The sequence below is a fragment of the Raphanus sativus genome, chromosome 6 (assembly GCF_000801105.2).
Source record: "Raphanus sativus cultivar WK10039 chromosome 6, ASM80110v3, whole genome shotgun sequence".
Lineage (NCBI taxonomy): Eukaryota > Viridiplantae > Streptophyta > Magnoliopsida > Brassicales > Brassicaceae > Raphanus > Raphanus sativus.
The window spans coordinates 35,701,397-35,824,406 of NC_079516.1; the positions used below are offsets into that span (position 1 = coordinate 35,701,397).

Consider the following 123,010-nt stretch of genomic DNA (forward strand, 5'->3'; position numbering starts at 1 on the left):
TTTTTTTTTCTTTGAACAAAAAAAAAATAAAATATTTGTCTTTTTTTCTTGCTAACTTGTTTTTCGTATGTTTCTTATACGACATGTGATCAAGTATTGATTTGGTAGAACATAAACATGAACTTTTACCGTAACACATATTTTATGAAAACTAAACACTAATAAATTAAAAGAATAAATTGTATATGCTATCTATGAGTTTATATTAACAAAATAAAAAATATATAAATTTTTAATACCAAAAATATGGATATAATACTTTAATGACATATAAGAGAAGAATTGTTTTTATAATATTAATAAGAAGACAATATCAAATAACTGTGTATTACAGTCTTTAATATAGGTGTTACAGTACTTAATATAGGTTATTTGTTCAAAGATTAAATTCATAAAAAAAATTGATCAACGTATTTGTATTAACAAAACCTAAGATAGAAGTATAATCATAATGAAATTAATATTTAAGTTATTATTAAACTGAACAGAATTTGTCGTAAATATCATATAATGTAAGGTTTTAGTTAGTGTTCATATTTTATTTATAGAGATATCACTAATAATTTGAAACAATAAATTGAATTACTGCATGCAAACTATAAAACTTGTTGATTTTAAAAATATTAAATTAAACTATTATGAATATGGTAAATATTAAAATTATATACCACGAATCATGTAAATCAAATATATATATATGTAATTGAAAATAATCACCCAAGATCTAGTTAATTGTCAAGATGCTAAAGGCGATATGAAAACTATTTTGTGAATTAGTAAACTAATAGATTAAAATTTGGTAATTGATTGTCTACCTGTTAGGAATATGTTGTTAAGACAATTAATGTTCGTTTATATTTAAAGGCTTACCAATAAATAGATTTTGGTATTCGTAATGTTAGTAGTATATATTAAACGGTTTAGATTTGCCAACTGAAATCTAGTACTAACTGGAACCTTTTGATCACATACTTATTAGTTTATATCTTATTAATTTAATTTAAAAATTCCATTGTGTAGATAATAATTATCATATTCTAAAAAATGTTTATTATCTAATATATAAATATAATTAAATTTAATTATTAAAATTATTGACTCACTTAAACTCAAATGGAATTTTTATATAATAAAAATAAGATAATATAAAATATTTTTACATTTGAAATATTGTAATTATCATGTTTCCAAAACTGTTTGTTATTGAATTATATAAAAAAATATTATTGAGTAAGCCTAAAATCATTGAGAAAATGACACATCAGCAAAACCACTTCTCAAATAATAGTATAGATTAATGTTCAAAAAATATTAGTAATAAAATAATATTCTCTTTTTAAATTAATTGTTCCAAAATCATCTCAATAAATCATATATATCTTGATGAAAATACCTTATTAATTGTTATGGAAACCATTTTGTGAATTAGTAAACTAATAGATTTTAGGACTTACTTAAATTGAAATTTGGTAATTGATTGTAATAATTGTAATATCATAATAAATCAGCGTTAGAAAAAAAAATTGTCAACTTTTAGAGATTAATGTTCGTTTATATTCAAAGTCTAACCAATAAATAGATTTTGGTATTCGTAATGTTATTATATATTAAACGGTTTGGATTTGCAAACTAAAATCTAGTACTAATTGGAACCCTTTGATCAAAAGACGAAAAAATTGGAACCAAACCAAATTCATGTTATAGCTAACTAGAGTTGTTGTAATTAAATGATTTAAATATCAGTGGCACAAATCTGTAAATATTAAGATGAAATAAGAGTAATTTTTGAAATTTACTTCAGTTTTAATATATTAGATTCTGGTTTATTCATCACTAGTGTATTATGAAATGGAGTCAATATAAATGTGTTATTCAGTTTACGCAAACCAAACTTTGACAATCTAACAATATTAAAAGGAGAATAAGAAGCCCAGGGAAGGCCTCCACGTCAGATGATTAAATCGACCAATGGGATTGTTTTTTTTTTCCATGTCAGACTTGCTTTCATTTCCGATTGGGCTTTTGTGTTTTGTAGGTTTGTTTCGAAATTTTTTAGGCCCAGTAAGCCCAATTATCAAACAATCGCCTCCACCCTGTCACAACCGCGATCTTTTCATTTTCCCTTTGTGCAATCCCTAATCTCCTGAAACCTTTGCTCTTCTTTTCTCTGTCGATCATCAAACCTTTCCTATTCCTTCTTTCCGTTCCGTTTCGCGATCTGAACGACGACCATTCAAGACAGCCTTCACTTCTTTTCTCTCATTAATGGACTCTCTTATGTTTTGTCCCTCTGTTTTTTCATATAAAACACAAAATCAAGGTTTTATTTCGATCCAACTTCGTTCTAAATTCTCTCTACCACACTGCAATGAGTTCCAACGGAAAGTCCATGGTATCTGGTACCTCCAAGTCGGAGAAACCAAAGGGCGCTGCCGCTAACTCCTTTCCGGACACGACCAAGCCCATCGCTGCAACCTCTTTCTCTTCAGACCTCTCCATCGGCGCTCCCCTCTCGAAGAAAGACAAAGTCGATTCGTCGGACTCCTCTTCCAGACTGACGAAATCCAGCTCCAACACCGGTGTCTCTTCCGGTGTCTCGATCGGCCGTCCTAATCCGAAGACATCTACTGGTAATAACCCATGTCGTTTCTTTTTCCAAATTTTGATCTGTTATTTGTAATATCTATGGTAATTTGTATGTTATATCTAGCGGATGTTTTGTTTAGTTTTGTCTATGATTTTTAAAAACAAAAATTCTTTGTTCAGATATGGATGTTTTGCTTTAGTTTTCTCTATGAGTTTTTTATTTTAATTCATTCAATCTAAAACCGGTATTCTTTGTTAAGATATGAAACGTTTCTTCATGTTTTTTAGTTTTTGTCTCTGTGTTTTTTTTTGTGTTTTAGTCACTTGATTAGTCAAGTGATATGGAACGTTTCTTCATGTTTTTTAGTCAAACTCCGAACCTGTCCATCATGTAGATTCTTCTTCTACTACAACTGTATCTTAGTCAAGTGATTCTACTTCGCTGGGGATTCGTGAGCCAGTTTATGAGGTTCTTATGAATTGTTTCTTTATCCCATTGCATGTCTCAGAGATATTGTTTCTTTATCACAGAACAGAGACTTCTTTACTTTTAGTGTCTGAATCGCTTTGTGTTTTTTAATTACTCGAACTAAACAAAGGTTATAAAATTTTGCTATTCCTAGATTTAGCTTCTAAAAAACAACATCATGTATCTCTTTGATAGGATTAGTCGGCAGTGGTTTAGGGTACTTGAATCTTTTTTGACTATGTTAAGATACAGTCCGTTTGATCACCAAAAAGAAAAATATTTAGTTTTTGGTTTGAGTTTCAAGACGTCTTTAACTCTCTTTATTTAAAGACACGTATACTCCTACCTGATTTTGTTGATGGCAACACCTATGTTTGTCTACAGGCATGAGAGGCAAAGGCGCTGTCTCATCTGTCAACAAAGGGAAAGCCATCGTCACCGCCAACGGTGGAGAAGTGATCACTTTCAGACATGCGAAATTCGGTCCGCATGAACGCGAAGTGAGGTTCCGGTTGGTCCACTATTGGGAAGCTCGAAATATCAAGACAAAGGTGCTGATCGGTGTCGAAATGCTGCTCATTGATGAAGAGGTATGACCGTTGCTCGCTATTATCTTTCTGTTCATTTTTGTTGGTTCATTTCGGTTTAAACATCTTCAAAAAGTTTGTCTACTTTTAAGAGATTTCCTGTCTAGCTTATCTTATTCAGTCTTTTCAATGCTGTCCACAGGAAACTGTCATCCAGGGCTTCATCCCAGCTGGGAAGGTAGATACTTATCTGCCACACATGAAGGCTGGTGGCCTTTATAGGCTCCACAACTTCTTCGGGTCCTACAACAAGGAACTCTATCGAGTGGCCGATCCAGACTTCACAATCACCTTCACAACGACTTCTGTCCTCACTGACCTGGATGACAGTTCGGTTTGTATCCCTGAGGACCATTTCCGATTCCACGGATATGCAGAGTTCGAGGCTGCCTGCGACCTGAAAGGGGATCTTTATGGTAAGTTCCCTCACTTCAATTTCTTTATATTAGTTGTTCTTTCATATCGAGCAAATCTATTTTCTTCTTTCCCATATATATGCAGAGTCTGTGTAGTGTGTAACCTTAGATGATGTGCTTCGTTCAATCTAATATATTCATAACCATTTGGCTACGTTTGGCTAGGATTATGTCCTGTTCCAGTATTAAATGTAGATTTCATTGCTGGGTTTATACAGTATCAAGTATTGAGTTTTGTTGTCTTTTTCAGATTGTATTGGGCATATCAAACTTGTGAATGGCCAGGTTCTCGGCGACAGTCTCCTGATAGATGTCACCGAGATAGCTTCTACCCGCCGAGTTCAGCTTCATGTTCAAACACATGAGTAAGCTACACCATAAATTTTTTTACATACATATTTTGTCACTCTTACCACACCAATATTTGATGTTCCAGTGGTCCGGTGATGAAGCTGTACCTGTGGGACGAGGCTGCCCTACGCTTTGGTGAGAAATTCAAAGCATCTGGAGGAGCTGCAAGAGTGGTTTTAGTGACCACTTTAAACCCGAAACGATTTGGTTTTGGAGGTTCGTAATATAACCTTTTTATATTGTTTGAGAAGTAACTTAGTCTGGTCAATAATAGATTAGCTTTGCGTGATAGAACTACAATGGATTGGATTAGGCGCTTATTAGGTGTGATATATTTGAATCGTCTGTGAGAAATATTGAGATGTACACAACTCTATATCTCATTTTACATTAAAGTTTTGCCTCTGTCTAATACAATTGTGTCTGTTATAGGTGGTGCCCTAGGTCTCTCTACTATGACGTCATCCCCTGTATTCCTTGACAACGATATTCAGGAAACCCGTGATTATCTCTCTTGGTAAGCCTGTCTGTATTAAAATATAGTTAGACCAAGATTGTAACTGATATTTGGGCATTGACTTCAGGTTGAACTCAAACTTAGCTGTTGCTAACCGAGTAGATGCAGCCGTTGTTACCAAGCCTGAGTCAGTGACCATAGGCGAGCTATTCTCTTATATGAAGCATGCCGATGCAAAGGTAGTTCACAACCAATGGATAACACAGTCGTTTTTATAGTCTTAGTTTCTCAAATACATTTTAAAATGTTTTGCAGGTTGCTTGGTTTGAGTGCATAGCAACCATTGGTGATATTGTGCATGGTTCAGCATGGTATTACATAGGGTGTGGTGGATGCCACACTAAGGCCATCAAAGGTGCTACCACACTAATGTGTAAAAAATGTTGGAAAAGTGATATTGTTGGTGTTGCACAGTAAGTTAATCAGTTTATTAATACTCATACTTCCAATATATTCATTGCTAATTTGCTTTTGAAACAGGTACCTAGCGAAGATATCTGTGTATGACAATGCCGACCAGGCTGTCTTTGTGCTCCTTGGCGCTGCTGGGCAAGAGTTGACTGGAAAGAAAGCTTCTGAGTTGGTTGAGAGTTATTTCGAGGTAATTAAAAACCTGACTGCCTTGCTTATTTAAGTTTGTGTTCCCTAATATATTTTTAAATGTATAGTGACAAATGTTTAAATGTATGTCAGGCCAATGAGAATGTAGGTTCTAATGACTTGGTTCCGGTTCCTCAAGCTCTAATTGGTACCATAGGACAGTCTCGCAAGTTCATTGTGAAGATATCAGAGCACAACTTGACTGGCAAGACACAAACCTTGACTGTGACAAAGGTGCTTCCTATAGAAGATCCAGAGGATGAAAGTGATTTAGCAGAAGCTGTGGCTCTACCAGATGCCAATGAATCGTTGCAGAAGGGAGTTTCTGAGAGTGGTCCATCCGCAGGGTATGGAGAGCCTGGCGGTGAGGGGGTGAAAAGGTCTGGTGATGAAGTTGATGTGGAAGAGCACAAGAGGGCCAAATGTGGCTAAGATATGTGGTTCTGTGGTTACCAAAACTCTATGTTCTGTTTTTTTTTTTTTCATTTTCAGACATCATCTTTGCAACATTTAACTGCTTTCTTTTAATCTCTGGTTGTTAAACTTTCTGTTTAATGGTTTTTATCCAAGATCGAATTTTTATAATCTTAGTGTCGTTGTTTCTCATGCTTTTCTTGCTTCACTATTTACTTGCAGTGATATATTAAATAGAAACTGTTATAACTATTCTTGAATGAAAGAACTTCTTTCTTATTAAGTCTGTTACGAGTGTTATGTCAACTACGATGCTCTCTATAATTTATTTCTTCTTAGAGTTCATATGTTGTTTTTTCTCTTCATCTTAAAATAAAAAAAAAAAGATTTTGACATGTAGATGAAAGAATTAGTTGAGGTAGCACTCCTCTGTCAAAAATATTTTGATTAAAAATAAAACACCAAATGCGGCATTTTGTTTCTCCTATTCAAGTATTTCGGATTAATCAATTCAAAATTTCCAGGACTGTTTTCAAGATGAAACCGTACACATGAGAAAGATAAAGCTGTGTGCATCAACCAATATAAAGAAAAAAAAATTAAAGAGTTATAACAACAATTTCATTAACTGTGGATAGTAAAAACAACCGTGTAACTTACAAACGTTACGAAAAAACTGAAAAAACTGAAAATCCATTAACCTTACCTCCGCCATTAGCATTATATAAGAATGAGTAGTCCTTTTTACGTATATAGAATTCTTGATTTAGTTCATCATCATGAACGGCCAACCACATATTTATTACTCCTTCTCCTCCGAGACAGAGTCTGCGATCGGAGATCCGGATAGAAAGCTTAACATCAAGATTAATAGAAAAAATACCAATCAAACAGAGATAGACTTTTCCATAAAGTTCTCGACAACCGCTACTGGTCATATAACTTATGAGACAGTTGATCTTATGGAACACATGTTCAGCTTTCATGATATCTTCTTTCTAGTGTCCGAAAATATCATTGGATATACCAGTCAGAGGTTCTCTGCTATGATCCCATTATTAGCCGATTATGCAGGTATACGAACTTCAAATTATTGTATTTTTGGTTGGTTTAGAATAAGGTAGGGGCTTATAGATATATAATTGTGTTTATGGAAGAAATTTAGTAGTCAATATTTTATATTAGTCTATTACTATGATTCTTATTTATGTTGTTATCTAGAGGTTTTAGTTTTTATTTCTATATGAATTATTGTTATCGGCTTATCATGTTTGATTCTTATATCTAGGCACACATGTCCGTGCTGTTCTATCCATACAAGATTTTAACCCTAACGCGACCAACAGGATAGACCTCGAGGAAGCTTTGATGGACCTAGGATCATCAATGAGAGAACCCATTCCGGAGGATGCTGGGGAAGTGTGCTCCATATGTCATGACAGCTTCAGTGGGACGGGGGTTGTAAACTCACTGAGGTGCAACCACGTATATCATCATCATTGCATCGTCAAGTAGTTTCACCATAACCTAAGTTGTCTCACATGCCGTGACACAGATTTCTAAGCTGGAGTTTTTTCTCCTCAACATAATTGAATATTATGTTATCATCCCTCCTTAGATAAAAAAATGTTACTTTCTACCATTGCCAGTTACGTTTGATTAATCAAATTTAATATTTAATACATTTATGACCTATAAAAGCCCTGGCGCGATTCTATATTAAATACAACCAGATCAATTACCGAATACGGTAGTTATTATCTTAAAATTATTTAACATGTAAAAAAAAACTATTTAACAGAAAAGTTAGTTATTACCATAAAATCAGTCAAGATTTTATACATATATGAAGTTTCAAGAAATAAAGTATGAAACAACTTTATACATATATTTTTACCCCCAAAAAAAACTTTATGCTATACTACACTTGATTCGTGTTTTCAAAATATATATTTTTCTGGAATTAAAAAAAAATTAATATGAATTTATATATAAGATACTGTAAAGATGTGGATACATTTATCAGAACCAAAAACAAAACCAAAATTGAACTAAATTCATAAATAAACAAACATATCATATATCTCTATAGTACAAAAACAAATCTACCCTTAAAAAATATTGCAATAAAAAACCGTTAAATAACAAAAAGTAACAAATACATAAAAGCAAAAAAAAAAAAAAAACAAACCGCGCGTAGCGCGGTTCAAAAATCTAGTTTTATTAACAATTTTATTATCAGAGCAGTGAATACAATTAAAAATATACAACTCAAAACTGAAACATTAATATTTTTTGAAAACACACAAAGAACAATATTTTGTTAATAAATAAAAAACAATAAAATGACAATTTCAGAAAATAATAAGCGTCGACCAGTTGATTTAAAATGTATATTGATTCAATATATATAGTAGATAGTTTGTGCTGAACACAAACTGAAGATATATATTATCATCACAATTCCATAAACAGAGAGACTTAAGGGAGAGAGCAGCACAGTCAATTGCAAGGAACAGAGCTTCACCTGATTCGCAAAGAACCATCTCTGATAATTTCAGACGATCGCCACGGAAGCCTTTGTACAAAGGATGCTCCTCTCGGTCCCCGCCCGATATATGGAAGCCCCAAGTATTTCCCATCGCCACCTTCCTTGTCTATACCACTTAACTCAGATATCAGCTGTTTCATGATCGGGTCGACGTCTGCTCCAAACGTTATCGCCGACTTTTGGAAATTGATAAGTTGGCCAGAGGAGTCTCCATACAGCTTCAAGCAGCGCAAGAACTCTTTTACTTCCGGAAGGTTGGCTTTACACAAGAAGAAACTATCATCAGCAAATAGGAGATTTTGCACTGATGGGCACTTGCGAGTCAGTTTCATGCCATGTATAGTTCCTCTTTGTTCAGCTTTATTCATCACGTGAACAAGGGCCTCCGCGCATAGTATAAAGATAAACGGCGACAGTGGATCTCCCTGCCGAATGCCGCGTTGAGGCTTGATGTGTCCGTGAGTTTGACCATTGAGTAGTACAGTGTAGGATACAGAGCGCACACACTTCATCACCCACTCTATCCATGTCCTTGTGAAGCCCATATTTTCGAAGAGAAGCTCCAAAAATTCCCACTCAACTCAATCGTATGCCTTTGACATATCTGTTTTTATCGCAATGTACTCTTCCTTACAGTTTGGATTTGTCTTCAGTCCATGAATCATTTCATGTGCGATCAGTAGATTGTCAGAGATGAGTCTACCCAAGACGAAGGCACCTTGAGTGGGAGAGACTATCTGAGGAAGTATTCTTTTTAATCTAGCACACAAGACATTGGAGATGATCTTGTACACTACTGAACATAGACTTATCGGCCTCAAGTCTGTCATCAATACTGGGTTCGGTTTCTTGGGCAACAAACAGAGCTGATTAAAATTCCAATCATGTGGTAGAACTCCTCCAGCAAAGAAATCTTTAACTTCTTTTGTAATATGAGCTCCAGTGATGTTCCAATAGCTCTGAAAGAAATTTCATGTCATCCCATCGGCACGAGGCGCACTATCACTCTTGACAGCCTTCACAGCTTTCTTGATTTCATTATCAGAAACCGGGTCTGTGAGGTGCTGGTTCATCCTTGCAGTAAATGTAGGAGAGAACCCTTCAAGAAGCTCTGAAGCGTTGGCAGGAGAGGAAGAGCGGAATAGGTCTTCAAAATACTTAACCGCAATTGCTCCTTTTTCATCTTCTGGGAAGTGTTCTAATCCGTTGTGATCCATGAGTGAAGATATTTTGTTCTTCATCTTCCTCGTTTGAGCCCATCTATGAAACACCTTCGTGTTTCAATCGCCTTCTTTAAGCCAAGTATTCTTACATCTTTCCTTCCAGTAGGTTTCTTCCTCCTTGTAGGCGCCCTCTATCTCCCCTTTCAGGTCCCTCATACGGTTCATGTCTGGAGTTTTCTTAGTCTCCTCTTGGTCCAGATCTCTCCTCATTTTTTGTATTTGTACTTTGGAGTTGCAGTCAGCTTCTCTCTTCCACTTAGCCAACTCTTTTCTGCATGATCGTATGCGGTCAGATACCAAGTTTGCCCCACTCGAGTTTGGAGCGTTCCATCCTTTGCGTACAATCTCCATTACTTCCGGTTTAGCGCACCAACGCTTGTCAAAGCAAAACCTTCCTTTGCGCATCTGTGTGCTCGTAGCTAGACTGGTCAATACCGGTTTATGATCCGAGCCCAGTTTCTCCAAGTAGGTAGCATGTGCTCTTGGGAATAAGCGAAACCACTATGCGTTACCAAATGCTCTATCCAAACGGCATTGGATCCACACTGTCTCTTTGATACCATTTGTAATAATCTCCCTCTTACCAGCCCATGAGAGAGAGTTCCCAGAGCTTGGAACTTCTCTAAGTCTGCAGTCTCTGGCCATGGATCTGAAATGATAGAAGGAACTCTCTTGGCGAGCAGGACCACCAAGCTTCTCATCGTTGTTCATCACTTCATTGAAGTCTCCAATCAAGAACCATCCACCTTTTCTAGGTTCACCAATACAAAGGAGGCATTACAATGAAGCAAGAGTCGTATGCAAAGAAGATTTTGGAACAAACATGCATGATGGATTGCAATGCAACTCAGATTCCAATGGATGCAGGTTTAAAACTCTCTAAGGCACTGGAAGAACCTAATGTTGACGAGAAGGAGTATCGACGAACCATAGGTTGTCTACGCTATCTTGTACATACAAGACCAGACTTGTCCTATGCAGTTGGAGTCTTGAGCAGGTACATGCACCAACCAAAGGAGTCACACGCCACTGCATTAAAACAGGTTCTAAGATATATAAAAGGAACGAGCAGCTACGGTTTAAACTTCGAGAGATCAAGCAATACAACACTCATAGGATACAGTGATAGCAGCCACAATGTTGATGAAGATGATGGAAGGAGCACCACAGGGCATATGTTTTATCTAAACGATTGTCTTATAACTTGGTGCTCACAAAAGCAAGAAACTGTTGCCTTATCATCTTGTGAAGCTGAGTTTATGGCAGTTACAGAAGCCGCAAAGCAAGCTATTTGGTTGCAAGAGTTGCTTGCTGAGATCGTAGAAAGGCCAACCGAGAGAGTGATGATTCGTATAGACAATAAATCTGCAATTGCACTCACGAAGAATCCGGTGTTTCATGGGCGTAGCAAGCATATTCATAAACGTTATCATTTCATAAGAGAGTGCATCGACAATGATCAAGTAATGGTGGAGCATGTTGCAGGGAATTCTCAGAAGGCTGATATTCTAACCAAAGCATTGGGAAGAATAAAATTTAAGGAGATGAGGGAGCTAGTTGGAGTTCAAGTTGTGAATCATGAAGACTTCAAGTTTAAAGGGGAGAATGTTGGAATTAAACTTGAAGATAAACATGGAGATAACTTAAAGTCCAAGACATACTAATCCTAATCTACTTATGTTTTACTAGTGAGTTTAGGATTTTATATAGACCTATATAAGAAGATGGTGAGGTGTGCCATGAACTTATAAGTGTGAGGTCAAAGATTGTTAGAGCTTGAGTTTTGAGAGGATTTTCTTAAGCTAATAAGAAGTGGATTTCTTATATTCTTGATTTCATATCTTAACGTTAGAACAATAGAGAATAGATGAATCTACACAGATTCTCTCAGAGTATCTTCTATCTCAAACCAAGCTACCGTCCACCACTCAAACGATCTTCTTAGCTGGGCTACTAAAAGTTTTGGGACTCTGGAAACATCAAGAAAAATAGTGAATTCATGGGAATCACATTACTTCTCCTTGATGAAAAGGTATTGTCATCTTACGCTAAGAAGATCATATATCCTGTCCCTGTTTTATTTTTGAAAAGCCCTATTATTTAACTCTTCTAGCTTTCAACGTAGGATACGGTGATCCAGCGGCTGAGCCATGTCCCGGTGGTGCTCGTGATCCCACCGGAATTGTAGACCTGAGAATTGGCTATGGAGAAGATAAGTGTCGCTCACCTCTTCGTAACGCCATAGCTCTCTAGGATCGCTGGAGGAGATGTGGGAATCTTTAACAGCTTGGCTCATTAATAGGTGTGATATTACAGTTTGTGCATTGTATTAGCTATTTTGTTACTGATTAATAGTTTTGGGTTTGGTTGTATCATACTTGAATCATGCTTATTTGACTTTGAATTCAGATTGTTGTTAATGTTAGTCAGCTCCCTATTATTTTTCATTTTCTATCTTCTAATTTTAAAGCTGGCCATTCTTTTAAGATTATACATGTAAAGATGTAAATCGTTTCATTAAGTTATAATTATTTCATGAAATTGGTTTATTTTTATTTGTTTTTGAACACCATATAGCTCTCTTGCTAGACTGCACATCTCATTCTGCATATTACCTTTCTGCTCATAAAGTTTTATGGCTCATCTTCTTCCATTGCACTGATTTAATGTTTGTTTTAACTGAACCTTCTGCAGTATAAGGTGTAGGTTGTTTATGTGATATGTGGAGCATTGTGTTCCAGAGAGAGAGAGACCTGCTCCGAATGGTGAGACTGCAGCAGAGAGCAGTGATGTTGAGACCCCCCCCCAAAAAAAATGTATAGGGTTTACTCGGGATCAAGGTTAAGGTCCTGCTTAACTGGGACCCCTATTACCCGATGTTGTGATCATCCACGCTCAGGACCAAAGATGTTAATTCCACACGTTCTCAGGTTGTTAATTTGGCTGCTCTTCTACTAGAGGCTCTCCTCACAGCCGTAGATTATCCTGAGATGATCCCAGTCACTGGGAAATGATGAGATCTGAATGGTCGCCACTGACATCACCGACTAAGCATGTCCACCAGCTGAAAACGCTTATTATTCTTTGAAAATCATATGGTTTGTCATAGATATATCAACTGCTCATAGGGAAATTCATCTGACCAAGTAGTCAGAGAGAACTCAGAGTGTAAAAGTTATAGATTGTCAAATTTAAGATGTTTTGTATTTGTAAAGAAAGACTCGAAGTCGAACTTTAGAACATACCTCTTCTTTGTGTTCATATATGCACATGAGTCCTATTTTGATCGTTTTAAGTATCTTACAAAGATTTGCATTATTTTAATACAAAAAATTCTTAAACAACTAACTGGATGAAAAATCACAACCAAATCTTAATTATTATTTTTAACAAAACATTATTTGATTTATATTTAATAATCTATTTCGATTGTGACATTCAAGATGTTAATTAACATGTATTTTTTTTCTTAATTGGGGTCAATAGGAGGATTCACGTATCAGCATACACAAATATACAATCAACGCTAATGTCTTATATCTTCACTCTTGGAAAATCGATGATGAAAAATAGAAACTTCGTGGAAACTAATAACATTTAAGAAGATATTTAGCGGGGAACTACTTATAGAATATAATATTTAGTCTTCATAACATAAGAACTTCATGAAGTGTTTGATTAGTAGAAACTGTGGATTTAATTATTTTGCTTTAGAATATAAATTGTAAATTTTTCTACTATAGCTTTAGAATCAGTTGATGTAGATCAATATCAATAGCTATCAAAGAAGTAAACATAAAATTTTTGAATTGATTTTTAAAGCCAATATAATTTTTAATTTAATTTTTGCGATGTATCTTTAAATTATTCTCTTAGAGCATGATTGGTAAATTAAATTAGTTGTGGAAAAAAGAATGAGAAGCATTAAGAATACTTACCAATCACCTTCGAAAACTATTGTATATTCTTCAACATTTATGAAATTTCAGAAAAATATCCAATAAGAAAATAAATGTTACCTTTAATCAAGGTATTTACAAAAAGAAATACTTATTATATCCAACATTTTTGAAATTGGAAGAAAATTTTCAATAACCCCCATTTTATTTTTCATGTATACTTCTAAAAAGATTATTTTTCTTGGTAAGAACATAAACTCTTAGCCACTATATATAAAATACAAATAAAAAATAGAATGAACAAAGGAGTTATAAAATCAACATTTTAAATGATTGAAATTTTAACCTATTTTCTTACTGTGATATATTTTAAATAATTTATTTTATCATTACTATAAGTTTTGCGTTCTAATAAAGTATACTTTATTTTAGTAATATATATTTCTCATAGTTTCCAACATATACTATATATCTTCTATAATAACATAATATTTTAAAACAAATTATTTTTAAAAAAAAGTAACCCGGGCGTAGCCCGGGAAAAGCTCTAGTATTAATAAGAAGACAATATCAAATAACTGTGTATTACAGTCTTTAATATAGGTGTTACAGTACTTAATATAGGTTTTATGTTCAAAGATTAAATTCATAAAAAAATTGATCAACATATATGTATTAACAAAACCTAAGATAGAAGTATAATCATAATGAAATTAATATTTAAGTTATTATTAAACTGAACAGAATTTGTCGTAAATATCATATAATGTAAGGTTTTAGTTAGTGTTCATATTTTATTTATAGATATATCACTAATAATTTGAAACAATAAATTGAATTACTGCATGCAAACTATAAAACTTGTTGATTTTAAAAATATTAAATTAAACTATTAGGAATATGGTAAATATTAAAATTATATACCACGAATCATGTAAATCAAATATATATATATATATATATATATATATATGTATGTAATTGAAAATAATCACCCAAGATCTAGTTAATTGTCAAGATGCTAAAGGCGATATGAAAACTATTTTGTGAATTAGTAAACTAATAGATTAAAATTTGGTAATTGATTGTCTACCTGATAGGAATATTTTGTTAAGACAATTAATGTTCGTTTATATTTAAAGGCTTACCAATAAATAGATTTTGGTATTAGTTTGGTAGTATATATTAAACGGTTTAGATTTGCCAACTGAAATCTAGTACTAACTGGAACCTTTTGATCACATACTTATTAGTTTATATCTTATTAATTTAATTTAAAAATTGCATTGTGTAGATAATAATTATCATATTCTAAAAAATGTTTATTATCTAATATATAAATATAATTAAATTTAATTATTTGAAATTATTGACTCACTTAAAATCAAATGGAATTTTTATATAATAAAAATAAGATAATATAAAATATTTTTACATTTGAAATATTGTAATTATCATGTTTCCAAAACTGTTTGTTATTGAATTATATAAAAAAATATTATTGAGTAAGCCTAAAATCATTGAGAAAATGACACATCAGCAAAATCACTTCTCAAATAATAGTATAGATTAATGTTCAAAAAATATTAGTAATAAAATAATATTCTCTTTTTAAATTAATTGTTCCAAAATCATCTCAATAAATCATATATATCTTGATGAAAAAATACCTTATTAATTGTTATGGAAACCATTTTGTGAATTAGTAAACTAATAGATTTTAGGACTTACTTAAATTGAAATTTGGTAATTGATTGTAATAATTGTAATATCATAATAAGTCAGCGTTAGAAAAAAAAATTGTCAACTTTTAGAGATTAATGTTCGTTTCTATTCAAAGTCTAACCAATAAATAGATTTTGGTATTCGTAATGTTATTATATATTAAACGGTTTGGATTTGCAAACTAAAATCTAGTACTAATTGGAACCCTTTGATCAAAAGACGAAAAAATTGGAACCAAACCAAATTCATGTTATAGCTAACTAGAGTTGTTGTAATTAAATAACAAAATTCATTTAATTAAGGGAACAACAAATGATTTAAATATCAGTGGCACAAATCTGTAAATATTAAGATGAAATAAGAGTAATTTTTGAAATTTACTTCAGTTTTAATATATTAGATTCTGGTTTATTCATCGCTAGTGTATTATGAAATGGAGTCAATATAAATGTGTTATTCAGTTTACGCAAACCAAACTTTGACAATTTTATTAACAATTTTATTATCAGAGCAGTGAATACAATTAAAAATATACAACTCAAAACTGAAACATTAATATTTTTTGAAAACACACAAAGAACAATATTTTGTTAATAAATAAAAAACAATAAAATGACAATTTCAGAAAATAATAAGCGTCGACCAGTTGATTTAAAATGTATATTGATTCAATATATATAGTAGATAGTTTGTGCTGAACACAAACTGAAGATATATATTATCATCACAATTCCATAAACAGAGAGACTTAAGGGAGAGAGCAGCACAGTCAATTGCAAGGAACAGAGCTTCACCTGATTCGCAAAGAACCATCTCTGATAATTTCAGACGATCGCCACGGAAGCCTTTGTACAAAGGATGCTCCTCTCGGTCCCCGCCCGATATATGGAAGCCCCAAGTATTTCCCATCGCCACCTTCCTTGTCTATACCACTTAACTCAGATATCAGCTGTTTCATGATCGGGTCGACGTCTGCTCCAAACGTTATCGCCGACTTTTGGAAATTGATAAGTTGGCCAGAGGAGTCTCCATACAGCTTCAAGCAGCGCAAGAACTCTTTTACTTCCGGAAGGTTGGCTTTACACAAGAAGAAACTATCATCAGCAAATAGGAGATTTTGCACTGATGGGCACTTGCGAGTCAGTTTCATGCCATGTATAGTTCCTCTTTGTTCAGCTTTATTCATCACGTGAACAAGGGCCTCCGCGCATAGTATAAAGATAAACGGCGACAGTGGATCTCCCTGCCGAATGCCGCGTTGAGGCTTGATGTGTCCGTGAGTTTGACCATTGAGTAGTACAGTGTAGGATACAGAGCGCACACACTTCATCACCCACTCTATCCATGTCCTTGTGAAGCCCATATTTTCGAAGAGAAGCTCCAAAAATTCCCACTCAACTCAATCGTATGCCTTTGACATATCTGTTTTTATCGCAATGTACTCTTCCTTACAGTTTGGATTTGTCTTCAGTCCATGAATCATTTCATGTGCGATCAGTAGATTGTCAGAGATGAGTCTACCCAAGACGAAGGCACCTTGAGTGGGAGAGACTATCTGAGGAAGTATTCTTTTTAATCTAGCACACAAGACATTGGAGATGATCTTGTACACTACTGAACATAGACTTATCGGCCTCAAGTCTGTCATCAATACTGGGTTCGGTTTCTGGGCAACAAACAGAGCTGATTAAAATTCCAATCATGTGGTAGAACTCCTCCAGCAAAGAAATCTTTAACTTCTTTTGTAATATGAGCTCCAGTGATGTTCCAATAGCTCTGAAAGAAATTTCATGTCATCCCATCGGCACGAGGCGCACTATCACTCTTGACAGCCTTCACAGCTTTCTTGATTTCATTATCAGAAACCGGGTCTGTGAGGTGCTGGTTCATCCTTGCAGTAAATGTAGGAGAGAACCCTTCAAGAAGCTCTGAAGCGTTGGCAGGAGAGGAAGAGCGGAATAGGTCTTCAAAATACTTAACCGCAATTGCTCCTTTTTCATCTTCTGGGAAGTGTTCTAATCCGTTGTGATCCATGAGTGAAGATATTTTGTTCTTCATCTTCCTCGTTTGAGCCCATCTATGAAACACCTTCGTGTTTCAATCGCCTTCTTTAAGCCAAGTATTCTTACATCTTTCCTTCCAGTAGGTTTCTTCCTCCTTGTAGGCGCCCTCTATCTCCCCTTTCAGGTCCCTCATACGGTTCATGTCTGGAGTTTGCTTAGTCTCCTCTTGGTCCAGATCTCTCCTCATTTTTTGTATTTGTACTTTGGAGTTGCAGTCAGCTTCTCTCTTCCACTTAGCCAACTCTTTTCTGCATGATCGTATGCGGTCAGATACCAAGTTTGCCCCACTCGAGTTTGGAGCGTTCCATCCTTTGCGTACAATCTCCATTACTTCCGGTTTAGCGCACCAACGCTTGTCAAAGCAAAACCTTCCTTTGTGCATCTGTGTGCTCGTAGCTAGACTGGTCAATACCGGTTTATGATCCGAGCCCAGTTTCTCCAAGTAGGTAGCATGTGCTCTTGGGAATAAGCGAAACCACTATGCGTTACCAAATGCTCTATCCAAACGGCATTGGATCCACACTGTCTCTTTGATACCATTTGTAATAATCTCCCTCTTACCAGCCCATGAGAGAGAGTTCCCAGAGCTTGGAACTTCTCTAAGTCTGCAGTCTCTGGCCATGGATCTGAAATGATAGAAGGAACTCTCTTGGCGAGCAGGACCACCAAGCTTCTCATCGTTGTTCATCACTTCATTGAAGTCTCCAATCAAGAACCATCCACCTTTTCTATTTTCACCAATACTTTTCAGTGCATCCCACACTGCTTGACGTTGCTGACGTACCGGATCCCCATATATGAATGACATGAAGAAAGTCAGCGAACCAATCTTCACCTTAACGTTTATGATCCGATTCGATGAAAATAAGACTTCTACTTCATATGTACTTCTCTAAAAGAGTGCTAGCCCCCCCCCCCCCCCCCCCACCACTGAGTCACACTGGATCCACCATAAAAGAATGATCATAACCCAACGAACTCTGGAGCTCTAAGTCGTGGTCACTAGAGTTTTTAGTCTCTAGGAGAAACAAAAAATCCGGGAAATGCTCACGACACATTTCCTCAAGGCGTCGAACTGTCAGGTTGCCTCTCAAACCCCGACAGTTCCAACTGAGAGCTGTCATTGAGGACTGGATGGTTTCTGGTGAACCATCAAACCGCCAGAGTGTTTAGAGATTTGTGACGAGACTTCTCCATCCTCGTTTTCTTTCCGTTTCATTATGCTGTCCTCATGACTTCTCTTAGTATCGTCTCCTTGCTCTTTGCGTTTTTTGGAGCCTGCCGACGTAGCTTGTCTCTTCCATGAAGATGGTTTCCGAGCTGCTGTCTTTGCACGAGCACTGGAAGAAGATGATGTGGTGGGGTTTAGTCCCATCGAGAAAGCTCCCATCGTTCCCGTTGGCAAGTTTTGATGCTTGCCATATTGATTATCAACATCCAGAGTTGGGGTGGGCATTATCAGTGGGGTTGTAATGCTTTCCTTAACTACTGCCTCACTCAACTGCTTTTGCGTTGTAATCATCCTCCGAGTAGCACTTGCCTCATCAAACTGCTGAGGACTTGGTGTTGAGGTTTCTACAAGCTCTTGCACTCTGTCTTCCTCGTCGTTTGGAGTCTTGTGGATTTCCCCCACATCTTTGTTCTGAATGTTTGATATTCTAGGAGCACTTTCTAAGCGTAGCACAAATCGTTGGGCCACTGGGTCTTTTCAAAGCTCATCCAGAACCGTTTTCATCTTGAACTCTCTTATTCTCCTCTCCTCCGGATCAGTGCAGTTCATGTAGAGTTGCATCTATTCAAAGACCTCAGGTGCCACCAGGTTAGATCGAGAAGCAAACCCGGGGGTACAGAAGGATCCAGCATGGGCATCAGTGTAGCCGATAGGTTCTTGTGATGCATTCTAGGACCTGGACCCGATGGGTTTGACTCGGTTTGATTTCCAACATCCACCGCTTTGCCTCTCTGTTTTCTTAACAAGGGACATCTTTGTTTCTCATGCGTCAACCTGAAACAATGATAACACTTTTTCTTCATTCTCTCATATTCCACAATCCAAACAGTGCCTCCTCCTTTAGGTAAGTTCAAAGACTTCTTATCACGTACTGGGAGATTTAGGTCCATGACCACCAGGACCCTGACATACTCTTGTAGCTGTGATTTCTCAGGATCATACTCTATGTCCTTGACAAAACCGATAACCCCAGCCACTATGTCGATCGTTTTCAGCGTGAAATAGTTCACTGGGATTTTGCTTAGTCTGATCCATACCTCCGCTTTTTGAAGGAAGTTTGGAGGCGGGAATTCAACCCATCTATCCATGGCCATACCCCAATCATCAAAAGTCCAGAACCTCTGCTTCATCACCATCTGAATATCAGTCTCAAGCTCGAAGATGAACTGAAAGGTTTCCCTCGTGAGAGCTATCCCTCTGGCCCTCTCATACACTTTCCAGATTCGGGGCATGGTTCGCAGCATTCTAGCCATGTTCTGGCAGTCTCGATTGAGAAGACGTCTGATCAGTGATCTTCCGTTTCTCGCAATAGCACTGAAGTCATCATCGTTTGGTATGTCAATAGGAACATCTTCCTCGAGTGACATTGCTTGCATAACTTTCGATAGATCACCGTCCATTAGGAAGAGGAAAACAATTCGCAAAGTGTGGGGACGATAGTCAGAGCTTGGTAGGAAACGGGGTTTAGGAGGCGGCGTATATAAGAACTCTAGATAAACTTCAATATTCTTTGAAGATTTAGGGTAAATCTCGTGAGTATCTAAAGATCTGGCCATATCTTTAACAAGATTTTGGAAAATTTCAAGAACAAATCCTTTGGCAGCAGGAAAAGTTCTCCTCCGAATGTTATCTTCATTCCCATTGGACGATTCTGAATCGCCATAAGAAAGAGGAAAAAATCGCCCTTCCACGGTCGCTCTCGCTCTCGCCATCTCCTTGTAGTTAATCTATATCATTAAAAGAGAAGTACCATTTAAAATTCCCCTTTAATTTTCACACTTATTTACACTACCATGCTACTGAGAATTAAATAATACTTCATATTTTAATGTTTTGTCTTTTCCACTTAGATTAATGTGTTTTTCAAAATTAAATTTGAATTAAATACAAAATTAAATAATATTTCATATTTTAATGTTTTGTCTTTTCCACTTATATTAATGTGTTTTCCAAAATTAAATTTAAATTAAATATACTTCATTAACTCCTCCATTAAACCAATGTCAAATTAAAAAAAAACATTTTTATTTGACAAATAATTCATGGAAATTATAATATCAATTTTTCATTTAACAAATCTGAAAGAAAAAATACTACCAAATTTGAACCGAAGCTAAATAATATCCAAACGGATTTGCTATTTTGGTATCTAGGGAACCATAACCAAACTGATCCGAACGAAATATTTTCAGATATTCGAATGTATTTAAATCATATTTATATACTTCAATATGTTAGCTATTTTTAGAGTTAATATCCAAGATATAAGTTATTTTAAAGTTGTTTAAAATATTTGAAACATAAAAATAGTCAAAAGTAAACATCTAAAGTAGATAAACAATAATCAAAACACCAAAATACTTAAAATATATATTTATTCACCATCCAAATATTCAAGTTAAACCTATTTTTAATTTTTAATTAAGTACTTTGGTTTACATTACTCAAATTTACATGTTATTTTATTTTTATTTTTAGATTTTGGGAAATTTAAAAGTATATAAATTTTGAAAATTTAAAAATAGTTTAAACGGATATCAAACCCGCAAATATCCGAATCAAACCGGAACAAAAATTTATAGATACACAAATAGAGTTAGAATCTTTAAAATCAAAAATCTCAAACCCTAATAGATTTTAACCGAATTCGAGTGGGTATCCAAATACCCATCCCTGCTTAGTCAATATAAAACGATCAAATATTACAAATATACTATTTAGTATAAATAAATAAAAATTAAAACTGAAAATTAATATCCGTGCGGTCGCATGCATTAAGATATAGTTATTAATTACGGAAGAACATACCTCTGGACGTTGAACCCACCATCTATAAAAAGGCATGTTACGATGACTTTTCTTTTTATCAAAACTTGTTACGATGACTAGTGTTTGAATTTTCCCATGTAACAAATGTCTATTGACTAGGCCTATGTGCTGATTAACCTACTGAAGGCCCAATATCTATTCTATTAATTTTGCAGTATGACCTATTGATATTTAGTTGTGTCCAACAATTTTCTCTGTATAAATATAAATCTAATTATATGACAATAACTAATTATGCACGTTAATGCATATTTTGAAACCACTCCTTCCAAAATATCCGGGACCAACCTCTCTCTATGTTCTAAAATGACTTTTGTTTCTTTTATAAATACACATGCAGAACAATATGTCTTTATATATAATCATCTACATAATGTTTTTATTGCTTTTGACACAACGATAAATCATATAATATATTACTTGATACTATGATTACATCATATTTTCTGCGTAAGTTCATTTTCTATTGCCCAATCTGTTTATCCTATATAATAATACATATATAACTAAATCGTAAATTGATATATTTTCTTTTCTGAGTGCAAAACAAAAAAAAATGCTATTTTTAATGAAACTGTATTCCTATTTTTTTCTCTAACCGTTTAGTGTTTTATATTTTCTATTATGAACTCATATACACATGTTTCCTATTACATTATTTTCTTAATTGCTTAATATATTTGTTAGGGACAAGACTTAGGTTCACCCCTTATGGTGAACCTTTATATTCACCACACCATCTATGGCCAATGAAAATGACATGTAGATAATTAAATAAAATATATTAAATTTATTTTAAAATAGTTAAAAAAGGATAATGACAATTCTAAACCACAAATCTTAATTTTTAAACTCTAAACATTAATTTCTAAATCCAAATCCTATACCCTAAATCAAAATTCTATACCCTAAACCCAAATCCTAGAACCTGACCCCAAACCCAAATTCTATACCCTAAACCCAAACCCAAATTCTAAACCCTAAACCCAAACTATAAATCTTAAATCTAAACCTAAACCCTAAACCCAAATCGTAGACCCTAAACCCAAACCTTATACCCTAAACCCAAATTTTATACCCTAAACCCAAATCGTAAACCCTAAACCCAAACCGTATATCCTAAACCCAAATCCTAGACCTTAAATCCAAACCCTAAACCCTAAAATTTAAATTTAAATTTAGGGTTTACGGTTTGAGTTTAAGATCTAGAATTTGGGTTTAGGGTATACGGTTTGGGTTTAGGGTCTAGGATTTGAGTTTAGGGTCTAGAATTTGGATTTAGGATATTAGATTTAGATTTAAGGTTTATGGTTTGGGTTTAGGGTCTAAGATTTGAGTTTAGGGTATAGGATTTTGGTTTAGGGTATAGAGTTTGGATTTAGAAATTAATATTTAGGGTTTAAAAATTAAGATTTGTGGTTTAAAATTGGCATTATTCTTTTTTAACTATTTTAAAATAAATTTATAATGTTTTATTTAATTATCTACATGTCATTTTCATTGGTTATAAATGGTGTGGTGAATTTAAAGGTTCACCATAGGGGGTGAACCTAAGTCTTGTCCTTGTTAGAGGATAATCGCAATTTTGGATTTCGGCTACCCGTCGACCCACAAAATATTTAAAATATAAAAATTAAAAAATAAATATTTTTAAAAATACAGGAATATAAAAATAATAATTTAAAATTTGAATAATGTATAAATTTTTTAATTATAAATAACTTTTTATAATAATTAAATTAAAGAATGATTTTAAAAAAATATATATATATATATAACCTGCAGATAACAACAAAATTAAGCGGAGCGGGTGCGGGTCTAGGTGCGGGTATAAAATTATTTGTTTGAAGGTTGTGCGGGTCATATTTTTTAACCAAAACAAAATTGAAATCTGCGGATTGGCGGGTCAGTAGAATGAGTTCGATTCGCAACCCTGCCTTAACCGTGTGTATACCGGATCAACTTTTAAATTACTATTACTTAACTTTATAAAAATATATTTTAATTAAAATTTATACACATGTATGATTACAAAAAAAAATATAATCAAAAAGAAAAAATAAATATCAAAAATTAAATTTAAAACAAAAAATAAATCCGCCTTTTAAGAGCGGATCAAAATCTAGTAGATCTCTTGGACTCGCAACGTTTCCTTTAGTCGGCCACGAACTTACAGGTCCAAGAGATTGGACACGTCGAAGTCGTCGTTTAGACTTCTTTTCAACTATGTTAGTTATACAACCCATGTTTGTTTTACTAGAATTTATTGATCACCTTTTGCTTGGTACTTGGTAGTGCCATTTATAAAACTATCCCATTCTACTGAGCTAATCAACATTAGTTTCATATAAATTCTATTTGCCCTGTCATGTAGCAGCTAATGTTCTATATTAGTATATTACCAGACTTCCGGAAATCGATATATTACTGTTTGATTGTGAAGTAAATAATCAATTGATCTATAAATTGACTACAGACACAAGAATGATTAACGATATATTTGATTTTCACTAAATGCAGAAAACGCTGAGAAATTCTATACTTTGGTATTCGGCATTTATAGGACCAACAAGAAATTCGAGTAAATTTGACTCCTGCCATATAAATGCTACACACTTCCTTTTTTCTAAACTTAACTAATTATCAACTTGTCATTAACCAACCACGGATCATGATTTATTCCACATAAGTGATTCAACCCCACATACAAACTAAGTAATCTTGTATCATCTAAAATACAGAATTGTTTTCGAAATATCCAGGCATGAACAAGTTATATAAACATGGCCGATAAAAAATATTTCATTTTCGATAATAGATCGTTAGTTTTACATTATTTTTTTGTTGTATGAATTTTGAATATTTATACATTATTTCAGAAACAAATTGCTGGAGTGTTTTATTCAAAAAAGTCTTTGTGATGATATTGATTACGCTCATTCATAAAAACATTAAATGATAGCCTGAATTAGTTAAGCAATAACTTAAACACATACCAGAGACTAGTGACGTTAACAGTATCCGTTAAACCACAGATTTTTCATTTGAGTGGGGAATAGAAGCCGAGATGATGTTGAAATCCTAGGCATAGATTGTATCTCCTTTTGTCTCTCTTCAAGATTGCAGGTTGCTATGAGATTTATCTCCGCTCTCTTTAAACACTCTGAGTTAGCAAGAATGTATGACAATAGTTGTTTCTCATCATCTCTTCCTTCATAGTTGTTCCACACAAAGATCTCTAGATGAGATGACAAGCATCCCGGAATAGAACTCGGCTGGTTCCAGGGAGGTGATGGACTCTCATGTTCCTATATTAATATATATACACTTTAGTTTGAATTGAGTTCATCAAACCTAGATGATGTTATAAGGGAGGAGTGTACTTACCGTGTGGATTGTAAGAAATTTCAATTGAGCAGAATTTTGAAGGAAAAACATAAGTGGTTCCAACCAATCTACTGTTTTTGTCAAGAAGTAAAACTCTATGAGCCGAGAGAATTTAACGTCGTTACTGCTACCAACCTGTAAGAAGAAAAGAAAAACATTAGTTGACTAAGCATCTACAACTACAAACAAAGGAGAGTGCCGGGTTAAGTAACTGTTACCATCGGATTGGTCAAACACAAGTGCAGATGTTTGACAGAAGAAAGAGATTTCAGAAACTTGTCATCGGGGTAAATAACATGGCTTATGTTTGCCTCATCAAGACAAGACATGTTATCTATCAAGCAGCAGTCTTCGCAAACGGTAATTAAGCTTATATCATCTAGTGCAGGGGTATCTATTACCAACGACCCAATGAGATCATCATCATCATCGTCCCCTTCCTCTACGGGCTCATCCATGGGCCAAGCACTTTTATAATATAATGTTTTTAAGGAAGACACTTTCACGGTAAAGTTTGTCAAGTTGTCATCCTTACGTCGTTGCACCATCAGCCAGTGTAGAACAGAGGAACTTGATAAAAGTCCAGCAAGAGAGTCTTCGTCTTTGTACACCACGTCGATAAGAGAAAGATATAAGAGAGATGGTAGGTCAACCTGGGAAGGAACATCCACTAGAATCTTGTTAGATAGAACTAAATCAACGAGAGTGTCGCATGTGTGGAGGCTCTTTGGAAAGCTTGTGATCTCTGCGTTCCAAAGGAGATTGAGATCTAACTCGTGCACACCTCGATTAACTGCATTCTCAAGACACTTTTCCACATCTACGTCAACATGAGAATGTGGACCGAGTTCGATAGTCAGCCTCTCTAGTTTTGGTGCCTTATGGAGTTGCAAAGACTTCTCAACAAACCACCCAATGATCCCGCTGCCGCTGTCTTTGTATTCGAGTGTAGGAAGCATAGTCCATATCAAACGCCATCGCTTAGACAAGATTGTGGTCGCTACTGCATCTTTTGTGGGGATGAAGTTCATGATCTCAAGAATCAAATCGTCAGGCAAATCACAGATCCGATTTTCCATCCTATCGAACCTTCCTTTTCCACTGGGACAAAACCCTGATTTATTTAAACCAACCTAAACAGACTTATATACTACAAAGAATTTTATTTTGTGGGCCACCACAATTTCCATTATTTTAAGAGAACAATACTTAAGCTTAAAAATTCACATATTTCCTTATTTCAATAAAATTGCTATATACATTGAAGCTACATAAATAACAAATAATAAATTTTCATAAAATCAAAATAGCTAAAAATATAATAACAAAATTTTAACACTGCGAACTAATTTTAAACTCAAAATTATACTCTAAACTCTAAACCTAAACCCTAAATCTAAACTCTAAACCCTAGATTTTTAATCCAAACCAAAGATCTTAAACACAAACCTAAAATCTAGACTAAAACTCTAAACCCTGAAGAGTTGAAGAGTTGAAGAGTTGAAGAAAGGAAGTGTTGAGTTGACGGAGCGAGTCGGTGAGACAACCCATTGAGGAAGCCATCCTCGTCGTTCCTGCTTTCCTTAGCAGTCAGCGTCCAACTTCCAAATCAGCAAGAAGAAGGTGGGAAGTCGCCGTTGATGGATTACATGCAAAACATAGACTATATTTTCAGATTTGGTAGAGATGATGTCTCCCATGAGATCGTCAATGATCGATTAATGGAGGGTTTAAAGAGGATAACTATGTTACATGTATCGTTTCGGACAGTAAAGAAGAAGATGAAAGAGTGTATCCGAAACCCCAATCGCCAGGAGACGTGAAAGAGACAGAACACGCTAAACCTAATGAAAACGACGCGTTTCATCAAGTATACCCTTGTGGATTAAATGGAGATATGATTTGGCCCAACAAAATGCGAAGCCCAGTATGAATGGATGAGAAGTTAAATGAAGCGCTGCGTTTCTAAAAGAAGGGGACACGTGGCGGCTTCTCCTCATCTTATTTACTGACGTAGCAAGAGGAGAAGAGAGTAGAGTTTTACTTTATAGTATTAGATGATGTTAAATTGTCAAATATTTTAATCAATTATTTTAAGTGATGTCAATATATATCAATTGTAAAAAATGGTATAAACAATTACATCAGTTTTTCAGATGATGTTAGTACTGACATCAATTAGAACAACTGACTCAGATAATATATTATTAATTAATAATTGAAGAAATTAATACCGATTTATAAAAAAGTACTTTAATAGTTATATTATTTATAGTTATTGTTTTAAATATTAGTATCATTTGTAGCGTAGAAAACACATATAAAATAAAATATTATTCTGCAACAATTTATTATTTTCCATTGAAAATATAACGTACAAGAAGAAGAAGAAGAAAAATAAAAAAAGGTACAGAGAAAACAACATATTGATGTCAAAAAAACAAGAAAGATTTACACTATAAGTCACATTATGTGTTTATTATTACATTCTATGACACTTGTTACTAGCAACACACTTTCTTCTCACTTTTCCTCTTCTTCTAACACTCTTTCCTCTTTTTCACATCGTGAAAAAACTCTTTATACCTTTCTACTTTATTTATAATTGAAACATTTTTTCTTTTGTGACACTTATAATTGAAACATAAATTACTAAATAAAATAATATACATAAATCATGTGGCCACAAACCATTCTCTTTTTTTTTACTCATATCTACCACTTATCTTCTAGCCATTAGATCTCTAAATATATATTATAAATGGACGGTCCAGATTATACCGTATTTTGACCTACCATCTACTCAGTTTCTTTCCCTCTTTGAATCTCGCCTCCATCACCGTTCTTCTCCTTGTTGCAGTCATGACAAAGGGAAGAAAAGAGTGAAAAAGATCTATGTGGAAGGGGTCAGGCTCCTGGTCCAGTCAAGACCTCGATAACTAATATCTTTGAAAAAGTGCTTTGTACGGTTATTATACTTGAAAAGCAATATCAGCTTCTCTTCTCCATCTTCGTTACTGTGACTATTCAGAGACCTTGATGAAGAAGAAGAAGAAGAAGCTATGGCGGAGATAGCTATAATAGTACGAGGAACTAGGGGAAGAGAGGCTGAAGTTCTTTCCATGTCTTTGAAATATCTGCTAAGACTTTTTTTTTATCTGCTAAGACTTTTTCTTAATGTTTTGGATTCCTCTCAAATTATTTATGTATATGTATTATTATAATTTTTGACAATTCCAGGTTATCATCTATCCTATTAAAAGTGAAGTACAAATGAGAAATAACCCTTAATTTTTTTTTACTATTTACCAACTTGTGCCATTCCCTTTAATAATAACTATCCAATTAAAATTATCATTAACTATCTATCTACCTAAATATTCTCTAACCATATAAGAAATGATTTTTTCAGCAAAAAAAGGACTTTGAATATGGTAAACGTGAATCGTTTTTGACTAACCATAATTCTTTATAATTTTTAAACAGCCTTATCAATTAAAAATATATAAAAGAAATAATATCAACTATTAAATATTTTAAAGTTACAAAACAGCATAATATACTAATAATACATTTAACTATATATCAATTTAAATATTTGTAAGTTGATCACCTATTTAATTTATTTTAATTTTGTCCCAGAACATCATAATATATTAATAATATATTTAACTCAACATAATATATTTACCAATGTTTTGAAAATCGGACCGGACATCCACTCGGAATTATAGTTGAATCAATGGTGGGACCGGTCAAACCGGTTCAACCAGTTTTCAAAACTGTGTGGGAATCTAGGTATATTTTACCTATATTATTAAAACTAAGTACAAATTAGATTTGTTTGAAAACATGTATAGTAAAATTAAAAATAATTTTGTTTGGAACATGGATAACAATTTTTTTTAAAAAAGTTTGTTCGAAAACATCGATAGCAAGTTAAAAAAAAGTTTTATTTGGAAACATGGATAACGGTTTAAAAAGAAAGGTTTGCTTGGAAACATGGATAGTTGTTTTTAAAATAGTTTTATTTGGAAATGTGGATAACATTTACCAAAATAGGTTTGTTTAAAAACTTGATAGCAGTATATTAAAAGAATAGTAATTAGCTTATGTTACTAAGAAAAATTGAAAGTTCATTATATTATCAGAAACTATCTATCTCACTCTATTTTAAAATATACGAAAACGGGTCCATATAATTACTTAAAAACGTTTTTCTCTAAAATCATCACAAACAAAATTCAAATTTTATGTACATATTTCAAATCAAAATAATAATTTAAAATTTATTTATATCAAAAATTGATTCAAAATATACGTATATTCAAAATTTTATTTTTACTAAAATATTTTCCAATAACTATTATTAAAAAATGTTTTCAATATATATAAGAAAAATACAATACAAAGCCCAATTTCATATACCAACTTAAATTCTGGCTTTTATTTTTCACATCATATTTTAAAAATATAATATATGTGATTATCTATATGATGCTACGTATAAAATACTATTAATTATATGATTACTTATATGACGATACATATAAAATACGATTAACTATATGATGGCACATATATGATGTATAATAGTGGCTGAGGATGGTTGTTCGGGTACCAATTCAGGTTCGATTCAGATCAATTTGAGTTTCTGGGTTCTAAGATAAAAAATTCAAGTCTCATTCGAATATTTTTAAATTTTGGTCCGAGTTTGATTTTGATCTTTGAGGTTCAGTCCAGGTTCGGATAACCCATTTTTTTTTTAAGTTCATTAAATACTTTGATATTCTCAAAATCTACAAACAAAATAATATATTACATATAAAATCTAATAAAAATGTTAGAATACCTAAACTTAACATATAAATTTGTTTGTTTTAAATATTTGGATCGAGAATAAATAATTTTCAAGTATTTTGGTATTTTAAGTATACTTTAACTATTTTAGGTATTTACTTTTGACTATTTGTATATATTTTCAAGTACTTAAACCAACTTAAAAATATCGTATTATGGATATAAATATATTTCAGATACATTCGGGTACCCGTAATACTTCGGTTTGGATTGGATTCAGTTTTGGTCCTCTAAATACCAAAATTTTGAATAACTCGGATATTTAATCAATGTTGGTTTGGGTTTGGTACTACTTGCTCGGATCGATTTCAATTCGGCTCTTCGGATTCAGATTTTTTTTTGCCTAGCTCTGATGTTGACATGAAAATAAATACGAACATATTTTTTTAAAATACATCTGCGCGGGCGCACGGGTCAAAATCTAGTTCAGATTAAATTTGGTTAAGAAATATTGCGTATCAACAGTTTTACATTTCTGTATAAGTTTCATGGCTTGCTTACATTTTCGATTTTCAATTTATGTACATCAACACATATCCACATGTACGCATTCTTGTATCCACATGTACACGTACATGTCCGTTGTCCACATGTACATCTGTGGAAAATATCCACTTTAAGGTTTTAACCAACCCATTTTTCTCATTCTTGGATAAAAATGTCATCGTAATATGCAATATCCACATGTACATGAATATGCAACATGTACATGAATATGAAACATCCACATGTACACTGTTTATAATATACCTCCATGGCTAATACTGCATTTAAGAATCCACACCACAAAGATGTAAGAGTGGGTGATTCATCAATGATATTGCGTGCGAAGTTTTTGAATTTTTCTTATGAATTTAATAAAACTTGTTTAGTGAACAAAAAAACCTCTAAAAGCATCATATTTTCTCCGATACTAGAAAAGAGAAAGAACATGAATGTTCAATAGTTCCGGTAACAGATTACAATATAAGGAAACTAATTTTGCCTCCTCTAATAACCCCTAGATGCAATGCAAGTGTCTTCCCATTATCATTATAGTCACAGGTTCGGTTCTGGTTTTTGCTCATTTTCTCTTATTTTTGTAAAGAGTGACAATTTCGTAATAAAGTCATCATCTTTATATTAGGGCTTCCCATAATGCCTGCAACTATATCTTGGAGCCGCCATTGATTTTCTTCATGCATCCTTTATTTTTTGGGCGTTTTTACTTCCAAACCTTACACATACAATATAGATTAACCGATTAAATCCAAAACTCAAGAAAAAAACAAGTTTTATCATAATTTATGAGTTTTAACCAATTACAATAAAAAATTCCATGGCTCTTCTCCGCCAAGCATCTACCCCATCCCTGATTTTCTGGTCACCACGCTCCCGTTTTTGAATAGGGTGTTCGCCATCCCGAATTTTGGTCGAAACTTTTGGTCAGAAACGAAATTTGTGGGTCAAATTAAAAGCAAAGTTTTGGGATTTTCTTTGGTTTTATAATTCAAAATACTTTTAAAAATAATAAATAACATGAATCAACTTAGCAAAGCAAGAAAAAAACGATTTGGTTTGTTTTAGCTAGAGGGCTAAGATTGTAAAATAACAACTGAAAAGTACCTTAGTAGTGGAAAGTGACTCATACTGTAATAAAAATTCAGAAAGTGTCTTAAGATGATAAAAATCTCAAAAAACAACAGATTATAGAAAGTTAAACAAATTACTAGTCATGAAAAAAAAAAGAATGCAGAGATACAACAAAAGATACTATTAGTTATATCCAGATTCTTCTTTTTTCTTCCCATTCCTTTTTTTTTGACAAAGGCCTTAATTCTTTCCATTCCTTGTATCTTCTTTTCTCATCTTCAGTCTCTGTCTTCCTCCACATGTCCAATCAATGTTGTCGTGTCCTCGTATATCTCAGAATGATTCTGATCCTAACAAAGAATGATCATTAAGCCATAAGAAAAATCTTTAAGAACTTTAATTTTCAAAAAAATTGAGATTATGTTTAGAAAAAAAATTTGAGATTAGAGAAAGAAAAAAGAAAGTTCAACCAGAGTTGTTTTGATTAACAGACTTCAGCAATCTTTAAAATCCGTCAAGAAAAAAGAACAAAATTATCATTATGACTCATACTACTTGTTGAAATCTGTTTTTATCAAATAGCCAACAATTTTAAGCTCCGGAAAAAAGTTTAAGAAACTGAAAAAGATACAAGATGAAAAAGAGACGAAGATGACAATATGCTTTTCTTGAAGTAAAACAGTTATAGGAATCATGATCCAATAGAATTAAAACACAAGAATATTATACTACTTCTCGTAATCTTTTTTAAGTTCATGCTTATTTTTTAACTGATTCGTTCACATTTTATGGGATTGGGGTTCCTTTTTTGGGGAACTATAATAAATCACTAGATTTTGACCTGCATTTTAAAAACGCGGGATTGTCGTTTTTATAAAGTCTAATTACAAAGAAACATAGGATGTTAATTTTTTATCGGAAAACAATATATTTATGATCTAATGAAATTAATAGATGTGATAATTACACTGTTTGTATTATAAATGGAGCTGAGTTCGCTAGTCGTTGCATTCTGCTTGACCCGTTAATCCATTTGTTGAGTTATTTTTTACTCAAAATTTTGACTCGCATAAACCCCCGAAAAAATAGTGTACTCACACCCCTTAGATTTACGGGGATAATTTAAATGTTAATATAATAATTATTTTAATAGTATACTAACTATTTTTATATGAACTTATATATATATATATATATATATTTTTAATATTAATATTTTCAGAATTTTTTTTAACAATTATTTTATGGGTTGGAGGATACCCGTGATTTAAGTTCAGCTGACCATCATCCTTTTAAAACCGACACATCTGTAATCATATGTTAAACTTTTTGAATTGGTCGACCCACACCCGCGTGGCGGATCAAACATGACGGGACCCGCAAATAAACACTTCAAATTCTACCTCTAACAATAAAATCCAATTATCTCGCCTAATTTAAACAATTTTTAATACAAAATATATACTTACATTCAAACCATAATATCCCCTTTGATATATATATATGTATGCTATTTTGAAACTATAAACAAAATATTGCTGAATCTTCAACTAAACAATTATAATGTTTACACATTATTGTTTCCTTAATATCTTAGAAATATAAGAATTTTTGATAATTTAATAACCAACCAAAGTCACTAACTGAAAATTCATAATAATTTCATCTAATATAAACGATATTGAATACATAATGCTATATGCACCGATGCTATACTCAATACTATTAAATATATAGGATGCTATTAAACTTTGGAAGTGTCACATATAATTATATGGTATTACTGAGTTAAAATCTACATTATCTTCTTTGTTCTAATTTTTTACGTAAGCTAAATCATGGCCAGATAAACAAAATTCTAAGCATGTATGGTATGTAAAAATTAAATTATGTTTAAATTTGTGTAACCCATTTTATGGTTAAGAGTGAAAACAGGAAACATTAGAACCGTGATATGTATATATGTCACGTGTTGTTAGATTATATAGGGGTAGACCAAACAAAATAATTAGTTAAATGAAAAGGTGTATTAATCTTTTAGGGAAAATGGCTTATTCCCCTACGAAGTAGTTGTTCCCGGCTTTTTCACACACGAACTTTTAAACCATGCCAAAAACCACACGAACAACGGAAATATTACTTATTCCCTTATGAACTAATTATTTCCAGCTTTTTCACACACAAATTTTTAAACTTTGCAAAAAAACCACATGAACTATGCTATTTTTTGAATTACACACACAAACTATCAATTTTAAGCTAATTCCCCTAAAATCGTAAATTGTGTTATTTAAACATTAACTTAGTTTATAACAGGTGGATAGCCGATTTAATTTGGGTTGATAAAAAAAGATAATACATCATTTTGTTCTTTTTCTTTTCTTTTTGTCAACTGCTCTTCTTCTTCAAAAATCGTTTTACTCTTCATCATCAATTGGAAATAAAATTTATTATTAAAAGATTAAACGTTTTACATGATGCATAAAGAAAGAAGAGCAACAACATAGCGGATTGGTAAACTAGTAGTTGCTGCTCTTTTTTTATGCATCATGTAAAACATTTAATCTTCTACAAAATAATAAATTTTATTCCCAATTGATGATGAAGAGTAAAACGATTTTTGAAGAAAAACAACAGTTGACAAAAAGAAAAAAAAAATAACAAAACGATGTATTATCCTTTTTATCAACCAAAATTAAACCGGCTATCCACCTATCATAAACTAAGTTAATGTTTAAATAACACAATTTACGATTTTAGGGGAATTAGCTTAAAATTGATAGTTTGTGTATGTAATTAAAAAAAAATAGCGTAGGTCATGTGGTTTTTGGCAAAATTTAAAAATTTATGTGTAAAAAAGCTGGAAATAATTAGTTCATAAGGGAATAAGCAATATTTCCGTTGTTCATGTGGTTTTTGGCATGGCTTAAAAGTTCGTGTGTGAAAAAGTCGGAACAACTAGTTCGTAGGGGAATAAGCCATTTTCCCTAATCTTTTATAAGTAGATTTTCTAAAACTCCTTCTTTTTTAATAGTATAAACTAGAGTTTACCCCGCACATTCGTGCGGGTATAATTTTCATTTTTAAATTTTTAATTTTGATACTATCAATAAAAATTAAATATATGATTTATATCTTATTGTTATGTATTGTATAACTCTTTAATCTTATTGTTTAAGTTTATTATTATATTATTATTATATAGATTTTTTTTTGTTTTTTCCTTTTATTAATTTTTATTACATTTTCGACTTTTCATAGTTTGAAATAATCAAATAAAAAACATTCTTCAATATATGATTTTTGAAAATATTTAGCTGTACAAATAAAATGTTAACATATGTTAATAACTTTATTTGTATAAAAATATGACATGGTTAACAAATTTTAACTTGTTTTAATGGTAGATAATGCTGTATTTAAATGAAAGCATTTTTATAAAACAAATAGGTTAATTAACTAATTTAATATAATTTTATCATATTTAATTTATATAATAATTATATTTTAATATAATATAGACTATAATTATAAATTTATAAAAATAAAAATATTTTTTTTATATTTTGGTTTATAATAAAATTTAATTAATATAAATTTATACTAATATTATATTACTTTATTACGAAATTATTTAATGCATTATTTAATAATAAATATTTAAAAAGTTTAGTAGGATTTTATTAGATATTTTCTCAACTGATTTTGTTATAACTAAAAACAAAACTAAAATTTATAAATAAAAATTTGATTATTAGTAATATTCTTATTGATTATTATGTCATATTATTTAATTAATAAAATGGACCTAGTAAGACTTTTTAATGGTAGATAAAAAATTGTACTTTTCTTTTAATAGAGAAGATTTTTACTATATAATAATACAATTATATTATTTTTATTAATTATTTTATAGATCTAAACTTATTTTGTACTAGATCTTTTTTATTAAACTGTTGTTAAAATAAAATATGGGCATATAATTTGTAGAGAAATTGCATCCTCACACAACTTATCTCATAATTAACTCAATACCCTAAATCCCTCCCCATGGCACTTTGGTTTATAGTCACCAAAATTGTCCCATCATGTGCACTTATCTAATTTAATAATTGTTTTTGGGTTTTCAGTAAATTGACTCAACAGTTATATTGTTGATGTAAATTATATATCAGTTTAAGAAGTGTACTAACCCAAATAATATACATCAATTGTATAATTGATATAAATTTATATAATTGTAACATTATTGCTAAAATAATACAAATTAAAAGAAAGGACATCACTTATATTGAACTGATGTTAAATTAATTAATAATAAAATCAATTACTATAAATGATTTAAAAGTATAAATATTCGTTTCAGTTATGAATATGTAATTTAAAATAGTGTCACTTATTTTTTTGATACAATTTTAAGTGATACAATTCATTGTTTTTTGTAGTGGATTGTGGTTTGCTATTTGTTATGCGAGTGAATCCCAATACTTGAACTTGATTACATATTTATTAATAACTAATATATGGTATATTAAAATTATAGGAACTTAAATAAACAAATTGCTAATGGTCCAAATTATGACTATTTTCAAGTAGATAAAAATGATTATGTTTTAATAGTATTGACTAGAGTTTGATCCGCCCTTTCAAAGGACTGGCAACATTTTTTTTCCATCATCCTATGTATTGATCTTCCGCTTTTGTTAAATGTATGAGATTATTATCAATCTTAAAAGTTTGCATTTTGATGATTTTGGCCCGCCCATAAAAAAGCAGGGTTGTTTTCGAATGATATAATTTTTTTTTATTTTTGATTGGGTACATACTTTTAAATATTACACATGAAGTGTTATATTCAACATTCTGTAACCTGGTCCGGACCCGCAGTTAAACCGATAACATCGATGACTCTATATGTAATTTGGTTAAACTCTATTTAAAAGTTCTATTAAACCCGCAATTTTGATTGCATACGTACTTTTAAATGTTACACATGAAGTGTTATATTCAGTGTTCTGTAACCCGGTCCGGACCCGCAGCTAAACCGATAATATCGATGACTCTATATGTAATTTGGTTAAACTCTATTTAAAAGTTCTATTAAACCAGCAATTTTGTTCTAATCTTTTATACTGGTAAAGTTTATTTTATTATTATAATTTTTGGTTAGCATTTATATATAAATTAACTATTGTCATTCAACATGCCTTATACTTGATAAATAAATTAAAATTTTAAAAATGATTAATATAAATATATATATATATATATATATATATATATTTAACTTATGAAAATATTTATTAGTTTATATATCGTACTTTAATATTTGTTTTAATAAGTTGAAATATGTTGTTAAATTCATGCATTTATTTTATTATGTTATTTTATAATTTAGAAAATAGTTAATAGATGGATTAAGTTACTTTATAGAATTTATTAGTTTATATATCGTACTATAGAATTTTATTTCTTAGTATATAAATAAAAAAGGAATTAAAAATCGTTTTTAACTACAGTTAGTTATTAATTATGATTTTTATGATTTAAAAGTAAATATTTAAAAGAAATATGTATTTACATTTTAAATAAAAAATATTAAAAGATATTATTAAGATGTAATCTTAGTAAAAGATACTTAAGAATATATTTTTAAAGATCTTATTTTGAAAATATTAAAATAATAGATTAAATATGGTATATATTTAATAATAATTAACTAAGTTGCAAGAGAAAAAATAGGAGGTTAAATAAATGAAATGGTCCAACCTAGACTATTTGTAAGTAGATAAAAAGTTCTCCTATTTTAATAGTATTGACTAGATTATGACCCGCCCGAACGGGCGGGTTTTTATTCTTATGCAAATTTGGGTTGTGTTTTTTTATTGTAACGTAAGTTTTGATAGAAAACTTGTGTTTTGATTTTTTTGTGTATTATGAAGTTAAATTATTGAAAATAATTATTACATAATTGCTTATTGAGTTTTATTTTATTCTGACGTCTAATATATTTTATGTAATGGTTCAAAACGATCTGTTATTTATATTGATGAATTGTCGGGCGATATTGTCCAGAAATGGCTACAACTTGAAAAGTGTCAATAGTTTTCCACTCTCCAACGGGTAAGTCGCGCTGAAGACGGAAAATTTGATTCCTTTTTCAAGATGCTGCAATCTTTACACCGTACATAACAACAACTAAATTCGATAATGAATACAATAAGATGATTACTAAAATATAAAGATAAAATATACTCACACTTTCATCGGCTAAAACCCATTCAAATGTGTCGCCTCCAAACCCGTTGTTTTATTTCCAAGAATGAAGAACTTTAACGCGAAATAGCCAATTGTTTCTCAATGGTTTGACACCATTAAGTAATCGAAAAGTGCTTGGTTTCGTCATTCTTATTCTTTTTTTGGAGCTGATCGCGGATGTGTAAAGATGATTACGAAGACCAGTATTTTTTTTTTTGAAACTACTTATGAAGACCAGTATTTAGAGTCTAATTTCAGTGGAAAGAAAAAAATATACTACCCAAATATTCCCCAAACCAATTTAGTAATCTATAATAAATAACAAATCACATTATAGTGTCACCAAGATATTAAGCAAAATTGAAACGACATGGAGAAAAAGATTTTCCATAAAAGATTTTATTGCAATGAATGTTTTACCCAAATATTGCCTAATTTATAATAAATACTAAATCCCGCAAATGGATGACCGATATATTAGGCAAAATCTTATTAAACGCAAACTTGGAGAAAGAGTTTTTAATAAAATAATTTATTGCTAAGTAAAAATAGAGGTTTCTGTTATGTAAATTATGGGAAGTATATATATATATATATATATATATATATATATATATATATATAATATATATATATATATATATGTATATATATCACGCAAAAGATGACCGAGATATTAGGGACCAAAATAAAAAATATATTATATTGCTAAGTAAAAATTGAGGATTCTGTTATGAACAGAAATATAGGAACTGATATATCAAAATATTGTGTTTGATCAGTTTGAAATGAAAAAAATGACTAACCATAACCGAGATCAACATCGCTGGAATATTAAAATTGGAGCATGTATACTATATTCTTGTTTGTTTGGTATTGTTGACTGGTTGAAAATAATTTTGTGTATATATTCTAAAATTGGATCTGATCTTAGTATTGTTATAAGACACAGTCAACAGTCATAATATAATCGAAGTGCATAGTTTGTGTATATAACAGTCATCGCTGTAATATTAAAATTGGAGCATGTATAATGTATTCTTGCTCATTTGTTATAGTCGACTGGTTAAAAATAATTTGTGTATATATTCTAAAATTGGATCTGATTTTAGTATTGTTATAAGACACAGTCAACAGTCATAATATAATCAAAGTGTATAGTTTGTGTATATAACAGTCCATAATCACACATAAGATGACCGAGATATTAGACAGAAAAGTGTATAGTTTGTGTATATAACAGTCCAAATATATATGATTTAGTATGTATGATAATTATTAAGAAATCACCACATGTTTGTCTAGTATACTTGATACACTAAAAATGAATCCTTGCTACTGCCAAGTTAACAGTTGCAATTGTAGTACTTGAGATTCAAATCCAGAGGACCAGCCTACACTCTAGTTCTATAAGTTTCAGAATCAAGCTAAGAAGAAGATATGATTTGGTTGAAATAGGCGATAGTAAACAAGCAAAATAAACACGAGATTGATTCAATTAAACAAGAGCTAGCCTAGGGTATTTCATTGGGTGTTGAATTGGAGCCAAACAATTATTCAAGCGCGATGAAGTGCTTTCTACAACTCGGATCACTCAGCTGGAACACTCCACTGTCGTGGTAGTGATCGCTTTGCAGATCGATCTCACCACCTAACTGTCGTTGGGATGAGAATCGATTGCAAGCTTTAGAGAACAGGTCCGATCAGTTCACTTACCACCCTAATATCTACTTTCGCTGATTAGGGATACTAAGCTCATTCAATACATGCCAAGTTATCATTCTAAGCGGTTAACTAGGTGATGAACTAGTGATCTAACATCAAGTGATCAGTTTAATGAAAGCAGTAAGAACAGTATGAATGAAGAACAGTTATGGATCGCTTATCTATGTTTAGCTCATGTCTCAACACCCTAAAAACCCTAGGCGAGCAAGGTCACTACTCGATCATGATGCACATAGACAAAGACATAAATCCTGAATAAAATTGCATAAGAACAGAGTATGAAACAATAGGGTTCAGATGATCTTCTCTATGAGAGGATGGATTCTTCTCCCTTATAAGTTGCAGATCGCAAATACTCAGTGTTCTCTTGTAAAAACTAGCGTAAGAAAATAGAAAATGGATAGGTGGCGTTTTATATGGAGGCGCCAATCAGAAGGAAAGAGATTAGGGCAATAGGGCTTCAATTCCCGAAATAGGAGTTTCCATATTTGTCTGGAACAATCACCGGATCACTCCGTCTGCTTGTTCCGCTTGAGAGAGATCAGTCTCGGGACTGTTCTCTTGAGTGTTCTCCGCAGGAATGCTCCAAAAGGACTTCTTTTCATCAGGCACCTTCTCTTCTTTCTTCTGCTAACTCCAGACCTGTAAAAGGTCAAAAAGGACTAGACTGACACGAATTAGTGACTTGAAACAAATGAAAACGTATATACAATGATGTGAAAAACACCATATATCAATTCCCCCAGACTTAGATCCTTGTTTGTCCTCGAACAAGGCAAGTGCCAAGAACAGGGAGAAAGGTTTGAAAGCGTGGGAACTTGCTTATTCTCAGCAACCATACTCTTACCACAAATCTCTGAACCATACAAGCTGTAGATTAGGACCACGCACACTTACTGAGAACCCCCTGATCGCTGTTCGAAGATCAGCTCCTTACTCTACATCTTAACCTGAAAAGGCAACACTTTCGAGACAAAACTACTTATGTTCAATTAAGATCAGCGTGAGCTTCTTGTCACAGGCTCTACTCAGAGAGAACGGGCTAGGTATAGAACAGGCTAACTTTTATGGTGGAGTTCAAGAGTGTTTAGGGTTTACCAAGAGCGGGTGCAGGATATCGCACAAAATGGTCGTGAGAGGACGGCTCCATTGAGGTCCACAGTCCTTACTCATCTCTGCTGATCGGACTGCTCTCCGATAGATCGATCATAAGACTGCTCTGCGCGATTCAACTTCCCCTTCAGATCACTTCACTGAAACCACCGTTACTCTCTCAACTTCCCCAGTGGCATGCATCATAAATTCTTCCCCTTCTCGTCACCAATAAGTCAAAGCAAAAACAAATATTTTTTTTTTTTTTTTTTTTTATATATATGTACTGAATTACAAAATGCTGGGGTGACGAGCAAGGAGGTAACAAGTGATGTACATGATGCCACTGGTGATTCATTCTGATCTGTTCTAGCCACTTACTTCTCGTTGTTCTCCATGGTATCGGAACAGGCACTCCGGTTGCTCTGCTTGATTCCACTGTGTGAGCATTGATGAGTAAGAACTGCGTCGATCCTTTCCTCTCCGACCTTTTTGCACATATCTGCACATAAAGTACTAGAAAAGCAAATGCATGAGGGTGGAATTAAAGGTCAGGGTTCAAGGTGGGAACTAGCTAAAGATGAGCTAGCCACTCAGGAACAGCAAGAGGGAGATAAAAATTGGATAAGAAGTCCTGAGTGTAGTTCTCATTCTACCCTGATCTAGTGCCCATGACAAGAAGAATTAGAGTCCAGATTAGGTTCAGATAAAGTGGAGTTAAGTCTGCCCAGTGTAACCTGATCGGTATAGAACTTCTGGAGTGTCAAATGAGATAAGTCAGGGTGTTCCAGGTCCATGTGTGGGTCTTTCATCACTGCTAAGGTCACTGAATAAGAAGGTTAAAGCACGAGGTGGTTAAAGAGCATCACAAATAAGGTCATGATTCCCACAATAGTTTTGACTGACTCGATCCTAAAAACTGACTCGATAAAAACATAAAAATGACACAAGACTGACTCGAAAAGCACACAAGCGAATATAGTACATCGCTCCCCCAGACTTAGTTCACACCATCCCTGGTTGTGAAAATAAATCAGAGGAAGCTGAAATAAACCAAACAGAAGCAAATAACATGAAAAATAAATAGTTCAGATGGATAAGACAAGGGATAGAAATAGTCCTTTCGGACTCAGTCTGAATCGCCGATTCCGGAGTGACCAGCTGTCCTCCTGTTCCTTGGCAGTCTCACTCCTCCAGTCGATGTGCCTGCTTGTTCCTTGCCTGGGCGCCTTGTTCTCTGCGGTGTACGCTCCTCCTGCGCTCCAATGCAGCCGCCTGTGATCGCCCTGAGTATCCTCTTCATGAGGCTGTTGTTCTTCTTCTGGGAATCAACCATCCAGCGTCTGTAGGCGTGATCATCAGTCACATCGGTGAAGTCCTCCAGGTCGTACTCACCATCAGCCGGTGGAGTCACATGCTCCACATCATCCATGTCTTCATCATCGTGCTGAACCGGTGCCTTCGGATCATCGCAGAGGTGCTCTTCAGCGGGTGAGAACACAATGTTCTCCAAGGATAAGAAGTCTGTGAACCCAGGCATAGGGAGCTTGCAGTACAGAGGGTTCCCTTCTTTGTCCTGGAACTTGTAGGTGGTCTCGTGGCGCAGGATGTGGCATGCGATCAGGTAAGGAGTATCGATGTACTCAATCGCAGAGACGACCGTGTAAGAGCTGAGGTTGATGTTGAAGTGCTGGAACAAGGGTGTGAGCAGACTGCCGCAACGATCCTTCTTATCATCAGTTCGAACCAGTGTGTCTCTGCGTTCCGAACATGGAGATGAGATGATACCCTGGGTTGGTCTTGACTTCCTGGATTGGCGTGATGTTCTCTCTGCGCATCTCGTCCTCCAGTCCCGTGTAGAGAACTTGGAGCTCTCCATTCGTGATCTTGGAGGTGTACTCCTTCGCGAACAAGACATTGGACACAATCTTGGCGATGATCCGGATAGCAGGGTTCCGGATCTGCGACTGATAGGCCTTGCGAGAGGTGAACTTGCCGGCTGCAATGAGATCCCAAAAGGTGTCTGCCGGTTTGAACTTCCTTTCCACTGAAATCCCCTTTGGCGTGTCTGCAATCTCGAATAGCGAGTTCAGGTCGTCGAGAGAGATGGTACAGAACTTGCCGTCAGCCATGAAGGAGAAGAAGCAATTCTCATACGAAGGCGCATTGGGGTTCTGGTAAGTGATCTTGCATGTCGCGAGCACTTGCCTGACCAAGTCGGGGTAGAGAACCTGAGCCTGGTAGCAGAGAGGCATGATTCCCATAGCCTGCATTGTGTCGAACACCTCAGTGTCAAGGCCTAGATCGCCTAGTGTTTGCTGGTTCACGAATCGCGTGGACAAGATCTCTGCTAGGAGGAGCTTGTTGTATATCGCTGCCGACTCCTTGTCCCATCCCTCGACGTTGAAGTCAAGGAGCATCTGATCATTAAGGTCTATGGGCGCTCCCTCAGTCTTGTTCGGCCACGGGTACCCAGGTGGAGCACTCGCGGCTGGAGAAGCCGTGCTCTTGGTGACTCTAGCGTTCCGCATCTTTGGAGGCATCTACAAGACAAAACAAAACCCAATATCAGCACAGTTCGTCGGTTGTTCTAGAAACGATGGAACAATCCAATCTTCTTATTTAACCCAAGTCCATCGATGACTAGACAACCTACACAAGCCTCAATCCCAACAATACAAATCGCAAAGGCCAATTAGTACCAGTGACAATCGGTTCTTATTCCTTTCAAAATCAACTATGAATTCAATCCTAGTAGCAAATATACTATCAAGAGCTACAATCTAGGTTGAAATCGCAAGCATAAAGGAAAGAGAGAACCCAAGAAATCACTCCCAAATCACAATTTGCATGCGCAAAAAGGGAGAGAGTTCTTGGTGATTACCTTGATTGGAGAGATGATTCCTGCAAAACAACCCAATCTCAAGAGAATCCCAAGAGTTTAGAACCAAAATCGATGAGAAAGAGAGAGAGGTGAGTTCGCGATTTTAGGGTTCTAAGGGGGGGGGGGGGGTTCTGCGGCGAGAGAGATGAAGTGGGGAAGTGGAATGTTTGGTTTTTTAATAGCCAATCAAAACCGCTTCCCCTTCCCTTTTTTTTTTTTTTTTTTTTTTTTTTTTGTTTCGAGAACTTACCTGGGAACAATCGGCGGAACAACCGCTAGAGTGCTCTCCTGGAGTGATCTCGAATTTTCTTGATTTTTCAACCTGCAAGTTAGTTCCTAGAAAGATAAAGACAAAGAGAAAAAAATATTTACACTCACCAGTGGGTTGCCTCCCACCAAGCGCTTGTTTTCTGTCACTAGCTTGACTTCAATGAGCCGATTAGGCTTGAGGGGGATCGCTCAAGGGTATCTCTACACCTTCAGCGATTGTTGTGTCAGCAAGATATGGCTTGAGACGCTGACCATTGACAACAAATTCTCCTCCTCTTGTGTCCAGCAACACAACAGCTCCATAAGGGCGAACCTCCTTAATGGTGAAAGGTCCCGACCATCTAGATTTAAGCTTTCCAGGGAACAGCTTAACCCGTGAATTGAAGAGTAAGACCTGATCGTTCGGAGCAAAGCTTCTGCTGATGATCCGCTTGTCATGGAACGCCTTTGTCTTTTCCTTGTAAATCTTAGAACTCTCATAGGCCAGATGCCTGATCTCTTCCAACTCGTGGATCTGAATGGTTCGCCTCTCCTTGGCAGGTTTGATGTCGAAGTTGAGTAGTTTGACAGCCCAAGCCGCCTTGTACTCTAGCTCAACAGGTAGGTGGCACGCCTTGCCATAGACCAGATGATAGGGAGTGGTCCCTAGAGGGGTCTTGTAGGCTGTTCTGTACGCCCAGAGAGCATCGTCAAGCTTAAGGGACCAATCCTTGCGGGTGGCGTTGACAGTCTTCTGGAGGATGTTCTTGATCTCTCTGTTGGAAACCTCCACTTGACCACTTGTTTGAGGATGATAGGCGGTTGCAACCTTGTGTTTCACACCATTCTTACTCAGCAATCCTTGGAACAACTTGTTGATAAAGTGAGTTCCACCATCGCTTATAACCACTCTAGGCACTCTAAATCTTGGAAAGATGATGGAGGTGAACATCTTGGTTACAACTCGCGCATCATTAGTTGGACTAGCAATCGCTTCCACCCACTTGGAGACATAGTCCACAGCAACTAGGATGTACTCATTCTTGTGAGAGACTGGGAAAGGTCCCATGAAATCGATCCCCCAGCAATCGAACACTTCAACTTCCAAGATGTAGTTCTGGGGCATCTCGTTTCTCTTGCTTATACTCCCCATCCTTTGGCATGAATTGCATCGAGATATGAAGGCGTGAGCATCTCTGAACATAGTGGGCCACCAGAAACCGGCTTGGAGGATCTTGGAAACAGTCTTGAAGGTGGCGAAGTGACCAGCATAAGAAGAACCATGGCAGTGGTGAAGGATCCCTGGAATATCAGCCTCTGGAACACATCTCCTGAAGATCCCATCCTTGCCTTGCCGATAGAGATACGGCTCATCCCAGAAGTAGTGCCTTGCCTCCCTCAGAAATTTCCTCTTCTCATTCCCAGTGAACCTCAAAGGCTCTTTCTCAGCTGCCAAGAAGTTGGCAATCTCAGCAAACCATGGAAGATTCGGGTACTCCTTCTGGATCACTGCAACGAATGCTCCTTCTACGCGGGAACAGTCCTTAATAGCAGGTGACGACTGCTCCATGTTGCGCAGACCAATCGCATTGACGTACTCCATCGGTTGTTCCACATCAAGAACTGTCTCATCTGACACTTGCATCCTGGAGAGATGATCTGCCACTCCATTATCAACCCCCTTCTTGTCTCTTATCTCTAGATCAAACTCTTGGAGCAAGAGAATCCATCTTAAGAGCCGCGGTTTAGCATCCTTCTTCGTGAGCAGGTACTTGAGAGCCGCGTGGTCTGTGTGTACAATCACCTTTGATCCAACCAGATAGGATCTGAACTTCTCAAAAGCGAACATGATGGCAAGGAGCTCCTTCTCTGTGGTTGCGTATCGGCATTGAGCTTCATCTAAAGTTCTGCTTGCGTAGTAGATCACGTGAAGCTTCTTGTCTTTACGCTGTCCAAGGACTGCTCCCACTGCAAAATCACTTGCATCTGTCATAATCTCAAAAGGGAGATCCCAGTCTGGAGGTTGGACAACTGGTGCACTGACTAGAGCTCCCTTGATCGTGTGGAATGCGGCTAAGCAGTCACTGTCAAAGGCAAACTGAGCTTCCTTGCAGAGCAACCGAGTGAGTGGTCTCGCGATCTTAGAGAAGTCTTGGATGAATCTCCTGTAGAAACCAGCGTGTCCCAAGAAACTCCTGATTCCCTTCACTAAAGTTGGTGGTTGCAGACTCATCATGACCTCGATCTTTGCCTTGTCCACCTCAATGCCTTTCTCGGATATCTTGTGTCCCAGAACAATCCCATCTCTCACCATGAAGTGGCATTTCTCCCAGTTCAGCACCAAATGCTTCTCCTCGCATCTTTTCAGTACCCTGCACAAATTTGACAAACAGACATGAAAGGAGCTTCCATAGACGCTGAAATCGTCCATGAAAACCTCCATTATGTCTTCGATCAGATCAGTAAAAATCGACATCATGCATCGCTGGAAGGTCGCTGGAGCATTGCACAAGCCAAACGGCATCCTCCTGTATGCATATGTTCCATAAGGGCATGTGAACGTCGTCTTCTCCTGATCATCTGGGTGGATGGGAATCTGAAAGAAACCTGAATAACCATCTAAAAAGCAATAGTAAGGGTGGTTAGCCAATCTCTCAAGCATTTGATCAATAAAAGGAAGTGGGAAGTGATCCTTACGAGTCGCAACATTCAATTTACGAAAATCAATGCACATGCGATGACCAGTAACTGTTCTAGTGGGGATCAATTCATTCTTTTCATTGGTTATAACAGTGATCCCACCTTTCTTAGGTACTACATGCACAGGACTAACCCACTTACTATCAGAGATCGCATAGATCACACCTGCTTCTAGAAGTTTCATTATCTCTTTCTTTACAACATCTTTTAGATTCGGGTTTAACCTCCTCTGATGTTCTACAGAAGTCATCGATTCATCTTCCAGGTGTATTCTATGCATGCACAGATCAGGTGAAATGCCAGGTATGTCAGCTAGAGAATAACCCAAAGCCTTACGATATTTTCTCAGCTCGCACAAAAGCAGAGCAGTCTCTGCATTGTTCAGGTCAGCATTCACAATGACAGGATATGTGGAGTTAGGTCCAAGAAATGCATACCTGAGTCCCTTGGGAAGGGATTTGAGCTCTACCTTTGGAGCTTTCAGCTCGCTCCATGAGTCATCGTGCTGAGCTGCCGGAACAGTCGGGTTCTGAGGCGCGGTTGTTCCAGTCGATGTGCTGGACTCACTGTTCTCCCCCAGACTTAGATTCGCCACCATCCTCTCCATAGTCCTGGCTGAATCCAGGAACTTGGCATAGGCATCAGCATCAACATTCTCTAAGCTCTGCTCGGCTTCAGCTCTGACTAAGGCGAGTTCAAGTGGATCCTCGGTGAGAATCTCCTCGATCATTCCTTCATGCGGCTCTAGCGGATCACCATCTTCTTGGACAGTGAAAGTTTGTCCATCCAGCATTGGCTTCTTGAGCATCTGATCCATCTCAAACTTCATCACAATATCTCCAAGGTGGAGATCAATCTTCCCTTGTCGGACATCAATGATAGCTCCAACAGTGCAGAGGAATGGTCTGCCTAGGATCAGGGGATCATTGGAGTCTTCCTCGACTTCCAGAACAACAAAATCGGCAGGAACAATCGTGTTTCCCACCAGAACTTGAAGATCTTCGAGGATTCCAACTGGAGACTTCACAGATCGATCAGCAAACACTAGTGACATCCTGGTAGGCTTGAAGTCAGTGTATCCAAGGCGCTTAGCCACAGTATATGGCATGAGATTTATGCTCGACCCTAGGTCGACTAGCGAGCACGAGAAGAGTGTTCTGCCAATCTGAACCGAGAGAACAAATTTTCCCGGATCACCCAACTTCTTGATCCTTCTGTTCTGGAGCACCGCGCTGCACTCCTTAGAGACAATCATGAACTCGCTGTCATCAGATATCTTCCCAGAGATCAATCCTTTGACGAAGCTACGCATGGATGGTATCATCTGGATCGCACTCATCAGAGGGAGCTTGACAGTTAGGTCTTCCAGCATCTTCCTGCACTTCATCTCTTCTTTATCCTTGCGTGTAGCCTTAGCTGGAACAGGGTAGGGCACTTTCGGTACATACTGACGAGCGGGAGAAGGTGCTGCAGTCGGTGGAACAACCCCAGCGGGTCGCTCTGCTTCAGGCGGAACAGTCTCAGTAGGTTGTTCTGTGTCTTCCTCATCTGTGGGTACAGCTTTAGAAGGCTGATCCGACTCCTTCTGCTTCCCTTTCTCAACCGAGGTGAATCTCCTGGGGTCTAGATCAGGCAGTTGCTTTCCACTCCTCAAACCTACTGCATTGCACTCCTTGGGGTTCTTGTCTGTTTTTCCAGGGAGAGTTCCTTGCTGTCTCTTCACATTCTCAGCAGTCTGAGCAATCTGAATATCTATCTGTCTCATATGGCTTGAGACATTGTCATACTTCACACTCAGGTCATTGAACATGTGATTCATCCTGGTGTTGATGTCGTTTGTGACCTGGTTCAGTGCTTTCCCTTGGATCTGCTGTCCTTGGAGCAGCTGGCTCATCATATTGGCGAGGCTCTTCATGTCATCATGCGGAGCAGTCTGAGTCGGTTGTGCAGCTTGCTGATTAACCGGCTGTTTCTGGCTGTGGAACTGGGCATTCTGAGCTGGGTTAAGGACAAAGGTTCTTCCCTGATTGCCATAAGGCCTTTGGTATCCACTGTTCTGACCCTGGTTTCCTTGAGCCTTATCGTCCGGTTTAGGGGCATTGAACAGGTGGGGATTGTTCCTCACGTTAGGGTTCGGGTGATAGTTCTTGAACTGCCATCCTTGCCCATTCACATAACTCACTTCATGCTGATCCTCAGCCGACTGATCTGCCTCTGATGTGCCTTCCGCGGTAGCTTTATCCTGTGGAGCTTCTTCCATGATGAAGACCTGGTTCTGGTTACTCTTAATCAGTTGATCGACCTTGGCAGAGAGCTCATCAATCTTGCTGTTGTCGATGCTCTTCACCTTCTGAGTGCGATCAGTCTCGCGGTTATTGTCAGCTGAGCTTGAGGCCATGTTCTCAATCAACTCGAATGCACCTTGAGTGGACTGAGTCATGAAGTCTCCCTTACTGGCTGAGTTCAAAACGTTCCTGTACTCCCAGCCTACTCCATCGTAGAACACTCCCAGCAGATAGTCTTCTTCAAAACCGTGATGTGGGCACTCTCTGCGGTAGACATTGAATCGCTCCCAAGCATCGCAGAACGGCTCGTCTACCAGCTGTTTGAAGGTCACGATCTTCTGTCTCAGAGCTGCCGTCTTCGATTTTGTGTAGAAGTGGCTTAGGAAGGCCTCTCGGACCTGTTCCCAAGTGGTGAGTGATCCGGTGGGTAGTGAATCAAGCCAGCGAGCAGCTTTCCCATCAAGAGAGAAAGGGAACAGAGTGCACTTGATGTAATCAGGTGGTACTCCATTCGCTTTAGTGAAACCACACATCTTCTCGAAGTGCTCGATGTGGTCCATCGGTATCTCAGCAGGAAGTCCATTGAAGATCTTCCTTTGCACTAGACTTATCAAGGCTGGCTTGATCTCGAAGTCTTGCCTAGTGCACGGTGGAGGGGTTATGGCAGATCGCGTAGCAGGCAGATTACGCAGTAAGTTTCTCTGGCCGATCTGGACCACTTCCTCCTGTTGATTCGCAGCATTCAGAGCAGCTTGCTCGGCAGCAGCTTGCTGCGCTTGGATCGTCTGCTGCATCTGCTGCATCTGCCATTGCATGAGTGCAAGAGCAGCAGTGAGATCATCTGGATGGTCACCCATGTTGGTGTTCGTTGATCTCGGCTGTTGACGGTTCTGTCGTTCCAATCTCGCTAGTTCCTCGTTAGAAAGCTGATGCAATGGTCCTTGTGCGTTGCTTCGAGTATGTCTACTGGTCATGCACGTGGATCATCAGCTGAAACAAAGAAAATAACACGAGTTAGATATCTTAGACTAGATATGAAACCGAAAATTAGAGGTAAAAAATCTGGTCCCCGGCAACGGCGCCAAAACTTGATACACTAAAAATGAATCCTTGCTACTGCCAAGTTAACAGTTGCAATTGTAGTACTTGAGATTCAAATCCAGAGGACCAGCCTACACTCTAGTTCTATAAGTTTCAGAATCAAGCTAAGAAGAAGATATGATTTGGTTGAAATAGGCGATAGTAAACAAGCAAAATAAACACGAGATTGATTCAATTAAACAAGAGCTAGCCTAGGGTATTTCATTGGGTGTTCAATTGGAGCCAAACAATTATTCAAGCGCGATGAAGTGCTTTCTAGAACTCGGATCACTCAGCTGGAACACTCCACTGTCGTGGTAGTGATCGCTTTGCAGATCGATCTCACCACCTAACTGTCGTTGGGATGAGAATCGATTGCAAGCTTTAGAGAACAGGTCCGATCAGTTCACTTACCACCCTAATATCTACTTTCGCTGATTAGGGATACTAAGCTCATTCAATACATGCCAAGTTATCATCCTAAGCGGTTAAGTAGGTGATGAACTAGTGATCTAACATCAAGTGATCAGTTTAATGAAAGCAGTAAGAACAGTATGAATGAAGAACAGTTATGGATCGCTTATCTATGTTTAGCTCATGTCTCAACACCCTAAAAACCCTAGGCGAGCAAGGTCACTACTCGATCATGATGCACATAGACAAAGACATAAATCCTGAATAAAATTGCATAAGAACAGAGTATGAAACAATAGGGTTCAGATGATCTTCTCTATGAGAGGATGGATTCTTCTCCCTTACAAGTTGCAGATCGCAAATACTCAGTGTTCTCTTGTAAAAACTAGCGTAAGAAAATAGAAAATAGATAGGTGGCGTTTTATATGGAGGCGCCAATCAGAAGGAAAGAGATTAGGGCAACAGGGCTTCAATTCCCGAAATAGGAGTTTCCATATTTGTCTGGAACAATCACCGGATCACTCCGTCTGCTTGTTCCGCTTGAGAGAGATCAGTCTCGGGACTGTTCTCTTGAGTGTTCTCCGCAAGAATGCTCCAAAATGACTTCTTTTCATCAGGCACCTTCTCTTCTTTCTTCTGCTAACTCCAGACCTGTAAAAGGTCAAAAAGGACTAGACTGACACGAATTAGTGACTTGAAACAAATGAAAACGTATATACAATGATGTGAAAAACACCATATATCAATACTATACTAAATAATATACTAAATCATGTATATTTGGTATGTAATAACTACCACGTTTAATAAGATACATTTAGTATATAATAACTACAGGCTCGTCTAATATAAGTTATGGTTCGGTAGGTTAAATATGAAATAAGATAGATTAGGTGTTAGTTAAGTTAAGGCATTTAATAAGATATATATGAGGTCCACATTAAAAATTCCACCTAGCAAAAGTCACAGTGTTTTTGTTTTAATAAGATAGATTTCTTACTTTCTAGATAAGGGAATTCAACCATTTAGCTATAGTTTTTATAATGTCTTCTTATCAATACTATTAAAACAGGAGCAATATATATCGACTACTTTTTGGACTATAAATAAAGTTGTACCAGCCCAATAAAATAAACCTAATGTTTTTAATATAACAATATCTATTACTACTGAGATATCTTCTCTGACATGCAACAGATTCCTACATATGCAAAAAGATCGATTTAATTAAATATAAATATATCTATATTAAAAAACCAACGTTGAAATTTTATATACACTGCACTTTTCTTATAATATTAATAATTTAATTTAATTAACTTTCCTATTATTTTATGTAACTGAACATTCTATATCATACTTTAAGTTAATCTTGGATGATCAGATACATGTTGGAATACGGATTTGACATTTTGAATTTTGGTTTCATTTTATATTACATTTTAGGTTTCTTTCTGGTAAATTTACAAGTACAAATCATATTTAGATATAACATTTTCATCTTAGTTCTAATTTATATCACATCCTAAAATTCAGCGTTTAAAAGCCGATCCGGAAACTGAACCGGGCAAATTACCGGATCACAGATTATTGGGTCGACCGCGGACGAACATATAAGAAATGTTTTATGTTTTCAAAAACATTTGGAAAATAAACTTTAATTTTATTTTTATTTTTTTTCTTCCTTCCACAAACAAAATATAAAAAAAAACAGAACTTTTAACAAATTTTAACAAGTTAAGAGTTATGACATGACATAATAGCATATCAAGACTTAAAATCTATAAGTAGATATTGTATACAGTGAATACTAAAATTAAATATTATTTAAAAATAAGCCAAAAGTAATATAAATTTTAATAAATTATGACAAAATAAACGAATGTAAAACCACATCAACTAATTTTGTTAATATATATATATATATATAATCCACATGATCGAATGATCTTTTTATTTTTGAAGAAAAAACTAAACAACTTTACTTTTAATTAGAATACAAAACAAATTCTAATAATGTAACTGAAAAATCCAAAAATTAAAAATTAAAAGTTACATATTGGTTAAACCGGGTTCCGGATTCAGCGGGTTTTTATGGAATTTACCAAGTTTTTAAATAATGGACTTTTCTTAAAACCCAAACCGGAATACATACCGGATCAACGGGTTTACCGGTTTGACCATGGGTCCGGGTTGGGTTTTAAAACACTAATAAACCCCATAAAGTAGTAATATATTTCGATTTTTATTTTTAATGGTTCAGATCGGATATATCCGAAGTTAAATCCAAAATTTAAAAGAAACAATACTTATTTATATAGAATTAGATATTCAAGGTACTTATTTAAAATTTTAAATAATTAGTTTCAGATTTCATTTCAAAATAATTTAGAACTGAATATTTGAAGTACATATTTATGTTTCAAATATTTATATTTGTCATACAATTTGGACATTCGGATTGTTTCATACTTTTTACATAGTTTTTTGTTTTTTTAGTTATTCGTTTGAGTTCGGCTAATAACACTTTGAGTTCAAATATGATTTGTACCATCCTACAAGATCTATTTTGATATTTTTTGCATTTCAGATCGGATATGAATCAGGTTTTTAGTTTGGGTTCGGTTCGCACTGCGGGCTACGATTTTATGTTGAAATTTACTTTATAATTAAAAGAAAATACGACTATAGAATCTTTTTCATCCAAAATTATCCCGCGCTTTGAAAGCGCGGGTCAAAATCTAGTATATTATATTAAAATAGAAGTTGCGACTTCTTTTCATGTGTCATTTTTTTAAAAATGGACTCTTAGTAGAAAGTCATATTTCATTTATTCCTTAATCATATTTTATGACTTACTAAATCACTCTATTTGATATTACAATAACTACCTACCCCTAAAAACATGGTTCACTTAATCAACATATATTTGCATCATTAATTACTCACATACGATGCATATCTATGTTTAAAATATGCTTATGTTAGAACCTAACGCTAGATTATGACCCGCGCTTTGGAAGCGCGGAATATTTTACGATGAAAATTTTCACTAATAACTTAACAAATATTTTGGTAACTTTTAAAGAGTATATTTAAAATATTTTTGCATTTAAATCAGTGTTTCTAAATTCAACCCGATTGTGATTATACCGGTTAATCCGGAGATTTAACAATTCAATTTAGGTTTTTAAAATATTCATATTAACAAAAATCACTAAAATCCGAGACGAACCGATTGAACTGATGGATGACCGATATGTAATCTAATTTGATTTAAATTGTAATAGTTTCATAATTTGTAATCTTATAATTCAAATTTTAAAGTTCATTATTTTGCAATTTATGAAATTATGATGTTTCTACAAAATTTTTAAGAGAAAATGATAGATATAAAATATTAAGATTAATTATTGTATTGTTTGGAAACATTGATAGTAGTATAAAAATATATTGTTTGGAAACATTGATAGTAGTATAAAGAAATAAGTATATTGTTTGGAAACATGGATAGTAGTATAAAGAAAGGAACATTAGTGATTTAATGTAGGTTTAACTATAAAGTATAAAGGTATATTTAATTTAAAAACTTACAAAATAAATGTTAGGTCCAACAGAATGTTTCTATTTTAATAAGATAGATTTTCTAAAACAAGTCATTTGAACCGGTTTGGTTTATATAAATTAATAATTAAATCACAATTGGATTTAATCAGTTCTGGCCATCATTTCTAATACATGATTGGATTAATTCAATGTTTTTACACCCGATCCGAATACTGAACCGGATAACCTTACAGGTTATCGGGTCGAAGGCGACTGAACCAGAGATTAATAAATAAATAAAATTTATTATATAATAATATATTAGCTATAAGAATAAATATATAGAAATTAAACTTAATTATTTTGTAATATTTTTATTAAATATTACTTTAAAATCTGGTGTTATTGAACTTATCATTTCATAAAACACTCTAAAATCCACTGTTATTAAAAAAAATTAAGTTGAAGATTTCATATTGCTTTAGGTGTTTTAGAGTGTTTCAGAGAAGTTTTTTAGTTTTAAAAATTAAAATTTAAATCTCATGGTTTTAGATGAGATTTTAGAGTTATTTAATAAAAAATCACATCAAACTTTAAATTCTACTACAATCATCTAAAACTCATTAAAAATCAAACCAATTCAAAATTTTGATTCAATATACTCCTTTTAGTATTGTGTGAGGGTTTACTAATTGGATATTCTAAGGGTACATATCAAAACTATAAGTTTAAGATCACATAATTATTGTTGCCATAGACTCTTCATTTGGTTTCCTCAATTTTTTGTTCGAAATCTTCATATCTACTATATATATTTGTTAATGACCCATCGGATTTATAGGTAGATAGTATATTGTTGTATATTGTCTCAATTTATATGATATAAAATATCTTAAGACAAAATATAAACTATTTAAAAATATATATATATATATATACTATATTTTGTTAGACAAGATTTGTATATTTACGTAAAGCCATTATTTTTAATGCTTAAAATAAACTACATGTAAACTTATGTTTTAATAATATACCTTAAATAATAGATTAAAATATCAATGTTATTTTTTTAATATTTGATAGTTCACTTTTAAAAATAACAAAATCTAATAGTAACTGTTAATTATTTACTTGATAATATTAATCTAAGAAGATATAAGTTCAATTTTTGTTAAACTTTATACTTTTATGAATATTTTCTTTTTTACCAAATTTTACAAGAGCTTACTGAGTTTAATAATCAAACACAAATCCAACAAACAAAAAAATATAAAAATATACAAAAATATATGATAGACTGTTTGAAACAATTACTTTCATTAGAAACAAATAAACTATAATATTTTGTGTTTAGAAAGCCATATACACATTTGAAAATGTGTTATTATTATAATATATATCATTCTTGAAGTAAAAAAAATCTATAAATATAAATGAAAACAAACGTCTGTGCAGTTGAGCAGATCGAGATCTAGTTTTATTTATTTCTATTAAGTTTTTTTCTTTCCTTTATATATTTATGTTATTACTCCCTCTGTTTCGATTTAATTGTCGTTGTAGGAAATTTTTTTTGTTTCAAAACAATTGTCGTTTTAGAGTTTTAATGCAAAATTTATTAAAAAGATTCTCAATTTTATTTTTCTATTGGTTGAAATATAGTTAGATGTATATGTAATTGTGTTTTTATCTTGGAAATGTGCAAAATCGTATGTTTTCTTAATCTGTTTGAATAAACCTAGAACGACAATTAAACAGAGGGAGTAATTTTTTTTCATTTCCCTTTTTATAAACAAAAAACGGACGAACCACTAAAAGGATAAAGCTTATGGAACACGTTACATAGAACATCACAGCCTAGGAAGACCAGTTCCTTAAAATAATGCCTCACGTACCCTTTGGGCTCTCTCTTTGCTTTTATTATCAAGGCATTATTCAGTGACAAAAAAAAAATGCCTCACGTTTGATGAGAACAAACATGGAAAATAATGGAGAAGTATAAAGAGCTGAGAGCAAAGCATGCAACAGCATCACCAAGACACCAATTACAACTCTTTTCAAGAACTTAAGCATCCTATCTTCAATCCAAAAGATGAAGAACTTTATTGCCGCCCATGATCTATACGGGGATTCAGAAAAACAGAACAAATTCTATTAAAAAAAATTTAAAAAGATTTAAGTTATCAACATAGGTTTGTAAATGGTTTTATATGACATGTATACTTTTGGGATTAAAATAAATTAATGATTTATTTTATAGTTCAGGATAATAAGTTCGAGTTACGTTATCACTTTAAAAAGCATAGGTTGGAGCTGGAAATAAAACGCTTGCACGTAACACTAACCTAATACAATTAAGCATTTACATATTACCAATCACACGTCACGTTTTTGTACCCAAAACAAATATCACACGTCACGTTATATGGCTTTATATAAACAAATCTTTTCTTCTCTCATTCATTCATCTTCTCTACATTTATTAGTTTCTTTGAGAAAAAATGAAATTCTTCATTTGTATTCTTGCGTTACAACAACTGTACGTACTAAGTGTCGCTCAAGATTTCGATTTCTTCTACTTTGTTGTACAGGTAAAACTGATATAAATCTTATAACGCGTATGTCTCTCTACAAGAATGATCAATATAGTGGTAAAGTTTTTTTCTTTTATTACTAAAAATATAATGGTAAAGTTATGTTTATGTATTGCATTGCAGTGGCCTGGAGCGTATTGTGATTCAAGACATACTTGTTGCTATCCGAAAACCGGGAAACCAGCTGCGGATTTTGGAATTCATGGTCTTTGGCCTAACTACAAAACTGGTGGATGGCCTCAGAACTGTAATCCTGATAGCACATTTGATGAATTACGGGTTTGTTTTAAACTTTTAAACACGTTATGGTTTTTTAAAAGTAATTCTTTTTAGGAGTACATTAATATTTTTGGGGGCATTATATACGTTTGTATGGTTTCGCAAAAGGAACTTATAGATTAATAAATGTTGTGAAACACTTACTAATGAAAACTGGAAAATGAAAAATGAAGGTATCTGATCTGGTGAGCAACTTACAAAGAGAATGGCCAACATTGTCGTGTCCCAGCAACGATGGTGTGCACTTTTGGACACACGAATGGGAGAAGCACGGAACGTGTGCTGAATCTGAGCTCGACCAACACGATTATTTTGAAGCCGCTCTCAAACTCAAACAGAAAGCTAACCTCCTTCATGCCCTTACCAATGCTGGTAACGTTCACTTCTTTTTCCCTTCAAATTTGTCTGAACTGCATACTTGTTATTTTCTTATTATATACATATATGTCGTTTATCATGATGCAGGTATCAAACCAGATGATAAATTTTATGAAATAAAAGATATTGAGAGAGTGATCAAAGAAGCAATTGGATTTGCTCCGGGAATAGAATGTAACAAGGATTCGTCGCATAATAGCCAACTTTATCAGATTTATTTATGCGTTGACACTTCGGCCTCCAATTTCATCAACTGTCCTGTTATGCTACATGGTCGATGCGACTCTCGAGTTCAATTTCCCAAGTTCTAGATCTCGCGGCTGATTTTTTATTTTATTTACATAAACAGTATTGTACTTATTTGGTTTCTGTTTGTGTTTCTGCAACTTCTAATTGCAATAAAAATGTATGATCCCATGATACCGTTTAATTATTTGCTTGGTAACAGAATTATATATGTGATTTAAGCAAAAAAACAAAAAACAGAATTACAAATGTTTTAGCAAAAAAAAATGTATCATAGTTTATTTATTGATCTCTACTTAGAATATTAGTATTTTACATTTTGACCAGATAGAATGTTATTTTACATTTTGACCTAAAAGATTATTTTACATTTTTTCTACGAGTTATGGTGGAAATTTTGATCTGGGCCTTGATAAAATGCAGAGCATATGTATAATATATAAACTAGTTAATTAAACTCACGTCACTGAATATAACTTTTAGGTTTTATACCCAAAAATTAAACTACATGCGTTGTTCAGAGTGGTATCAAAGGATAAAAAAGAAGGTTTAGGATAACTACTTCCAGGCTCTCAGTCTCAGCGGCAAAGTAAAAGAAAAATTACATGTGACCACTTAGAGCAATTTGACTTTAGAAGAAACAAATAATGCAAAAATGCTTCAGATTCAAAAATATTTTGTGTAATTCGAAACTGATAAATGTTTTACTTTGTAACTCTCTCCTTTTTAATTATATTAATTTAATTGACTTTTTCGATTTTTTTTGTTGGTTTCACTCAATTTTTATTCTGTATACAAAATTTTATTTAGTCTCTTTTGTGTTTATTTTCTCATCAAAATTGAACTGTAATATGTAAGTAACCAAAAATTGACTATAAAATTTTGACATTAGAAACATAAAGGCTGCACTTCATATTTTCATTTTTTTCATTCGAAAAAGGTTGCATTTCTAAAATGTGACCGTAATTGACAACCGTAGATTGACCGGCTGATTGACCTAAATCAATTGTAAATCATTGTTTATATGTAAACAATACAAAAAGTTTTTGGCTTCTTCCACTTTGTCTGTCAGGTACCGTTCCTGAATCCTGACGAAGTATAATGTGAGTATTCTAAAAAATTCTCAAAACCAAAGTCTTATTGTAACATTCTGGATTATTATTTGTAGTAATTTATGTTGAAATGTATAAAAATTTGATTTATATACTTACATTACTAAAATGCATGTACTTATCTTTTTATTAGTTCTTTAAAAACACTTTACAGTTAAGCATGCTTGAACGGGATTAATCGAATAATGATTGATTTATTGGTAAATAATTCGTAATATGGTGTGTGTGAGGGCAAAACACAGAAACAAATTATACGGTTGGTAAATAAATTTTTAAAAAATTAAGGAACCCACCATCTGCAAATAATCAACTTCATAGACTAAGTGAGTGGGCATGGAAGTCCACTAGTAGGAGCAGTAGGGTTTTTACATTTATAATATCATAAGGATTATGTACATATTACATACATAGGATCATAAGGGTTAAAAAGCCTGTAAATAGATAGGGGTCATAAGGGGTTTTAGTTGAGTCATTCATACGATTAATAATAAACCCTAGGTAAAAGGATATTCACCTCAATTTGTTTTGAATTCTATGTTTTCTATATTCTTTGTTCTTTCTCTTGAAAATTCACAAGTAGCTTTGATGAGCCATCAACGCAAAGACTTCATCAAACCAAAGATCCAGCTCTTAAAATAATCACTCGATCATGAACATTGGCTTCCAAGCTTATACGCAAATGCAAAAGCGAGGCGGGAGGAAGGAATGAATATGCATCATTGTGGTACCACATAGCTTCTAAGCTCTAAACTTGTGTTCTTATGGATTATCAGATAATTTCATTCACACGATTTCTCCTAAAGAGTCAAAGCTGCGAGTTTAAATCTCGAATTTATCGTTATAACTAAATCGAAGCCAATGAGTGTTTACAAAGTCATCATGAGTGTTGCCTGAGTCATTAATGTGTATCAAACCGAAAGACCAACGTGAAAACACAGTCCGATTGTTCTTAATTTTCATCCAACATGAAAAGGTAAAAAACCACTTAAAAGCAAAAATGGCAAACCAAATACTTTGAGATGATATGACTTGGCAACGTATGGTGATGCGTTACAACTTACAAATGAAAACAACCTCACATTCATCTCACGCTACCATGACTTGGGAACTTGCTTGAAGTTTGCTTCAATTTCTTTTTTTTTTCTTTCCCTTATCTAGTGATCAAAAATAAATTACCAATAGCTAGGCGCAATTAATATTCAAAATTTGATTGTTGAAACGTCTCCTTTCGATGTGGTTAGTAATCATCATAGTATCAACCAAAAATGTTTAGCCATACATTTTGTAACACAATTGATCTATAATTTGTCAACTAATTTCATATTTAAATTGCTTCAAGAACAAATAAAGACAAAAATGGTGAAACTCTATTCGCCACGTATGATAAAACGGACTAGTGTTTGGTGAAATCGGGGCCACTATCCCGGTAACTTCTCCTTTTTTTTCTACTTCGGTGTCTTCTTGCAGTTTTCACTTTTTCACCATTTTTACCGTTTCCTTTCCAACAGAGAAAGAAAACAATTTTTAGAAAAATACAAGAGGCGAAGGCGAAGAGAAGGTGCTTGAACTATCGCTACTAAGAAGAAAGCCTACAGAGATCTGAACTCAGATTCCACTCGTAAAAACCTCTCCGTCACCATCTCGCCACACTCCGGTGTACCGGAATCTGATTCCGGAACCGACATTGCTTCCTTCAACGCCTCCAAACAGACTTCGTTTCTCCTTCGAGTAGATTTCGCGGCTGCTGGATTCGATTCAGTAAGTTCGATCAAACTTTTTGATTCGAGTTCTATATGAAGTGAGCATCTTCTAGGCACTTGGACTTATTGTATATGATCCTTGGAGATCTGATAAATGATTTTGAAATTGAGTGTAATGTTGTTAACTTCCTTGTTTCGTGTTTCAGGTATAAACAGTAGCAACACTCTATATACACTGGCCTGAGTCTTTGTTTTTTGTTTTTCTCTCAAATGAAGAGATTTTATGGAGGGCTTCTCGTTGCATCAATGTGTATGTTCTTCACGGTGTACAGATACATCGACTTGAAACCTCCTGTCGAGAAGCCTTACATCACTGCCTCTGTTCTAACTACCAACACCACTCTCCCTCTCGAATGGCTTCGAATCACCCTCCCTGACTTCATGAACGAAGCAAGAAACACTCAAGAAGCGCTCTCCGGCGACGAGATTGTCACTGTCTCCAGTCTATTCCTTGAGCAGAACTTCTCCAGAGAAGAGAGAGAGTCTCTGCTTACATGGAACCGTCTCCAAAGCTTGGTTGATAACGCACAGAGCTTAGCGAATGGAGTTGACGCTATCAAGGAAGCTGGCATTGTTTGGGAGAGTCTTGTCTCAGCTGTTGTTGAAGCCGACAAGGTAGCTGATGGTAACGTAAACCAAACGAGGAGAGGCAAAGAGGAGGAGCTTTGTCCTCAGTTTCTTAGTAAAATGAATGCTACTGAAGATGATGGAAGCAGTCTCAAGTTGAAAATACCTTGCGGTTTGACTCAGGGCTCATCTATTACTGTCATTGGCATCCCTGATGGTCTTGTTGGTAGCTTCAGGATTGATCTAACGGGACAACCGCTTCCCGGGGAGCCTGATCCGCCCATTATTGTGCATTACAATGTCAGGCTCCTTGGAGACAAGTCGACTGAGGATCCTGTGATTGTCCAAAACAGCTGGACGGTGGCTCGTGATTGGGGCGTTGAGGAGCGTTGTCCAAATTATGATCCTGATTTGAATAAGAAAGTTGATGACTTGGATCAATGTGACAAGGTGGTGGGTAGAGAAGTCAACCGAACTTCTTCCGCTAGCTTGCAGTCTAATACTTCAAAGGGGATTCCAGTAGCTAAGGAAGCATCTAAACATGAAAAGTACTTTCCTTTTAAACAAGGTTTCTTATCGGTTGCTACGCTTAGGGTGGGAACTGATGGAATGCAGATGACGGTTGATGGGAAACATATAACCTCATTCGCTTTCCGCGATGTAATATCATGACAATCACACTTCTTTTATATCCTACTCTGCTCTTGGCAACTGTTGGCATCAAATGTTAAAGATTCTTCATCTTTGGTACAGACACTGGAGCCATGGCTTGTTAGTGAAGTGAGGATTACAGGTGATTTGAAGTTACTATCAATTCTTGCCAGCGGCTTACCCACATCAGAAGAATCAGAGCATGTTGTTGATCTAGAGGCACTGAAGGCACCTCCCCTTTCACCATTAAGGCCATTAGATCTTGTTATTGGCGTTTTCTCCACAGCAAACAATTTTAAACGAAGGATGGCTGTGAGAAGAACATGGATGCAGTATGATGATGTAAGATTTGGAAGAGCTGCAGTACGCTTTTTTGTTGGCCTTGTAAGCTTTCTCCCTCTTTGAAATCATCAGGTGCATATTGAAGTTTTTTTAGTTCTTAATCATATGATTAATATGCAGCACAAAAGTCCTATTGTTAACTTGGAACTATGGAACGAGGCTCGGACTTACGGTGATGTTCAGTTAATGCCCTTTGTTGATTACTACAGTCTCATCAGCTGGAAAACACTAGCAATCTGCATCTTTGGGGTAAGAATTGTCTTTATACAAGATTGACTAGTCTTTACAATTTTGCCTCACCAACGACATCTCGTGAACAGACAGAGGTTGACTCAGCTAAGTTTATCATGAAAACGGATGATGATGCTTTTGTTCGTGTTGATGAAGTATTATTTTCTTTATCATTGATCAACAACACTCGCGGGTTGATATACGGACTGATCAATTCTGACTCTCAACCAATCCGAAACCCTGATAGCAAATGGTACATCAGTTATGAGGTACAAAACAAACTTAATACGGCCATGTGAATTCATGATTGACGATTTCATCTGACAATGGTTGAACTAAAAAAAACAGGAATGGCCAGAAGAGAAGTACCCACCATGGGCGCATGGTCCAGGCTACATTGTGTCCCGAGATATAGCAGAATCTGTGAGCAAGCTTTTCAAAGAAGGAAATCTAAAGGTACTACTACTCTTTATGTTTAAGTACATTTTGGAAATGCACGCAGAGTGGATCGTGAAATGTCGAAATTGTAATAGATGTTCAAGCTAGAAGATGTGGCGATGGGTATATGGATTGCTGACCTAAGGAAGCATGGACTCGAGCCTCACTACGAGAATGATGGAAGGATCATTAGTGATGGATGCAAAGACGGTTATGTGGTTGCTCATTACCAAAGCCCTGCTGAAATGACTTGCCTTTGGCGTAAATACCAAGAAACCAAACGGTCTATTTGCTGCCGCGGTTGGTAAAACTCAACTACTTAAACGCACATTTTCACGTCTGCGTCCACAGGTACATAAAGAGAATGTGGTTTGGTCTGTTAATTCTTTGTTGTAAAACATCTGATTTGGTTTGTTAGTACAAAGTAGATTAAAAGATACGTAGCTTAGTTTTAGTTGTATATCCTTTTATTAGACTGGTGGTGTGGAGTCATAGGAGCATATTACACTGTATATTTTCACAGCACTTTCATATAAATCAATTGTTATTATTGCTTAGTATTCACATGTGTGACGTGTTCTCCACTTCATAGTGACACGTTTATCTGCTAATGGATAAGATCAATCACTGTCTTACAACTCGAATTATTTAGGTCCCATTGGTAATTATTTATCTGGGAAAAAGGTCTGCCTAAGTTAACATTTTCTAGATCTTTCCACAACTTACATTTGCAACTCTTAAATCGTCAAAGGCCATCTACTCCATCAGTTAGTGTTTATCCTCCATTCTTTTGTTTCCTATGGCGACAGAACAAGAAGCTGAAGTTGTAAGAGAGACTTCCTCTGTTTCCGCAAGATTTCTAAGAAACAGAGACTTGTACCCCTTCTTGCCTTTCCTCTTAGGCTTTTCTGATCAAGAGTCATCACATGGAGACGACGACGTTGCTTCGACGCGTGACCGTATCATTCTGGTCAACCCTTTTACGCAAGGAATGATCGTCCTCGAGGAGTCATCGGGATTGAATCCTCTGCTTCGCGGCTTATTTGAATCACGTGAGGAAGGTCATCCTCCAGCGTCCAAGGCTTCCATCGACGCGATGCTTAACGTTGATGTCGTTAGCTGTGTAGGAGAGTGTGTGATTTGTCTAGAGGAATGGAAGGCGGAGGAGACGGTGAAGGAGATGCCGTGTAAGCATAAATTTCATGGAGGATGCATAGAGAAATGGTTAGGGCTTCATGGGTCGTGTCCTGTTTGTAGGTACGACATGCCTGTTGATGGAGATGAGGTTGGAAAGAAAAGTAATGATGGAAGAGAGATTTGGGTTAGGTTTAGCTTCAACGGTGGTGGTCGGAGTGTTAGAGATTCTTCTGGTCATGACGATGGAAACAGTGACGGTGATGGTGACATTGTTACATCTAGTGGCACCAGACCTGTTCTTGAGTCCGAGAATTAGGGTTACAGAAGAAGGAACTTGTGCCACTCTTTTGGTCCCTTTGTTTTATGTTTTGTTTCTTGAATTCTTGTATCATAATGAAATCCTTCTTTTCTAAATCCCTACGTTAAGACATTTTTCACGACAAGTCCGATGAATCTTTACACCATTTTTCTACGTGGTATGCTCAAATCTTACTAATAGCCACGTTGATGACATATTGCCATATGTACGTGCGAAATCTGCTCGATCTTCGAAACACGCCCACTAATTCACCGGGAAAAGGACCAACATCGTGCAAAATTTGCGTTAGTTGCATATTTCATCATAAACTTTGAAAAAATTCAAAAATCTAATATAGAATTTTCAGAATCGTATGTATGTATGTTGACCGTCAAAAACGGTAGTTATTAGTGTACGTATGTCATTGTAAATATCTCGGTTTATCTCGGTTTAGCATTAGCTAATTAGCTTACCGGTTAGATACGGTTTAGATGTGATTATGATGTATATATTCTTCAACTGTACATTTTTGATAATTAATGAGAATGTTTTCGTTTACTCATATGGTTCAGAGCGAATTATTCTCTAACAAACTTTCTCCTCGATTTATCATTTTTTCGTCGGATTCTCACCAAAATTTCGCCAGATCTCCTTCGCCGATCACCATCTCATCGTCGATTTGTATCTCTCCTCGTTCTCCTGTGCGGTTCAATCTAGGATATAACTGAATCGATTCTTAATAGAAAAACGAAACTGCAAATCGCAGTATCGCTCTGCTCCTGTAGATTATTACGTTTACTCATAGTAGTCAATCTTTAATTTATCGAAACATAGTTATCCAGAAAATTAAAAATCTACTTCCTCCAAGATCAAACCCATGTTAAATTTATAAAATATAAGGTTTCGTAAAAATTTATTTAAAAACATAAATAATTATATGTTTATTTGATACGATTAAAACAATTAATAAACTGGTAACATTTATCTGAAATCATAATATATATATATATATATATATTAATGTTTACACCACTAATATAAGAAAGCTATTTAAGTCTAGTGGTTAAGATGTTCACTGATTTTCTTGAGTTCAAACAGCGGCGAATTTAGGAAAAAATAATTGTGGGGGCAAAAAAAAATAAAAAGGAAACAAAGGGTTCAGGAGGGTATTTGAACCCTGGTCTAGTGGGGGCAAGGAAATGATTTGGACCAACTATGCTATGGAAACAATGTTGCATCATATGAAAATTAATTTATTTTTACATTTTTGTGGGGACAGCTGCCACCTTCCTAGACTACCTAGGTTCGTCACTGAGTTCAAACCCTGAAGAAATTGAAATATATTTTTTTCCCTAATTCACCCTACGTAGTTGTATATTTATATAGACGGCACGATGGTAGTTTTTGATATCTATAACAATAAAGTAGGTATATCTGCTTTTTCATGCGTCCACGTCGCTCAAGAGAATAGGGGCATTTTACGACACGTGTCGACTCGGTAGGGTGTCTGTGTCTGTCACGCGTTTCTTCAATTAATAGATTCTTGGGCGCGTCTGTTTCTATAATGGTGTATAAACGTTTTGGGCTTATCTTATGTATCAGAATTAGGCCCACTTTAGCCTAATGATATAAGGGTTTCCTTCTCCTTCTTCCTGCGGCTTGATCTTCTTCGACATCTCTTTGCTTTGTTTTTTTTTTCTTTTTCCTATTTCAATATCTTTGCTATTACGATTTACTGATTGTTTTTCTTTTCCCTTTTTTTAATCACAGCATTAACATCAGCAGTTCCCTTAACAGCTAACGTTATGCAAGAATGTCAAGCGATAAAGATCCTTCAATGGAGCTTCCAATCTACATATTGACTTCGCCTGACTATTCAGTATAAATATGTACCTCTTGATAGCGTAAGCTTCATACTTTTCCCTTTCTGATTACAGAGCTTTTGTCAGTTTCGAAACTAACCTTTTCATTATGAAAACTTTTCAAATCAATTTCGCAGAATTGAAACAAAACCATTTAATTTTGGGAAGCCCGGAATGTGTAGAAAACGGGTTAACTGATGGGCGTTGATATGGTTCTTACTGATTCAAAGGTACGACCTTGATTTTTTCACATTTTCAAATCAGAAATCGAGACTCACAAAAATAAAAAAGTTATGTATTGTGAGCCATCTTCAGTGCACTCTCCATTGCTGCAAGCTTTAAAATGTAGCACAATATTGAAACCTATGTATTCGATTCTGTGTTTATGCAATAACAAATCTCAAGCTTATGTGGTTATATCCTTTATTAGTTAGTATATATATAGCTTAGAATGAGTGGGTTGATTGTCATTGGAACTACTGCTACATGTAGCAAGGATCTCTGCCTTGGAATTAATGTTAAAATATCTAATATGAAAAGCATGGCATACGTTTTGTTTCACTCATCATTTTTTCTTTCCCATTTTCCAGCTTGTGCTTCTCTTTATTGCTCTTGTCTCTGTTCCGTGTATGTTGCTTTCAAAGCTGTTCATCTTAAAGAAACAACACGTAGCTGTGAGATTCTTTCCCTTTTAGTTTCTATAAACTGGTCTTTCTTATTCCATTGCTGGTCATTCTAAATGGTTTCCTTATCCAGAAGCAACAAGGTCAGTCATACGCACCTCTTGAGGAGACGGATGAGAGTCTTCATGTAGAGACAAGCGGAGGATCACATGGGCACGGGGAGTTTTAATTCATCGAGATCTTTGTGCATCAGTTTTTTCACACCATAGAATTTTGTGCTTAGAGCTGTTTCCAACACCTCTTCTTACCTGCGTATATGGGCTCTCATGCATCTATCTAATCATGGAGCAGTAGGAAGCTAGAATAGTGTTGAGTTTTGCTATGATAGCTGTTTGATTACTAGAGTATGTATTAGCTGAAGAGGAAGGCAGCAGGTCTAAGAAGACCGCAAAAGCTTTATAACTCTCACTGTAATTTTGCATTTGAGCTTTTATATGTTTGGCTTTGTGACAAAAAAAAATGCTTTTATATGTTTGGCTTTATAACTCTCACTATTATTTTGCATTTGAGCTTTTATATGATTTTGAGTTTCACAATAAGACACATCAAAAATATCAACAAACATCATATTTAAAACCAAAAAAAATATAATAGTTCCGCCCGAAGGGCGGGCAAACCACTAGTATCTTACTAAAAGAAGAACTCATGTTTCTTCGAACCCTAATCTTGTTGGATTTTGAACACATTTTAATTTCCTGAGACCATTCCAACTCAATACCAAGTTCTGATGACGCCAACGAGCTATCAACTGAAGTTTTCTCCGGTTGAAGATCCTCTGTTTTCTGGTCTCTTAGGAGTTAGGACCCAAGAAATCGTGTTCTTCGTGAACCTCTCATATTCATCTACTGGTTGAAAACAATATTACCTCAAGTAAATGCGTAGCCTCAAGTAAATGCGTATAATCTTTTTGATCGAATAAATGCGTTGAATTTGTTTAAACACATTATCTATACTATTAAAACAGAATCCCTCATAGGATTCTGCCCTTAAGTTTTCAAGTTATTTACAAGTCTATGTCATTACCTTTTTTCCTTTTTAAATAAATTTATAAATTATACCAATCAGATTTCATCACCAATGCATTTCATCAACTAAAATTTCGGCTATCTTTTTTTAATAAAATAACATCTCCGCAATTGAACACGGTCAACCCTATATTATAACTATTTTTTTGTCAAATATTATTATTATTTAGATGTCACTTTACAATATGAAGAAAAAACTATATATACCCTAAACGACAAAGATCTATAATCCATAACCACAACAATATTAAAACGCTAAACCTTAACATACATATAAATAAATAATACAAATCTTAATATAGCGAATGAAAATATGAATTTTAACATACTGTTATATATAGTTCAGACATAAATGATTAGTTTAAATGCTATAAAGCTTACAATATATATTTTATTGTAAATTTTGAATTAATCCCTTTGTTATTCAAAGTATAATCGTAAACCAACCCCTTCTTTAGTACTCATAATCTACTTGATATTTTTAAATTAGTTATCAATCATTATTTTGTATAGTACAGATAGATATCAAAATTCTATAGTATTTTTAAAAAACTTTGAAGTAAAAATTTCATTCAATACTAAAATCTTAACTAATGTATATATACAACATAAAATGGAGTAAAAAATAATATATGGCATGTTTATATTGTGTTAAATATTAGTGTTTTAAATTGAATAATTAGGCATTAACTATATTATACGATTATGTTATATATGGTAACCGAATTTTGGTCATCATTAGACTGCATCAATAATATTAGGTAGGTATGGGCGTGCGGATTCATGTCGGATATTTTAGATATTTTGATATATTTTTTTTAACGCTGATTCATTAATCATTATGATATTAAAATTATGATATGACAAAGATTACATGATTTTCCGATATTTCAGTATAGGGATCTATAATCTGATAGGGTATTTTTATATATTGGGTCGGGTTTGGATAATTTTAGTTCAGTTTGGGTCCGAATATTTTAGAATTTTGTAAAAATGAAAACTTTCATTACTCAAAGTTTTGAATACTTAAAAATTATAATTAGTTTATCTGATTTTTAAGCTTTTAATAGGCTAAACGAGTAATAGGTTCGAAAACAGAAAACATTATTTTAGTTGTTGTTTTTTTTAGAATCTGGATGCAACTTTTGTTAATGTATGAAACAAGAAGATCAACATAGGATACATTTAGTTCGGTTTGGGTCCGGATATAGTAGAATTTTGATAAAATGAAAATTTTCATTACTCAAGTTTTGAATACTTTAAAATTTATAATTAGTTTAACTGATTGTTTTTAACTTTTAATAGGCTGAACGATTAATATGTTTGAAAACAGAAAACACTGTTTTAGTTGTTGTTTTTTTGGAATCTGAATACAACTTTTGTTAATGTATGAAACAAGAAGCTTGACATATATTTTAAGTGAATAGCAAATCACTTATTTGTCCGCAAATATATGTATATTATATGATTTGAATAAAAATGAGAGAAGTAAACTAAGATTATAAAGTTATATATACATATATGTTCGGCTATCTTCAAATATCTATTCGGGTTCGGATATTATCCATTCGGGTTTAGTTATCACATTATAAAAAACTTAAGCAAAAGTTTTAAGTTATAAAATATTTAGAATATAAAATTCTGCTATTTTAATGTGAAGTATTGTTAACCAATATAAAGGATTTACACGTGTTTTAAAAATTTAAATATAATAAAATGAATATAAATTTTGAGAAGTTCTATTATTAGAAATTAGTTTGTATTTATAAAATTCTTTTTCTAATTTTATAAAAAAATACACAATAAATATCAATAAATAATTTATTGAGTTTATAGTCATATCAGAGTTTAGATTATGATATAAATATATTGTAAGAGGCTGATGAGTATGATTTGAAGCGATGTCAATTCACTAAGACCGATATAAAATAAGTGAAAAACACATTTTGATTTTGAAATAGATAATATATATTGTGAATACATAAAATAATAATAAAAATATATATGTAATTAGATATTCATATCGTCTTTAATTATAACAAAAATAATTAATTCCGCGCTTTGAAAGCGCGGGTCAAAATCTAGTTATAATAATAAAGTAGAATGAAAACTCTCCATAATGCGTTACATTAGCGAAATGAGAGTTCTGAGATGTGACACGTGTCAAGTTTTTGTAGAAAGTTTTTTTTTCGATTGTTTTTTTCGGTTGAATTGAGCATTCATTCAAAATGAGCTTGGTAGATTTATTGGGTTTCACTATTTTCATCTTTCTGGTCCGTCTGAATCTTAGGGTTATGTTTCAGCCATCTTCTCCAGTTCATCTCCGTAATTCTTTTTCCTCATCTTCTCTGATGAGTAACGTTCTTTTCCTTTTTATACGACGACTTTAATTCAATCATTAAATCTTACATCACCTCTCCTCCCACTACGTCTCATTTATTTAAACTACGAATGTAATTTGTTTCTTTTCCTTTTATAATAGATAACTTTTGATACTGTGCATTGGATATTAACACTTTTATGCTACTTAAATTTATATTATCTTTTTCTGTGATTAACGTAAATTTATATTTATAGAATAATGTAAACTTCCAACTAACTAAGATACAATTATTTCTGTTAAAGTTTAACCAAATTTATCAACGATATAAAACCACAATTCAAAACCTCATAATTAACTTGAGAAAGTACCATCTTAGTTTAAAGATTTTTGCTAATCACATGTTATAATATTAATGTGTGGTTTAATTAGTTGGTATGAGGATTTCTGATGTATAAGTGTGATTATCAATCCAAATTAATACAATCTAGTGCTTCACCTTACAGAACACAACAACTCACAGTCATCACGAGGTTAAGACGTTGTGTATGAATCTAATGACCACCCAACGCAAGTTCATCTCAGCTGTTGTTATTTTCAAAAGAGCAAATTCGTTTTATAGACCTCTTCGTTCAGAGGAAAACAACACAAAGTATACAAGGTTTCATTCTCGCATGTTATTTTAGTTAAAAACACAAGATTCAATTTTAGTATGACATCCTTTGTAAACTAATAGAGTTTAAAACATTTGATAGTTTAATAGATCTTTTTTTAAAATGATTATCTACCAATGGTTATCTACATATCTCTAGATAATTCAAATATAAATTTATAGACAACCTTTTTCAAATTCAGAAATTGTGTGCATGTATGAAAATTAATCATATCTTGGGAGATTCATGAATCCTCTCCAAGTCAGCCGCAGCTACAGAGATATGAGACTTTTCTCTCGATCCTATCAATTTCCTTCGTTCGCATGGCTCACAGCTTAGCATGGCTTGACAAGCAAGCAAACACCACTGAAAATGAGTCCCCCGTTCCACCAAATTACAGATCCTCCGTCTCTCACTAATCAAGATATTGACTCAATTGAAAAGAAGTATGTTGAGACAATAAAGCTGCCTACGAAGCAATATGGGTCATACATTGGTTTAGTAAGGCATAAAATGTTAACATTGGAGAAGAGTGAAAACAAAAATAAGAAGAAGACAAACAATAAAGAAGAGAAGAACCAAGAAATAAAAGTATTATAGTACAACTACAATATTAAAAATAGCGGCTTTTACCACGTCAAGAAATAATTTAATTATTTTTAAAACTCTTTAATATGTACAACACAACCTACTGATATTCAAAAATTAAAATCCATAACACATGAAAAATATGCATACAATATTATTGTTCCTTACTCAATAACAAAACCATAAAAAAATCAATCCATACCTAATCAATCTCTAATTACGCAACAATTCCTAAATCAGCTACTATACACTAAAAATACAGATATAAACTTCTCACAAAATATCAAATGAATAACTTCTAATTTAAAATTTCGTGTTAATTTTAATACAATGAAAAAAATACATTTTACAATTAGTTTTTAGTTCACCTATATATCAAATAAAAATAACAACACATGTAAATTAAAATTACAACTAAAGACAACCGCTCCGTCCGTAGTGCGGACATTCCAATAGTTTTTAATAATTTAGTTAACTACTAGTAGTATACTAAAAAATATACTTTGTGTCCTTTCATTTATTATTTTTGTAAAGTTAAATGTAAGTATTTTCACATTAAAAGGAAGAGAAGGATGAGAAATATACAATCCCACTAAAATAACAAATTAAAAATTTATATATATAGATTATATAAGTACAAAAAATAGAATTCAGCGCTATTTTAAAAATATTTCAACATATTTTAATAATATTTAGTAACATTATACCTAAACAACACTTGAATTCTATGAAATCTATTTTATATATACTAAACAATATAATATAATAGTTTAAAGTTTGATTTTAAATTTAATTAATGTATATACGATAAAACTTCAAAGAAAATTTTGTAAATTAACAATTCTATAATTTAATAAAATATTATAGTCTCAACAGTATTAGTTTATAGAGTTTTTACTGTATACATATATATGGAAGTTTTGAATTACTTTTAAAAGCTCAAAATTCTATAAATTCTCATAAAATACAAAATAGTCATTTGTATCTGTCTCTTTACAAAAAAAAATATTGTTTCTTTTGAACAATTTTTGATTGTTATACATAGCTTTGTGGATCCACAACCAAAATCATTAGATCTTGTTTCGGATTTACCATCTCTTATGGTTCATTCTATTTTTCATTTTAAAATGAATTAACTCGATAAGAGAGTGGTATTATAATTAATGGTACTCAATTTTAGAGTAGAAAATAGAGTGATGAACATAAAGTTAATAGATTATTCTATTTATAGACTAAATCCATTTTTACACTATTATATAGTAGAAATAGAGTATCATTGGAACATTTTTATTCTAATCTCTATTTTAAAGTAAAATAGATTAAGGTTGGAGACGCTTTCAGAAGAACATAAATAATCTGAATGAAAGTCATGGCTATATGAAAACTATCTAACAATTAGACAGATATGTAACAACAGTTATATATAAACAATAAAAAATCATATATGATATAGAAAACACGTTTATTTTTATATATGAAAGAAATATTTGTACTTCTTGATATGAAATAAATATAGGATACATATTTTGATATGATTAAGAAGACCATGGAAAACAGCAAGGAGGGCCTCCATCACGTCTAATACGACATGGACCTGATTCAGATATGTACCAAATACATTCACTGCATATTCCACACTTACTTCTTGAATTATCGTCTCTATCTGCTCTAAAGATATCAAAAGTTCTAACAATTCCAGGCCACGAGAAAACACAATTATAATTCGTTGTTTTAAATAGATTAACACGAAATCTGAAACCGAAACTTTGGTTAATTAGGACCGATCTAACACCCAAATCTGTCTCTTTGTTCGTACAGTGGACGAGCAATCCAAACTGTGCGACCAGTTTGTTAGTGATCACAACATGTTTAGGTGAGAACGGCAGTATCCCATCGACCGGTGAAATGTTTCCAAATGATAACGAAGTTTTCAGGATAGTTAGAAATGTTATTAGAATGAAAATAAAGTGGATGTTTGATGAGAAAGCCATGTTTCACTGGTTTGTTATATGCTTATGTTTTCTTATGAAATAGTATTTATACAATAAAGCAGTTATTATATATCCTTAAATACTCTACTCTTTTTTATGGGGATGCCAGATTTTGAAAGATGTGAAGATCTGAAAGTGATAGTTATCAATACAATTAAAACAACAGCTTTTTTTTTTACATCCCCATAGATTTTCAAAATATTTACAGGACTACCACTGTTTTTAATTTAAAATCGTATTTATTATTTATTTAAACTAACAACTAAATTTCCTATAACTAATCCACATGAAAAAAAATTATTATAAGAGAATATCTTTTTAGAAATATCTTTGATTTGTTTTCCTTAAGTAACTAAATATCAATATATTATAAATCTTAAATTCCCTAGCTAAATAGATGTATATGATTCTTTTTTCTTAGGATGTACGTATGTATCTATTATATGTCCGAGTAACAATTTTTTTTCTTTGAACAAAAAATTGTATAATTTACTTATATATATTTTTAATTACGTATCAATACTATTATAACACAAGAACTTTTTATCTACTTCAAGTAGTCTAGGCTGAACCATAAAATTTAGTTAATTTCCTATTATTTCTCTTACTTAGTTGTTATTAAATATATACCATATCTAATAGATTATTTTAATATTTTTCAAAATAAGATCTCTAAAAGATATTATTAAGTATCTCTTTAAGATTTTATTTTAATAATTTTTTTATTTAAAATATAAATATATATTTCTTTTAATATTTACTTTTAAATATTAAAATTCGTAATTAATATTAACTACAATTATAAACAAATATTAATTCATTTTTTACATATAGAATAAGAAATAAATTTTCTATAATTTTTATATAATTTATATTCATAATTAAATTATTCCACCAATTAATAAATGTAAAGTAACTTAATCCATTTATTAACTATATTATAAATTATTAAATTAAATAATAACATATATTCATGATTTGTACAACATATATCAACTTATTAAAGCTAAATATTAAAGTAAGATATGTAAAGTAATCAAAAATTTCTTATTATAGTATACACATTTAAATTATAATATTAAAAATAATTCTATATATATATATATATATCAAGCATGGGACAGATTGAATGACTTATAGTAAATTTATATAATAAAAAAAACAAATTTGACCAATATAAATTAATAAATTTGTATTTAAATTGAAGCTTTAAAATATAAGTAAAATTAATATCAGCGGGTTATGTAAATGAATTATCTTATTTTCATAAAAAAATATTTTTATAAAAATACTATGCATAAAATTTATAATTTTAAAATATATATTTGATAAAATAAATATTAATAGCTAGCTATTATTAATATGTATTGATATGATGGAACAAGTTATTACATATATTTTAAAAAATGCTATACACAAACATATAAATTAAATTTCATTATTATATGAGAACAAATTATAGAAAATGTTTTATATTTCCAGAAAAAGTTACAAACCAACATTATACCTACGGGTCAAGATCTAGAACAGACAAATATGATTACAAAGAAACGGGCATAGGATTACAATACAAAACACCGAGCATATATCGAGTCAACTATGAAATTGCTATTATTTTATAAAAACGATTTTGATTAAAATTTATACACAGATATGATTACAAAGAAATACATAAATATGAAAACTGAATTTAAAAAAAAACAAAAATATACCCGCCCTTTTAAAGGGCGGGTCAAAATCTAGTCAATACTATTAAAATATCACTGACAATTAACCTTGCTATTACATTATATATATTTAGGATTTTGCCATTAGTTTTTTGAAAAATATTTCCTATCCTAAATGATACTTCTATCCTATTAAATTTGGTCAACACATACAATTATTTGAATCTTAGAGTCAGATTTCTTTCATGTATGATATTTTAAATGAATCAATACAATTAAAACATTACTAACAATTAGTCTTACTATAACACGTTAAATTTAGGATTTTTTAAATTAAAATTTTAAAATATTTTCTTTTAATTAATGACACTTCTTATCTATTAAAATAAAATTCATGATTTCTTTCATTTATGATATTTTAAATGAACTTTCTACTAAAATGTTGTTTCCTTATTTCATTATATTTTCATGATAAAATCCTAACAATATATTTTTATTCTTTCAAAATGTTATTAGATTTAAGATAACCATTTATAATCTAATTAATAATAATGAGATTTAATTATTTTAGAGTTATTAACAGTATATGATCTAATTAATAATAATACCAATAAATAATTAAAATACAATAATATTAAAATTATCATGCTAATAAATCGAGTCAAATATTAAAAAATCCTACACTATTTTATTTGCGTAGTAAAACTTTATTATTATTAATTAGATTATACATTATACATGTATATGTATATATATATATAATATATACATATATATATATATATATATTGTTTTAACATATATGTTTTGATAAATATATAAGACTGTTAAATTTAATATTATAGATTTAACGATATACTGGTTTTATAATAAATAAATTTTGATATATATATATATATATATATGCCATAATGTATATGAAAAATATATTATCTTAGTGCATAGGCACATGTGTAACACAAAAATATATAGTCAACTACTTTAGTGCAAAATATCTATACATTCATTTATCTGTTATTAACTAAATATTTTAAATTGAAATATATGATAATATCAAATTTAGAATATAAATAAAGATAAATGAATAATTTAAATCAGGATTGTTTAATATTTGAATCAATTTTATTAAAATATGGATATTAATTGAAATATCGATAAAATAATCACAACTATAAATTAAAATTTAATTTATAAGTCATAATAAATCCAAATCTACAAATTAGGAAAACCAAAACTAAAGTATCCCATAAAATTATCATATCTGTCTTATAAGTGAATAAATATTGGAATATTTCTATAAAAGTTTTCTAAAAATTTTAGTATAATTTTTTTTTGTTTAATATATAATAAAAACAAACAAAATTTTTCATTTTCTTTGGGTTTGGGGCAGTGTTTTCAAAACCGGACCTGCTAACGAACCGGAATTGTTTTGGATCATGGGTCATTGGCGTTGGACCGGGTTTGAACCATGTCCGATCGAGTTTAATTGATTTAAACTGAATTTAATGATATTTTGTAAATAATATGCATATTCTTAAAAAATAAATCATATCAAATCAAATGTTTAAATAGTCATAATGTTTAGAAATTTTTTAAAATAACAATTAAAATGTAACAAAATAATAAAATATTTTAACAGTTCAAGTTAATATCAATATGAAAAGCACATTCAATATGTAACAAAATAAATCTTCATCACCTTTTAATAATATTATATACACAAATGTAAATGTTTCAATTGTTAAAGTCTTCAAAACAAGTGATCAAAAAATAAAATTTTAACAAAGTGAGAAGTAGACAAAAACATTATCTTGACGAGTATACTAAAATTTATGAGTTTTGTAATTTATTAATAGTAAAGATGTCAAAAGAGAAAGACGAGAGGAAATACTTTATTAATATTTAATAAATAGTATTTTTACTAAAAAGAAGAAATTAATTGTTCATTAGTAAAATTTTGGTCTATATACGAACTGGGGTTTAGCCGGTGCATTGGATTTCTGGTTCTCGGATTTTTGACGGTTCAATAAAGACTTATAACTGGTTCAAATTTAGTTGGATTTGGTATTAACCCAACCCATATTATTTTCGATTTCATGGTTTAACCCGTTCCGACCACCGGTCCACGTTAAAAACACTGGTTGTGGGGCGTACTTCCTAACCCAGTGAGAATTTAGTAATGAGCATCTTTCTCCCTGGAGGAGGAAACCCTAGTATACACCTTAGGAAAATAATAACTAAACAAAAAGTTTCATTTTTCTGAAACTGATTTGCAGTATTCAGTTTCTTACCATTTATTTTTGTGGTTATATCTAGTTAACTTACTTCCAATTGTAATAGTTAAATATCCAAATATTTCAATAATTATATTTTCATATCTCGCGTTTGTCCTATATAGCAATTGCTTAATAATCTATGATAATTTAGTTTGTACCAAATTTTTGTAGTCTCTCTATATTAACACACACACTAAATCTTGATAAAATTTCTAATGAACTTTGAATTAAATATTTTAGGTGTTGCAAGTGTTAAAATTATTTTTCATATAAAACAAATTATAATTTAAAAAAATTTTAAAACATAGCATATTGTTTTGATATGAAACAGGTATATTTGTGAAATATATGTATTAGTCGATCTACACAAGTATACTAAATGATATATTTTATAAACAAATACACAAAAATATTATCAGATGACAAATAATTTATGTACGATATAATTTTTCTTACTTGAATATCTAACAGCAATATCAACATTCAACACCACGGAAAAATAATTAACAAGAAAACTTTATCAATCTTAGACTTAATCATTTCAACACTGAAGAAGTATTTTATTTTAAATAATTGGTCTATAATAACAGGTACCATAAAATAACACAATACTAGATCTTGACCCGTCCGACCGGGCGGGTATTTATTTTATGTTTTTATTTTTTTAATATTAATTTATATATTTGTAATATTTAAATATAAATTTAGATTAAAATTAATCTTTGCAGTTATAATAAAAATTAAAATTAAAATTTTAATAAAACATTCTGCTATAAAATTTAATTTTCCTAATTAAAATAATATAGAGGTGGGTCTTAATTTTTTTCAATTCAAAAATTTTAGCATCCCTCAAAAACAAAGAAATAAATTTATAAATACATAAAATATACGAATATATTGGGAATTATAATTTCTATTAAAATAATTTTTTTAAGAAAAATAATGTTGAGCTGTTTTTGTTTATTTTTAGAGCTTGACCCGTAACCGTATAAATATTTTGCTTTCACTTTTAAATTTTTCTCTGTACTAATAGTATACTATATACATATATGTAAATTAAAATGTATTACATAATTGTTATATAACATTTTAAAATATAATAATTTTTATTATTACTTTAAAATAATTATATTTTGTTATTTAATATTTTATTATATCACAGTGTATCATATCAATAAATCTTATATTTATAACTAAATGGACTTATATTATGAAAGCATTATTCTAATAATATATGAATTAACTATTTTATATATTATTATATGTTGTATAAATTGATTATGATGTGTGATTTTTAATTTTATTATTTATTACTAATAAATATTAAAAATATTTATTAAGTTAATAAGAAATATATTAGAAAATCTATTTTGTTTAAGATTTTATTAAAGAAATCTATTATTTAAATTAGAAAAAACATTAAATGCTTAAATCTATTATTATTTAAATTAGGAAAGGACAAGCATACTTAAATATAGCTTCATTTAATAACTCAATGGCATGACAATGTAAATAAGTAGTAAATCTTAGGGTAAATCAATATTTGTACTTCTCTTTTAATAATATAGACTAGATCTTGACCCGTGCGACCGCACGGGTATTAATTTTCAGTTTTAGTTTTTATTTATTTATACTAAATAGTATATTTATAATATTTGATCGTTTTATATTGACTAAGCTAGGGATATGTATTTGGGTATTCACTTGAATTTGGTTAAAATTTATTCGGGTTTGAGATTTTCGAGTTTAAAGATTCTAGCTCTATTCGGGTATTTATAAACTTTGATTCTGATTTGATTTAGATCTTTGCGGGTTTGATAACCTGTTTAAATTATTTTAAAATTTTCAAAATTTATATATCTTTAAATATCTTTAAATCTAAAAAAAATATAACATGTAAATTTGAGTAATGTAAGCTAAAGTATCTAAATTAAAAATTAAAATAAATTTAACTTGAATATTTGGATGAAGAGTTAATATACATATATTTAAAATATTTTTGGTGTTTTGATTATTGTTTATCTACTTTAGATGTTTACTTTTGACTATTTTTTATATTTCAAATCAACTTAAAATAGCTTATATCTTGGATATTAACTCGAAAAATAGCTAACATATTGAAGTATATAAATATGATTTAAATACATTCGAATATCCGAAATATTTCGTTCGAATATGGTTTAGTTATGGTTCTCTATATACCAAAATGGTAAATCCGTTTGGATATTATCTAGTTTCGGTTCAAATTTGGTAATATTTTTTTTCGTTCAGATTTGTTCAATGAATAGTTGATATTATAATTTCCATGAATCGTTTGTCCAATAAAAATCTTTTGTCCATTAAACACATTAATCAAAGTGAAAAATGTATTTTTTTTAGAAATACTTGGGTTCACCCCTAGAGTGAACCTTTAGGTTCACCCAACCAATAAGATTTCGGTATTTCATATTCGGAATCTTTTAAAAAAAGAAATAAAATATTGCCAAGTTTTATTTTGAAATAAAAAATAAATAGAAAATAATAGTAGTCGCAAAAAAAGATTTTATATTTAAAATACCGCCAGCAAAACACTAAACCCTAAACTCTAAATCCTAAATCATAAACCTTAAATCCATGGTAAACCCTTGGATAAATCCTAAATCTTTGGATTTTTTAAAAAAATATTTTTAACACAATCAGCAAAACACTAAACCCTAAACCCTAAACCTTAAATACTAAACCGTAAACCCTTGGGTAAATCATAAACCCTTGGATAAATCGTAAACCGTAGGATTTAGAATTTATCCAAGCATCTTAGATTTACCAAGGGTTTTGGATTTACCCATGGGTTTAGGATTTAAGATTTAGGGTTTAGTGTTTGGCTGACAGTATTAAAAATATATTTTTTTAAACTTATTTTTGTTTGCAATTAATATTAATTTTTATTTTTTTTACTTTAAAAATATTAGTATAATTTGACAATATATTGTTTCCTTTTTTAAAAGATACTGAATATGAAATAACGAAATTCTATTGGTTGGGTGAACCTAAAGGTTCGCTCTAGGGGTGAACCCAAGAATTTCTCTTTTTTGAATTTGACATTGATTTAATTGAGAAGTTAATGAAGTGTATTTAATTCAAATTTAATTTTAGAAAACACATTAATGTAAGTGGAAAACAACATTAAAATAGGAAGTATTATTTAATTGTGTATTTAATTCAAATTTAATTTTGGAAAACACATTAATCAAAGTGGAAAAGACAACATTAAAATAGGAAGTATTATTTAATGTCAGTGGCATGGAAGTGTAAATAACATTTAAAACTAAGGGGCATTCTATATGTGTATTTCTCTTTTAATAATATAGATATTAGAAACTACACAGATCCACAGATACTATTACGGACTATGGTACATGCTTATATTCCAGAAAAAAAAACCACATAACTAGATCTTAATTGAACAAAATATATAGTGCCTGAAACTTGAAAGAGGATAAACAACTTGAGGATAAACCAGATATCGTTTTATGTTTCCAATTGGTGACACGAGGAATTAGAGTTGAAGTAAAACAAAAACTATAATTCGATTAACTTGGAGTAAAAATTATGTGATAAAATCTGTAGATTCATGTAATGGGTTCGCTGTAAAAATATGAGTTAATATATTTATAAAATTATTGACTGGTAACATTTTTGATATATAAGGTGCAGTATATATACATTCTTAAAAATATGAATACAATAATATTAATATTTTATTATAAATTTTAAAATAAATTAAACAAAGAGCAAAATATATTATATTAAATAACTAAATTAAAATTAAGGTAATATATTTTGTGTAGATTCTAACAAAAATATCTATATATTTATATAAAATTTTATGTTTGTAAAATTTTTAATTACTAAATAGAATTAGCAACTAAAATTACATGAACATTTTTGTTTAACTCAAATGGGATAAACATCTTTGTAATGAGTAAATAGTTATTTAAGTTCTCTTAAAAATATTTTATGAATTGCCAAAAGCTAAACATGAGAAAACAAGGGGTGTATAAAAGTTAAAATTGTTAAAAACTAAAAGTAACACAGAAGAAGTAACAGCTGTAAGCTCTTTACCACAAGAGTTGGAGGATCCAGTTATTTCTTATCATCTTCACCAATCGGATAAAAACTTGACGCAGAAGAATGTATTTTAAACTTAAATCTATATAGAAAAAAATATGTGCATCCCATGTTGTAATATTGTCAATCGTTTTTTTTTTGTAAAGGATTTTCAAATTAAAATTTATATGTAGTAGTACAAGGTATGAGTTTTCACCAATAAATTTGAAAACAAATTGCAACAAGCAAAAGATACAATAAAATCTTAGAATAAGATTCAACAATGAATCTGAGCAGATGACAAAATAGAAAGAAACAAATTATTGAATAAGATTCTCTCGGCCACGACGACCTCATTTGTCTTTTCCTTTAGCTTTAGTCCAATTCCATACCTTGGATTTTTTAGTTAGACTATACCTAGAAGTCTCCCCAACATCATCAAAACCTGTCCCTTTTTATATGACAACGGAATTTGAGGCTCCATACGAAATTGTTGACGGTAAGTGTGCGAGGAGAATAAAGACCAATGAACTGCTTTTGTTCAGAGCCTTGAGAGCTCCAAAATAGTTAATTTGATGGAATTTTTTCCATAACATGTGAGTGAACAGGAGCAGTGTTTCCAACTGCTAAAATAGGCAAAGTGTTTTCAAGTATTGAGCAAGAGGAAGAAAGTACCTCATGCGAATGAAAGACTGTAGTAGTAGTTTCAGTTTCAGAGGGTGCAGTGATGAATGATGAACAGAAGGTAAGAGTAATGTTCATAGATGATTGATGAACAGAAGGTAAGAGTGTGTTAGTCACGGGAAGAGCCCTGCATCAAGTAATTGATGTCCACCAATGGGACTTGATCATCTGGTTTATGATTTTCTATTGTTGCCAGATCAAAAATTTGAGATTCAGCAGAGAGGAGACACTCTTTTCTTTATGACCAAGAGTTCCACATCTCTCACAAGCACTTGGGATCCAAGAATACTCAACATCTACCAAATAGATATTACATTGCTTGTCCTCGAGAGCAATGAGTTTCTGAAAAGGTTTGTCTAGCTCGACTTCCACTGATTTTTTGCTTATCCCGTATTTGTTGGATCCAAGCGAGGTTTGTGAGTAAGCATTGATTCTCCCAGCCCTGAATTTATATGACTAATGCCTAATTTTGAGAAACATGAATCTGGAATGTTCTTAAGATTAACCCACATCGGTAAAGTAGAGATCTCAGGGACTTTGAATAAGTTAACATGTCTCTGAGGGGCTACAAATAGGAGACAATCATCAATATGCCATACTCCACGTTATATAAATCATTTACGAATACTGTCGAGGATAATATGGAGCAAGAAAGAAGATCCATGTAACTTACCTTACATTCACGACCGCATAACCTATTCAATACTGCATGAATGAGTCTGACAGTAGGACTTGAACACCTATATAACTGGCCAACTATGTATTCTTCCTATTTTCTGAGCAAAGTCTAAGAATTGTAGATGGAACTGTCACCTGAGGAAGACCATCCAAACGGTAAGTCGGCTCAGCAGCCTGAAAAAAATTTCTCGATGCTTGGCTCATACGAGCCGCCTATGGAAACCGAAGAGTACCATCTTATTTGAGTGCAGGAAGTGGAATATTCTCAACCGGTAGCTGCAACACAATTTTCTCAGGATGCCTTATATGTTCTTTCTTTTACTTCTGACCATTAAGAATAGCTTCACCGACTGAAGGTCAAAATGAAGCTAATTGACTTTTTACAGCCTCTAAGACACCAAACGTTGGAGTTGCAGGTTAAGGTGGAGTTGGAGCTGGGGTGAAATGGAGATTTTGACCATGTTCCCAAGGTAGGGACAAAAGCAGTTTCTTGAACAACTTCCTTGGAGTAGAATCAGAATCTGAATAATAGCTTCATCGGAGATTATCGGTGGTGGAACTTCATTAACGATGCGTGGAGATGAGTGAGATGGAGGTGGAGTACCGGTGGTAGCTGAGGCTGGTGAGTGGTCCAGGGGTTGATTTCGGAGATCATAGGAGGAGAAGTGTCAGAGATAATGGGAGGTGGAGTGAAGGTCTTGTCGGAGATTGCATGCATTTTGATTTTTTTTATTCTATTAGATTTTGTCTGGTTTAGTATTCTCTATTTCTAAATAAATATCACTTTAACATTTTTTATGGAGATTAAGAAATTTGTATAATTTACTAGTATATTCCTCTTTAATGTAAGATTAATTAAATAAGAATGATTTAAACAATAATCTATTGGTTATTCAAAATCGTAAAAGTTAGATTGAATGTATAAAATTACATTGAAATTGTAGAATAACAGTTATTTTGAAACAAAACTAAAAAATTAAAATAACATTTATTATGAAATAGAGAGAGCATTTTTTTTTGCTACCCATGCATTAATGATTTTAACTCAATTAATTTTTTATCTTACACCTCTATATATATTAAACTATTACATACATTTCATATTAGTTATTATATTATTATTTTTTAACTGGCTTTTATATTAAAAAAACAAACAGAGTTTACTGGGATACAACAGAGAAAAGCTATAAATAAAAGACATGGAAATTTAAATAGAAGAGAAGAGGGGAGGTCACAGTGGTTGTAGAACCACGGAAGTGATCAAAATAGCACAGCATCAGAAGGCTGCACTAACTCAGCGACAGGACCGGCGCAGAAGGCAAGCCACCCAAGCTATGGATTGGGGCATCCAAATTAATGGGGCATATTTTTAAAAAAAAAATTATTAATATCTATAAACTTGAATTCCTGTAGGGAAATCTTTAAGATCGACTACTTCAACACACTCATGAATCAAGTTCTAGTTTACTTGAAATCCAGAATTTAACAAATCCAAAGATATGAAAAAACTTTTGGATTTTTGCTTACTTTTAAAAAAAGTAGCAAATGCAAGTGAAGATATATTGATGACATCATACTTGAATTTGGAACCTTCTTTAAGGAATGGTACGCATTCAGACATAGTTGGTGATGTTTTCTTTTAATGAAAATAAAGATTATTCGATAACCAATACCCATAAAAATTCGAAAACCTGTTGAAGTGTTCGATTTTTTGAAAAAAATGGAAGATTATTATCAAAACATAGAAATTTTTTAACGTCTATTGTTGATCATTCCGGTGACGATCACCACAGCTGAATAAAGTATTTCAAAGTTGGAGTTGATAAAAAATTATTTACGGTCTATCATGTCACAAGAAAAGTTAAATGGATTGTTTATATTATCAATTGAAACGGAAATGATTGAAAGACTTGATTATATAAGTTTAATGGATAATTTTGTAAGAAAAATGTAAGAAGATCTATATTTCAACAATAATTATTTTTAATATCGCTATTTTTTATAAAAAGACTATGGACTTTGATTTTTTTTAATGAAAATTTAAGTTATTTTTGTGATCTTGATAAAATTTTTAAAAAGGCATAATTTTAAATTTTGGATTGGGGCATTATAAAAGGTTAGTCCGGCACTGCTCAGCGAAGACCAAAACACCACCAGACTTCGACCAAGATCAGATCCACAACTATACATAGCTGTCGACTTGTCTTTAGCCAGTCGGATGACTTCTCTAGATAAAGCGGAATGGGGTTTTGTAAGACCATTATGGTAACGAGCATTTCGTTCTTGCCAAATGAGATAGATCCATGCCAAAGATGGAGAATAGCCGCAAACTCCGCAGGAGTAGTAGTAACCGAAGAAAGCCACTGCAGAACAGATTCCCATTGGACAGGAGGATTAGTGAAACCCAAAACTCCAATGACAGTTTTCCACACTTGAGAAGAGTATGGACAGAAAAAAAACAGGTGGTCTCTAGATTAAGGTAAGACCCCACACATGAGACATCAGTTTTCCAAATCAAAACCCCAAGATATTAAACGATCCATTGTTGGATTCCGATTCAACATGAAGAGCCATGAGGTGATTTTGTGCTAATTTCATATTAATTAACAAAAATCCGACGTCTTCTAACTTCATACACTTTATTAGTTAGATATTAACAATTTCAGGAAAATATTTTTCAGTTATTCCTTAAGAAAAAAATGAATGCATGTACTGGGATAATCTTTACTTGTGAATCAACCATATGAGTGTCATGGATGCATGGCTGAGGAGTCTGCTTGAAACAGAGGGACTGAGAAGAATTGAAGAAGAGTTACTAAGAAATTACAGTGTAAGGTTATGGACTCACTCCAGCTTCTTTTTATTTTATGGAACTCCACCTTCATTCATCAACAACTGGTGTATCCCAAATAAAAGTCGCCTTCAAGCTGATAGGAAAGAGATGGCCGAGTCATGGGGCTTTTGTTTTAAAAGCAGTAGATGCAAGCTTGAGAGTATCTTGCCTGTTACTAACCAAGAGATTGTAGAGCTAGGGATGGGTGTTGAGACACGCGTAGATGCAAGGCACCTTATTGAGGAGTTTATGAAGAGATATATAACTCAAGAGACGTATGAGGAGATGGGGAAGGAACTGTAGACAAATCTTTCGTAACTGTAGAAACTAATTGTTTGTAGGAATCATCCAAAGATATGTGTTATTACAACTACAATCAAATGGGAGTAACACTTGTTTGTTGAAAATGATCTGTAAACAATCAAATGGGAATAACAACAATTGTCATCATGTATAAAAAGACTGGAACTTGCATAAAAAGAAAAGGGTGATGGAGAATCTATTCGTCTATCCAATGATCCTGATTAGTACTACCTCCAGGTTTGTCCTGAAGCAACACATCTTTCTGCTGTTTCAACTGGTTAACTAGCCTGCGGACGCTAGGAGGATCCGCAGGTGCTTTCTTCTCTTGAGTTTGCATCTCCTTTTTGGTACTAAGATAGGGTTTAGGAGGCGGAGCCTTGTCTTGCAGAAGAGCAAGCTCCTTTAGGCGCTTGTATGCTTTCTTCTTTTCCTTTCTCTCCGCAAGATACTCCATCTGATAAAAAACATTTCCAGTGTTCAAGGAACAGCATCATCAGCAACAGTATAACGATTTTTCTATCTACTCAAATGCACATTTAGTAACAAAAGATCAGTAAAATGTGAAAAGAAAGCACATACATTAGCTACAGACATGGCGTCATCCTCGCTGATGCCATTTTTGGTCAGTTCAAGAACCCGGCAACCAGAAAAGCGTGCTGGATCTGGAATAAACGCCGAAACCCTATAGGGATTGAAGATGGTGAAGCATTATATAAACCAATAGTATTAGAGATACATGTAAAAAGAACCACATGGAGAGACACAAGATGGGAAGCATTATATTAGAGATACATCCACAGCGAATGAAACATGAAACTCTCCCACTGAATCAGAATTGAAGAGAACGACATAGACTAGTGCAAGACACAAGAGATTAAGCCAGAACTAACTGTTTAGAATCAAATATATATATATATATATATATATATATATATAAGGACAAGGTTAAAAAGAAAAAGTTCAAAAAGGCATTGACCAAAGCATATCAGGTAGACTAGAGATGCAATGTAATAAAAAGATGGAGACTTTACTTGTTGGGGTCGACGAGTTTAGCTTCAGGATGCTTACGAGCGAATCTGCGAACGTAGGGATCTTCAGGGAGAACAATCTTCTTGAGGTTCCCATTAGAGCGAGGGAAGACAGGAGGTGGTGATCTGCCATTAAGATCATGAATGAATCCTAAGTATGTACAAGATCTCAACTTTCTAATGCAATCGTAACCGAAACAGCAACAGTAACGATGAATCAATAAGGATCAAGCCGAATCATTTCATCGAGCAAAAGAGAGAGAGTTACGCTTCCATGGCTTTAAGCCAAACAGGCTCTCTTGTAGCGAGCCCACCAACAAGCCTCCTGGTTTTGGAAAGTAAATCTCCTTTCATCCACGACATTGTTGCTTCACCTGACCTTTTGCTTCTTCGCCTTGATCTGTAACACGAGCCACGACGACGAGGGTTTAGAAATGGCTCGTATCGGTTAAGGATCTCATCCATCACCTAAATAATTTCGGTTCAAGAGTCGGTATCTCTCGATTCTGCTGGTATCGGTTACGGTTTCACATAATTATCAGCCCCTACCTCCTCGCATTGGAGACGACGCCGTTTCTCTGTTCATTGTATCGGTTAAAAGCTCATTCATGGTTATGAATCAAACCGGGTACATCACCTAATAAGTTCGGTCTAACTAATAAAAAGGTCTTGTGGAAACGACACCGTTTTGGTGTTCATTATATGATTATATCTCTGGTTGATCTCTCTCGAGTCTGTAGAGAAGTGGAACAATGGCGTTGAGAGTGACATCGCTAAAACGCGCCGCCGTTGAGTCATGCCGCATATTCCAAACCCGAAGTTTGAGCCACGCCGCGTCAATGCCACCGCCTTTGAACAGCGCCGTCGATCTACCATTCGCTATTCCGCCGCCGATCTCACCCGAGTTCGATCAGAATCAACCGGGTTCGATCGAGGAGAAGAGATTCGGTTTTAGGGTGCCTGATTTTGGATTGAGTGGATCCATGGAGCTAATGGCTGTTCCCAAGAAGAAGGTTCGGGAACTCTTAATCAGTTTCAGGGTTTTTCTAGGGGTTACCAGTTAAACCAGAATCAAATGAAAGCTGTTGTTGCTATTGCAGGTTTCTAAACACAAGAGAGGGATACGAAATGGGCCCAAGGCTCTTAAGCCTGTTCCTGTCATCATCCGTTGCAGGTACTTGATTTCCTTCTCTTTTCGCTTCTTGATCTAGCCCGTAGCTTTTGTCAAGGATTTTTCTTATGTTAGTTATTCTAGGCTGTCAGCTACAATGATAGCCGTATATGCTTCCTGATTTAGTGACATGTCCTTGTTATCACTTACACATGTTTCCTTCTTTCTCATCTCATTTTATACCTGCACACTATTGTGTTTGCAGGAGTTGCGGGAGAGTTAAGCTGCCACATTTCTTTTGTTGCAGCGGTGAGCGAGGAAACCCTAGTGAGCAAGGCAATTAGATCAACTATTCCAAGATTTCCTTTTATGATTTGTCACTTGTTGGATGTTTAGAGGAAAAATATATCTTGGCTTTCTTAGTCGAGTGATACTATACACTTGGTTGGTTGTGTCGAATTATTTGGGCTTTTTCTTGCAAAATCATGTTATTCTCATTGTTTGTTGCAAAGTCTAAGCCAAGCTCATTTGTATTATATGTGTGTTCTTAGACTCAAAACGAATAGCTACATTTACAAAAGACTGAAAGAGTAAATAAGCTCTTCTTATAATAGGCTCGCCGTCTGACTAGCAATCGATGCTCTGTTAGTTCTTGGAATGATCACAGTTCTCTGGTAGGGTTATGGATCTTTGTTGGAGTCTGATTTGCCACATTGGTGACTGGAACCATGCTTTTTTCAGTTGCTTTGGTTTCCTCAAATGCCAGAGCACAGAGCACAGCGGTAACCAAATAAGAAAATTGAAACTTTACATGTTTGAAAAAAACCTGGAGTAGAACGAAACTAATAGCTAATTATTTCGAACTTCTTCTTGGTCGTAGTTGAATGGTGACGGAACTGATGTGAATGCTCGCTTCCTCACTTTTTTCAAATGTTGGTTCACTAACCTGTGTTCACAACAACCCCCCACAAACTCAAGTAAAAGTAATGATCTTTGAGGAGCGTTTATCGATTGTTTCTTGGTCAAGACGCTACCTTAAGATCTCGGTAATAGCAAGAATAGCAACCATTGTTTCTCTATCTAAATCGATATCCAGCACTGTCTGCAACTATACAACCTTTAAACAACGTTTATGGCCTGCAACAAAGAGAGGAGAGAAAACAAAACCTTTTTTTTTTTTTTTGAAACACAGACATTCATTAAATCAAACGAAACAGATTTAAGGTGGAGCGCATTGCTCAACACCTACACTTAAACATTGTTTAGCAAGCAAATCAGCTGCCATGTTATTTTCCCTAGAAATCCATACAAAAGCAATAGAAACAAAGCTTGTCGAAGTGCAGAGAATATCCGCAACGACACCATACAGCTCCGGTAAAGAGTTACCATTGTTGATGCTGTTTATCAGAAGTTTTGAGTCCGATTCACACCTGTTGTGTTGGAAACCCAACTTCTCCCATCAGAGGCGAGTGGACCTGTTGCGCAATTCCAGCGAACTGAAGTGGTTCCCCTGTTCTTGAGATGATGCAACCCATTCCTTTTTTTTGAAACTAATGCAACCCATTCCTGCAGTTAAAGAACTCACTTGCCACGCTGGGTCAGTCCGGAGGATGATTGTATCTGCATTAGGCAATGGCACTATAGGTAGAGGGTGCTTTGTCGTACTGGGAGGAGGTCGGATAGTCTGTCCTCGTTCCCATTCTCTGGCTGCCGAAATTGCTTTAGACAGAACATCCATCGGTGTAGTAAGATGCCCTTCAAACACCAGTTTGTTCCTGGCTTTCCATAATTCCCAAAGAATCCATGGCGCTAGATGACCAGTGGCGATTCCTGGAGGTGGTAAGCAGGGTTGTGTTGCGATGCTAGCCCAATACACATCCAAACAAAACCTAAATCTTTCACTTATGCGATAGAATGCTTGATGAATTCCATAAAGTAATTAAACAATATAAAATTAATACTTCAGCCATAACAGTTAAACAAATTGTCAAAGTTTTATCATTTTTATTGGGTATACTGTATACCAATCAGTGATTTTTTCATTATATTTGATTTGTTGAGCATGCAAAACCATTATATACATTTTTGTCAAGAAACTTGTTTGTGTAAAAGGTTTCTTGTCATTCATCCTAGGTCAAAGACATCATTATATATTCGTACAATGTTTCCTAAACATAAGGAAGAGATATACCAGTGACAAAAAAAAAGGAAGAGATATACATATTAACATATTTGTAAGATATCAAAGATATGTCAATAATACATATACTAGGTGATGACCTGCGCCTTGCGCAGGGTGAATGTACTAAAAGAGATTATAAATTTTAATCTATAAATACTGAAAAGGTAAAAGAAAAATGGCATATTATATACATAGTTTAGGTTAGCAGAAATAATGTTTGATATACATATTAATGCAAAGAAAAATAATTTGGGATTGTATTTTTACTGAAGTTTTCAATAATTTTTTTATTGGAATATTCGAGTAACGATAATATTATTATAATTGACAAAAAAATAATTATATTATTATCGAAGTTGTATCGTTATATTTTATTAAAATTATACAGGCTCCGGAATATATAAAAATAGTAAAAGAACAAAAATAAATTGAAGTAAATAATATTAGGTTGGAAATATAAAAAAAAAGAAATAAATAATATGAATTTTGAAATTTAGTGGGTTGAGTAGACTCATATTTGTAAAAAGAGACCCATTACTGAATATTAATATCTATTATGACTTAAAATACATATGATTTTCTTAAATTTTTCTTTTATTTTTAAAAGTGAGTTTTTACTAAAAAAGTGTAGAGAAAACACGATATAAGGGGTTACATTTCGGTATTAAAATGATATTCTCCTTAAACTTTATCAGAAAAAAATATATTAATTTCCATGTTTTTTAATGTCTATCATCATTTATGTTAATTTCGTAATAAAAAAGTTACATGACAAAAATTAAGGGTTTGCAAGTAGAAGTAAAATAGCAGAAATGTAACTAAATTATTTTTTAAACTGCTTCTCTTTTAATAATAAGAGGATAATAAGAAGTAACAACTGTGCCGAACTTGTAAAGGTAAACACTTTCACTTCCATGTCTTAAGCTAGATTTCCATATGCAGCGCACTTAATTTCGAAGAACCTGTTATTATTTGAATATAGTCAAGTATTTAGTATGTTCCTTTATAACTCTACAAAGTTAACAAAAAATGAGAACATATCGTATAATGATTTAAGAAAACTCCATTCTCTGTTGTTCAATTAGTTCAATATCTCTAACACCTACCAAAGCCCCGTAGAGGTCTTACCACAATTTACAAACATTGTAACATCAGTTTAAAATAAAAAAATATATAAACAAAAGTCTAGTGAGCAGACTTAGCTATTTGAATTATGTATAATAATAGAGAAGACTGACTTAACATACTGATAGAGAACTTAGGAGGAACTAAACCATGTAGGATGTCAGGAAAGTTTGAAAAACAACAACAGGCAACATCAAACGGAAATATGTGCTTCGTTCAAACAACAGTCCACGTAGAATGTTAGGAAAGTAGACGTCGCCTTTTGGATCTTTTTTTTTAGGTTGCAACGTTTATAGGTTTCTGGTAGTTTGTGCTTCTTATTGGCTGAGATCAAAGTGTTTATATAGTACTCCTAAGCAGTGATGCAAAAGCTAAATATAAAAATGAGAAAATTTCGGCTTAAGTGATTCATTATTCACTCTTGCATTATAGGAAACTTTCATTTAGTCAATAATAATATCTATCGAGGATGCAATTAGATCGTTACGATACATCCCACATTTACTTTAGCTCATGAATAAAAATGAACAAAACTTAGGTTCACTCTCTAGGGTGAACCTCTACATTCATTCATCAATAAGATTTAGTTATTTAAGATTTGATATCCTTAAAAAAAGAAAACTAAATAATAAGAATTTAGTGAAATAAAATTATGTTTTTAGATAAATAAAAAATAGTAGTAATGATAGAAAAAAGTTTTTTTGTTTAATATTAATAAATTTGTCGATAAATACTAAACCCTAAACCCTAAACCCTAAATTTTAAATACTAAACCCTAGACCCTCTGGGAAAACCTGAAACCCTGGGGAAAGCCTGAACCCCTGGGGAAAGCCTGAACCCTTGGGAAAAACCTGAACCCTTGGACAAATCCTATACCCTAAACCCATAAATTTAAACCAAACCCTAAATCATAAACTAAATCCTAAACCTTAAAACCCTAAATCATGACCTCTAATAGTAAACTCGAAATCCTAAATTTCAAAATGATTTATGGTTTATGATTAAGGATTTAGGATTTAATATTAGTCCAGGAGTTTAGGGTTTAGGGTTTCGTGTTTAGAATTTAGGGTTTAATATTATGGTTTAGGATTTAGGGTTTAGGATTTAGTTTATGATTTAGGGTTTGGTTTAAATTTAAGGGTTTAGGATATAAGATTTGCCCAAGGGTTGAGGCTTTTCCCAAGGGTTTATGGTTTAATATTTATAATTTAGGGTTTAGGGTTTAGTATTTGTCGACAGATTTATCAATATTAAATAAAAAATATTTTTTTTGATAATTCTACTATTTTTTATTTATCTAAAAACATAATTTATTTCATTAAATTCTTATTATTTAGTTTCTTTTTTTTAAAGATATCAAATCTTAAATAACTAATTCCTATTGGTGGGTGAATGTAGAGGTTCACCCTAGGGGGTGAACCTAAGTTTTGTTCAATAAAAATAGATGAAATGAGAACCAAGTTTTGTCCTTATTGTTGACTTTCCTTTTACTGTGAAACTAACGAATCCCCTATAATGCGTGATCATTGTTGTTCCTTTTGCATTCTTTTTATTTAAATTTTTGAATATTTTAAATTAAGAGAAAATTAATTACATATCGGGTCAAGTATGTAACCAATTCTTTTACATTTATACAGATTCCCTTTTTTCCCTTTCATATACGAATCATATGTATATCATATCCCGTAGATCATGGATGACTATCCTCCGATCCGTATTAATTTAGTGGGGATCTCAATACGTTATACCATATCAATTATCTAAAGTTACGGAAATTGAATGATTGAACTAAATATTCCTGGCTTATATTCGAAATCCGAAAATATGTGGTCTGTTCATGTATGATCAATTACCCCAACGCAAAACCTTATGATATCAATAAATACACATATTCAAAAAAACAATTCTGTTATAATACGGTAATACAGTATGTTTAAAATAGGTATTTATATGACGGATCTGTCTAGAAATCCGTATATTCTTAGAGATCTCCTTGTGTTACGATAATAATCATGATATAAAATAAAGTTGGACTATATTCAAATTCGATATTATAAATGATATTGTATTTTGTTGTATAACTCGTATTAAAAAACATATTGGAAATTTTTGAATTATGCTAATGTAGATGGTAATAAGAAAATTATATCAGTTTGACAAAAAAAAAAGAAAATTATATCAATTTTTTTTCTCATACGATGAGTGCAAATGACAACTTAATCTTTACAGAATTGGATTCAAATCTGTGTATGGGAAGGAGATGACAATATATTTATAAATGGGGAAAAATATAAAAGGGAGATCGAGATAAGGAAACATATAGAAAACTATGGTATAATATTATATGAGGAATAAATAAGGCCTTGCGTGCGAGTGGTAATTCGCGTAGTTTCCTAGAGTTAGCGATGGTTTTTTTAACATTTGCCTGAGAAGGCCTACCTGCTTGTCACGTATCCAATAATGGTATTTCTGTTAATATTTTACCTTTTTAAGGTTTCTTTTCAAAACTGTTTCTATTTTAATAGTAAGGGGATAAAATTTAATGGTTAAACCATTTTTGCTTAGGTATGAGAAATATATGGTACTATGATATTTAAATAGGTAAAGGATTCAAAAATAAGTTTGGGGTACATATTGTTTTAGCTAATAATCAATAAACAACAATCCAAAAAAATCAAGTCTATGCATTTACCGAAATAATATAACTGCTAATCAAAAATAGTAAAATAACAAAGAGTAACCAACAGCTGCATATAATATTCTTAAAATTAAATATAAAACAACTAAAAAAGCTACTTGTGGCCTAATTTGAAAAAAAAAATATCGACTTAGAAAGGTAAAGCAAGTCAGTATTTTTTTACCGACTTAGAAAGGTAAAGCTGTGAGGCTTCTCAGACACTTCATTCGACAATGAAAAGCTAGAGTTCGAATCAACCATAATTAATTTCAAATCATCTTTCGGTAGCCTGCATTAGTTACTAAAAATGCTCAGAGTTCTCAAACTTCATAAAAAACCACAATCAAATCGGATTTTGGTAACTTACAGATGAAAAATCAACCATAGTTAATTGCAAGATCCTTAGTCTTTCGTTGATCTTGGATTCTTAGTATTTCGCCAAAAACCTGTTATTTAGAAAGGTGAAGCTCAAAGTAATATACTTAAAAGTTAAAAAAAAAACTGTGAATTAAAAAAACCTGTGAATACTTAGATAAAGCTCCACTACGATTCATGTCTCTCGCTTGAAAAATTCTACGGTTGAAACCCTGGAAACCATTAGACGGATATGTTTCAGACAATAAAAAGGAACAACATGTAAACGAATTATAAGGCAATAAAAGTAATGGAAACTTTATATAATCACACTTACATTTGCTCTACACGACTTGTTTTGTTTGGAATGACCACTATCATTATATATAGGTTTATATCTTGGGCACGAAGTTTTTTTTCCGATGCAATTAATACCCGATATTTTTTGACTCATAATTGCCAATCTTAGAATTACAGCATAATTACCTATTTTGAAAATGAATGAATGATAAAAGGAATGATTGTTTAATTATTATGGACGGATCATAAATGACAATCATAGTAGTTACCAAAATCGACACCAAATTAAAGTCGCTCAAAAAAGGTTGCTATATATGTACACACGAAACTAAACACAATAAATTAAAGGCATTTAATTAATACACGAAATTAAATACAGTAAATTAAGGTTGCTATAAACGGATGCATCAGAAATTGAATGCGAATAAATCGGTTATATTCGACGATGAGAGTATATTATATAAGTGGACAACGAAGCGGTTTCGGCAAAGGAGACAGCATCGCTCTCCAGATGACAAACAGTGGAGGAGCTGACTGCAACATAGTCCCAAACCTAAACTTCGAGACTCACCACGCAGGAGAATCCAGCATCGTTGAATCCTCAAAGGTCAAAGCCTTCGAGCCTTGTGATGCTCGTTACACTGACTACACTCCCTGCCAAGATCAGAGGCGTGCGATGACTTTCCCTAGAGATAGTATGATCTACCGCGAAAGGCATTGCGTTCCAGAGAATGAGAAACTCCGTTGCCTTGTGCCTGCGCCTAAAGGATATGTGACGCCTTTCTCTTGGCCTAAGAGTAGAGATTACGTGCCTTATGCTAATGCCCCGTATAAGGCCTTGACTGTTGAGAAGGCGATTCAGAATTGGATTCAGTACGAGGGTGATGTTTTTAGGTTCCCTGGTGGTGGGACTCAGTTTCCTCAGGGGGCTGATAAGTATATTGATCAGCTTGCTTCTGTGATACCTATGGAGAATGGAACTGTTAGGACTGCTTTGGACACTGGTTGTGGGGTAATATGTGTCTTCTTTATTAGCTAGTGTTCTGAATATCGGTCTAGACGCCCGTATAAACAATAATCCTCTATATAAGGCGTGGAGTTTAACTTTATCTTTGTTTATTTAGCTAGAAATAGTAAAACTGAAATGTTTTGGTAGGTTGCAAGTTGGGGAGCATACTTATGGAGCAGAAACGTGCGAGCAATGTCGTTTGCACCAAGAGATTCACACGAGGCTCAGGTTCAGTTTGCTTTAGAGAGAGGTGTTCCCGCTGTTATTGGTGTTCTTGGCACCATAAAGTTACCATACCCTACACGGGCTTTCGACATGGCTCACTGCTCTCGTTGTTTGATTCCATGGGGAGCAAATGGTAAAGACAAGTTTCTAGCTTCTTTAACAAATGATTCACTTACTTAATGTTGTTTTTGGTGTTTGAACAGATGGGATGTACTTGATGGAAGTTGACCGTGTGCTTAGACCGGGTGGATACTGGATTCTATCTGGTCCTCCGATCAACTGGAAGATCAACTACAAGGCATGGCAACGTCCCAAGGAGGAGCTTCAAGAGGAACAAAGAAGGATTGAAGAAGTTGCTAAGCTTCTCTGTTGGGAGAAGAAGTATGAACACGGCGAGATCGCTATCTGGCAGAAGAGAGTTAATGATGAGGCATGCCGTTCAAGACAAGATGACCCTAGAGCCAACTTCTGCAAAACTGATGATACTGATGATGTCTGGTATGTAGCATTAGTTAAACGACACCATAAGGTTGTAGCTTTGGTTCTAACCCATCCTTATTCTCTTAGGTACAAGAAAATGGAAGCATGTATTACACCGTATCCGGAGACTAGTAGCTCAGTGGCTGGAGGAGAGCTTCAAGTGTTCCCAGATAGACTCAACGCAGTGCCGCCTAGGATCTCTAGCGGTTCTATCTCTGGTGTCACGGTTGATGCATATGAAGACGATAACAGACAGTGGAAAAAACATGTGAAAGCTTACAAGAGAATCAACAGTTTACTTGATACTGGAAGGTACCGGAACATTATGGACATGAACGCAGGGTTTGGTGGGTTTGCTGCTGCTCTTGAATCTACAAAGCTTTGGGTTATGAATGTTGTCCCAACGATTGCTGAAAAGAATAGACTTGGAGTTGTATATGAACGAGGACTCATTGGAATCTACCATGACTGGTAAGTGAAAGAAACACACTCATCTTATGACAGCATCTCAAGGCTCTTTGTGTTCTGGTTTGAGAGACTTTGTTTTCCAGGTGTGAGGCTTTCTCTACATATCCAAGAACATATGACTTAATCCATGCGAATCATCTATTCAGTCTGTACAAGAACAAGTAAGTGTTTCTGTTTTTTTTTATTCAAACACATGTTGATTGTGTGAGGTTTTGAGCCTGCTAATGAATCTTCTTAGGTGCAATGCGGATGACATTCTTCTGGAGATGGATAGGATTCTCCGACCAGAAGGAGCGGTTATAATCAGAGATGATGTTGACACATTGATAAAGGTGAAGAGAATCATCTCTGGGATGAGATGGGATTCGAAGCTGGTTGATCATGAGGATGGTCCTTTAGTTAATGAGAAGGTTTTGATTGCGGTGAAGCAGTATTGGGTCACCAACTCCACCTCGGCTCACTGAAGTGTCAGTGTGACCTGGACATTTTGATCAAATGATAGGAAGCTTTATTCGTCCTTAGGGAATGTGAGAGAGCTAGACTCTCGTATTTGTTACACTTCTTCAAGTATCCCTATTTATTTAATGTAATAGTTTACCAGGTAATTAACCCGCTCCTCTTTTTTTTTGGTTTTTGACATGAAAGAAAAAAATCTGGGTTTTTTTTCAACAGAGATATCAATACCATTAAATCAGAATCATTCATAACTTATATCCTTAATGAATGTTTTAAAGTTTTCCAAAAATATCCTTAATGACATGAACAAACAAAAAAAATCATTAATGGCATTAGTGTCTTTTGATTTTATGGGTCTATTTCAACATTTCAATTGGACTTACTAACTAATTAAATGGATTATGTTTTTATATAATCAAATTCAAATTCCATAAACTTTTTAATATCAATACCACATATTAAAGTGTGCAATAATTTTAATAAGTTGATATTAGAGATTCAAATTTTGTAACTACACTGGATAATACTTAATCAAAAATATTATTGGCCAGTTTATATGTTTAGCAATATTTTATATAAATTATAAATCTTTAACATTATATAATAACCCAAATAAAAATTTCGGATAACAATGTTTTGAAAACTGACCGAACACTGAACCGGACAATTTACCGGATTACTGGGTCATTGAGTCGACTGCAGGTAAGCCGCGGGTGAACTGCAAATTAATAAATGAATTAATTTTATTATATAATAATATATTAGCTAATAAATTAAAAAATAAAAATATATAAAACTAAAGTTACTACTTTCTAAATATCTTTAAAACATAAAATAATAGTTTGGATATATATATATTTTATGTTTAATAAACATTTAGAATACTTAAGTTAACTTTTTATATTTTTATTTTCATTTGATATACAACTAAAAAAATTATCTATTTGTTCAACCGATGGTTCAACTGGTACCGGGTTTTGGGTTTTAGTGGGTTTGAGCGGGTTTTTAAATTTTGGGTTTTTTACAAAACCCAACCCGAATTTATTTTGGGTCATCGGGTTTTCCGGTTCAACCGCGGGTCCGGGTTAGATTTCAAAATACTGGATAAAACTATTGTTTAACTTATTTACAAACATAAAACGGCTGTGATGCATTTTAAATTTCGTCATACTGTACACACTATAACAAACCCGCATAATTGAAATTTGATCATTTCACAGTTTATATAATTAAAACGAAGAATTATCAATCTTTTATATTGAAAAAACAACAGAAAAAATACCCGCCTTTTTAAGGGCGGGTCAGAATCTAGTATCTGTTTAAAACTAAAGATATTACATATTTTTAGTCATTATACCAACTGTATATAGGGCTAGACAGAATATCGGTGATTCGATTCTTCTGTTTCGATTCAAACCGAGAAACTGGAATATCAGTAATTCTACAAAATACTAATATGTAATCTTCGGTAAGAAATGAAGTAAATGGCAAATCACAAATACTAATATTGTATATAAGTTTTTATAGTATTTTTTATTTACTAAATTTATTAAATTATTTCTTAGAATTTAAAAAGTAATATATTTATTTTTTGATAAATTATTTTTATCTTATATAACTTTGTAATTTTATATTTATTTTTAATTTAATTTATTATTTTTTTACATATCAACCGAATATCTAGTCAAAAATCTAAAATTTTCGGGATATCTAGGACACAAAATATCTGAAAGGCTACATATCAAATCTGAACAGATAATTGACTATTCAAACGAAACGATCAGATCATGAATACTTCCAAAAATCCTGATACCCTTAACTATATATGTAATTTAAAAAAAAATTATAGAAACAATATTGTAAATAAACATTTTTGTAAAAAAAACACCTGAATTTTACTTAATGCTATATACTTCTATGCCTCACTCATCTGCATACTTTCAGTATGTGTGCATATATTCTGGGCTTTTCGGCGTATCTCCAACTTAATATGTTGGGCTTCTTTCAGAAGTAACATACAAATTCAATTCAACCCCAAAATCAATTTTTTTTTTGTCAATACTATTCACTCTTGAAAATTTCAATTTCTCCTTATTTTTTTAATTATTTACAAAATTGTCATTATTAATTTATTTTTAATTTATTTCGAAAATGATAAAAAACCTATTACACCTTAAACATTTCTTCTTATTTACAATAATGTCATTATCATCAATTTTTCAACCACCATTAACAACCATTTTTGAGCTCATTAAACCTCAAGAACTCAATTTTCAACCACCTTTTGTGATTCTAAACAAAAAAAAAACTTTCATTTCTCTCATTTCCTCTTCATTTCTATCTAAAAAACTCCCATAACTTTTAGTTTCATAACCATAATTTCATATTTTCGAATGTACTGTTGTGAGTAGTCACAGTTGCTTCCTTTTGCTCATATTTGGAGATTGGACGGTGAAAAAGAGTGGAAACAAGCTTTACACCGGAAAAAGGTAAGTGTTTTCATAGTTTTCGTCATTTTTTCAGATCTGTGTCGCGATAGTAGATTGTTTTGTATGTCTACCAGTATATGTAGACTTACAAAACAGTCTACAAGTCAACGCACGAGTTAGTTTGACAATTGACGAGAAAAACTTTTTTTGTAAGGTAGACTTCCCTGGAAATCTACGTTTTTATCTTTGATAACAAAAACAAAAAAAGTAGGTAGACTTAATAAGAGGTCTACGAAAAGAGATTAGTTTTTTCATTTGACCTATTTTTTGATTTTTCAAAGTAGACTTCATCGACAGTCTACATTACGTAGACTACTTGGGAAGTCTACAAAATGTCAGTTTTTCATTTGACCAAAACTTTGACCACGTTGAATAGGTGATATACCATGGATTTTATTCATTTTCTACAATGTTATAGTATTTTATTATATAACTAATGTGTTTTCTAGCCTGTTAGGTATGTTTTCAGGTTCAGGAGCGTTTCATGATAAAGTGATGCTTTTGGAGCATTTTGGAGTACAAGAGATAATACACTAGAGTTGACCATTCAAGACCAAGTCGGAAGTCAACATTGTGATAAGAATCGATCGATACTCATTCAGAGTTGTCGATCGATGTAGCTGAGGAGATCCGCGTACAAGAAGAGTATAATCGATCGATACACATCTAGTGTTGTCGACCGATATCGAGGACGAAATGGTTTAACCGACTACTTCACCAAATTACGAGATTGCCCCTGACGAGTTTTTAACCTAATGGGAATGCTTAAATATTCATGCTAAGTGTTTTTGACGGCAAGTCTTGAAAAAAGCTTTTGAAGGCAGAAGCAAGCAAGCAGAGAGTGTGAGAGAAAGCTAGAAGTTTTTTATATGTTTTGAGAGATTGGAGAGATCATTGAGAGATTTGTGATTGAGCTCCATTTATTTTCTATTCTCTATCTAATGCAATTTTTTTACCTATCTTGTATTATGAATTGCTTAACTATGTCTGAGTAGTCTACTTGTTAGATCTAGGGTTTAAATAGGTTTGTGGGATTAGCTCCAAACTATAATTGCTAAGTTGTGATATTCATCAAATAGATTGCACCCTATGCTTGTTCTAGAGTAGTTAACTAGAGCATAGATCACTAGGATCTTTGATATCTTGAATTATCTGTTTGAACTAGTTGTCTCCTTGGAGAAGAGCTAACCGCCCTCCTTAAGACCTAGTGTTCATTATCGGCTCGCGTCTAGGCATATCTAGAAGCCGTCGATCGATATCCTGACGGGTGAATCGATCGGCGCTGCGAAAGGTGTATCACTTGATATCTCTAAAGGATATCGATCGACTCTTTTTCTGGTCAACAGACGACAGTTGTGATCAAAGATCTAGATTATTTAACCAGTGAGACATCACTGAGTGTTAAGCGGCTGAGTTCTTTAGTATCATGCAAGCAACTTGTTAGGCATTTATAGATATTGTATTCTTCATTCCTGAATAAAAGCCCTAAGTCTAGCACTCTTCATTATCATTTAAACAACCATCATATTGTTAGTCAGAGCAACTACCTTGTTCATTTTAGGATTGTCATTTATATTTTCATCATTAAAACCAACTTCACCTAGGATTGATTAGTTGATTAGATTTAATTGGTTCTCTAGCTCCTCGTGATTCGATCTCTAAATACTACAGCTGAACCTCTTATTTGAGAGAGCAAGCTCTATAGGGTAATTTGAGCAGTACCAAGCTCTATATATATATATATATTATTTCTTTCCGTTTCATTATGCTGTCCTCATGACTTCTCTTAGTATCGTCTCCTTGCTTTTTGCATTTTTTGGAGCCTGCCGATGTAGCTTGTCTCTTCCATGAAGATGGTTTCCGAGCTGCCGTCTTTGCACGAGCACTGGAAGAAGATGATGCGGTGGGGTTTAGTCCCATCAAGAAAGCTCCCATCGTTCCCGTTGGCAAGTTTTGATGCTTGCCATATTTATTATCAACATCCAGAGTTGGGGTGGGCATTGTCAGTGGGGTTGTAATGCTTTCCTTAACTACTGCCTCACTCAACTGCTTTTGCGTTGTAATCATCCTCTGAGTAGCACTTGCCTCATCAAACTGCTGAGGACTTGGTGTTGAGGTTTCTACAAACTCTTGTATTCTGTCTTCCTCGTCGTTTGGAGTCTTGTAGATTTCCCCCACATCTTTGTTCAGAATGTTTGATATTCTAGGAGCACTTTCTAAGCGTAGTGCAAATCGTTGAGCCACTAGGTCTTTTCAAAGCTCATCCAGAACCGTTTTCATCTTGAACTCTCTTATTCTCCTCTCCCCCGGATCAGTGCAGTTCATGTAGAGTTGCATCTGTTCAAAGACCTCAGGTGCGACCAGGTTAGATCGAGGAGCAAAACCCGGGGGTACAGAGGAGCCAGCATGGCCATCAGTGTAGCCGATAGGTTCTTGTGATGCATTCTAGGACCTGGACCCGATGGGTTTGACTCGGTTTGATTTCCAACATCCACCGCTTTGCCTCTCTGTTTTCTTAACAAGGGACATCTTTGTTTCTCATGCGTCAACCTGAAACAATAATAACACTTTTTCTTCATTCTCTCATACTCCACATCAATCCAAACAGTGCCTCCTCCTTTAGGTAACTTCAAAGACTTCTTATCACGTACTGGGAGATTTAGGTCCATGACCACCAGGACCCTGACATACTCTTGTAGCTGTGATTTCTCAGGATCATACTCTATGTCCTTGACAAAACCGATAACCCCAGCCACTGTCGATCGTTTTCAGCGTGAAATAGTTCACTGGGATTTTGCTTAGTCTGATCCATACCTCCGTTTTTTGAAGGAAGTTTGGAGGCGGGAATTCAACCCATCTATCCATGGCCATACCCCAATCATCAAAAGTCCAGAACCCCTGCTTCATCACCATCTGAATATCAGTCTCAAGCTCGAAGATCAACTGAAAGGTTTCCCTCGTGAGAGCTATCCCTCTGTCCCTCTCATACACTTTCCAGATTCGGGGCATGGTTCGCAGCATTCTAGCCATGTTCTGGCAGTCTGGATTGGGAAGAGGTCTGATCAGTAATCTTCCGTTTCTCACAATAACACTGAAGTCATCATCGTCTGGTATGTCAATAGGAACATCTTTCTCGAGTGACATTGCTTGCATAACTTTCGATAGATCACCGTCCATTAGGAAGAGGAAAACAAGTCGCAAAGTGTGGGGACGATAGTCAGAGCTTGGTAGGAAAAGAGGTTTAGGAGGCGGCGTATATAAGAACTCTAGATAAACTTCAATATTCTTTGAAGATTTAGGGTAAATCTCGTGAGTATCTAAAGATCTGGCCATATTTTTAACAAGATTTTGGAAAATTTCAAGAACAAATCCTTTGGCGGCAGGAAAAGTTCTCCTCTCAATGTTATCTCCATTCCCATTGGACGATTCTGAATCGCCATAAGAAAGAGGAAAAAATCGCCCTTCCACGGTCGCTCTCGCTCTCGCCATCTCCTTGTAGTTAATCTATATCATTAAAAGAGAAGTACCATTTAAAATTCTCCTTTAATTTTCACACTTATTTACACTACAATGCCACTGAAAATTAAGTAATACTTCCTATTTTAATGTTTTGTCTTTTCCACTTAGATTAATGTGTTTTCAAAATTAAATTTGAATTAAATACAAAATAAATAATATTTCATATTTTAATGTTTTGTCTTTTTCACTTATATTAATGTGTTTTCCAAAATTAAATTTGAATTAAATACACTTCATTAACTCCTCCATTAAATCAATGTCAGATTAAAAAAATATTTTTATTTGACAAATAATTCATGGAAATTATAATATCAATTTTTCATTTAACAAATTTGAACGAAAAAATATTACCAAATTTGAACCGAAGCTAAGTAATATCCAAACGGATTTACTATTTTGGTATCTAGGGAACCATAACCAAACTGATCCGAACGAAATATTTAAGATATTCGAATGTATTTAAATCATATTTATATACTTCAATATGTTAGCTATTTTTAGAGTTAACATCCAAGATATAAGCTATTTTAAAGTTGTTTTAAATATTTGAAATATAAAAGTAGTCAAAAGTAAACATCTTAAGTAGATAAACAATAATCAAAACACCAAAATACTTAAAATATATATTTATTCTCTATCCAAATATTCAAGTTAAACCTATTTTTAATTTTTAATTTAGATACTTTGGCTTACATTACTCAAATTTACATGTTATATTATTTTTATTTTTAGATTTTGAGAAATTTAAAGATATATAAATTTTGAAAATTTAAAAATAGTTTAAACGGATATCAAACCCGTAAAGATCCGAATCAAACTGGAACAAAAGTTTATAGATACACGAATAGAGTTAGAATCTTTAAAATCAAAAATCTCAAACCCGAATATATTTTAACCGAATTCGAGTGGGTAACCAAATACTCATTTCTAGCTTAGTCAACATAAAACGATCAAATATTATAAATATACTATTTAGTATAAATAAATAAAAATTAAAACTGAAAACTAATATCCGTGCGGCCGCATGCATTAAGATATAGTTATTAATTACGGAAGAACATACCTCTGAACGTTGAACCCACCATCTATAAAAAGGCATGTTACGATGACTTTACTTTTTATCAAAACATGTTACGATGACTAGTGTTTGAATTTTCCTGTAACAATGTCTATTGACTAGGCCTATGTGCTGATTAACCTACTGAAGGCCCAATATAGATCTCTTGAACTCGCAACGTTTCCTTTAGTCGGCCACGAACTTACAACTTATAGGTCCAACAGATTGGACACGTCGAAGTCGTCGTTTAGACTTCTTTTCAACTATGTTTAGTTATACAACCCATGTTTGTTTTACTAGAATTTATTGATCACCTTTTGCTTGGTACTTGGTAGTGCCATTTATAAAACTATCCCATTCTACTGAGCTAATCAACATTAGTTTCATATAAATTCTACTTGCCCTGTCATGTAGCAGCTAATGTTCTATATTAGTATATTACCAGACTTCCGGAAATCGATATATTACTGTTTGATTGTGTAGTAAATAATCAAGGGGAATTAGGGAACATAACCATTACTGGAAAAAAATTAGCCATATAACCATTATAAGGCATATGCTATGATATACCATATATTTTCTACAATATATATAAAATTGTCCTCATCCTTTATCACTTTGCACACGAGCTTCTTCTTCTTCTTATTTTTTTTTTTTCTTCTCATCACAGATATCACAAATGCCTTTAATTTGACAACAAACTTTACAAAGGATCCCAATTTTCTATCAAAGGAAATCAAGCTAGCTCCGGTGAGATTGAACAACAACTGATTAATCATAAGATAAAACAATTGATCATTTGATTATTTTTCTTCATATATTTGGTTGGCTTTACACTTTTCTTACTTTTCGATACATGTTGATTACGAAACGGAGAATACGTAGAACCATCAGAGAAGATAAACAGTACATGTTGCATTCTACTATTCTATTTTATAAACATAGTATATAAACATTTTTTTAATGTTTTCTACTCCTTCTCCCTCCCCCTCCTCTCCTTCGCGGCTCTCCTACCTCTCTCCCCACCCCCTCCTCTTCTTCCCATTTGTCGCGGCGAGGCATCATTATCACTCTTTCTTAATCTATAAACGATTTACATTGTGATGTTTCTATGTATCATGTTCTCTATACTATTTAATCTATATAGTATAGTATAATGTGTTAGTTATGTATAACAACGTTCATGTGTTGTATCGAGTATTCCATACTATGTTGGAATCTTGTATAGTATAGTTACTTAACAGATGAAACCCAACCTTAGAACTAGTTGCTCTCTCTCTCTCTCTTTCTCTCAACCTTAGAACTAGTTGCCGTTTCAGTCTATACTATTTATTTACGATCTATAGTATAGTATAAATAACTACTTCAATTTAAGGTGGATTGAAATTGTAAAAGTAGAATTCTCAAATTTTCAGCATGAGATGTTAGTGGAATCGCAGTTTAGATAACTAATGCTTATGGGTCCCATACATTTTCATTTTTACTAATATTTGGATTTAGAGTTTACGCTCTAGGGTTTGGGTTTAGGGTTTGGGTTTAGCGTATATGGTTTGGGTTTGAGGTTTAGGGTTTGGGTTTAGGGTATATGGTTTGGGTTTGGGGATTAGGGTTTGGGTTTGGGGTTTAGAATTTGGGTTTAGGGTATATAGATATTTGGATTTAGAGTTTACGCTATAGGGTTTGGGTTTAGGGTATATAGTTTGGTTTCGGGTTTAGGGTTTGGGTTTAAGGTATATGGTTTGGGTTTGGGGTTTAGGGTTTGGGTTTAGGGTTTAGAATTTGGATTTATGGTATATAGATATTTGGATTTAGAGTTTCCGCTATAGGATTTGGGTTTAGAGTTTGGGTTTAGGATATATGGTTTGAGTTTGGGGTTTAGGGTTTGGGTTTAGGGTATATGGTTTGGGTTTGGGGTTTAGGGTTTGAGTTTAGGGTTTAGGATTTGGGTTTGGTTTATATGGATTTGTGTTTGTTTGTTTGTCTTTGCCTATACTATATGATATTAGTAAATTGTATAGAACAAATTATGGTATGGGTTTAGAGTTCAGATTTTAGGTTTAGAGTTTGAGTTTAGGGTTTGTGTTTAGAGTATATGGTTTGGGTTTAGGGTTTAGGGTTTATATTTAGGGTTTAGGATTTGGGTTTAGGGTATATGGATTTCGGTTTAAGGTTTAGGATTTTGGTTTAAGGTTTGGGTTTAGGCTATATGGGGCAACCAATAGATATGATGTGTACTAAACTATAATGTAACGGTATATAGAATATATCACCTACAACGACCCAAACACATCTTTCTTCTGCCCCGCTTTTTTCCTACATTGCTTATATTGGACGATAACAGGAGACTTTGTTGTGACCTTCGCCTATCAACAATATTGAAATCCATAATATTGAAGCTCTCTCTTGAGAAATGTGCACGTCTCCGATGATCAAATCTTGTATTTAAATATTTTCAGTTAAACTGTACTATATAAAATGGTAAATAGAATGGAATACGTAAAATGCATGTACCTATCTTATGTGTCACGCGCGGCCAGGGAGCGAAACGGAAAAACGGGTGTATAATTGTCCCATCCAATAAGCAATACTGTGCAATGACTATATTCTTTATTAATGGACCTACTACGAATATTCAGCAAATTGCCCCAATAATCAATTGATCTATAAATTGACTACAGACACAAGAATGATTAACGATATATTTGATTTTTCACTAAATGCAGAAAACGCTGAGAAATTCTATACTTTAGTATTCGGCATTTATAGGACCAACAAGAAATTCGAGTAAATTTGACTCCTGCCATATAAATGCTACACACTTCCTTTTTTCTAAACTTAACTAATTATCAACTTGTCATTAACCAACCACGGATCATGATTTATTCCACATAAGTGATTCAACCCCACATACAAACTAAGTAATCTTGTATCATCTAAAATACAGAATTGTTTTCGAAATATCCAGGCATGAACAAGTTATATAACACATAGCCGATAAAAAATATTTCATTTTCGATAATAGATCATTAGTTTTACAGTATTTTTTTGTTGTATGAATTTTGAATATCTATACTATTAAAAGGGGAGCAGTTTTGAAAGTCGAATTATACAAGTTGTTTGGACCCTTTCATTAGACTAACAATATTTATATTTTGATCCTACCTTATATTTCTCTAATTATGCAACATTTATTATTAATCTATTATATTAAAACAAATATCTTCCTAAAATTTTGTCTTTGATTTACTTTACCTTTTTTATTTTTTATGCCTAACAACATTTATTGTCTTAAGCCGTATATTACTATAAATTTGTTTTTAAGATGATTAGTTATAGTTTGATAGACTTAAAACTTTTCCACATCACGTATGTATTCTTGCTTGTGGAATGGCCAACACTTCAAACATCTCAATTTTGAATATTAATTACAGTGAAAATATTCAAACTGTACCACTTGATTAGTCGTTATCAATGATTTAAAGGAAGTGTGGAAAGATAATGTGTCTCTAACATAGCATGTCGGTTAGAGTCCTTAATTTTTTTTTTAGAGTCCTTAAAAACTTTAAAACCAGAAGATTCAAATTTAATATATTAAATTATATATGATTTATTCAAAATTATTGCAAATTAAAACAAGCAAATTGAATATTAAAAAGTCTTATATATTTTAAAATTATCCAATAAACATTACAATTTCTCAAAACTATAACTGAAAACCTGAATCTAAAATACCCAAATATACTTAATATACACACAATATTTCATATATTTTGAGTATTTGGTCGGATCTAGAATATGATACAGATCCGAACCGAGATCCATGGGTAAAAAATACCAATAGGTATTTTTTGGACCGAAATGCAAACCAAATCTTTATTTTTGGTCGGTTTTGGTTAAGTTTTTGGATCCAAATAAAATATTCAGACTTAAGAGAGGTTTACATAAGAATGTATATACAAAACTTCAAATAAAATAATTCATAAATTATATTTTTTTAAAAAAATATTTAATTTGAAATAATACAGACTTTATAACATAATAATGTACAATTTTAAAATATTAATTTATACTAAATTTTTTATTTATAATTTAGGAAAACCCGCGCTTTGAAGCAAATTGCTGGAGTGTTTTATTCATAAATTACATCATTTTTATTTATACATTATTTCAGAAACAAATTGCTGGAGTGTTTTATTCAAAAAAGTCTTTGTGATGATATTGATTACACTCATTCATAAAAACATTAAATGATAGCCTGAATTAGTTAAGCAATAACTTAAACACATACCAGAGACTAGTGACGGTAACAGTATCCGTTAAACAACAGATTCATTTGAGTGGGGAATAGAAGCCGAGATGATGTTGAAATCCTAGGCATAGATTGTATCTCCTTTTGTCTCTCTTCAAGATTGCAGGTTGCTATGAGATTTATCTCCGCTCTCTTTAAACACTCTGAGTTAGCAAGAATGTATGACAATAGTTGTTTCTCATCATCTCTTCCTTCATAGTTGTTCCACACAAAGAGCTCTAGATGAGATGACAAGCATCCCGGAATAGAACTCGGCTGGTTCCAGGGAGGTGATGGACTCTCATGTTCCTATATTAATATATATACACTTTAATTTGAATTAAGTTCATCAAACCTAGATGATGTTATAAGGGAGGAGTGTACTTACCGTGTGGATTGTAAGAAATTTCAATTGAGCAGAATTTTGAAGGAAAAACATAAGTGGTTCCAACCAATCTACTGTTTTTGTCAAGAAGTAAAACTCTATGAGCCGAGAGAATTTAACGTCGTTACTGCTACCAACCTGTAAGAAGAAAAGAAAAACATTAGTTGACTAAGCATCTACAACTACAAACAAAGGAGAGTGCCGGGTTAAGTAACTGTTACCATCGGATTGGTCAAACACAAGTACAGATGTTTGACAGAAGAAAGAGATTTCAGAAACTTGTCATCGGGGTAAATAACATGGCTTATGTTTGCCTCATCAAGACAAGACATGTTATCTATCAAGCAGCAGTCTTCGCAAACGGTAATTAAGCTTATATCATCTAGTGCAGGGGTATCTATTACCAACGACCCAATGAGATCATCATCATCATCGTCCCCTTCCTCTACGGGCTCATCCATGGGCCAAGCACTTTTATAATATAATGTTTTTAAGGAAGACACTTTCACGGTAAAGTTTGTCAAGTTGTCATCCTTACGTCGTTGCACCTTCAGCCAGTGTAGAACAGAGGAACTTGATAAAAGTCCAGCAAGAGAGTCTTCGTCTTTGTACACCACGTCGATAAGAGAAAGATATAAGAGAGATGGTAGGTCAACCTGGGAAGGAACATCCACTAGAATCTTGTTAGATAGAACTAAATCAACGAGAGTGTCGCATGTGTGGAGGCTCTTTGGAAAGCTTGTGATCTCTGCGTTCCAAAGGAGATTGAGATCTAACTCGTGCACACCTCGATTAACTGCATTCTCAAGACACTTTTCCACATCTACGTCAACATGAGAATGTGGACCGAGTTCGATAGCCAGCCTCTCTAGTTTTGGTGCCTTATGGAGTTGCAAAGACTTCTCAACAAACCACCCAATGGTCCCGCTGCCGCTGTCTTTGTATTCGAGTGTAGGAAGCATAGTCCATATCAAACGCCATCGCTTAGACAAGATTGTGGTCGCTACTGCATCTTTTGTGGGGATGAAGTTCATGATCTCAAGAATCAAATCGTCAGGCAAATCACAGATCCGATTTTCCATCCTATCGAACCTTCCTTTTCCACTGGGACAAAACCCTGATTTATTTAAACCAACCTAAACAGACTTATATACTACAAAGAATTTTATTTTGTGGGCCACCACAATTTCCATTATTTTAAGAGAACAATACCTAAGCTTAATTATTTCAATAAAATTGCTATATACATTGAAGCTACATAAATAACAAATAATAAATTTTCATAAAAATCAAAATAGCTAAAAATATAATAACAAAATTTTAACACTGCGAACTAATTTTGAACTCAAAATTATACTCTAAATTCTAAACTTAAACCCTAAATCTAAACTCTGAACCCTAGATTTTAATCCAAACCCAAGATCTTAAACACAAACCTAAAATCTAGACTAAAACTCTAAACCCTAAACCCTAAATCTATACTCGAAACCCAAAACTTAAACCCTAGAGTTTAAACTGTAATCTTAAATCCAAATTCTAAACCGCAAACCCTAAATCTTCAAGTTCGATTCTTTAAGCAAAAGCAAAATGGGTTTTCATATACGTAATGGCTGAGACGTTGCTGCAAGGGTTTTTCAAAGAGAAATAACCTTAGCGATTTGGTATTGGCATGTGCTTCTCTTATTTCTCATCATCCTTATCTGAGAATAAAAGAAGTCTTATTAGATCTGAATCGAAATATAAAGCAATAGATCGAGCGTCCTCTTTCTCACCTACAACTCGGGCTTGAGTTGAAGATTTGAAGAAAGGAAGTGTTGAGTTGAGGGAGCGAGTCGGTGAGACAACCCATTGAGGAAGCCATCCTCGTCGTTCCTGCTTTCCTTAGCAGTCAGCGTCCAACTTCCAAATCAGCAAAAAGAAGGTGGAAAGTCGTACCGTTGATGGATTACATGCAAAACAAAGACTATATTTTCAGATTTGGTAGAGATGATGTCTCCCATGAGATCGTCAATGATCGATTAATGGAGGGTTTAAAGAGGATAACTCTGTTACATGTATCGTTTCAGACAGTAAAGAAGAAGATGAAAGAGTGTATCCGAAACCCCAATCGCCAGGAAACGTGAAAGAGACAGAACACGCTAAACCTAATGAAAACGACACGTTTCATCAAGTATACCCTTGTGGGTTAAATGGAGATATGATTTGGCCCAACAAAATACGAAGTCCATTATGAATGGATGAGAAGTTAAATGAAGCGCTGCGTTTCTAAAAGAATGGGACGCGTGACGGTTTTTTCTCATCTTATTTACTGACGTAGCAAGAGGAGAAGATAGTAGAGTTTTACTTTATAATATTAGATGATGTTAAAATGTCAAATATCTTAATCAATTATTTTAAGTGATGTCAATATATATCAATTGTAAAAAATGGTATAGACAATTACATCAGTTTTTTAGATGATATTAATATTGACATCAATTAAAACAACTGACTCAGATAATAAATTATTAATTAATAATTGAAGAAATTAATACCGATTTATAAAAAAGTACTTTAATAGTTATATTATTTATAGTTATTGTTTTAAATATTAGTATCATTTGTAACGTAGAAAACACATATAAAATAAAATATTATTCTGCAACAATTTATTATTTTTCCATTGAAAATATAACGTAAAAGAAGAAAAAGAAGAAAAATAAAAAAGGTACAGAGAAAACAATAGATTGATGTTAAAAAACAAGAAAGATTTACACTATAGGTCACATTATGTGTTTATTATTACATTCTATGACACTTGTTACTACCAACACACTTTCTTCTCACTTTTCCTCTTCTTCTAACACTCTTTCCTCTTTTCCACATCGTGAAAAAACCCTTTATACCCTTCTTCCACATATAACAACTAACCGGTCAAAAAACAGTTGCACAACTCGTTTTAACTACAATCCAAATTTCCAAACAAACTTATTCTTTATAAATGCTATCCAAGTAACCAAACATACCAAATATTTTTAATACTCTTATCCAAGTATCCAAACACACCGAAATTGTACTTCAGCTTTAATAAGATAGATGTTTAACCTTTAATTTTATTTTAAAAAAACATGCCAACAATTAACCGGTCAAAAAGACTGCTATTCTTTTAGGAATACACATATAACAACTAACCGGTCAAAAACAGTTACACAACCCGTTTTAAAAGAGTCTGAACTGATACGTGACAGTTTGTTGAATGGGCGACAGTTAGTTGTTTGTTGCTGGTTACAACATGTATTTTATAAAAATTACATTTCTTAAAAATATAAAACAAAAAATATAACCGTTCTTTTAACATCGGATCATAAGTTTGGTCAAACTATTTGAAAAATTGATTTGCGGGTGCGGGTTATGAGTATTTTATGCGGAGTGAGTGTGGGTTGGTAAATTTTGGATCGCGGCTACCTGTCGACCCGCAAAGTATTTAAAAAAATAAAAATTAAAAAAGTAATTTTTTTTATAAAAAATACAGGAGTTTAAAAATAATAATTTAAAATTTAAATCATGTATAAATTTTTTATTTTAAATATATATTTTATAATATTTAAATTAAATAATGATTTTTAAAATATATATAACCCGCAGATAACCACAAAATTAAGCGGAGAGGGTGTGAGGGTACAAAATTATTTGTTTTTGGGTTGTGCGGGTCAAATTTGTTTACCAAAACAAAACTGAAAACCCACGGTTTGACGGGTCAGTGGGGTGAGTTCGACCCACAATCTAGCCTTAACCGTGCTGTACCGGATCAATTTTTAAATTGTTATTATTTAATAAAATATATTTTGATTAAGATTTATATACAAATATGATTATAAAAAAATACAAATATAATCACAAAGAAAAAAAAAGTATCAAAAATTGAATTTAAAACACAATATATAAAGGGTACCATTTAAAATGGACACTAAACCGAAATTAAATCTTATTACAAGTTGTAAATTTACAACCAAACCGGATCCAATAACACGTCAGCAATTCGTGCAAAGCCACGGAGGCAATTGATAGTGTGTTGTGTCCTGTCGATGACCAAAATAAGAAATTAGGTTAGTCAATCATCCCCCAATTCTTCTTCCCTCGCGTTCGGTGCCCTGTTCATCTTCCGTCCTGTGGATCGTGATCTCACGGTTGAAGCCAACCTTACTGCCTCGGAGTCGCTACCTCTCTCTCTCTCTCCGTCGGAGTCACTACCTCTCTCTCTCCGTCTTTTCGTCAAACCCATCTCTGATACATGTAAGATACGAATCCCGATCCATGTCAATGTTTACTACTTACTATCATTGCGTTGTTTTTGGGCATCCTCCTCCAATTGATTAATAAAATTGCTCAAATCTCCTAAGAACTTGAGATGTAAACTGTTACCACTTTGCTCTCGCTTTACGCATCAGGTCACTTTGGATGTTTGTTTGTTCCAGCACAGAACGCAAGCGCAGCAGGGATTGGTGGAAGCAACGATGGGGGTATCAAACAAATGATGGAACTGCAACTACGTCTGAAGATTTAAAGGAGAATCTGAACCAATTCATAAACTCTATTCAGAAGACTTTGGGACTCCTTCATCAGTTACGCCTTACTGTCTCTTCTTTCACACCCGCCTTCTCAGCCTGTACTTCCCACTCTTTTCATCTTATTTGTCTTTTTCTATCAAGAGATTATATACTTTTGTGGGTATTATTTCTTGAATGAGAGTATGTTTGGTATGTTGCAGCAACTCTCTCGTGTCGGAGCTGAATAGCATGGCTAAGTTGTCCGAGAAATGCAACATTCAAGTCCCCATGGAAGTTCTTTGGTCAGACTAAGAGCATGTTTTTTCTTTTATGCAAACCTTTGCTTGGTTTCTTATTTTAACTACTGGTGCTTGTGTACTAGTTTGATTGACGATGGAAAGAACCCGGACGAGTTTACAAGCAAGGGATGTTATTAATAGCTGCATCAAGTTACAAAAGGCAAAACTGATGCTTTTAAGGTGACTTCTTCTTTTCTCTACTGTTTCTTATAACTTGGCGGTATGGTGCTTGTTCTCTTTTTTTTTTTTTGTTTACTCAGATTTTGTTTTTATGAATAGGATTTGAGAAAACATATTCTGGAGGAGCTTGAAGAGACTTTCCCTGATGAAGTTGATAAGTATAGAGAGATCCGTGCTGCTTCTGCGGCTGTAAGTTGTTGTTACCCATTGGCTGCCTTCCTTGTGATAAATTAATATACTAGTTAGCAGTTAACTCAAAGGTGACAATTCCTTTTTAGGAAGCGAAACGGCAGGCGCAATCTCAAAGTGTCTTGTTACCCAATGGGGATGCTAAGGTCAAGAACGAGGTATAAGTTTCTACTCTGGGTCTTAACCCTTGTAAAACCAAGTTTCTGAGTTTATATAATAAGCAAACGAACAAGCAAGACCAATTTACAATTCCACCTAATTTACTAGTGTAAGAAACATATAAATAAATATTTTAAATGACACATAATGTAGAAATTTACAATCTACTCTGGGTCTTAACCCTTGTAAAACCAAGTTTCTGAGTTTATATAATAAGCAAACGAACAAGCAAGACCAATTTACAAGACCAATTTACAATTCCACCTAATTTACTAGTGTAAGAAACATATAAATAAATATTTTAAATGACACATAATGTAGAAATTTATTTTTAAAAAAATATTTTGTATTATCAATATTCAACACATTGGAAGGAATGTATGTTCTCCAACTCACATAAAAAGAGACACTCAAAATATCGGTACAATATCACTTTGGTCACATGATGAGTAAACCATTATTTGGGACAGATTAAACATGGCCCTTTAACCCAGTAAAGCTCATTAAACATAAAACCCTGAAACCCTGATATTTAGAGAGAGAGAGAGAGAGAGAGAGAGAGAGAGAGAGAGAGAGAGAGAGAGACAGATGGATGGGGAGAGAGAGAGAGATCCGAGAGACAGAGAGAGAGAAGGAGTGAGTGAGTGAGGGAGGGAGTGAGAATGGCGTGGGGAGGAAGTTATTTGGGGCTAACCGTCATAGGATTGCTGACGTGGATGCAGATATTTCTAAAATCGCTACACACAGTCACACAGTGACACATGCTTTTTTTTATAACAAACTCCTTCTCCTCTCTTGACATTCACTCTCCTTCTCCTCTCCTCCTCCGAAAAGTTACTGGTAGCGTTTGCTTTGTAGAGCTTTGATTATAGATTTTTTTTTTTTTTAAAACTATCTTCAAACTCCTTCTTCTAACCATCCTTCTTCTAACCTACTTCGATTCAGATTCAGAAGCTCTATCATCACCATGGATGCAAAAGGAAAAGGAAAAATGGTGGAAGAACTTCCGATGATGGGTGAAAGCTTCACCTCCAGGTAAATCCTTCCTTTATCTTTTACTTACTTAGCTCATATTGTTTTGTGATTTGACTTGAATCGTTATTTCTAGTGAGAGTCTTCCCCTCCTTGCTGCAACCGATCATGAGGTAAAGCACAAACCCCACATCTTTTCTTTTTTTTTTTTTTTTTTTTTTTAAGAACAGATGGTTTTCGTTCTGATATATGCTAGCGGTTCCTTTTGGTTTGTGTCTTAGGATGTGGGTGATGCAAAAGTGACCACATCTCTGGGAGAACTTCAGATCGGTGAAAGCTTAACCTCCAAGTAAATCATTACTTTGTCTTTTACTTAGCTCATATTTTGTTTTTGTGACTTGACTCAAATCGTTTATTTCTAGTGAGAGTCTTCCCCTCCTTGCAACAGAACATGCGGTAAGCACAAACCCAGATCTTCTTTTTTTTTTTTTTTTTTTTTTAAGAACAATTGGTTTTGGTCTTGATATAAGCTAGCGGTTCCTTTTGATATAGGAGGAGGTTGTTCTTTTGGATCTCCCCCCCCTTGTTGTTGACAACAATGTGCACATTGATGATGAGGTATCAACCAAATGCTTTTTATTTCAACCAAATGGTTTACTTGAAATGTTCATGTGTCTTGCTTAGGATGTGGGTGAGCAAACCACATTTCATATTTTGTTGAAAATAGTTGGGTTTTGAATAAGTTAATGGTTCATTTATGATGTAGTTTTCTTGGATTTCTCCTTTGTTCAACCGCAAGTTTTTGTTTTGTTTATAATAACGGGTTTCAAGTATGCTAATCGTTTGCTCTCGCATCTGTCTTTAGGCTCAGGAGGAGGTGGAGGAAAACGTTTTGCCCGATGTTGGAGCTCACAACATCCGTAACGTCCGAGGAAGGCCTAAGAGGAGACCATTCACTGAGCCCCTCTCCCCACGCTCTCAAGCTAGGGCCAATGAGAGGGAAGCCAAGAAAGAGGCGCTCAAGAAAGCTGAGACAGGAAGAAATCAAAATTAAATGTGCCAAACCACGATGGGTTGAAGAAAGCTGAGAAAGAGGCGCTCAAGAAAGCTCAGAAAGGGAAGAAATCGAAATTCAATGTGCCAAACACAAAGATGGGTTGAAGAATGCACGGAAACCACAATTGTAATCATTCCACTTCCACTCTTTCTCCTATCATTTTCAAGACTACTCTTAAAAACTTCTACTTATCTTTTTTTGTCTGGACTCTTCTACTTTGTTATATCTGATGAAACATGTCTCTTTGTCACCTGACTTTTGATTCGAGGAGTGATGATCCAGTAATGCTTTTCTTTTGATGGGAGTATAGTAGCCATGTGTTCTCTTTAAAGCTGTAATGATAATGGCTAATGCTTAACATTACAGTCCTCACTCACTACTGATCCAAAGAGACATAGTCATTCTCTTTTTAGCTTAGGCAGAGTGATAGACATCTAGTTTGTGAATTGTGAGTTTAGTCAAGATAAGATCAATCCTGACTCCTGAGAGAAAGATTTACAGAGTTTTGTAGTAACCAAAATGGTTTTTTTTCTCTCTATCTTCATCTCGTTTTCTGGCAGCTTCAACGCAGCTTTCTCTTCTGCAGACACTTTATTCGATCCAGCTTTCTAAGAAGATACACTTTATTCGATCACCTTTAAGAACCGCTCTATAAATATTGCTGGAGAGGCCTTAAATTTAAATCATAACTTCCAAGGCAACAAATGTACATTTTCTCTTTGTATAGACTGCTTATGTGACTCCTATGATATATTGTCACATAAAAATCTTACTTATATGCTAACTGAGAATCAACTAGTAATTGAATTTGTGTTCATATTAATCCCACAAAAAAAAAACACTTAAGGAAACAAGAGGCTTGTAACAGAGACATACAGAGAGAGCTTACAAGAGAAAAAAAAAAAAATCAATTACTTCTCAGGTTTGGAGTTTCATTCACAAATTACAATAATCAACAAGGTAAAAAAAAAAAACAGAGAACCCACAAACAGATCTCAACGTTTTCACCTCGGATGTTGTATCAATCTGACAAAGCCATACATGTTATCATCATCAGAAGTCAACTCACTCGTAAGTCGTAACACATTCCCAAACAACACTAACTTTGCTTTAGCTACTGACAATATCTATCTGATAGCTACGAGTAGCATTCTGAGAAGTAAGCTGACAAACATCAAAGAAACAAAACAAAAGAGAGTCAAGTTCTTGTTTAATACCAAGAAGAATCAATAATTACTGACCGCTTCGATTTATTGAAGCAGTTATTCTTGAGCTCTTTGTCTTTTGGCAGCGCGCTTCTCACGTATATCAGTGAGCTTCTTTGTCAACACATTCTTTGTGTCGTTCACCAATCTCATGGTTTCTAATACTTGTTGGATTGTTCTTAGCCCATATCTTACAGAAATTACACAACTTGTTTCCCTTGACTTACCCAATACTAGCAAAACACCCACACAAAAATACAACTCAAATAAACTCAATTACAAATACCTATTGGTCCAAATCTACTCATATTTTTTTTTTCTCTACTCATCTTTTTTTTTTTTTTATCTGGACTCTTCTACTTTGTTATATCTGATGAAACATCTCTCTTTGTCACATGACTTTTGATTCGAGGAGTGATGATCTAGTAATGCTTTTCTTTTGATGGGAGTATAGTAGCCATGTGTTCTCTTTAAAGCTGTAATGATAATGGCTCAGGCTTAACGTTACAGTAGCTATCTGTATGGAGATTCTACACCATTATTCCTAAAACATCTCTCAACGTTTTATGGAGCAACAAAATCTAGAACCACCTTTAAAAACCAGTTTGAATAACATTTGATAAAAACAGTTCAGCTTCACCGAGGTGTTGCGTGTTGGTCAAAGGTCCATTGGTCTAGACTGACAGAGCAAACCAGAGTAGATAGTTTTTTGAATAAGGGAACTGTGTTGTTACTTTATAAAGTTTGTTCAGATTTTGTATTTTTTTTTTCAGTTGAAGATGAAAAGCTAATGAGCATACATCAAATTCAAATCGTTTTCTTTTGCAAAACACAGTAAACTACTTTGTTAATGAAACCTGAGGTACATGTAAACTTGATCTACGAACTAAACAAAACACAAGAGATATACTAAAAATTTAAGAAACTACCTAGTAAATCTTAATCAACAGAATACTACAGACTTAATCAACAGAAAACTTAATGATCAGACACTAAACTGAAGTCGTTAGGTTTCTTCAACCTCAAGACTTTGTTCAGAGTTCTCTTAAACTGTGTGGTCTTTGTCGGGAAAAAACTAAGCTTGAGAGGCTTCTTGTCTGCAACGAGAAGAGCATCTGCCGTTGGTTTCTTCTTGAAACTTGTTCGTCTGATTCTCAACTTGAGCAGCTTCAATAGAAACGAGCTTCTAGTCTTGTCCACCGTTTTCTTCTCCACCTCTTCAACAGCTTCAGGACCTCATAAGCGCTTCCTCTATCCTCAGGGTAACTTGAGAAGCACGTCTCGATAAAAGCCTTTGCATGGGAAGGCAAACTCTCAGGTATATATGGAGCTTCACCACAGATGAGAAGAGTAGCGATGTCATCTAGTTCAATGCCTTCCCAAGGAATCACACCCGTGTACATCTCCCGTTGAAGATATCAATCTCTCTGGTACCTCTTTCCGTTATTCCGTGACAGTTACCCGCCTTCCGATTTCGCACAGGTACACCGGACGATCCTTTTGGTCGCCAACGGTCGGTAGCTTTTCCAAGGGCGGGTTCCTTCCAATTTTCTCATATTTTCAGTTTTAGTCCTTCAACGTTAACTTTGTTCATTAGTTTGCCTCATACTTCCAAAATTGTACATTTCCTTCTAGACTTCGCCCCTAACTTCCAAATTGTACACTCTGACCCCCGTAACATGCAATTGACCACGCGAATGACGCCTAACTAATACCAAAACCTGTTTTTGTCTACCTTTGTTTTTCGGTTAATTAATACTGTACTTGTTAGTATCCAGGCATGCACTTGATATAGTTGGTATTCCCCCATTAGATACAAAAGCAACTTTATCTGCATATCATTATATATATTACACGTCTGGGAAAAAATAAGTGTTCCTTCTTGTTACAGAAGTTACTAAAACTGCATTACACTCATTACAGTTTACACTAGATCAGTTGTCCGGGTGCATATTTTACAATATATACCTATGCTGTGCTTGGCAATGACTTTTGGCTTTAGACTTTTAAAACTGTAAAAAATTTAGAAATTTCAAATTTTAACGGTTTCAGTTTTACTATTTTTTATTATTATTTAAACTAAGTATTTTATGTCCTGTAATAGGAGCGTCCGTAAAATAATGCAAACCGTAAACACTTTAGTAAGAATTTTACAAATATATATATTTTATGTAATTTAATATTTTTAACTTAATAATAATGTATCATTCTTAAATACACAGAATAACTCATGAGTTGAATAACTTATAATTATAATTTATTTGTTTAAATATTATATCAAGAAATTTTTGGGAAGATATTTAAAATATATGAAAATAGAAAGTAACAAATACGAAATATATATTATATAGATTATATTTTGTTTTTTATTTATTCAAAAAACCTTAAAATGAAAACTATAAATAATTCTAATAATTTTCTTCAAAAAATTATAACAATCATACAAAACTAAGAACAAATATTAATTGAACTTTGGGCCATAATGATCTATGACTCAAGTTCAGTTCATTATTTTTTCTTTAGTATAGTTTTATCTATGTTTTCAAACAATATTAATATTTACAATATTTGTTTTCCAAACCACTCTAAAGTGTGAATTCAGCTTTAATAAGATAGATGTATTTGTTAAATTATATATCAAGAAATTTTGGGGAAGATATTTAAAAATATATTAAAACAGAAAGTAACAATATGAATATATATTATTATAGATTATATTTTGTTCTTTATTTATTCAAAAGACCCTTAAAATGAAACTATAAATAATTCTAATATTTTTTTTAACAAATTACAAATTAATAGCAATCATACAAAACCTAAGAATAAATATTAATTCTATTTTGGGCCATAATGATCTATGATTCAAGGTAAGCCCATTATTATTTTTTCTTTAGTATAGTGTTATCTATGTTTCCAAATAACATTATATTTTTTTTACTAGTATCTTTGTTTCCAAACAACTCTAAAGTGTACTTCAGCTTTAATAAGATAGATAGACTAGATTTTGACCCACACTTAAAAAGGATGGATATATTTTTTGTTGGAAACATTATTTTACATAATAAAAATTATGATTTTTGATAAATTATATATATTTAACTTTTTATAAAATTTATCTTAAATTTTACTTCTATGAATTATTTTTTGTTATTTTAAATATGACTAAATTTAGAAGACTAGATAATTTTAACCCGTAATATGATTTTATTTATTTAACCTGAAGTTAAACTTATTTTACACTGATTTTTTTAATTTAAATAAAATATTTTATATCTTCAACACTCTGTATTGAAAAATTCATTTGTACGTTTCAAAACATTTTCTATAATTTTATTAAATTTGGTTTAGGTGATTTAGTTTTTTATTTTAAATGAAACTATTTTTAAGGAGTTGAGATAATTCAGACGCGTATTTATGATTTTTGTTGATTTAATCATTTGTTATTTCAACTTGATTTTTTGAGGTTTAATTTAATAAATGCTTTTCAAATAATTTAATAACGTGAAATATTTTTTGGGAAAAGATATGTTGCAAACATTTAGGAAACAAAATTTTCAAAAAGGCTAAGAACTGAATTATATTAAATAATCTCTAATGTAATTGTAAAATAATGAATTTTTTTGATTGGTTGCAAATAATGCTGACAAAAAAGTACAGAAAATTTTTTAGTTGGAAAATTCAGGGGCAGATTCATAAACAGTCATCTGCTTTAATAATATAGACTAGATTTTGATCTGTGCTTTGAAAGCGCGAGATTATATTTTTGCTAACAAATTTATTAAAACGTTTGTATGTTTTCAATATGATTATACCAGAAGTTTAGTTTTTGATTCAGTTTCGTAATTTTTTTTTGTTTTCAGCAGTGTTTTTTAAAACCTGACCCAGATCCGCGATCGAACCGGTAAATCCAATGACCCGGAATGTAATCTGATTTGAATTCTAGGAAAAAAAACTATTATTTAAAACCCCGATAAATCCACAAAACAAAAAATCTGTTAAAAACCGGAATCCGGCTATCTGTTGAACCACTTATGGAACCAATACCTAATTACTACTTATTTTTCTCTTAGATTATTTCAATTACATTTTAGAAATATGTTTTGTATTCTAACTAAAAAGTTAGGTTTCTTAGTTTAAAAAAAAATAAAAAGATCATATGACCATGTCGATTATGAATCTATTAACAAAATCAGTTAATAAAATTTGTATTAGTTTATTATCTTATCGATAAGCTATTACTCCCTCTGTATCATTTTAAGTTTTTTTCACAAAGATTAAGAAAATCAAAATTTTATGTAATTTATCTTTGGTTATATTCTAATTGTAAGTACTAAGTAGTTTTAAAGAAATTTTTTTGTTTCAAAATATAAGCTGTTTTTACATTTCAATGCACCTTTTGTACTTATTGAATATATTGTGTATCCAATAAAACAATGCATGTTTTTTATGGTTGATTGGATTTATACCATTAAATACTACCTTTTAAAAACTAATAAGTTTCTTAAGATTGATGTTTTTATGTAAAACACCTTACATTTAAAAACAAAGGGAGTATAAAGTAGCATTAAATAATACTAAATCAACCAATAAAAAATACAGTATTTTATAACTGGTTACAAATTTTAATTGGCATTAAATTTTGTTTAGAAAAGTGAGAGCATCACTTATTTTAAAAACAAATAAAATATTTAAAAATAAATTAAAGTAATACGGAGGGAGTATAGTTTTTTATGTTTTACTTTCAGCTTATTTTTAGATTTAATGTTTAATTTAATTATTCATATTAGACATTTAAATACTTAAGGATTTTTGAAGTCTTGATATATTTTTATTATTTGTCATGACTCTTATACTGATGCAAAAAAAATATTAAATAGTCTACATTTGTTTTTTTATATTTGTATCTGAAATAAAAATGAAAATAAAGAAAATTAAGATTAAGTTATTTTTCTAAATTTTTTAGATACATAAAATATTTATATATTTTCAATAACTAATATATTATTATATAACTAAATTAACTAATTTGTTAAAACGGTTATTTTATATATTATCAATAACTAATATATTATTATATAACAAAATTAATTAATTTGTTAACCCGGTTGACCCAATAATTCGGTAACCCTAAAAAATTATCCGGTTAAATCTCCTGATCAGGTTTCAAAACACTGGTTTTTCAGTTTATTCCAGTTTGGTTGTTGTTTTTTTCTGTTCAATAAAAATGTAGGGAACATGTTTATTTATTGAATTTGAGTTGGGTTTCAGTTTGGTTATTTTTTAAAAAAAAAATTTAGTTCAGATAACAAAGTTAAGAATATGATAAAAATTTGGTTCAGATAACAACATTATATTTTTTTATTAACTATCTTTGTTTCCAAACCACTCTAAAGTATGATTCAGCTTTAATAAGATAGATATATTTGTTAAATTATATATCAAGAATTTTTGGGGAAGATATTTAAAATTTATTAAAACAGAAAAGTAACAATACGAATATATTATTATATAAGATTATATTTTGTTCTTTATTTATTCAAAAAAACCCCTTAAAATGAAACTATAAATAATTCTAATAATTTTCTTTAACAATTACAAATTAATAGCAATCATACAAAACCTAAGAATAAATATTAATTGTATTTTGGGCCATAATGATCCTATAATTCAAAGTTAAGCCCCATTATTATTTTTCTTTAGTATAGTGTTATCGATGTTTCCAAACAACATTATATTTTTTTTTTTACTAGTATCTGTTCCAAACAACTTTAAAAGTGTACTTCAGCTTTAATAAGATAGATAGACTAGATTTTTGACCCGCACTTAAAAAGAGCGGATATATTTTTTGTTGGAAACATTATTTTACTAATAAAATTATAATTTTTTGATAAATTATATATTTTAACTTTTTATGAAAATTTATCTTAATTTACTTCTATGAATTATTTTTGTTTATTTTAAAATATGACTAAATTTTAGAAAGACTAGATAAATCTAACCCGTAATATGATTTTATTTATTTAACCTGAAGTTAAACTTATTTTACACTGATTTTTAATTTAAATAAAATATTTTATA

General features: G+C 33.1%; 11 protein-coding genes, 1 long non-coding RNA gene and 1 other non-coding gene across 16 annotated transcripts; 8 read left to right on the forward strand and 5 right to left on the reverse strand.

The window, feature by feature from the left end:
* Positions 1-18,521: 18,521 nt before the first annotated feature.
* On the reverse strand, positions 18,522-20,344 carry LOC108808333 (uncharacterized). Its single transcript, XM_018580497.1, has 3 exons — positions 19,250-20,344; positions 19,128-19,193; positions 18,522-19,043 (listed from the first exon to the last, which is right to left on the reverse strand). Exons 1-3 carry the CDS (start codon positions 20,342-20,344, stop codon positions 18,522-18,524), a joined length of 1,683 nt encoding a protein of 560 aa, XP_018435999.1.
* Positions 20,345-24,313: 3,969 nt separating this feature from the next.
* LOC108809927 (putative F-box/FBD/LRR-repeat protein At1g22000) lies at positions 24,314-28,086 on the reverse strand. The gene is made up of 3 exons (XM_018582061.2): positions 25,067-28,086; positions 24,849-24,983; positions 24,314-24,769 (listed from the first exon to the last, which is right to left on the reverse strand). Exons 1-3 carry the CDS (start codon positions 25,925-25,927, stop codon positions 24,473-24,475), a joined length of 1,293 nt encoding a protein of 430 aa, XP_018437563.2. The 5' UTR covers positions 25,928-28,086; the 3' UTR covers positions 24,314-24,472.
* A 20,630-nt stretch (positions 28,087-48,716) lies between these two features.
* Positions 48,717-48,823, forward strand: LOC130497256 (small nucleolar RNA R71). Its single transcript, XR_008936262.1, has one exon. It is a non-coding gene; the product is annotated as a small nucleolar RNA R71 (small nucleolar RNA).
* Positions 48,824-55,972: 7,149 nt separating this feature from the next.
* On the forward strand, positions 55,973-57,211 carry LOC108809199 (ribonuclease 3). Its single transcript, XM_018581339.2, has 4 exons — positions 55,973-56,101; positions 56,228-56,383; positions 56,557-56,755; positions 56,849-57,211. The coding sequence occupies exons 1-4, from the start codon at positions 56,012-56,014 to the stop codon at positions 57,070-57,072; spliced, it is 669 nt and encodes a 222-aa protein (XP_018436841.1). The 5' UTR covers positions 55,973-56,011; the 3' UTR covers positions 57,073-57,211.
* Positions 57,212-59,666: 2,455 nt separating this feature from the next.
* LOC108813265 (beta-1,3-galactosyltransferase GALT1) lies at positions 59,667-62,668 on the forward strand. Its single transcript, XM_018585778.2, has 7 exons — positions 59,667-59,877; positions 60,026-61,106; positions 61,200-61,481; positions 61,560-61,688; positions 61,760-61,939; positions 62,019-62,126; positions 62,204-62,668. Exons 2-7 carry the CDS (start codon positions 60,090-60,092, stop codon positions 62,414-62,416), a joined length of 1,929 nt encoding a protein of 642 aa, XP_018441280.1. The 5' UTR covers positions 59,667-59,877; positions 60,026-60,089; the 3' UTR covers positions 62,417-62,668.
* A 103-nt stretch (positions 62,669-62,771) lies between these two features.
* On the forward strand, positions 62,772-63,688 carry LOC108813266 (E3 ubiquitin-protein ligase MPSR1). Its single transcript, XM_018585779.2, has one exon. It carries the CDS (start codon positions 62,908-62,910, stop codon positions 63,559-63,561), a length of 654 nt encoding a protein of 217 aa, XP_018441281.1. The 5' UTR covers positions 62,772-62,907; the 3' UTR covers positions 63,562-63,688.
* A 1,535-nt stretch (positions 63,689-65,223) lies between these two features.
* On the forward strand, positions 65,224-66,514 carry LOC108810955 (uncharacterized). Its single transcript, XR_001943210.2, has 4 exons — positions 65,224-65,447; positions 65,543-65,635; positions 65,996-66,079; positions 66,162-66,514. It is a non-coding gene; the product is annotated as an uncharacterized LOC108810955 (long non-coding RNA).
* Positions 66,515-72,209: 5,695 nt separating this feature from the next.
* On the reverse strand, positions 72,210-72,665 carry LOC108811159 (S-protein homolog 5-like). Its single transcript, XM_018583203.1, has one exon. The coding sequence runs from the start codon at positions 72,663-72,665 to the stop codon at positions 72,210-72,212; it is 456 nt and encodes a 151-aa protein (XP_018438705.1).
* A 12,543-nt stretch (positions 72,666-85,208) lies between these two features.
* LOC130495946 (uncharacterized) lies at positions 85,209-86,723 on the reverse strand. The gene is made up of 4 exons (XM_056987608.1): positions 86,489-86,723; positions 86,224-86,346; positions 85,772-85,874; positions 85,209-85,646 (listed from the first exon to the last, which is right to left on the reverse strand). Exons 1-4 carry the CDS (start codon positions 86,683-86,685, stop codon positions 85,389-85,391), a joined length of 681 nt encoding a protein of 226 aa, XP_056843588.1. The 5' UTR covers positions 86,686-86,723; the 3' UTR covers positions 85,209-85,388.
* Positions 86,724-86,932: 209 nt separating this feature from the next.
* LOC108809088 (uncharacterized) lies at positions 86,933-87,828 on the forward strand. Its single transcript, XM_018581214.2, has 3 exons — positions 86,933-87,233; positions 87,321-87,394; positions 87,597-87,828. The coding sequence occupies exons 1-3, from the start codon at positions 86,973-86,975 to the stop codon at positions 87,673-87,675; spliced, it is 414 nt and encodes a 137-aa protein (XP_018436716.1). The 5' UTR covers positions 86,933-86,972; the 3' UTR covers positions 87,676-87,828.
* A 6,586-nt stretch (positions 87,829-94,414) lies between these two features.
* Positions 94,415-96,756, forward strand: LOC108812800 (probable methyltransferase PMT2). Its single transcript, XM_018585165.2, has 6 exons — positions 94,415-94,981; positions 95,126-95,336; positions 95,407-95,701; positions 95,771-96,154; positions 96,235-96,312; positions 96,390-96,756. Exons 1-6 carry the CDS (start codon positions 94,415-94,417, stop codon positions 96,613-96,615), a joined length of 1,761 nt encoding a protein of 586 aa, XP_018440667.2. The 3' UTR covers positions 96,616-96,756.
* An 11,098-nt stretch (positions 96,757-107,854) lies between these two features.
* LOC130495990 (putative F-box/FBD/LRR-repeat protein At1g22000) lies at positions 107,855-109,549 on the reverse strand. Its single transcript, XM_056987690.1, has 3 exons — positions 108,567-109,549; positions 108,349-108,483; positions 107,855-108,269 (listed from the first exon to the last, which is right to left on the reverse strand). The coding sequence occupies exons 1-3, from the start codon at positions 109,425-109,427 to the stop codon at positions 107,967-107,969; spliced, it is 1,299 nt and encodes a 432-aa protein (XP_056843670.1). The 5' UTR covers positions 109,428-109,549; the 3' UTR covers positions 107,855-107,966.
* Positions 109,550-112,424: 2,875 nt separating this feature from the next.
* On the forward strand, positions 112,425-116,026 carry LOC108806122 (uncharacterized). 4 transcript variants are annotated; one of them, XM_056990120.1, is made up of 12 exons: positions 112,425-112,617; positions 112,773-112,990; positions 113,093-113,173; positions 113,254-113,350; positions 113,450-113,539; positions 113,629-113,697; positions 114,644-114,733; positions 114,807-114,843; positions 114,952-115,019; positions 115,093-115,126; positions 115,223-115,288; positions 115,536-116,026. In XM_056990120.1, exons 5-12 carry the CDS (start codon positions 113,496-113,498, stop codon positions 115,722-115,724), a joined length of 597 nt encoding a protein of 198 aa, XP_056846100.1. In that variant the 5' UTR covers positions 112,425-112,617; positions 112,773-112,990; positions 113,093-113,173; positions 113,254-113,350; positions 113,450-113,495; the 3' UTR covers positions 115,725-116,026. The 4 variants fall into 4 exon arrangements, with proteins under 4 accessions (XP_056846100.1, XP_056846098.1, XP_056846099.1 ...); XM_056990118.1 differs by having other exon boundaries at positions 112,800-112,990; XM_056990119.1 differs by having other exon boundaries at positions 112,805-112,990.
* The last annotated feature ends 6,984 nt before the right edge of the window (positions 116,027-123,010 follow it).

What these genes read in the sequence shown, in the direction of transcription:
- LOC108808333 (XM_018580497.1), bottom strand. Translation starts at nt 20,344, where the DNA reads ATGGCGAGAGCGAGAGCGACCGTGGAAGGGCGATTTTTTCCTCTTTCT. An exon ending in TGCCCATGCTGGATCCTTCT is followed by an intron (nt 19,194 to 19,249) that starts GTACCCCCGGGT and finishes GTCTTTGAATAG; the next exon opens with ATGCAACTCTACATGAACTG. An exon ending in GAGAGTTCAAGATGAAAACG is followed by an intron (nt 19,044 to 19,127) that starts GTTCTGGATGAG and finishes TCAAACATTCAG; the next exon opens with AACAAAGATGTGGGGGAAAT.
- LOC108809927 (XM_018582061.2), bottom strand. Translation starts at nt 25,927, where the DNA reads ATGGAAAATCGGATCTGTGATTTGCCTGACGATTTGATTCTTGAGATC. An exon ending in TGTGTTTGACCAATCCGATG is followed by an intron (nt 24,984 to 25,066) that starts GTAACAGTTACT and finishes TTCTTCTTACAG; the next exon opens with GTTGGTAGCAGTAACGACGT. An exon ending in AATTTCTTACAATCCACACG is followed by an intron (nt 24,770 to 24,848) that starts GTAAGTACACTC and finishes ATATTAATATAG; the next exon opens with GAACATGAGAGTCCATCACC.
- LOC108809199 (XM_018581339.2), top strand. Translation starts at nt 56,012, where the DNA reads ATGAAATTCTTCATTTGTATTCTTGCGTTACAACAACTGTACGTACTA. An exon ending in GCACATTTGATGAATTACGG is followed by an intron (nt 56,384 to 56,556) that starts GTTTGTTTTAAA and finishes TGAAAAATGAAG; the next exon opens with GTATCTGATCTGGTGAGCAA. An exon ending in TCATGCCCTTACCAATGCTG is followed by an intron (nt 56,756 to 56,848) that starts GTAACGTTCACT and finishes ATCATGATGCAG; the next exon opens with GTATCAAACCAGATGATAAA.
- LOC108813265 (XM_018585778.2), top strand. Translation starts at nt 60,090, where the DNA reads ATGAAGAGATTTTATGGAGGGCTTCTCGTTGCATCAATGTGTATGTTC. An exon ending in TACGCTTTTTTGTTGGCCTT is followed by an intron (nt 61,482 to 61,559) that starts GTAAGCTTTCTC and finishes ATTAATATGCAG; the next exon opens with CACAAAAGTCCTATTGTTAA. An exon ending in AATGGTACATCAGTTATGAG is followed by an intron (nt 61,940 to 62,018) that starts GTACAAAACAAA and finishes TAAAAAAAACAG; the next exon opens with GAATGGCCAGAAGAGAAGTA.
- LOC108813266 (XM_018585779.2), top strand. Translation starts at nt 62,908, where the DNA reads ATGGCGACAGAACAAGAAGCTGAAGTTGTAAGAGAGACTTCCTCTGTT.
- LOC108811159 (XM_018583203.1), bottom strand. Translation starts at nt 72,665, where the DNA reads ATGGCTTTCTCATCAAACATCCACTTTATTTTCATTCTAATAACATTT.
- LOC130495946 (XM_056987608.1), bottom strand. Translation starts at nt 86,685, where the DNA reads ATGGATGAGATCCTTAACCGATACGAGCCATTTCTAAACCCTCGTCGT. An exon ending in TGGCTTAAAGCCATGGAAGC is followed by an intron (nt 86,347 to 86,488) that starts GTAACTCTCTCT and finishes TCTTAATGGCAG; the next exon opens with ATCACCACCTCCTGTCTTCC. An exon ending in ACGCCATGTCTGTAGCTAAT is followed by an intron (nt 85,647 to 85,771) that starts GTATGTGCTTTC and finishes GTTTTTTATCAG; the next exon opens with ATGGAGTATCTTGCGGAGAG.
- LOC108809088 (XM_018581214.2), top strand. Translation starts at nt 86,973, where the DNA reads ATGGCGTTGAGAGTGACATCGCTAAAACGCGCCGCCGTTGAGTCATGC. An exon ending in TGGCTGTTCCCAAGAAGAAG is followed by an intron (nt 87,234 to 87,320) that starts GTTCGGGAACTC and finishes TTGCTATTGCAG; the next exon opens with GTTTCTAAACACAAGAGAGG. An exon ending in CCTGTCATCATCCGTTGCAG is followed by an intron (nt 87,395 to 87,596) that starts GTACTTGATTTC and finishes TTGTGTTTGCAG; the next exon opens with GAGTTGCGGGAGAGTTAAGC.
- LOC108812800 (XM_018585165.2), top strand. Translation starts at nt 94,415, where the DNA reads ATGAGAGTATATTATATAAGTGGACAACGAAGCGGTTTCGGCAAAGGA. An exon ending in GATGATACTGATGATGTCTG is followed by an intron (nt 95,702 to 95,770) that starts GTATGTAGCATT and finishes TTATTCTCTTAG; the next exon opens with GTACAAGAAAATGGAAGCAT. An exon ending in TTCAGTCTGTACAAGAACAA is followed by an intron (nt 96,313 to 96,389) that starts GTAAGTGTTTCT and finishes GAATCTTCTTAG; the next exon opens with GTGCAATGCGGATGACATTC.
- LOC130495990 (XM_056987690.1), bottom strand. Translation starts at nt 109,427, where the DNA reads ATGGAAAATCGGATCTGTGATTTGCCTGACGATTTGATTCTTGAGATC. An exon ending in TGTGTTTGACCAATCCGATG is followed by an intron (nt 108,484 to 108,566) that starts GTAACAGTTACT and finishes TTCTTCTTACAG; the next exon opens with GTTGGTAGCAGTAACGACGT. An exon ending in AATTTCTTACAATCCACACG is followed by an intron (nt 108,270 to 108,348) that starts GTAAGTACACTC and finishes ATATTAATATAG; the next exon opens with GAACATGAGAGTCCATCACC.
- LOC108806122 (XM_056990120.1), top strand. Translation starts at nt 113,496, where the DNA reads ATGAAGTTGATAAGTATAGAGAGATCCGTGCTGCTTCTGCGGCT. An exon ending in ATGCTAAGGTCAAGAACGAG is followed by an intron (nt 113,698 to 114,643) that starts GTATAAGTTTCT and finishes ACTTCGATTCAG; the next exon opens with ATTCAGAAGCTCTATCATCA. An exon ending in GGTGAAAGCTTCACCTCCAG is followed by an intron (nt 114,734 to 114,806) that starts GTAAATCCTTCC and finishes CGTTATTTCTAG; the next exon opens with TGAGAGTCTTCCCCTCCTTG.